Raw genomic sequence first — 112,060 nt, forward strand, 5'->3', positions numbered from 1 at the left:
AGACATCCATGAGAGTAAATGGACAGCAAGTGGGAACTTCTGCTTGGGTCTCCCGTGTCTCATATGTTTCTCATGACAAAAAGAGTCGGAAATCTCACAAATGTTAGAGATTCAGAAGAGACCTCGATGTCCAAACTGAGCTCAGTTTTGTCAAATCCAGATTATTTTACAGCTCCATACTTTTCACATCGGATTTACAGATATTTCATATATAATAAAAAAAACATGTAATTTTTAAGAATTAAGACTTTTATTTATAGATTTAACGTAATTTGACAGTTTTTACCCTATTCGAAAATTCAAGAAAAACATGAAAAACTAATTTTACGGGGGACATTTTAATTTGAAGATACATTTTTGACACCCCAGCTTTTTTTAAGGGGATTTTAAATACAGTCTAGAAATATGGTCAAAATATGTCAAAATTCTGCACATTTAAAGAAAAACATGAAAAACGATACCGTACAAAAATTATTCATACGGTATATTTCTGGTGCACCAGCTGCCACAAAAAAAATCTGTTTGTTATTCAGTCTACTATAGAAATATGGCAAAACAATAATTGCGATATCTCATCTGTGATTTCTCTTTCTTATGGGATGAAGATGGGAATTATGGGTGCCCCAGACATCGTGATAATAGCCAGAATGATGCTGTTTTCATTTATCACGCTCGAGCTGGCGACTGGAATACAGCTCCGTGTCATCAGTGCTCGTTGAAAGTCTGAGCTAAATTGCACATTCTCCAGGAACGCTTCTTTCCGTCTCATTTCCAGATCACGGCCACTTGGAAACGTTGATGCACGTTAACAAAAATATCTCTAAAATTGACGCCATTATGCCAAGGTGAAAGTTGAGCGTGCGTGGCACAGAAGGGCATGAGGAAAGCTTTTAAAACAGTTTATGGTCCATCAGATTGGTTAAGGGAATCAGCTCTGGCATTGCCAAAGGTAAACGCTCTACTGGGAGCAGGCCTGGGAGGTCTGCACCTCGTTATTGAAGGGCTTTCTGCCAGTCTGTTTTTCAGAGAACACTTATAAATAATGACATGTTGAGTGCCCTAGTCTAAACAAGATGGAACGTAGTGCCACATAGTATAAAATGTTAAACATCTGTAAGGTGAGGACATCACAGTGTGATTTCGAAACAAAATTAAATATGTTAGAATGAGCATATTACTGTTAAAATGTTTATTTTATTTAAGGGATAGTTCACCTATTTATTGTTACTCTCATGTCAGTCCAAAGCTGTATGACTTCTGCATGAGAAAAAAGAAGAGATTTTGAAGAATGTCGGTAATGAAACAACTTTGCACCCATTGATTTCTATTGTATGGCACATGTCTCAAAATATCTACTTTTGTGTTCCATACTAGAAAGTTTTAAACAACACGAGGGTGAATAAACGAAGACCAAATTTATTTTGGGGTGAACTGTCCCTTTAAATGGAAACAGCAGCGTTTTTTGTACAGAACATTAAGGATTGAAATGTTGAATGTATGCATATACTGTATGTATTTTGACAACACACCACACATAAAGGTTAATAACATCTTGTAGTGTTTAATAATCATTTTTAGAGCTGTCACATAGCAACAGAAAAAGTAATACACATAGCTCCCTGAAAGAGAAGCCTTACATGAAAATATCAATCTTTAATCCACCAAAATAAATACTGAGTTTACAAAAGTTCTACAACTTGTCGGGAGATTTACAACACATTCATGCTTCAAACTTCTGCCTTCAGGGCTCTGTGGTGTCATATCATGTGTGAGGTTTTGGACATACGGTTACGGAGGCCTGATGCATCGATGTACGATACCATTTTACTTGAAATTCTGACATTAAGCACAACGCCGAATGTCTGGCTGCTGGACATCAGTGTTTGAGGAGAGCTTTGAATGTTATTTCAGTCGTATTTGACTGTCTTGTTAAATTGAATCATTATGGCTCATGTAGGAGCGTTTTAGACTTTTTTCAAATCCATCCGGGCTCATAACATACTTGGGTGAGATTTGCTTTCTAGGTCACTTACAGTCAAAGTTCTTCTTTTAGCTAAGACACCAAATCTCCAACTGATGTGAAAAGGTGCAAGCTGTTTGCTACGGTCAAAATTCTTCTAAATCAAAGAATGCTACATAATTGAAAATTGAAGATCAATAATAAGTTTGGACAGAATCTATCAGACCACCACGGGTGGCTGGTTTGCAGGGACATTTTGATTGTACTGCATTATGTTCATTTTGTAATATGTCGAAAGCCTGTTTTTGTTAACTTGCACAGTTTCACTCTACGTCATTGCTCTGTACATCTGTGATGGATGTGAAGGCACGGCCATGTACTGTACATGTTTGATTGTAAATAAAAAAACACGTAGCCTGGTATACAGCTGATCTAGACATTGCTTTAAATGACACTGTTGAGTTCACGGTCAGCGTACGCTGATATACCAAGCTGGAAGAAACGTCCGACTAAAGCATTTAAAGGAACGCACATCATTTTTTGCATAAAAATATATTCCTATGTACAATCAAATCAATATGGACTTCAAAAACTAATCTCTACCTTTAGAAATTAAATATCAGTCGATAAACATACGCAAAATGAAAACCATTAAAGTGGGCATTCCCTCGTACCAGGCTTGATTTGCAATACAGGAAATCCCAACAAATAGAGCCGCTAATCATTTTCTCCCATTGGTGGATCAAGTCCTAGTCTGTTGTCTGATTGGTTCCTTCATCACGTCACAGAGTGTCCGACAAATGATTTGTTATAATAACAAACTCGATTTCATTCATGTTCTTCAAATATTATTTTGGTCTGCAATAACCTGTCCGTGACCGGAATACTGAATGACTCGTGGATACGATAATTTGAATATTATAAAAAGTGCTACAAGTGCTTTATTTGCAGGAGAGGTCACCGTTTGAACAGAAAACAGATGGTCGTGCTGAACTGTACATGTTTGATTTTTATATTGTCTTTTGTTGACACTTCTGTGTAGCTGTCAGCAATGGGACTGTTCCTCAGATGAAACCTGCCTGACACATCAAACTTTATTATTTCAAAATACTGTATGTACATTTATTTTTAACAATTCAAGCAACAGTTAGTATTCCCAAAGGTTACTGGTTTCAGGCAGAGGTACAGTTATGGCCCCTCCAGATTACACAATTTTTTTATCCGTTACGATGCCTCTGTGTCGGATTTTGTGATTTTGACTGTGCAAATCTTGACATTTCGTTCATAAGAAACAATGGTAGACTATGCGTGTCCTCCGAGAACGGGAACTTTTACGACGTGGGTGACGTTGACTGCGTATGTGATCTCATTGAGTAGGCGTTACACTGACTGACTTTTGGCAAGAAGCGGCTGGAGTATAAAAATAATTGTCCCAGTAGCACCAACACCACTGTCTCTAATGCACTTCGCCATGTTTGAATGTTGTGTACGGAAGAGCTTCGCGCTTCTGTGCTGTGCTTCTATTGGTCAAGATCACCACAGCATCACAGCTATCGTGAGCGACCAGGGAAAACATTTAACATGCTAGTCTTTCTGTCGTGCGACCCCGCAGGAGCAGTTTTGGTTGTCGTATACTATGGCGAACTATACGAGACGACACGATTGAATCTTGCGTCTCGACGCCAAATGTCGTTTACGAATTAATACGATGTCCTACGACATGCAAATCGGGCCAAAATTGGGCTAAAATTGTGTTATCTGGAGAGGCCATTAATAATTGAGCAGACCAGTGGTTTTTGGAATTATGGGGTGTATGTTGTTGTCAGTCAGTTCTGCTTTAGCAGGACATTTTCATTTTTGGGTGAACTATCACTTCTTGTCATTATTTACTCGCCCTCTTGTCATTTCAAACCTGTCTGACTTTCTTTCTTCCGCAGAAGACAAAAGAAGATATTTTGAAGAAAGTTAGTAACTGAAGAGCACTGGCCCCCATTCACTTCTATTGTATAGACACAAAACCAATCCAAGTGAATGAGGGCCAGTTACCAAAATTCTTCAAAAGATCTTCTTTTTTGTTCTGCAGAAGCAAAATAGTCATATAGGTTTGAATTGACAAGAGGGCATGTAAACAATGACAGAATTTATCATCACGTCAAGCCCTCAGCATTGGAATTACTGTAAGCTTTACTATGGCACTACTTTTTGAGTTTTTAGTTCGAATTTTTTTTGTCCCTAAAATTTAAAATTAAAGAAAAGAAAAAATATATAGCAGCTGTGTATTTTTCCTTTCGACATCCACGAAGCATTTACATATAGTAGCGCACTAAATACCCTTAGGTCCACTCCACACAAACACGGGTATTTTCAAAAGCACAGTTTTGTTTATGCCATTTTGGCCTTTCGTCCACACGCTAACGCAGTACTCGGTCACTGAAACCAAACTTTTTTGAAAACTCCTGCCAGGGTTCAGATTTTTAAAAACTCTGGTTTCAGTGTTTTCGTGTAGACGGTGAAACTGGAGATTTGGCGAATGACGTTGGAATGCGCGCTGCTATCATCTTTGTTTGACGTCAGATTCCAGGCATCTGATTGGCCAACATGGCTTTATGGTTATATCGCCACCTGTTGGTTTGGCATGAGTTTGACAGGCTCAATGGCGTGTTTTTGCGTTTTCGTTTATAAAAATACCCGTATACGTGTGGACTGACACATCACTTCCCACAAAACATTTATTTCGAACATGTATGACCTCTTGTCTTCCGTGGAACAGAATTCAACATTTAATAACATAGTCTCAAATGTCAATCGTCCAAGTCTTTAAAGTTATGCATTGCTCATTCTGTTAAACTCATCCATTAGCATTCCACAGAAGAAACAGCCATACAGGTTTGGATGAATTGTGGTCATCTTCAGACAATGCAGTTTAAGCTGTCAAATTTAACGCTGTAGCTGAGAAATTTGGTCCTGCTTGCTGTTACCAAAGATTTGTGCCTTGAAACATTCTCAGTAACAGGTTCAGCCACCAGAAGTCAAATAGCTGTAAAATACTGAGCTGCTCAGGTTAGAGGAGAACCCTGGAAGTGAAGTCCCCATGTAAATGGATGTATTTAGAGATGCATGTAAAGCACAGCACTAATCTGTGCTTCAGACGAGCACATCTCTGTTTGTTTAGCTTGAAAAGCTTGTTGTCTATGACCAGCACACCTCGTTGCTCAAAGAACTTATTATTTCTTACAGTGCATAAAGGAGATTTGAAAGGGATGGTTCACCCAAAAACTCTGTCATCATTTACTTACCTTCGAGTTGTTCCAAAACTGTAAAAATGTATTTGTGCTGATAAACACAGAGAAATGTATTTGGAAGAATGCTCTACTATGGTAGTCAATGGTGGCCAAGAACCGGTTGTTTACCTCATTTGTAAGCTTTGGCTAAAAGCTTCTGCAAAATGTAAATGTAAATGTACAAGCATTCTTCCAAATATCTTTCTCTGTGTTCAACCAAACAAAGAAATGTATACAGGTTTGGAACAACTGGATAGTGAGTAATTCATGACAGAATGTTCATTTTTGGGTGAGCTATCCCTTTAAAGAAGATTTTCAGAAAACTAGCGCTGTCAAATGATTAATCGCGATTAATTGAATCCAGAATAAAAGTATGTTAGTCTTTCCTAAGGCGTATCTTTTTTCTTTTAGACAGACGCTTGGATCCTCTCCTAATTGAGTTGGAAACAAAAATGGAATCCTTTCAACCTTTGATCTCAAATTTAAGTTTGTTATTCCACGGAAAACCCCTCTAAAGCATCACAGGCCATTGTGAGTGGTCATTGCTTAAAAGAAAACCTTTTAATTCCCTTAGCTGTGTTTTCAGCTTTTTATACTGTGGGGTGAATGTTTTTAACTCTCTTTTATTAAAAGGAAAGAAACACTTTTGAACAAAGTGTCATCTTAGCTGTTAGTACCTTCAGAAGTGTTATTCTGACTCCAGATCTAGAGGCAGCCTCTCCACATAAAGCTTGTAAGAGGATTTTTGGTTTGGAAATAGTATTCCCAGGAGAACCAAAGAGGTATTGGGGAAATCTTACCAACACTCTTCCACAAACACAAATACCTAAATATATACCAAAATACCTTTGGCAACATTGTTCCTTCCTTCATTGTTCACCAGCTCTTTGAGCAAATAGTTCAGTCCGGCTGCCAGTATTTGAGTCCTGAAATGGTCTTGTTGTGTCCGGGCCGCAGGCGTCTTCCAGTGATGGTTCTCACTAGCTGGTGACCGTTGTCAGAAACATGATTCCTGGGACTCTGTGTCATTCTGTACTGACTGTTTCTCCTCTTCACCGTGATTTCCATTGTGAAGAACTGAATACCTGAAAAGATCAAATAGAGGTTACTTTCACATGTCAATAAAACACCACAAAAATACATTTGTGCTAAACGGATAAATGCATTTCTTAGTTTTATACATATTGCATTACTATTGCTGTATTCCTCTATAGTCGTGAACACCCCGCTCCTTTCCGGAACAACAAAATATCATTACAATCTCTTTACAAAAACAAGCTCTTTACATGAAGGCAGTTCCTGCCGAGCAACTGACCCCTCACAAAAAACACCGCCCCCCTGTTGCTACATCCGACAAGCTTTCGGTATCAGCCATGCGTCCCAGTGTAAATGTGTGCACTCCCTGGTGAAATAGTGAAACGCTGTTATATTGGTTTAATTATTAATGATACCTATGTTTGTGTCCATACCAGCAGACGGCAATATTACGTTAATTCTTATCTCGCACGATGCAGTATACTACAGTCACACAAATGGACGTATAGCTAACCTGAAATGTGGTGTAATATGTGTTTATATTTACTCTAAAATTTGTATTAATGACAATTATGGTCGTCCCTGATCCTTCTTTGTGAAAACTAAAGTAAACTTTTAAATATTAGTTCAGTAGAGCAAAGAATAACAGTCCTTCAGTGTCTTTATTTGTGTTAAATACAACAAACAAATTAGAAATTTACCTGAAAGAGAAAAAGAAAACAAAAAGAAGAAACCTCTGAAAAGTTGTTCCGGGATTTACCAAGGAAACAGCTTTCCAATGAAGCACAACCCCAAATTGCTGGCACATTGAAGTACAGTTTGCAACAAAACAGCCGTGATGAACCCAGCCACAGCCTGAGACATCTGACAAATGAATATCATCTGATTCAAACAAACAATACTCGGTACACTTGAGTAATAATGTCCTGATCATGCCGGTACATTCAGTCTTGCCATTATCTGGTGTGGATTAGAGAGAGAGTTTATTAATTTACATGAACATGACCTTTGGGTCATAGACACACAGAGGCGGGATGCACATCAGTCATTCTGAGACTTCATGTTTAATTATGTGTGTGTGTCTGGAGATCAGGCAAATGCTGTGCCGGTCACACAAGCAAGTCTCCAGTCCATATCTTCCAACAGTTTTTCCCTAAAGTGTTTTATGAAGCATCCTGTTATAGAAATTTATTTAGCACATTTTGGTTTTAGTTTTTTTAGAAACGGCTTTGAAAAAACGTTTTGAAATGAATACTATGCATTTTAAACGCAGCGGCAGCACGCCTCGTCTTCCAACAGCCCAAAAGGTTCATGTGACGCCCCTTTTCATCTCTCTCCACTGACTACCAGTTGAAGCCTGAATCAGATTCAAGTCACTGATGTTTGCCTACAGGACTATCACTGGATCTAAACCGGCATACTTTCACACCCTCCTACACCCCATCAAGAACCCTGCGTTCTGCAAACCAGCGGCGTCTTGTAATGCCTTCTCATAAGGGCAGTAAATCACTTTCCCGCGCATTCTCTAAATTCCCTAGATTTGTTCGATCTAACAGTGTATCTAAATTTAACAGTTTACAGCTACTTAACCTAATCCATTACATACATTTCTACAAGATGAATTTGATCCGACTGTAATAAAGTTCGTAAGAAGGGAAGGAAGGAGGTGGGAACCGGCGAACATTCAACAATAAAACTTTAATTAAATAAACAATAAACACTGACGTAACTGACCGACAGCCACCTCACGGTAGACTGCCGGCCATAAAACATACACACACTAAACACAGTTTCGGGCCCGGTCCTCTCTCGTCAACAGTCCTGCCGAACATCCTTTTAAGCTCCCAATCTCCTCCGTGATAAGATGCGGGACCGGTGCGCGCACAGCTGCTTCCACTTATCACTCACGCCACCGGCCCCGCGTCACGGCTCTCGTCCCGCCTTCCTCACAACACCGACACAGTAGTTAAACTCGTAACATTGCATGTTTTACAAATTACTTCAAGAGATTTATCACCTAGATATGGTTTCTTATTTCAAGAAATCTTACAAATTGTCTCACTGCGCTGGCAGATAGTTTCACTTATTTAATTTCCACAGTGTATAAACATCAGCAATGTAGTCCATTATTTCATTATTATTGTTTACATAAAATATTTTAGTTGTATAATCTCTCCCAGCGTAATAATTATCTAGTAAATATTGACACATTTTTTCTCTCTCAATGTTGATGCATCTGTTTTTATCTGTGTTAGTTTGCTGTGCCTTACGGTGCCATATGGAAGGGTAGAGTTGTTCACTCTGATCATTTTTTATATCATTACTGTGAAATGTTAACAGTTGGGTATGAATAAAAATGTATTCATTAAGTCAAATAAATGAATAACAAATCTGACATCATTGTACCAAGATACATTTTCAAAAGGCTTTTGCTAGTTTAGGATATACTGGCCATTTTCCAAGCCGAAATCTGTAGAGTTTACACAAGCAGATGCTGACACAAAAACGGCAGATGAAACACATCCAGTGAATAAAATCTCCTGTCAGAATGAGAATAGACTACTCTTAATGCTTCTGATACCTATTTCATACATCATTATACTGTATGTGGAGAGTTGAAAGTAAAACTATTCCTCTTCTCTTGGAAACATCCGTCTCACACAGGTGATGATAACGGAGGGCTCATTTACTAGCAGCACTAAACCCTGTTTATCGAACCTTCTTATCTGATAAACACACCTCATCGCTTGCGTCATGCAAGCTATCATTTCACAGAGAGAGAGAGAGGGAAAATCTCTCCTTGTTTAGGATTAACCAGCTAAAGGCAGGTCAAGATAACTTTCTTTACTCTCTGATACCATCTGCAATTCCAGGCTCACTTCAGAGAATGAGTGACTATTACCAACTTATCTATTCAGACATATTCCAGTTCACATGGGGTCAGACGGGGCGCTGCCAAGTGAGTCTGAAGTATCACAGTGACAGCCACGTCTAACTTCACTAAATAATGCTCGAGAAAGACTTCTCATCTGTATTATTAAAGCAACTCTAAAACTAGCATAGTGTTATACCCGAAAATGAAAATTCTGTCTTTTTTCCTCACCCCCAATTCTGTACACTTATGTTCTATTGAACGCAAGAGAAGATATTTTGATGAATGTGGGAAACCAAACAGCTCCGGGTCACTATTGATATCCTACTGTGTTTTTCCCACAATGGTAGTCAACGGTGCCCCACAACTGTTTGGTTACAAATATCTTTCTCTTGAACAAAGAATTCTGAGCTTCAGCACATTTACACTTGTGTATAATGCATATTGTGTGTAATGGTTTTTGGTCTAAAGCTCACCACACATAATGGTGAATGTCAAAAGCTTGATCTTGGCCTGTTACCACATGGTGTTTGTGTGCGTGTGATCATGGGCGCCGTATAGGGGGGAAAAGTTAGGACAATTCCAAGGATTGACAGGGGCCCCCAACAAATAGGGAAAAAACTAATTAATTTTTTTATTATATTATACACTATATAAATCATCATCATTTAGTATATTTCAAATAATAATAAATTAACGATATCTTTTATTTTACTTATTTTGGCAATAAAAGTTAAATATCCCCAATTGACCAAAAAGTAAACATCCATATTGACCGAGCACCCCCTGTATCTGCATGAAATGGTTCGATCCTGCCTCAGCGCACTCGTCATCAGTGACGGTGTTTAGTTGCAGAAAGTCGTGACGCGACAGAAACAGAGACCACTATGTTGCGCAGTAAAAAATCTATCTGGCTTTCAAAAAAGAAAAAGAAAGGCAATTGAGAGAGGAGCGACAAAAGAAAGGGTGTCAATCTGTAACCCAGTTTTTCACCAAGAAAGGTGTGTAGCATTCAGTCTGAGTGGTATTAACCTGTTGTCCACAGTGAAATAAACTAGCTAGCTGCACGCTAGTCTCAGCCAGCATTTCAATAACATTTAATCAGTGCAGGGAAACACTTAGCAAGATATTCATATGAAATAATTGTCCATGGCCATCTTAGCAGACTTAACAACAGATGAGTCAGCAGCACCCCAGTCTCCCCATAACTGCACCCCTCCCTGTCCCAGTGAAGAAGGTGAGTAATGACTTAACATCATTCCAGGGAGTCTGTGTGGGGTTCTCTGTCTCTCTCTTGCTCTTTTTACCATAACAAAAAAGAAAGTGGAATATTCATCAATGAAAGAAATCAAATACAAATTATTTTCTCACATAATGACCATTATGACATAAACAAAAAGAACATCTTGTCTGTATTAGGTGCATTTAAAACAAACAACCTCCATGCAAGTTACAGACAATATTAAAATAATCCAGTTTGATGCGTTCATTTAGACAGAATTTTGGCCGTTAAATGACATCTATAGATACATGCCTTATTACTCCCGCCATGAAGGGCAGTGTATTTGAGAAGCTTGCACACACACAAGTCTATCATATCTAATGTATGTAATCAAGTGATGATAATACAGAACTATAGGTAATTTAGGTCAATGTTCTGTAGTGTAAGTGTCATTTATTGGTATATATTTCCATTGTTCTTATTTGTACCATGTTAACTTACCTTTTCATTTGATTTCACTGGTACTGTTAGTTTTTTTATGACCATATTCCAAACCTAAAAAACCTATTGATTTAGTGATCACTTGATCTCTTTTGTAGCACTGTAATAACCCTGATGTGGAAATTAGTTGTTGGCATATACAGTATGTGCAGTTAAGTAAAAAAATCTGCTGTTTTCATTGTTTAGAAATGATGATGTTAATTTATTTTGATTAAAAGCTAATATATATTTAGGTTTGTTCTTTTTTTTTTAAATCTGTCAATATTTTTACAATAAAAATACATTGATATTGGACATTGTATGGTGGCTTTTGATCTTGCATCAATAGCGAACTGCATACTGTATGCAGACTTGCATTTACAGATCACCAGGAGTAAATATATAGTATATATATGCTAGTACTAGTATTGAACTACAAGAAGCAAGACAGTTGCAAGCCTTTGATTAGAGTTATTTAAAGCTTTTATAACAATGTAATAACAATGACTGAGAGAGACTGAGAGTAAAAAAATAAGGACAGCGCTGAATGTCTCAGAACTTAGGCAAAGGACCAAGACCAGAACGGAACGCAGGTTACAGTGTCGGATTCATTTTCCGTGACATAAACCAGAGAAAGATTTCACGTCAATAAAATGTCACGTCTTTCCTCAGGCTGACGCAAAGGCGGTGGAGATGAAAGGAGACGAAAATGGCCATTATTTACTCGTCCATTCAAAACGTATATTTTGTATTTATCATTTATTTCTTCATTGGTTCAGTTGTCATCAGTGATGTGCAATGTTCTTTCCTTAATATGACTACTCCAGTTTATCATTTCTTTTCACAGCCAAATATCTGTTGAATCACAAATCGCTAAGCAAATCGCCGTGTCCCTGTAATTTTGTTGAATTGAATAAATAGTTATGGTGGGTTACAACCTGAAACCCCTTAAGCTCAAAGTAAAAGTTTCCAAAACTTTGACATATCATACTTCACATTGAAATACTGAGTGGTCAAGTTCATCTGAGAGTTAGTCAGCAATAGTAAATGTTGCCCAAGAAAGAAAAAATTACAAGAAGAATTTTTGTGTGAATTTCAACTGAAAACAACTCGGTGACTTCATAATATAATTATATAAAGAATATTAATGCACTGATCTCTGATCAGTGGGTAAAGTCCAGCAACATTGAGAGAATAGCTGCTTCTTTAGTGTCTCCCTTATCTACATTTACGCAATTGGAAGGCGCTTTTATCCAAAGCGACTTACATGGCATTATACTCTAAATTATTTGTATTTCAGTAAATGCAATCCCCTGGGATTTATCCTCTGACTTTGGCATTGCAAGTGCCATGCTCTAACCACAGAGCTACAGGAAAGCTAAGCATGTGAATGTATATGCTTTACAAAGTCATTTCTATTCTTGAATCACACAATCTACAAAATTTTATATACGTCTATTTATATATTTAGATTTTCACAAATGAAATTTGTTTTCAACTGATAACAACGACAACATCATCCATCACAGAAAATAATCTTTCATTATGTCTGTCTAAATGTTTCCATAAAGAACTTTTAACATCCGAAGAACCTTTCTGTTTCACAAAAGGTTCTTAGTGGCGATAAAGTGTTCTTCAGATATGGTTCTTTAAAGAGCCTTTCCCTAAATTAAAGAGCCTTTCCCTTTGTGGAACCATAAATGTTTATTCTAATGCATCGCTGTGAAGAACCTTTTAAGCACTTAAGAACATTTTTCAGATGTAAGGTAGCGATCACAGGTTTGCATGATAAAGAACAAATATATCAGTTCCTGGAAATGTGATTACAGTAAACTGTTTTTCTGTCTACCAGCTCAATATTTCAAAAGCATTTGAAATAAACAAGTCCATTTACACGACCCGCTCACTTCATGTTTTTCTGAACCCATTAGTCAAAGTTGAAAAGCCAGACAATGAGCTCCATAAAATTGTTTGCCATTTTCCAGAACCAAGTAATTTTTTTTTTACATCAATATTACATTAAAGCAACAACAAACCCTCATACACATTTTCCAGAAGTATTTTATAATTAAAAAAACTATTATGATCAAATAAGACGTTTTAATGTATTTACTAGTTATGAAGTTCGCGTGGTTTTTACATTTGAGAAAATCAAAATAAATAAGTATTAGGGTATTTTCGACAAACGCTCTGTTTTATGAACGTGCCGCATAGAAGCCTAGGAAGTAAACGCCCACTGCTCTGATTGGACAGCAGTTTGCGTAGTAAACTTAGTTGGAGCCTTCTGTGAATTTGGTTGGATAGGTAACATTAGGTTACACATTTTCAGGACATATCCAGCGATCTCAAAGAAAGCAATAGTAACGCATAGTACACATATGTTTTACTCTCATAAGATTGCTGCTCCATTCCTGTCTGATCCAATATTGACTGCACAGCACTGCTTTTTAATTTTAGACTCTCCTCAAATCCAGAGCTGGAATGTCTTTAAAAATAAACTTTAAGCACGCATTCCTGATGGTGAAATCCAAAGGAAGGTTAGGCAGCGACAACCAGGCACTGCACAATATTAAGCGATCTTTTTTACGGCTTGCTCGCTCTATCTGGTTCCGTGCCACTTGTGTTACTTCAATACCGTCATTTGTCAACCAGTGAGCGGGGCTAAAGAAGTAGCAATTGATATTCTTCTGTGGAGGCGATGTTCAACCTGTCATAGATGGGTGCATTCAAGGACCTGGCGTTCGCTGGGCCTGGTGTCAATAACAGTTGTCATTTCAGTAACAAGGGCGTTTTCAGTTCCAACACTTAAAGGATGCTCGCTTGAATACGACTTACTCTTTTATAACAAAACCTTGGGTTAAAATTGATGTCTTAATTCATCGCCCCTTTAAGTAAAATCTACATTGCAAGTATGTTAATATCATCATTGCAGTGGCATTTGGTAGTCTAATAAATACAAGAGCAGATGCTATTATATACAGCAGTAAAAATCTTTAACCTTCTTATTTTTCTGTTTAGAACACACACAGACATTTTGCAGCAGAAAAGCTTTGTTTGCAAAAACTGTGAGTGAAACCCATTGAACCCACTAACACATCTGTGTCAAACTAAAACCAGAGCACAAGATCCCTGATCTAATAACCCCGCGAAAAACATCTAGAAAAACCTTGGAATTAGCTTCTAACATAATGTTAAGAACCTGATGTGAAGAGTTCACGTTACAGTCACAGTAAGATTCTGGATGAAAAATATCCCATTAGTCAATTTACCTTTCAGCACTTCTACAGAAGCGTGTATCATCATGTTAGTTCTTAGTCATTTCAACCACATTTCAATAAATAAAACGAGAGTTTTATTGATGGTTTCCCAGAACTGCACTTAAAGCACATAAAACTGAAAAGATCATCCCCACCAGTACAATTTGAGTCTTGTACCTTTAAATACCTTTATGGTGTTAATGCTGTGAGTTTCTCGTTTTAAACATGTTTATGATAAAAAGTACTCACTAAGCGGCCGTTTAAGTTAAATGGTTGGTGTGGTCATTACGGGAAACTCATATAAAGCAAACCTTTATAAGCACAAGTTGTTAGACCAAAGAGAATGGACCATAATGCTGCTTTTAGCAAACAAACAATCAACAAACGTAAAAGTTTGGCTGAAAGTCCCTCCGCTCGGTGAAAGCGATGAATGTTGGGCATGGCTGAACTCTTCTAAGTGTCCCATTGTTCTCATGCAACGAATGCTGTTACATAACCAATACGAGCTAATAATAGAGCCGGCTCTTAGAATTTTATACTCCATGAACTGATTTAGAAACAGCACTTAGGCACAGAATGTCCCTTAGGCCTATCAGGTTTCATCCCACTGTGAGTTAATGCATTGGGTTGAGATGAAGAGTATTGGACATTTACCAAAAGGTCACTTCTCTTTAAAACTGCAGGCACCTCTGGACACATTTTTCTGTGAGTGATCCTAACAATAACCACATTGATCCGTTCCTCTTGAAATCTCCTTTGTATGCATTAGGACACAGCTGAGAATGGAGAAAACACACACGCATGTTTGTTATTCTATCGCTGTGGCTGCTTAATTCCATTGACTTCTATTGCTTTTAGACTGAGCTAATGCTAGTTCCTATCCTGTTAACCCAGTCCCCCAATTTAACCTTTAAACAAACCTCGATTTTTAAGAAGATCAAAATCTTTATTAATATCATTTAGCACGCTTATTAAACTGTGGCACTTTTGGATGCTCCCCACAATGTAAACAAATCTTGAAGCTGCAAACTGAATTCCATCTCTTTTTAATGGTCTGATCCATTTTTCTGCCAAAAAGTTGTTGACAAGACAACGTCATCCCATAATCGTGCCTGAGTATTAACGTGTAGTAAGAAAGGTCTGACGTTTTTTAAAATCTAAACCCATTAACTCATTGCACTGAGAGTGATGTTAGATTTGTATATATTAAAAACGAATTTCAAGTAAATGAAGGACAAGAAACAAACAACCAACTAAGAAATAAACATCACGATAGACCGACAAACAAATGAACTCACTCTTGCCTTTGGAAGAGATGTTGGGGCGTGATGCTGATAGTTCAGTGCATATGGCAGTACCATTCAAAGAGCTATGACAACCATAATGCTTATAGCTCTGGAAATGGCGCTGCTATCTGCACCACACGACTTCATCCTCTCTGTGGGCCTTTGCTGCATCTTGACTGCAAGCAAGGGCGTCGCAAGTGGGGGGGGGGGATGTGACTAAATGCATAGAGCATTTGAAGGGCCTTGAAGTTCCTGAAATTCTATTTATTATTATTTTACAATTGTGCCTATACCGTACAACTTCTCTGTTCTGCGCTAGATTTGAGAAGCTTCGGCAGACGTCTGTCACGCCTCACCGCGAACTGCACTATAGGCCGTATGAGTGAAGTAGAATGGACCCGCATCCCTGCTGAAGGCATTCTGCTATCGCTCCGCAAGAGATCCGTGAATCCCGCTCCGTGTTTCCATTTCCCGCTCACGGCGGATGATGGATAGTCTCATCGACAGATAGATGAAGTACAACACTTTACAGCTGGTGCTTGATCCGAAAAAATGAGTATTTGGGTAGTTTGTTTTTAGTATTGGTGTTGGAAATGTATCGTTTATGTTTCAGTATTTTTGGAAGCCTGCTTAAATGATTGAAATCGATATCGGCGGTTGAAATTAGCACCAAATTCGTTGTTCTAAGCCTTCACAAAAATTAGGGGCAAGAGACTGTGAGTTATATTCAGCAGACAACCCAGAAAACGGTCAGAATTGAATATACAGGGCAGGCTGCTACTTTAAAAACAATGCGACTACGGAGCGAGTGAAGGGACAAACATCTCACGCTTTTTGTTTTTATCTGCTATTGAGGTCAACTTTGGATATGTACGAAGTTGAGGCAATGTCACAGTTCTTGTGACATATTCACCTCCTCCACCCCAGCTCCTCTCATTTTCTCTAAAGTCCCGCAGGACCCTCGGGGGGGGTGTGTTCTGGGCTCGAGCCGGTTCCGAGCCCGGAGCACTTGCTCTGAGCAGGGTAGAGTGCTCCGTGTTCGGATAGATCCGGCGAGCTCGGAGCCCACTCCCTGTACAACACGCCAAATACGCATAACCTGCATTCCCATGCTTTACCATCTATCCCAACAAGGAGCTGTTTATTGGCGAGGGCGAACTCGTGAATGCTCTTTGTATGACGTATCGCTTATCGCTCCCCTAACTCCTTGTAAGTCGCTTTGGATAAAAGCCTCTACTAAATGTAAATGTATTTAGGTCTTTTTAGTTTTAATAAAAATTTCCTGACAAACTCTACTTGGCATTCAACTCTTGTTATCAATTGGCAATCTCAGTTACAGTCTTGAAGTGGCATTATTAGTACCATTTATGCCGTACTAGAACTAGTGGGTTTTCTGTTCAATAGTTACATGTGTAATGTTTTGGACTACACTGCACAGTGTCTCTTTTAACGAAAACAAATCAATTCATGTTTAAGGGGATACTGAGGTGATATATCCATTCTTAATTATATCACAATTCATATAGAAATCAATTTACTTAAAAAAGCGTGAAAAAAAAATGCACGCCCTGACTGCAAGAAGTCCGTTTAACAGGCTTCGAAAAATGAAGAAATCCCAAACTGCACAGCACACCAAAGTTACACACGGATGAGTCATAAAAGTGCAACTATTGCCAGCAGAAGAAGTTGAAGTTAGCTGTAGTCTATCAATCTACACCCTCACAAGTATCCAAAATCCACACTGTAATGCAGCTGTTTACCGACATAAATGCACCGAGTCGAGTGAGATCATTCTCTCAAGTGGAATAATATTCCTGCCAGAATCAACTCTTACTAAAATAAATCAAATGTTAAATAATCAAACCGTTTATGTTCACTTACCACCGTATATTTATCCGGCAAATTTTACAAGAAAGTACCTCTGACTGAATGCCAATGTGGATATACATGCAGTCCTTTTCACAATTCAAACAATGTGTTCAAGTTGTAAATCTCACAAAAAAACTGTCCAGATGACAAAAGGAAATTATATTTTGTATGAAGCATATTTAGATTTTGTATGTTAAGACCATTTTAATTTTCCATAATTAAAGTATAAATACTGTATTTTTCTTTTGACAGATTTTGTGAGATTCAACCATAAGAATAATGTCTGTATGGTGTTAGAAGATAAAAACTGTTATATTTTTCAGAGATATCTCAAACAAAATGGCAGAACAGGATTTTATTTGCATCAATTACACTGTGTTTCAATTCATACAAGCCACTGCTCCTCTACACTTAAAGTATTCATAGGTTTTATTAAGATTAGAAGAAAAACCAAAGTCACGAGTGTTTGAAAAAATATTTTGATATACAGTAAGCCCATTACTGTTGTGGTAAGCGAGTAAAAATGGGATATTTTTTAACCTAATAGGGATCTTTGTCATGAAAGTTGTAAGAAAATCAGGCGTATCCCATCTGTTTTTGAACGGATCCTAAAATACACAGCATTGCGTTGTTTGCATGAATATGAACGTCAAGATCAATGCACTTCAAGGTCTACAAAAACTCCATATTTGTTGCTATTTTAACCAGTTTGTGTCGTTTAGGGTGTCAGTAGTTTACAGAATGAAATGTACTTAAACATAAAGAGTGCTAACTTGCATTTTACGTTGCTGCGTATTGTAAAGAAACATCCGTCCCGCTTAGCTCAACGCCTCAATTGACACAGTACCATGTGTCCATATCGCTCCTAATAAGACATGCATCTCTTAAGGATGGTCTCGTGGCTCTAGTTTGGTTAAGATCCTTTGTCTATGGTAACATGGACATCCCAGCCATTGATTTGCTATAATAACGGTCAAATTACCAGCTGGAGGCTATGCATGTTTCAAAGGTCTGGATACATCGTCCTAGACAAATCAAAGAATATTGACACCTGTTGTCTGTTCACCCTCAGGTCTGTGAGGTAAGTGTGTTAAAGGGCATACGCAGAATCCTTCACTTTCCATGCAGAATAATAACAGAATAGTAACCATTAGTTGCAGTGACTTTCTTTCCAATTCACGGCACCTATTGATCTTCAAAAACATGAGAACTGAGAAGAAAAGCCGCAAGACTGTTGGTTGGGGAGGTGATGAGGCATCCTTATCAGATGTAAACACGGGCGAAACTCCAATTACTAGCGAATAATTATTTACTGAAACGTGTGTCTGAGCAAGACACATTGGACCCGGCCATCTCGTGCTCATTTGGAAGAATGCGTGAATCTGTTTCACGCAAACAAGATTTGAACGGACTGAACTTCAATAATAATACTTCCATCACCTTTTAATGGTCTGATCTAACAGCAGGTGGTAAGACCAAAATCAGATATTTGTGCGTTACTCTGTTTATCAGGCACTCCATTATAAAATGAATCATCTGATAAACGAATGATGTATATGCTTTATGTATAAGTCACATGCATTGTTTCATTCTGAGAAACATGCTTTACATTCAGGCCAGTTTCACGGGATCGGAGCGGCTCTCTGTTCTTCTCGCCTCTCTCAATGAAAACGAATTATCGTCTAGTGGGCAACTTCCCCCCGTGCTTTATTTTGCAGCTCCTGCTCATTAGGATAAATGGTCTGCTCATGAAAAAATGTTTTACCTAAAAATGTGGGTGGGATGATAGCAGCGTTTCACACTACAGGTCAAGTTGATGAAGTCACTAAATAAAATGCCCCAAGTGCCTTTGAGTGGTGAATGTTTAGTCACCAAAGAAATCCAGTTAGAGAGAATTAATGACTCTAATTAGAGAAAGCAGACTTGATAAAACACAGATTCCACCTACGGCACTGTAGGGTGCCAAGTAGTGTATAATACTAGACTTTAAGAAAATATGAACGCTTTCCAATATAAAACTTTTGGGCATTGCTATTAGGTTAGTGTGATGTATTCTGTTTGCACAGGTTTCTAGAAATGTAAAAGGTGACCTTATCAAACCACAAACTTCATGTACAAACTTCATGTACACAGTTTAAGGTAAGAAGTTTACATAAATCCACAACCCCATAGTAAAACTAATACTAATAAAAGAGCCCAAGTAAATGAATATGGTCCTTTAACCCTTTAAGTGATCATTTTAAGTTTAGATTAGATTAGATTAGATTAGATTCGACTTTATTGTCATTACACATATACAAGTACAGTGTAACGAAATGTAGTTTAGGTCTAACCAGAAGTGCAGTTAGCAAGTGCAGGATATACAGTTAGAATAAATGTAAATAAAATAAAAATACTGAATGAACACATTTCCATTCCACAAATTTCCACAGTGCCAGCAGTAAGTGTCATTATTTTCCAGGCTCCCCGAAGCGTAAAAGGTCAACAGAATAAATCAGCATTTACGAACACACAAGCAAAGCACACACAGATATGACCCTAAACCTCTATCACTGTATTTTCTGGAATATGTTGCGATAATGATACAAATGACGATATAACTATAACACCATCCACCACTGTTTTTTGCTACAAGGGATAGTAGCTGCATGCAGTCTAGAGCAGTGGCGCAGCGAAGTTTGAAGGGTTATTTGACAGCAATCATGAAATTTGCGCAGTTGTCACGCTTCGTGCACTTCAATGCACCTTTATGTCCACTCCGCAGGGCTTTTACGGGCGAATTGAACAAACCTCTGAAGTGGTTAATATTATCCTGCTGCAGGTCCTCAACTACTCATTTTAAGACACACGATCCAGAACACCAGTCTTAGGGCGAAAGGGACGGGCCGACAGCGCCATGCGTTTTCGGCCAGAAGGGACGGCACCATGCGTTTTCGGACAAACGCATTAACAGCATGGCAGAGAGCAGGGTGAATATAACAAACTTTTCCTGCGAGTAATAAAGAGTTCGTGTTTGGTGTGAACCGAGAGTGGTAGCCATATTCTTGAGAACGACGAGTGAACAGAAAAATTTGGATAAAGGAAATGTGGGCACGGGGCGCTCGGTTCATGCATCCTGTATATAACAGGCAAGAAATCATATTAAAAATTTTTGCAATGCCCAGGCACACATACCATCCAACGTTTAAATGTATTCTATGTTTAAATAAAGACTTTTAGCCAAACTAAATGCTGTGGTGTTAACAAACAAATTAAATAAAACGTGAAACTAAACATTAACCTTAACATCTACAATGCCATCCTTCATTAGAGTTAATGCTCCTCTTTTAGTGCAAACTCTTTCTCAGCTTCACGGCCGCCCTCCGCTATATCTGTTTTCGCTCCGCATACTGTATGCACTGTGAATGGGTCTCACAAAGGAAATACGTCATCAACTGGGATTTATCGTTTAAAATTCCTATAGTGGGGGATCATTTCTACCGGTTAATCGCAAACTATATAATATCTCCCATCCCTTGTAACGCACTACACGCACAACAACGCCTTTTAAACACCCCCATTCACGCCCGAAAAATATGAACCCAAATTTCCACGCAGTGATGGGAAATGAAGAGGTGTGTGCATATGAGTGAGCGAGTGTGAAGAACTCACTTGAGATCTCCCCACACAGCATTAGACAGGAACAGGCCTAGTGTTGCAGAACCAGAGGAGCAGTTTGGAGGCAGAGGAGCAGCCGCTGGAGCAGAGGAGAACAGGGGGCAGCACACGTGGAGGACAGAGAGAAAGAAAACAAGGAGGAGGAGAAGAAGGAGAGAAGAAGAGAGGCGTGTTATTTCAGTCCTGATTGATTTAATGCACATTCAATCAACAGATATGCTGTGAGAGGCAGAACTAGAAAAGGAAAGATTTAAAATAAGCTCAACCTGTGATCAACCTTTCAAAGACGAAAGGCCTTGACAAGTTCGTAAGCTTTTATAGTCTTTGTCTTGGGTTAACTCAAAGTTTAACCTTATGTATTGTTTTTTAAGAACATAATAAGCATGAAACAATAAATGAATACACATTACAACGGAAATATGCCACTATCAAGAAAATCTGTTACACTGTAAGAGAAGGAAATAAAAAAAAACTGTTAAAGGTCCGATGTATGAAATTTAGCAGCATCTAGTGGTGAGGTTTCAAATTGCAACCAACGGCTCACTCCACCCCTCCTTCCCAGAGTACTTCGGCAGTTCACACAGGACTAACATGTCGTCACGTTTTCGCTTCTTTGCCAAAGGAGATAACGTATTACGAAACACGCTCTGTGGAGCAGTTTGTCCATTTAGGGCTACTGTAGAAACAACATGACGACTTCCATGTAAGGGGTGCATGTAGATAAAAATTGCTCATTCTAATGGCGCTTTTCCACTGCATGGTACCATCAGGATCAGTAACTCAACTCAATTCACTTCGGATTAGTTTGCTTCTCCACAGCAGTTTAGTACCGCTTCAACGTGGGTGGGGATTATAAACTTATCGTCTTAGTTTCGCCGCCTCTACTGCCGTAGCATCATTGTGAACGCGATATTAACAAACGCACAACACAGGAGATATATAGAGCCTTTCGATGGCGGATGGCAGCAAAACTAAATACAGTTTAAAAATACCAGAGAGATACCAGCAAATACCAGCAAACAGCAGACAACGATCATTTGGTTTGCTCGACGACGCACAAGGGTAAGCTAATGTAGTATTTAGCATTGCGTTAAGGGTCACAAAGCAGATAACGAAATACTAAACTGTACTAACAGTACTAAAATGTGTATTCATGTGTTGAAAATCCAATGACGCTGGGAATGATTCTCTCTGCCCAATCAGTGATCTGTGTGTGAACACATAAAATTTTGGTTTCGGTACAGTACGTCAGGAACCTCAACCGTGGTGGTACTAAAAATAGTATCAGGTACCAGGTACTCTACCCAGTGGAAACCCCCCCAAAAGTGAGATGTACAGCATCGTATTGTGCAGTACTATACAGTAAAGGGCCATAAGGTAACGTTCCATTATGTAAGGTCTTTATACTTCTCTGAATACATAGTTATGCATATTATATTGCTTTTCTGTCAATAGATCCTCCAAAAAATGACACATTGGACCATTAAAGGCCGATAATGAAAACAATAAACATACTATATTAGTGTAATAATAACATTGACATTATGTGAATTTTAAGCTTGACTTACAGTCACAAAGATGGATGTAGATGATTTGCTGTTGCGTCACGCTTCATAAAGAAGCAAAACAGACAACGCATCACAATCTCGTGGAAAAACTTAATCATTCGGACGAATGGGGACGGGGTGAGGGAAGGACATTCAGTATTGCTTTTTCTAATAATCATACGTTTTTGTAAGATTCACAAATGAATATGAATTGGCCACCTCGTAAAATACTTAAGAATTCCCTTGTTATCAGGTTGTACGATGTTGGGTACACCAAGTTCTTTAAAGACATGAGAGAGAAGTTGTCACTCTGTCATGTGAGAGTTGGCCTGTAGTTTCATATGACCCAGTATAATCCATATTATGAACATGGTGTTACCAATGCTATATTGAAAAACAGCCAAAACACATGTAAGGTAACTCTGTTTGTCCCAATATGTTTGGTATCAACCAATGACACTTTGACAAATTCAACTGAGCATAAAAACAGCTCATTAAGGAAACAGTTTAACACAGGATATGAGAATGTACACAAAAATATCATTAATAAAAACTCAACAAACTTAGAACAGTAGATCCCACTATATGCAATGTAAACACCTCTCTTTGAATGGTGTATTTTGCGAGCGACTCTGTTAATGGATTGGCTCAGCTTTTATGTACCATGTAAACAGAGCTCTTTCCTGGTTTTAAGTAGTTGACACTTAAAATACACTGTATCCATGGTTCCTTATTTGTTGGCTTCATAAAAGACTCATAACACAAATGACTCAAACACAGAGGCTTGCAATAAAGCCAAGAATGATTGCCTGACTCACTGTGCCATCTCCCATAAAGGTTACAGATCAACATTTGCTCTCCAAGCTTTGGATAAGGACACCATCAATGTATGTGTGCTTTAAAGCAATACGCTGGTGTGTAGACTTGCAGAACCCCGTAATAAAACCTAACCCCATCGATACATACTACTGCAATTCCACAATCTCTGCAGAAACAGAGGGCAGAGTTTGGCTCTATGAAGGTGCATTGTGGGTAAATTCTCGGAGGAATCACACAGGATGTGTAAACTTTAAGATCACCACGTCTCCAGAGAAAGCAATGCCAGTTTCAGATAAAGGTGGACAAATATATATATGATTTTCAAAAATATGAGTCACCATTGCTGTTGTCCTTTCATTTAGCAGACATTACAGCATGACACCATAAAATCGCAATTTAAAATAAAATTCCCATAATTCCCATATTATTTCAAGTGAGAGCACAAACCGAACTGCAATTGTAAAACCTCTTCAGTTTAATCATCCAATATGAAAGCCTGTGTCTGTTTGATGAAGTGAGTGTACAGTCAATTTAGTTGGTCCTCTGACATCACCAATCAGAATAAAGTTCAATAAAAATGACAGATATTCTTATTGTCCTCCTCTCTGGGCATTTCGTTTGATCTGCCTCTGTCAGTCTCTGTTTCTTTTCGAGGAAGTTTCTTTTCTGAGAAAACAAAACACTCGAGGCGTTTTGCACGGCCGTATCCGAACGCTGTTAAGAGCTGACATATGTGTGGTATTGCTTCAGTCTGAGGTCTGTTGAAGAAAACATCCTGTCCCGAGCGAGCCGGCGTTGAGGGATCGCTCATGCCAGACAACATATGTTTATCATCAAAATCCAAAGCCAAGTCTGGTAAAAGCGGGAAATTACTACACCAGATGAAAACCAATAAGATGGCCTGAAGATCTCACATCCCCTATAACAAACTTGGGGGTTCGATTTGACCCCCACCTATCACTTAACACCCACATCCAATTTATCTGTAAGAGTGCATTCTTTCACCTCCGGAACATCTCCAAACTTCGTGCCTTTCTCTCTCTTTCCGACGCAGAAAAGTTGGTTCATGCCCTTGTCTCCTCTAGACTTGACTACAGCAACGCACTCCTCATCGGGATCCCTGGCAGGAGCCTTCAGAGACTGCAGTACATCCAGAATTGCGCTGCCAGGGCCCTGATGAGGGTGTGTAAAACTGAGCACATCACACCCATCCTCTATAAACTTCATTGGCTTCCTGTTAGGTTCAGGATTGAGTATAAGGTCTGTCTCCTTACCTATAAGTGTATCTACACCATTATACCTTAAAGAACTATCAATAGGCGTAATCCAACCCGACATCTCCGCTCCTCTGACAGCCACAAACTCCAGGTCCCCAAATCCAAACTCCGCACAATGGTAGACAGGGCCTTCCAGTCTGCTGCGCCTCGATTGTGGAATTCCCTTCCCTACCACCTGAGAGTGCCACAGTCCTTAGAGATTAGAAAAAAACTATTAAAGACCCACTTATTTTGCATTGCATTTTCTTAACATAATCCTGTTTCTATGCTTGTTTTTAGTTTTTAGGATTTTATTCCATTTACCTGTAGCCCTTTGAGATGTGTCCTTCATGTGTAAAGTGCAATACAAATACATTTTTTATTATTATTATTATTATTAAGATAAGCCGCTCTCCGCTGACACTGTGTGGCCTTGTGCAACCTTTATTGTATGCAGATTTTACATTGCTCATCGTTGATAATCTACTACATAGTCCATGGCTTAAGCAATCATAATCTCTTCCTGTCATAAAAACATGCCTCAATAATGTAAAAAAAGTCAAAAACACTGCTGGGCGGCTTTTTTAGGGGTTGGAGACACAAATCATGACTTTAAAATACGAGGCATGAATTTGAACTGGCATTTGTTCAATAGAACGCTCAATTAAACCGTGTTGGGTTTGCTTCTGAACGGCTGATGGCACGCACAAAAGCCAGCTGTCATCGCCATGGCGATGTGCTAAAAAATCCAGGTCTGTCTTTTCTGACAGGACACATGATACACGCATACAGACACGCTTAAACCCATATATCACCGCAGCTCACGCACAGCTAATGCACAAACCTGATGTTGGTCTTAGAGACACCACATGAGTGTTATTTTGCCATTCTGTATGCTTACGGGAAACAGCATTTCAGCCGATCATGACATAAGCTTTTAAATATCAAGCACTTGCTGTGTAGTGAGGCATTTTCCAGTAAAGACTATCAAGAGCACTCCTATGATGTCAAATATTGTCTGGATAGGCTTTTGAAACAGTTGATGTTGACTATTAAACTGATCAATCACGATTAATCGCATCCATAATAATTGTTTGTGTTTACTTAATAAACTGTGTATCTGTGCCCTGTGCATAATCTTAATATTTTTGTATTTGTAACACACACACATACAAATATAAAAATGGATAAATGTTAATAATAGGGCTGTCAATTTAACGCATTCATTAGATATAATTAGAGTGAAATAAAGCAGGAAGATTATTAACATACTTATTGCACATAGTGATGTTTCTTTTTAATCTGGTTTTAAACAAATGATTAATTAGATTAATTAATTGCCATATCATGTAATTAATTAGATTAAAAATGAAACATTGACAGCCCTAGCTTATATATAATTTAAATTGACATATTACGTAAACGCAACCTTTTATTCTGGATGCGAATAATCGTGATTAATCGTCGAACAGCCCTACATCAATTGGCAAAACTAGTATAAGCAATAGTGACGCATACTTGTAGTTTAGACAGCTTTGGTTTATAATGACCAAGGTCTGGTTCAGTCATCTAGATGAGGTGTCAAGGTAAAGATAAGACTCATTCCTCAGGAAGAAGACTGTGAAAAGTTTCTGTCGAAATTTGCTGACAGGTTTACAGCACCCTGTTGGATGTTTGAAAGAGTAATGTGTCAAATGCACCCCCACAGACTGTGTAAAGCATGTAGACTCCTGTGTTATGTCTGGGTTTCATGCCTCCCCAGGCTTCATTTCAAATACAGCCTCATCTCTCATGAACATCTAATGTGATGAGTGCATTGTGTGTTTACACCATCAATCTCTCTGCAGGTGGATTTTTAACTAGATATTGCAAGATCAGAGCTCCAAACTTCAATGCTGTCTGTCAGACATTTACCGGGCTTCATCATTAAGCCGACCATACATTACACATATCAATCTTAATAGAAATCATTTATGACACACTGGAAGAGCCAAAGACCACAACTCAACATAAACAGCCTCTCTCTCTCTCACTGGCAAAAATACCGTTGAGCTCTCTGCTCTTCCAAAGCTCCTTGAAAGCCAGGAGACACCTTTTTTGGGTCATACTTTCAGTACAATTAAGAAAATGATAGATCCAACAATGTATAGTGTTGATGTTACATCAGGTGTCCCAGGGCATTTCTACATTCCCATTCCTCTGCATTTTTCTAAACTTAGTATCCGGAGCAAGTGCAAACTCTATGAGAATTTCTGCCTTTCATGTACTTGATCAGTAAAATTAAAGGTGAACGTAATGAAAATAAAGGTGACTAACTCACTAAGGTTAGTTTGACCTTGATACAGATGGGATTCAAATCAAAAGCGACCAACAAATAAGAATAACGTCACAAGGTATTTGTTGGTAGGATACTGTTTCTGCACATACATTTATTACTCCATGTCAAACATATTTAATAAATCAGTCTTGAACTAAACCGAAAGATTCGTTTATTTTCTTAAATATGTACATGTATGTTTTTATAAATACGAAATGAACATGCACAGCACACAGACATATATTATGTAAACACAAACTTTTATTCTGGATGCCATTAATAAGCATTAATCGTTTGACAGCCCTAAATGATTCTCAAATAGTACTTGTGCCCTACCCTCCATCTTCCATTCTTCAAAACGTATAGTACCATCTCAAACACACCGCCGGTTAAGCCAAAAGTTGACATGTTGATATGTTTAATATCCAGAGCCAGTGTAGGTTGAGCAAACTAGGGGTCAACTAGGGGTGACCCCGAATAATCTAATATTTGATGCTTCGATAGGAGGAGCCCGATACGACTACCATTCTCACAGTCGAATCTTCGCAGAGGTGTTATGCAATGGGGATCATGCCATTTTGGATATATGGGAAGTGGTGTAGCAGACGGGAATGCACTGCGCCGGCAAAAATATTATTTATGATGTAAAGAAATGGGACATTTTTAGGGTTGGGTACCGAAACTGGCTATGACCCAGTGCAGGATAGTGTCTCTCCGCATCTTCTGTGCTGTGAGACCGGTAAAGAGAAGCAGCGTGTTCTGCATACACCCGCAGATGACCCGCAAATTAAAGTTTTACACCGTTATCAAACATTTGTCGCTTACTGATTGTTTGGGCATATAAAAAAGAAACTTTATTGGTAGTTCCAAGATGGCGGCATGTATGGTCTGATGTGTGTTTGTCCCCTTGTCTATACTCAATTGTTTGCTTTTATGCTCATATTTGGAGTAAAATTTTTAGCAGATTCCAGGATTGAGCTTTTTGGTTTTTAGATGATTATTGGATTATGGACTACTTTGCTGCAGAAAAGCTTCCATCTCCAGGCTCTACTTGGATCCTGAGGCCCTGTTAGCCTCTCTAGGCCTTAGCAGCCCAGCTACCATCTCTAGGCTCCAGGCCCCAGCAGCCTAGCTACCATCTTCCTTCTCTAGCCCAGCTCCAGCCCAGCTACCATCTCCAGGCCCTAGCAGCCCAGCTACCGTCCTAGGCTCTGTTTGGATCCTGAGGCCCTGCTAGCCTTTTCAGGCTTTACTTGGATCTTGAGGTTCTGCTAGCCTCTCTAGGCCTTAGCAGCCCAGCTAATATCTCCAGGCTCTACATGGATCCTGCGGCCCTGTCAGCTCCTCCTAGTTTTGCTAACATCTTCTGCTAACATGGCTCTTCTCTTAATGCTGCTTTGTTTATTGTCTTTGCAGAATCTAAGATCAAGTGATTTATTCTGGGTGAGTACATTTTACAACATTTGTGGCTCTTTGGACATAGCCTATGGATTCAACTGTTCAGCCTTTGTGCATTCCCCTCAAATGCCAAAAGAGCTGGCAGAGGACTTAAATCTAGCCTGGTTTCTACCTAGAGATATTCTTCAACTTCAAAGTCTTTTGATTTTAAATGACTATTTTGCATTTAATGACAGACATTACTGGGACTCTCATTTTAAAAATTCTACAGATTCTTCATATACTGATGGTAAACAGAGATGGTTAATATTTTTTATTGCTGCTTTTATCTGGCAATGTGCAGCCAAATCCAGGACCTGAGTTGTAGTGTATTCCATTGCCATCTGATGTGAAATCCATGTCTGGTTTGAGTGTAATTCACCTTAATGTTTGCAGTTTGTTACCCAAACTGGATCTGTTTAGAATTTGGGTGAATTTAACAGATGCAGATATTGTTGTGCAATCTGAAACCTGGCTGACAAAATCAATCACTGATATGGATATTGGAAAGGGTGGTTATAATGTGTTTCGTGCTGATAGACTAAGGAAGGGTGGTGGAGTTGCTATTTATGTCAAATCTAAATTTAATGTGAAGTTAGTTTATTCAGAATCAATCGATAAGCAGCTGGAATTTTTGGCAGTGAAGATGGAGTTGGCCAAGGGCTATTATGTTACTGTTGTTGGGTGTTATAGGCCTCCTTCTGCCTTGAGTACAGCATTGCAGACTCTTATTCAACTCTTATCCAGATTGGACTACTCTGAAATTATTTTAGCAGGTGATCTAAACTGGGACTGGCTGAAGCCTTGTTCAGATGAATTTAAGTCATTTTGTGATTCTGTCAATTTTACACAGTTAATCAATTAATTACACAGTTAATCAAGACTAATGTTCCACACAAATTTTCTGCTGTTGGTGTTTTTTGCAATGACCTAAGTGACCACTGCGTTGTTGCTGCTATAAGGAATACTAAGATGCCTAAATGTAAACCTCGTGTAATATGTAAGAGAAATCTCAAAAAAAATTCTGAACAGGGTTTTTGCCATGATTTGTTTAATTGTGATTGGAGTAGAATAGAGCTGATTCCCGATGTGGAGTCAGCCTGGATCTTTTCCGGGTAATAAATTAGTAATAAATAGTAATAAATAGACACGCCCCACTAAAGAGATTCAGAGTTAAGGGGCGGGATAATCACCGGTTTTCCTCTTCGTCTGATTGGCTTGTTTTTAAGCAGTTAAGAAATAAATGTTCTTCTTTTATTAAGAAAGCAAAATCTGATTTTTATATGTCAGCCACTACTAACACCTTAAATGTTACCAGAAAATTTTGGAAGGCTATAAAATTACTTTCTTCAAACAAAGATAGTATTATTGTTCCTTCTTTTATTATGAAAGAGTCTGTAGTAGTTCATGACAAGATGGAGAAATGGAACCATTTTAATGAGCATTTTATTCAGTCTGGTTCTTTGTTTGACACTGCTTGTCCTTATACTGTGACACCTTGTAGAGATGTATCAGTCTCTACAAGTGTCTTTAATTCCACTCCCTTCTTAGTGGCTGATGTTCAAAAAGCCCTAAAAGGGCTGGCTCCTGAAAAACCTCCAGGACCTGATCTTATAGAGCCCTACTTCTTAAAAATAGCTGCTGATTGTGTAGCACAGCCTCTAACATATCTTTTTAATCTTACCTTAGAGAGCAACACTATTCCCAAAATATGGAAATCTGCATTTGTTTGTCCATTATTGAAAGGGGGTGACCCGTCAAATTTAAATAATTACAGGCCAATTTCTAATTTGTCTGTTGTGGCCAAAATGCTTGAATCTCTGGTGAGTGATCAGATGAAAGACTTCTTGCATGTACAGGACATTTTATCCCCAGTTCAGTCAGATTTTAGAAAAAAAACATAGCACCATCACAGCTACAATGAAGGTGATAAATGACATCTCTGTTGCTCGTGACAAGAAGCAGCACTGTGCATCACTTTCTATTGATTTGTCAAAAGCTTTTGACACGGTTGACCATGATGTTTTAAAGATTAGGCTTCTTAATTCGGGGTTTTCAGACAATACTGTCTCTTGGTTCTCAAACTATCTTAGTGACAGAACCCAGTGTACTAAACATGATGGTGTTCAATCTGGTATTTTACCAATCCTTAAAGGGGTTCCACAAGGCTCTGTGTTAGGCCCTCTTTTATTTACTACTTATATAAATAATCTTAATGGGCATGTGTCTGATGCAAACTTTCATTTTTATGCAGATGACACAGTTATTTACTGCTGTGCATCCTCTCTTAAACAAGCCATTGCGCATTTACAGAATGCCTTCACTGTGGTCCAAAACACCTTGCTACAGCTGAAACTTGTGCTCAATGCAGACAAAACCAAATGTATGCTTTTCACGGGCCCTCGAAATAGACCACTGAATGTTCCCTCAGTGATTACTCTTGACGGACGTGAAATACAGACTGTTACAACTTATAAGTATCTTGGTATCGTTATTGATGATTGCCTATCATTTAAGCCTCATGTTCACTGTCTAGTGAGAAAGTTGAGGCTAAAATTGGGTTTTTATTTTCGAAATAAGCTGTTCTTTTCTTTTAATGTTAAAAAACGGTTAGTGGCATCCACTTTTTTATCTGTGCTGGACTATGGTGATATATTATATATGCATTCATCTGCTCAATGCCTTCATATGATTGACGCAGCCTATCATGCATCGCTGAGATTTATTACTAATTGTAAAGCTCGCAGCCATCACTGTGAGCTGTACTCTCGTGTAGGGTGGTCTGCTCTGGCCACACGGAGGCTTTGTCATGGGTATACATTTATATATAAGGCTATTCTTGGTGTGCTTCCATCCTATTTATGTTCACTTATTATGAAAAAAAGTGCTGGTCATTATTCTCTTCGTTCTCAGGCTGTTGTCTTGCTTTCTGTCCCACATGTCAGTACTGAGCTGGGTAAAAAGGCCTTTGTTTATTCTGCTCCCTTTATATGGAATTTGCTGCAGAACAACTTAAAACTTAGTAAGTTGATTCCTTTGAGTGTTTTTAAGTTAAGAATGAGATGTTTTGAGTTTGACTCCCTCACATGTAAATGTTTTAATTAAGATTTTATTGTAAGTGCAAAACTGGCTTTCAAATTGTTCTATTAATTTATTTGTTTTATTTTCATGTTTTTTTTGTGTGTGTCTTGTACGTATGTAATGATGTGTTGTAAATTCTGCTGCCTATCTTGGCCAGGTCTCCCTTGCAAAAGAGATTTTTAATCTCAATGGGCTTTTCCTGGTTAAATAAAGGATAAATAAAAAAAGTTCATTGGTGATGCACGTGCTTGAATTCCCATTTGTAAAGAATAATTCATTATTATCAAATAGTTGAAAAAATAGTTTTGAGGCTAGCAAGTTGCAGAGCTTGGTTAGGTGATGTTTAAGGAAAATGTCCATTACTTTTACTATTTGTGGCTTGTCTTTTGAATATATGTACCCCTGCGTTTTTATCAGACATTTTGCCTGAACACATTTATTTTGCACATTGTGACTTGAATCTGGCTTTATTTGTACTTATTATAAAGGTATATCCTACCTTTGGTGCATACATTTTTGGTGCATCAATGATTCTCTACAATTTCGCTTTACTCTATTTAACCACCTGGTGTTGTCCTCACATGCACGCATGCGCACACACTACTGTGCAGACTCTGGCTCCAAAAGACGTCAGCGGCCACAACTCAGACATTTTTGGCTTCATTTTGTTTAAATGGAAGTGAATGTGGCTGTGTCGTCCATATTTTTTTCATTCTATGATAAACATCTGCAATGGGTAGAACGGGATTTACAAACTAAACCAAGCCAAGGTGTTATTCTATTAAGGCACTTAACTAAACACATTTAATGTACTTTTTTGGCTGCTATACAATTGAGTCTGTTCATAGTAGTTGGTTTTACTATGGATGCCAAATAGTGTGATTAAAATGCTTTTGTAATTTAATTTCTGTGAGTTATTGTAGAATATATGCTCTGTAATATGCTGGTAAAGAACAGCATTTTGTTTTCTGTGTTTATGTAAATACTCAAGAGGAATGACAAAATTATGAAATTTGAATTTGAAGCCCTGGCCGTTAATCCTTAAAATCCCTCAAGAAATAAAAACTCTGAAGTCAATCATGTGATGTCCACCCTATGTGCATCTAAAACAATAAAGACAAAAGGATTTGTCACAACAAATCAGATCAAATATAGTAAGACATTACTTGTGCTTGACTTCATGTGTCATTACGCAGACCAATCGCATATGACATCATTACAGGGATGCCGTGCTTTGATGCTTTACATCAGTCAGTTTATAGACATACAGTATGTTGATCGGCAGTAAACACGTCAGTGGTTCTTTCTGTGGTGTCATTTCAGGTTTTATAGTGGTCTTGTCACATGGCAGCAAAATGGCTTCTTGCCTCATTAAAATAAAAAAATGTGTGATCATATCACATTGTAAAAAGAAATCCTGTTAAAAAACAATAAAGTACTGGCAGAAAATGACCAGTACATTTTCCTTTATTTTACGGACATTTCTGTTAAAGAGCAATGTAAATGTAAAATAACAACTGTAAAAATGTATATGGAAAATTCCTTCATGTCAATACGGTATATTGTGCCCTATTATTACAGATTATTTTAGAATGCAGATGTATTGATGTTCTGTATAATTTAGATTGAAATGCTTTTTTAAACTAATCGATCTGGTGATCTGGACAAAACAACGAGTCTCTTGTCATTCACCCCCTGACACTAAACTACTGATGTGTATCAGTGAATAAATCAATACCTTCTCATTGCGATGCATGTAGCACTAAATCCAACTACTAATACAAGAAGACATTCAGACAGAACCCAGAGGAGCCCACGACACTCAAATGGGTTTAACTCCTTTACTAAACGACTAAATAATTAAGACGGAAGACAGCAGGCCTGTGTTTGGATCTGTGCCGTCTGTGTTAATCTGCCTGGATCCTCCCAAACTCATTTGCCTGTCCCACCGCTCGTGCCTCCAGCGTCTCCGGCAGAGCTGTGCCTCTTCCCAAGCAGCTGCCCCGGGATCCCAACATACTTCACTGCAATGTTTATCAGGCAGATTAACATGCTGACAGCCCCACCATTTGGAAACAGTTCCACGATTTATGTCCAATGGCTGTGAAAAACGGAGTGGAAGGACACAGTAAAGAGCCTTCACGGCCATTTGTGAAGCCCAGCCTGCATCTGTTTTCAGCGGAACTGGTTTAGACAGCATCTTCTGTGGCCTTTGACACATCTCAAGGTTGTTCAAGGTGTGTGAACGTCCAGCATCTCTGATCTTGTGTGTTTGTATACTGTGGAGGTCTGGCAGGGTACGGTATATTGGTTTGTGGTTGTCCAAACATTGGTTGTAAACAGTTTACGTAAATAAGCATGTCTGATTGCTTTATAAGTTAATAATGGTCGTGCATTTTTATTAGATGAATGCTGATTGGCTGGTTTTGTAGCCTACGATAAAGTAATATCTTGGAAATGAAAATAGTTTATATTTGACCCAACAATGGGTAAAAAGACTTTATTTTAAGGTCCAATTCTCGCTATTAACAAACCATCAACTACTAATTTTGCCTTAATACATTCACAATTTGTTGCTTATTAATAGTTAGTAAGGTAGTTGTTAGGTTTTGGTATTGGGTAGGATTAGGGATGTGAATAAGCCTATATGCCAATAATAGGCATTCCAATAACATCTAGTTAATAGTGAGAATTGGTCCCTATGCTTAAGTGTTACCGAAAATGACTGTTCTGGACATACACTGTGTGGGTTAATCTAATGAAATATCATCCCCAAATCAAAATGAATTATTATTTTTTGCTAAGAGAGTCTATAAAAATATTTTTGTGACATTAATATAAAGCACCTTTTCTGCTACTGCGCTCATTGTGGTTGTGAAAATGTGAAAATCACTACCACTTTCACACTACTATTGTACTATACAACTGTAATGTCAAATAAAAGAAAATATATTGCATTACAGCAATTAATATCAGATTTGGGTTGAGGAAGAAAATTGTTACAAAAACTCTTAGTTGACGTGCAGCAGGCATTTGAAATGTGGTAAGAGCTTCAATCTGACTTCTTTCTAAAATGCAAATACTAAATTATAGATTAACAAATGCATTATGACTTCATCTCCATACCGAGCTGCAGTGTGAGATGGCCAAATACAAAGACATTGTCTAAATGGAGGTAACCCATTGGCGTCTCCATGGAAACAAACTCCACAGATTTTTTTGAAAACGTGTTTTAAAAGACGCACAACATATGATTAGAATGAGAAGCGACAGCATGCAAACATTCACTCTGCGCTCAATCTTACCAGAACAAACTGTCAGCACTGTGAGGAACAGACAAAACCAAAACGGCCTCAAATTAAACTTTGGGTCGTTTTTCTCAAAAACTGTGCATTCCTTAGGTATTCGTCTCACCTTTGTGTTTTATCATTTGCAGGACTGACAGTGCTTCATAATTTGTAGCCGGCGGGAGAAACACGAGCAGTATACAAGCAAAGATAACAGATAAAAGCAAAAGCATAAGAGTAGAGAGAGGCGGCTTTCTGACGCTATGTGAACAAGAGCTTCTGACATCAGATTATTCTTATTTGCTCTCTCTTTAAGTCCTCTTCTTTTCACAGCAGGCCTGACATTAAATGTCACCAACAAACCCTTAAAAGCACTCAAGTGTAAATGGTTGAAAAAATAACCAATTCTCTCATTATTGGTAACAGTTCGCTTTAGCTTGACGCTCCGCCATGAATTACTGCTTAGACAGACTCAAGTGCCACCATCATAATACAAAATTCCACTAGAGCTCCGGTTACAGCATTTGATAGCACATAAATGAAGGGGTGTGTCTAAAAACACATCCAGCATCACAATTACATGTAAACGCTTGTGGAACACTATCACTCGCAAAATGCAAATGTATTATTCACAGAGCACAATAAATGCTTATTTAAAACAAAAGGTCTGCCGTAAAGAAATGCAATGCACTCTCAAGAAAACAATTGAAATTCCTATTTTGAGGGAAAAGTGGTCACACTGCCATTATTTATGCCCTTCAACAGCACATTGCATTGAGATACATCATTCATATTCTTCCGTCACTTGGCATATGCTACATTATTTCTCTATGTCTTGTTGCATTAATAGCCACAGACAGATTCCTGCATTCTAGATTTCCCTTAAGGGATTTCAAACAGACCAGCTGTCTCAAATCTTTACTTCTTTACTCCTAATGTTTACATGTTATCAAAAATAACGTGCTGTTGTTAAGACCTGAGGGAGTTTCCTCCGTAAACCCCTCACAGTGCAGAACATCACTGAGCCAACAGTCAGCGGTAGAATGTGTAAACTGAGGCTAATCTGAGATTGTGTCAACTCCGTGTACTATAACTTTCAATACTCAGAAAATGTCGGAAAAATGTCGGAAAAATGGAAAAATGGAAAAATGTCATATTAACGTTTTCTTAAGGCTAATTCGCACTGATCCAACAAAATCCAACAAACGAGTTATTAGCTTTTTAAAAACAAAAGATTCCGTTATACAATAAACATTTTTGGGAATACTGTAGTTTGAAATCAGATAAAGTATTTCAATATTAAAATGAGGAAATCTATTATTTTAATTGGTGTTAAACGTTCCAGCTGATGCTATAAAACGAGATTTAACGTCTCACTTGATTTTGAAGTTCCAATATACAGATGTTCCTTGTGTGCTCTTTCTGAGAAAATGTTGTTAGATCAACAGGTAAACCATCTACAAAGGTCACATGAAGCAATCCCAAGGAAGAAAACAACACTTGACAATGATCATTATGTCCTGGCATGTACAAATTGACTTAATCTTTGCTGCCCATTGCTCCAAGAATGCTGGAACTTGCACAAATGATGAAAAAACATGTCAAACTATAAAAGGCAAACTAAGAGAAAGCAGTAGCACATAACAATAAATTATTCATCTAATCTGCTGAAAGAGAAAACGTCTCAAAGAGAAAACGTTTCCTGATGGATGGATCGAGACATTGTGTCGAACCGACAGATGGGGTTATGACTTGAGAACCTATTACTTCTGACTAGTTTTGAAAAGGCCAATGAAATTGGTGAATTCAATGTGCATTCCGGACTCCGCCCGTGGATATCCGGGTTTAGAGGTGAGACGGCGTGCTGCATTCATTCACCTTTTGGTGCTTGGTTAGCACTCCCAAACCGTCACAGTGGCCAGAGAAGGGGCCGAGACAGGGGGCTAGATGTACGATCTGCTTCATCGAGCCCACGGGGGGTGGTTTGATGGCTAGCAGTGCTGGTCCCAGCTCCACTGACTTACCTGCCCGGCGATGGCACAGCTCAAATAAGCTCAACGCACTGTCGAGGTGAGAGTGCTGAGGGCTGCTTATTTTTATACTCTGCATTGCGTGTCACCATTACGCAATGTCGAGTTGTAGAACACTGTCGTTCAGAGGGTGAGAGGGGCTGCAAAAGGGGCCCAGCAGGTGTTGGGACGGGGCAGGGACCCACCCCACATCAAGGGAAGAGAGGGCGACAGAGTCAGCTTGGCGGGAACGCGCCGAAGGGGGGCGCTCCAGGTCTTACTGAGCTCCTCAAGCACCTTGATAACACTGGCACTGGGGCCAATGTACCAAGTATCCAGCAACGAGTGCTGGGGGTGCGGTGCACCGCAGCCCAATGCTCACGCCGGCCCAAGAGAGCATGGCCGACATCTCAACGTCCTCCTCTTCCTGGTGTCGACCTCCCGAGGGGGCTCCAAGGAATCGTCAGGGTCTGATGCCAGAAGGTCTCCCTCCAATGCTGCAAGGGACATCTCCTCGTCTTCACGCATCGTGTCTGAGTGCCTGGTTGAGGAGCAAGATGGGGAAACCGTCTTTTGGGAAATGGCCAGACGAACGAGACGGCGATGGAATAGTCCGCGAGCCGGGGACTGATGGATTAACGCTCACGATCGCCGTCGCTGATGGCAGGGTCATAGCCGCTGTTGTCACGGAATGGGAAGCAGACAAGATGGTGGCTGGATCTTGGAAGAACACACCCACCCGTGACCGCAACATCTGAAACGCCATCCGCCCGCAGTGCGGGCAAGACGTATCCACGAAGGCTGCCTCAACATGTTGGACCCTCGAATACCTGTCCTCAATGAGTGTGTTGCACCCACGAGAGCAGCGGGTCATGCCACGCTGAGGAAATTTGCCCAGGAACTGCTGAAATGCCCAGGGGAAGGTGAATGAATACAGCACGCCATCTCCCCTTTATACCCGGATATTCGGGGGCGGAGTCCGGCATGCAAATTTCATTCGCCAATTTCATTCGCCTTTTCAAAACTAGTCAGAAGATGATAGGTTCTCAAGTCAAACCCCCGTCTGTCAGTTCGACATGTCGAGAGACAGACAGAAAGGGAACTCTTAAATCAAGCACAGATTATGGACCTCAATGCGCTAGGCCTTCTGCATCTCCAATTAGCAGTTGCCCCAGGAATGAGGCTTGTGCCTTTCTGCCTCTCCATTTAGCTAATTCAATTGCCATTTTAGAGACCACACCAGAACCACAGAATAGAGAGCAAGTAAGACTTACTTTAAGACATGTGTAGAGCCATTGATCTGTGTGGCCGCGCAGGACGTTCCGGCACCCAGGATGGAAGGTCGTCGGTAACGCTTGTGTCCGCAGCAGAGAATGATGAGGAAGGCACGACGGAAGGACTTGTTGAGGAAGGCGTAGAGGATGGGGTTGAGCATGGAGTTGATGTAGCCCAGCCAAAGACAGGCGGCCCACAGCTGCTCAGGAACACTGTAGTCTATGAAGGGATCCACCACATTCGTGATGAAAAAAGGAGCCCAGCACAGACAGAAGCAGCCCATGATTATGCACAGAGTCTTGGCCGCCTTGGTCTCGATGCGCATGCGGTGGTTGCGTTGGTGGTCTGCGCTGTCCGAGGCCGTGTTCCCGGCCCCTCCGGCCCGCTTTAGCAGGTTGATCTGCCGGGCGTGCGCCCGGGCCGTGACGTAGATTCGCTGGTAGGCCAGAACCATCAGGATCAGTGGTAAGTAGAAGGCCACGACTGAGCAGGTCAGAGCGTATGGTTTGTTCACCATGAAAACACACACCGTTGAGTTGCCGAGGACCTTTCGTTTCTCTATCTGTCGAGAGGAGATGTTACACATTCAGCTTATTCAAACACTGACTAATGATGGACTTTCAATGAAGGCTTTATTCTTTTAACGGGCTGCTCATATATTGCACAACTCAGCCGACACTGTGTAACTATGAAAAACATCTGTGTTACAATTAACCCCCCATTACTTTGTACCCCAATCTCCCATACATTTCAAGATAAAATACCTACTTTTCTAGATCCAATCAATTCAAGGTAGAAAATAACATGCCACACCCTCAATTTGTATTATTGTATATTCCAAATACGTAAAAATGTGATCGACTTCCAGCTCACTGGGACTTCACTGTAATTTGTTGCTCCCTCAAAGGCTTAAGTGTTGGCACTACGAAATGTATAATGTGCATCCAATATGTACAGTTGACATTTCACATACATTTCCTGTCTTTGACTGTATGAGCCCTTTCCCAACAGTGAGAAACTATTTAAACGTCAAAAACAGCCATGTTGCAATTAGCAATGTTATTCTGTTTAATGACATTAATTCATTCTAACTAAATATGTCAAATATACTCATGTCACATCGTGGTTCATTGCACTGTTGATATTTAAATGAACAATAGATCCAATTAAATGTCTGGTCATTAAAAGTGCATAAAGCTTGATAAGAAGTATTGTGTCAGCACAGATTAAACTGAAGAACAATGTAATCCCAAAGGAATACAGATATTTACCAACCTGCTGGTGTTTAATAAATGGATGGAAGATGAAAGTCTATGAAACCCTGTGCTGAAATATTTTATTTCCATGGATGTCAAAACTAGAAAAACCCCTTTCCAGGTTACACTGGAACAACATTTCCTTCTCTCCAGTGTGATTTTAATTATCGTGGATCAATCTCCCCTCGGGGACATGTTTTGTTTGTTTACAGGAAAGAAATGGATTAAGTTCCCTACCTGAGACTTTGGCATTTAATATTCTATTCAATCATAACAGCCTTCAAAGAGGAACTTTATGAGCGTTGCGCAATTTCTTTTTTTCGTACCCAGACAGTGGCTTGACTTAGGTGCATGGATGCATAATTGCTTTTTCAAACTGCAGAGTGAAATGGTTGAAAAATAGGTTTCTATAATGCAAAAACACATGCGTTTGCCGGCCTCGCTGCACTTTCATAGAGGACTTTAATAATCCAGCTCGCCCTGACCGCATACACGCGGAGTGAGATGCAAAACAAATATAATTATTTAAAAAATTCTGAGTCGCAAACTTTATCAACACAAACTGTCTGTAAAATCGGACTTAACTCACCAAATCATTTATTCCAATACTGTTCCAGCCCTGCATTATGGGTAAGAAGGAAATGACGGTTGGGATTATCCAGCATCCGCCGATCATCAGAGCCACTCTCATTGGTGTCATTTTATTCCCGTAGACCAGCGGTTGGCAACATATGGCGTAGTACCTGCAAGAAAGGGTTAAAAACATTTTTTCTATACGGTACACATACAAAAATAACCATGCAAAACATGTTTTGGTTTTTTGGGAATCTTGTGAAAGACAGCAACCTTGAAAAACGTGAAGGGACATGACCAGTCAATGCCCCGGACAGACAAAACATCAAAACATTTTAGACATCTGATTTATGAAACAGAGGGATCTTGTCAACCTGCTAGAGCTGCTTTTCCTCCCTGATCTGACAGTATACAGTATGTGACGCAGGTCCTCTGACTTTAACCCCGAGCATTCTGAGAGAACAAAGATTTCTTAGGATAACAACTCCCAAATAAACAAACCCTAATTGGACAATCTGGATTGGACAATCTGGAAACACCACGCATTCACACTGGAGAGAAGGAAATGGAGAAGGAAATCTGTGGAGCCTTCTTTTATTTTTAGCATTTTTATACCAACAATAGTATAGTTTTATTGGTAGCTGAAATTACGATATTAAAATAGCATTTTTATTTCTAAACATTACTTAATAATTGACTTTGCGAGTAGATCTTTGTGACTGACATATGCTGAAATCCGATGGAAATCTGTGGAGCCTTCTGTATTTGCAGACTTCACCCAGCCCTGCCAACAACCCTACGGGATTGATGTAAACTCATGTTTATCAATATTTATGGCTGTGCTGTAAAGCCCACGACTATAAACAACATTTTGAATTCATTTAAAGGTCTATTACCTTTTATTTTTCCCAAAGAAAAGACAAGCAGTGGATTTTCACGCTTTTCATTTGAGAACCGAGAATCCAATAAATCACCTCAACTGCCGCAAATACAGTTTTGCTGAAATAAAGCACAGGACACTCTTGAAAAATGAATGAATGTCACCGATCTATAAATTTGTTTTTTGTATCAAAGTGTACCAAAGGTGTACAATAAACCTTGACTTGCACTACGTGTAACTTAAAGAAAGAATCAGTTGAAAAGAGTCCTCCTATGAGAGTTAAGTGTGCATGAAAAGCCTTAAACAAACCAATAGTATAACACCATGCCCTAACCAGATGTGGAAAATAAATGGCAAAGCAATAAAATCGATCAATAAAAACAACCAGTGACAACAAGCTGAGGGAGTGAATCTACATATTATCACTTCTGTTGTTGATGTGCTAATGTACATAATACAAAAGCACTAATATAACTAACTCAACTCAACTCAATTTTATTTTAACAGTGGACTTTTTCAATTATACATTGAAAAGCAACAATGCAACAAAATAAAGTTTCTCAAAATACAAATAATGCGTGGTGTTTTTTGATCATTTCGCACAAGATTATCAACACTAACTGTGAAAATCCACCTGATCTCACAGGAATTCGTAGCTATTTTACAAGGTTGCTCGCTCACATAAATCCATACCTTATGAAACGTACAAAAACATACGATAACTATAAAAAACAATACTGAAGTCCCACGCCTAACCCTATGATGTCACTGGCGCGAAAGCAAATCGTACGAATTAGTAAAATTCGTTATTGTAAAATAGTAAAATTTTGCTGTGAGATTGTGTTGGTAAAAAAACGTTTTTGGGATTATATGGGATTATATGCGCACCGATGTATCCATAGCACATAACGGGCATATTCCTACGTGCCAAGTGTCAGAAAATTTCAGATCCGTGCTTACTCTGTAATTTCTGAATGACAGAATTGATGTCAACAGTGTCACCGTAAAGCATTTCAAGAAATGAATGCATGTCGAAAATATACTTCCATCTGAAGGCTTGTACCTTGTTGCTTTATGCATCGAGATACAAAGATGTGCGCCTAATACTGTATCTGCTTGATAAGAAGGCATGTGCTTGTTCTGACACCATGAGACATTAAGTCTTCATACCCTTGCACAACCTTTCTCCCATCACATCCCATTAGGTTCCAACCTTTACACATTGCCATCCAGAGAACGTGAATATTTTATGCCCGTGGCTGTCAAGGATGTGTGGTTACCCACAATCCCCAATACAAACATTTATGTACTGTCTTGCTTATCTTACACACTCAGTTTAGTTCATGGATGTCTGCAAACGGTCTGATAATTTGAATCAGGTGTGTTGAATAACGCAGACATGAAAAATGTGCAATGATCTGACCGGAGCTCAAAACCACGGCATTAGAATAAATTCTGTCTCTCTTTGACCCAGATGTCTCTGCCGATGTTCCTGTTTATATCTATACCTCTGGCCACAGAGCCTGCCATGCTAACCATGTGTTCACCACAGCATGTTTACTGCTGGCAAAGAGAGCGAAACTCCGCTCTATGTCATTGAAAGTGCAATGCGACGATGTGACCTCTGCCCCTCCGGTTCAGATTTTGGCCCTTGATATACCTGAACAGGGCAAAGCTGAGTCTAAAACCTGAGGAATGTAACCTTTGCAGCCGGTATACAGATGAAATCAATGTTTGCATCACATTGTTTCTACTAAGGTCCAAGAGAGTTTACTGTAGATGTATTCTATAATATTCCTCAGTACATTTATATTGAGTAAATTAATTTTTGAATGGGCCTTTCTACCAAGAAATATGCAATTGTTTGAGACTTTATGGACGTCTCACATCATTCTTCTGTAACTAATTTGGAAAGGTTCTATCTCAGGGGAAAGTGTTTGCAAGTGGGTCAGCAGAATCTCTGTCCGAAGCCCTGACTTCCAGCACATGTCTTAAATCATTCTCAGTTAAAGTGTCAAAGCACTCTCCGCTGTGATCAGACACAAGCAGACACTCTCCTTATTGGACCTGTATGTTATTTTCTAGCATGCTGCATTGGTCAGTTATCCGAGATCACGGTTCTTTGTAAACACGCCGTACGGTTTACATTTGTCTTCTTGCTGTGTAATTAAACTTTGAAGAATGCATATGGCAGCTTTTTGCGTTTAATTGTGTAGCGTCTGTGCTGAATTGAATTAAATTGGGCCACGGTAAATGCTCTTTAATGTCTCAGAGTAACAGCTGAATTGCTACAGTAAATAAGGCTATGCATAAGCACAATAGGCTTAATTGTCCGTATAATTGCCCGCGTTTACTAGGGCTCTAGTTGAAACACAATAAAAATCATTTGACCCCATTACAGCAATTTAGTGTAATTCTGAATATGTCAGTACCTATTGAAATGACTCGTCGTATCATCTCCAAGATGTTCTTAAATGGTCTCATTTTTTTTCACTTTCATCTTTGGTTGATGTTAGCTAGTGATAACATTAACACCTTTTAATCCTTCACACCTACATCCAGTCTGTTGTGAAAGAAATGTTGTGGGTGCAGAAATGGGTTGAATGTCAGCTATGGTCAATTGCCGTTTTATATTTATGCATTTGCCAGACGCTTTTATCCAAAGCGACTCTCGTTGCATTATACTGTACATTGTATCTGAGTATGTGCAATCCCCTGAGATCGAACCCATGACATTGGCGTTGCTGGCGCCAGGTACCAACCACTGAGCCACAGGAAAGTTAATGCAACATGTTTCATATATCAGTTTATATGGACTCTCACTAAAGTACAGTACTGAAATCTATGGTGTCCATAGCCTTTAAATTTGAAGACCAACATGAAATCACACCTTTGATCAGAATAATAAGCCAAAGAAGAGCTGGTTTCGCACAGTTCCCGAAGCATGCTTGGAAATGCAAACGTGTCGTGAAAGTCTGCGTGAAAATCCAATTCCAGGCTTGGCTGCCATTGGACAAGCACGTGCTGAGAAGAAATTAACTTTCGACCAAAGGAAAAGAAGACGTCTGGGTCGAATGGGTAGACGCTCAGTCCTAATGACTCTATAAGCTTGTGACCGAGAGCCACCTATATCACTGTTTTCACAGGCTCATGCCGCTGTTGAATCATCACCAGCTCTCCTTGACATCTTTCATTGATGTGTGGAGAAATATTAGATTTATTGGTCTGAGGATATTTTTAGTGGGTTTTATACACTGATCTACAAGAAGGCTCCCCCACAAACAATTTAAATAAATTGTGAATAAATAGTTTTACAGTAGAAAACCATTTACTATGTAAAGTAGGTAAGTGCGCAAACATCCTCCAAAGATTTGTGCTTAATGCTGTTTGTTCTGGAGATACGTCATGCATCACTGGGACTGTAAAGCATCACTGCACCACTGCGATCCAATCAACTCTTCAACATGCTGCACTTGCACGTGATTGCATGACAAGACTTGATAATAACGTTGCAACGTTAATTGCATCGCAAACAGCACTGAGTTTTGTGAATAGGTCAAATTTACATAAATAGGAGGCAACAACTTTAAAACTGGTTCAGATGAATGCAATATCAGTGCAGATTGCAGGTTTTCATGCTAAAAAAAACCGCACAAAATGGTGCTGAAAAGAGTTTTTGAACACAAACTTCTGTGCTTGCATGTGTGCTGACAGAATAGTTTAAGATAAATCCGAAGTGACGTGCCCACAGAATAAACCAGTGAATTCTTGCAGGGTGTGTCAGGCGGTCACGCTCTTTATTGTTGTCATATAAAGTAGACGATGGAAAAGTGCAAAGGTCTTCGCGTTACAGCCGGTTATATTTAGAAGTTGAGTCCAGGGAGATTATCGGCAATAAACATGAGGTACTTAAGGGTGTATTGTATTGAAGCGATTACAATCTCTAGAGAAATGGTACAGAAGGACAGTTGAGTGAGGAATAACATTCCAGTCATGACATTTCAAAGGCGCGGCCAAAAGGGCTGGAGGCCTGGCTGACAGCTCACCTGTTGCTCTTTTGTTCCCTGTGTGGAGGCTGATCAGGTGCGGTACTTTATATTTCATCTCTGAGGAGCCACCTGGGCCTCTCTCCTCTCGGCTGCTGAAGTGTGCAAATAATCATGACAGCAAAAGCTCCGGGACTCATTTACAGCTGATATTCTCTTCCTGCTCAGACAGAGTTTTCTGCGCTTGTGTTTTTTCAGTTTGTACTACAGTAACTCATATGTTTGAACTTTTGGAAAAGTTCATTCGTGATCAATATTTTTGTCTTTTTTGGTAAATGATGCAAGCACATTTGTAACAAGATGCATTTACATGTGAAGTGATATTGCATGAAACATCCTTAAAAGGGGTCATATTTGCCTATTTTTCAAAGTCTTTATTATGTTTATGATCTGCTTAACAAAAAGAGTAAGATTTCTTTTCAATTATTTGTTGAATTATTCAATTATCTCTCACGGAGGAGCTTCGGGAGCATAAAAGGAGGAGTGACAGGAGGGTACGACGAGAGAGGAGCAGGCCTGGAGTTTATGTTGTGTTTTATTATGTTTGTGTGGATTATGTTGCATTTTAAGTTCGTATTGTTGTTTGTTTATTTTATTAAAAAGTTGTTATGTTCGCCGGTTCCCGCCTCCTTCCTTCCTTTTATGGATCTTTGTTACACAGACAAATGAAAGCTTTCACTCTTAAGAATATCACTGTATCTAACACTTTAGAGTACATAACATAAAATCATTGAAAAAATTACCATCAAACTGTTAAAATTATAAGGATTTCTGTAAAATGAGACCATTTTCATCAATTCACTCCAATGTATGTGGGTAGGGCACTCTTTTAAATGAGTAAAATTCATGCTAAAATACGCAGCAGACTGAAAAGGTTAATCGTATCTATTCACAACAGAAATATTTGACCTTGTGTTTTTTAGATACTACATAAGTCTCCATAGCCCAGAAGGTTGATATATATACACAACAGTGTATATCACAACAGTGTATAGCTTTCCTGTAGCTCAGTTGTGAGAGCATTGCATTAACAACGCAAGGTTGTGGGTTTGATGCAGATACCTATGTATAAATGTATAGGATAATGGAATGTAAGCCGCTTTGGATAAAAGCGTCTGCCAAATGCCTTAATATAAATGTAAATATCAAGTCAAACTACAGAAACATTCAGAAGTGGCCGCTCATGACGCACATACAGCGCAGCTAATGAGCACCTACAATTAGCATTCAACCGGAATGAGTCGGATGAGAGGAGGCATAATAGAGAGCACCAAATTAAGCATTAAATCAACAGTGAGACTGTGAATCATCTGAAGGGACTCGTGCGCTGTCAGAGACACTAAACACATGCTGATCTGAACGTGAGGAAGGAGTGGAAACTGCGAGGCAGTGCATCTATAAAACATTCGGACAATGAGAGAAGTATTAAAAAATGAAACAAAACAAAACATACAGTCAAAAATAATCATATAAGTGATAAACACCCATGAGAAAACTCATACAGATTAAATCTGTACCTTGTAAGCTGCTTTGTGAGTGTAAAGAATCACTGCCCAATGGCAACAGCAGAGAAAAAGAGAAAAAGTCTTTGTGTTGTCATTGAGCTACTAAAGCGTGAGATGAATGTAAAAGGTGTGATGACTCAAATAAAGGGAAAAAGGTCACGTGAGAGTAGGCAGTGACTCCACTTCTCCTCAGTTGGCTGATTATACTGTCATTCTGTCAAAAGCATGAAATGTGTCAGTGAGTCGCTGGTTAGCAAGAGCACTCAGCTCCTCACATTGTGTCCGCAACGCAAAGGTAAAGGGTTCGAACACCAGGGAACACACATGTTGATATGTAAATGTGATGTTTACTTTATAAACTATGCTTAAAGATGTTTAGTTTAAATAATTAACTTTGGATAAAAGTGTCTGCCAAATGCATAAATGTAAATATTTGGTTTGAATTCATCTGTAAAACAATTATTTTCATACAACGATGTTATAGTATCAGTTACCTGTTAAAAGTCTAAGGTACATAATGCTTGAACTGGCTTTAATGTATATAACACATACATTTCATCAGACGTACGCACCTGGCTGGAAGCCAGTGAATTTATTTACAGTGAATTATATTACAGTGAATTTGATTGTGTATTCAGTTTATTAAATAAACAATTTGTTGTATGGGTTGTGCAGCTTTGTCGCATATAGGCCTAGCCAAGTAACGGTTCTTCTACTGGTAACCCGAAGAAATAATACTGGCTAGTATATATTTTTAACTTGCTAGCTAATGTAACTTACTTATTACATGTATTTCTTTTGCTTGTTTTCAGAAATAATCGACAGGAATTCTATTCTTTGCAGATGTGTGCCAGAAATGAAGTTTGTGCTACAGAAGCAGGCATGCACAGTAACGTTTGTTTATGTTGTTGCTTTGAAACCGTTTATTTATTTTCTATTACACTTATTTGATGAGTTTATTTGCAAAAACAGATAACTTCATACCATTCAATAAATGATGTTTTATTATTATGCAGTCCAATTAATATTAATCAAACGGCAGTTGGGTTGTTTTAATCAAGTCCTATTAACTAAGTTTCTTTTTAACTGTTGCTGCGGACTGTTTTATCCACAGGTTACGAGTGGAAGGATTTTGTTACTTAGCTGTCGATCTTACGATGATTTTATTAATGAATGTTTTGTTCTGCTATTTGGACTAGGGATGTTAAGCTTGTGATAAATGGTTTTGTTTCACAGATCTGACAACCCTGCCAAGATCCATTAACACTCAACACTAACACATGACAACAATGAAAGGGAATTCCGTCAGTGGACTGTTCCAAGATGGCGGACACGTCTACGTGCCTGGAGCGCTAGAATGAGGCATCTAGTTATATACAGCATATCAATGTTACTAACACAAAAACACAATCAGACATGATAACATAATAAAAAACATGACTGACATGATTAACATGAGTTATCTGTTTTTGTAAATAAACTAGACTAACCTAAAAGCCCAGGAACAGTAGAAAGCAGCTTGTTTTACACACTCTAACATGATGACTTTTTTATTGCTCTTTGTAAGTGATTGCCTGAAGGACAAAAGGCAAACCTCATTGTCAAATCTCAAAGGGGCAAATGAATTGTGAAATCGCCAAAATGGACGCCTTCCCTGAGATTCATGATTGTGATAAGTGCCTCCTAAAGCCAAGTTAACTGGAAGCTTTTGGTCCCTCTGTACTGTGAAAATCATCACTATCCATAAGAAAATCAGACAAGGGCACAGGAGTAGTTGCTGGTTGAGCGTGAATGTGAGATAAACAGAAATATACAAAAACCCTTGAGATGTATGGAACAACTGATGTCTGGAAAGTCTTACGACGTTCTTTTGTAATTCCCTTATACGATCACAATCGAGATCACAACAGCTTTAAAGGGATAGTTCACTTTAAAATAAAAATGTTATTCTGCAAAACACAAAAGATACTTTAAAGAATGTTGGTAGCCAAACAACATTGCCCCTCATTTCTCAAAATATCTTATTTAATGTTCCATAAGATAAAAAATGAATGCAGGTTTTAACTGACATATTGGTGAATCAATTCCAGATTTTTTTAGTTTTGGATGAACTATTCCTTTTAAGTGCAGAAAAACACTCGGCATGATATTACTATTCAAGGCCTATCTAAAACTATATCTGCTCTATAGCACACACAAACACAGAGAGAAACCGGATGAGAAGGTTAATGAGGATGACAAAGAGAAACAGATTTGCATTAAATGAAGGAAATAAGAAGCCTTGCGGAACAAAAAATGTGGTTAAAGTTTTAGATTACTTTAGGATTTGGGCTTCTGAGTTAATAAAATGTCACATAATATTCAATTTCTGCTGGCACGGGATGTGCATCTTAGTCTAAAAATGAAAATATCTACATTAAGTACATGCTGGTGAATTCATTGCATTATCAATACAGAAATGTCTTAAAGGGATAGTTCACCCAAAAATGAGTCTTAGAGTCCTTCTTGTTTACTTCTTGTGTCATTCACAATGGAACGCTTGCTTCTGATGGGAACAAAGCCAAAAACGAAATAAGATGTCAAAGCACAGAATGGATTCTAGCTAAATGGGGTTTGAATGATTCGTCCATCAGAGTTCCACACATATACTGTAAAATAGACTCGGACTGACAAATCAAGGCTATGGGTGTCATTTATAAACATCGCGTACTCACAAAACGGGGCTGGAAACGTGCACTTTACATGCAAAGGTTGCGCCATTTGTGATTTTGTCACGGAGAGAAAGGATGGGAACTTTTAAAATATTTTTATGGCATCTGATAGCGGTTGGACCCGGAAACGGTTTACATCCACTATGGTGTGTGACGTCAGGCTTATTAATATACGAGTCAGCATTCATGAGGTGCTTTGCATTGACTATTTATGGGTAAAAATGGGCATGTACAGGGCGGGACACGAGGCTGATTCATGAACGTACTTGCAGGTGATCTGAGATTTATAAAGCGTTTAAGTGGTACGTACGGTTATATGAGTCTGTATATGTTTTGCCGTATGCTATGTTTGGCTTTCGGGCAGCATAGTAAGGATCCTACGCACAGTTTTTTAAATGAGACCCCAGATCATGATGTACAGCCATTTGACCAAACAACTCTGATGTTTCACAAATAGCAAGTTTCTTTATGCATCCTTTATAATTTTATGATTTAAAGGGATAGATCAACCAAAGATGTCATTTTAAAACAAAAAAAAGATTGAATATTGAATATTAACTTCCACTGTATGGACACAAAACCACTGAGGCATTTCACAAAATATCTTCTTTTGTGTTCCACAGAAGAAACCTTCATATACAGGTTTTAAATGAGGTTGACATAAATGAGGTTTATATTTTTGGATGAACTATGCCTTTAATGGCTTCTTGGCTGTTTTCCTGTCAATCGTCTGTAAGACTTAACATGGCAACCTCAGTGTTGGTGAAAAAATGACTTCATGTGGCCCCACTTATCGCCATGGAAACAGCATCACTTCACAACGTGTGAAACCCAACTCTCAATTCTTTGTCCTTACTGGCCAAACAGTTTATGACAACAGCAACCGCAGTCATGTGTCAGGTTGATACATTTAAGAATTTCAATTAATACCTTTGAGTTATACACAACCAAGAATTATGATTTCACGGTTCTAAAAAATGAAATGTTTACCTGTCTAGGGATATGCAGCACAGGTGTAAGATGGAGGCGGTGGTCAGCAGCACGTCCAGAGAGGTGCGGACCAGACAGAAGGTCTCTCCGTAGATCCAGTTCAGATGGATCAGTTCTATGGCACCGAACGGCATCACCAGCACTGACACCAGCAGGTCAGCAAATGCCAGTGAGACGATGAAGTAGTTGGTTTTGATTTTCCTACAGGGGAAACACATTCACACTCTTATCTAAAGATGTTTGGATATTCACTCAAATCTGGTGTGCATAAAGTACATGCGCATCAATGGCGATGTGTGTGGTACATTGCTGTCATAATGTTCACCAGCCTGAGAATGTCCAGAGCTCTGTTCATCCTATTAATGAGTAATAAAAGTCCTACTGGAGTGTCTGAACTCGCAGCTCTATATATAGCTCACTGAGAACCATTAATGGGTTCAAATCATTCTGGCACTTAACCATAACATGGCATAAAAGCCGCATACCAGCTGCCTGCCGACAATATACATCTTTGAAAGAATGCAGAGCGCGGCACCGATTCGTGCAAATCTGCTGCCAATTCACAAGAATGAAAAGCAACAGGCATCTGATAATTATGCCATCGGATAGCGTATCACTGTTTATAAACCACTCGAGATTTGCAATGAAGCAAAATAGCACCAGATGTTTCGTTTGACCCTGCTGCGATAGCCTTTCGGACAGCCTGTTTAAATTATTACCGTCATGACGTAACGTGCGGTAAATGACGCCTTTGGAGATTATTTTTCTCGTGACTCCTGCAGCATTATCATATGAACATTATGCAGGTGGTGGAGTGGAAACATGCCGCTCAAGTGAGAGCATCTAGGTGGTATGAAACACAATAAGCAAGTCATAAATCAGATGTACAGTATTTAAATAATCTGTGGTAAAGTTTGTGAGGGCAAGACGCATACTGATGCCTCCAAGCCGGAGAGCTGAAGGAAATGTATGGCATTGACAGCCGCTCTGAGATTCTCATCCATTATTATAATTGACAGGGTTATTTTACCGCAATGCTCCCTTGTCTGCTTCAATGTAATGCTTGGGATATTTAAAGGACTTGAAAAATGAAGACAACAGTGTGCATTATTTTCGATGAATTTACTTATTTCAACATGAAATGGAGCATTTTTACTTTTTTGAAGCATGTACATGATTCATCTGTGCATGTTACTCCAAATAAAAAGTCACGATGCATTCAGAAACCAATGTATAACATACACGGTCCTACTTTTTGCTTGTTGAATGACCAAAGTTGGCCATATACAGTACTTAGGTCGCACACCTTTTGAGACTGCATTCACCACCCACTAGCAGAATTATAGACTACAGAATCAAAAAGTGTTATATATATATATATATATAAACTGTACTGGTGAAAATATCACTCCGTCTTTCTGAAACAGTGTATCTCCATATTTCCTTTTTTTCTTTTTGCCATGAATCATTATTATTAGTCACACTTTACGTTGGTCATGGAGTTTTGCAAATATCTAACCCAGTGGTTCTCAAAGTGGTACTTGAAGAGATCCATGGTGATACGTGACACGAGAGGAAATTAAAAACTCAGTATATTCATTTACATATAGTGTTTTAAATACAAAGTCAAATGTTATATATGATCGATATATATGGAATACATCTCATATAGAGTTTTGTGAGTCTCTCACTCTCTCCATCTTCCGAAGAGCTGCGTGCAAAAGCTCTTATTCTACACGCGTCTGCATCTCCTCGAGGTCAATATAATGAAGTGCGTGTTGACATATAGTTTGGATGCGCTTTGACTAGAGCAGCTGCAGTAAGGTGCGAGTCTTTATGTTTATGTTTAAGTATACATATATTTATTTATCTATGTGTTAAATATTATTTCCACATTGTTTGTCTTTAATATAGGTCAGTAGCCCAAAGAGTTAATAAATCCCCCATAAAAGTCATTTACTGTTTACACTGTACTCCAGAAAAGTGTTTTGTGTCCACTATTCCTGCTGACTAACTTGAAAAACATGTAAAAAAATATCTGGTAAATAAATGGTTTTAGAATCGAGGTGTAAAGATAAAGATTCACAGCTCTACTGGTAATTTGAGTATTTATTCATGTGATTTTCTATGTATTGTAATGTGGTACTTCGAAAAACAAATTGTATTAAAAGTGGTACTTGATCTGAAAGTTTGAGAACCACTGATCTTGGTGCTTGTACATAAATGATTAAATACTGTGTTGTCAAATTTGACATTTCCTAAAAGACAGTGAATTTGGACATCTGAGGTTTCGGTAAGCAAACAACATCATCTAAAAGGTTCTTTTTTCAACATTATTAACATGATCTAAAGCTCAGAGGGAGTCACTGATGGCTTTCTCAGAATTTCACATTCGTGATGGTGTTGACACTTTCTGGAACAGACTAAGATGATGATGAGACGGAGATTTTGATACAGTGTGGGTGGAAATCTAAAGCGCAAGCGAACGGCCGTTGTTATTCCCTACCAGACAGCGACTATTTCTGTTAATAAAGGGTTGAGATTCTTTCAGCTTTCACTGATGTAGAAACAATTGCTGCATATTTTTTTTAAGAACGCAGCAGGTCCCCGTTAAGTAATTAACAAGATGCTAATTACTTAGCGAAGTAAAACCCAAAAGCACTTGTGAACTGAAATAAAATGCTGTTGATGCCAGAAACAGCTTTAATCAAAGATGCAATTGAAATTGTTGCAATAACCCTTTACATTTGTAGAGATTCATGAATTCCTACTATTTATGTGTCATGATATACGTCATAATAATAAACTTTCATATTAAGATTAAACTTAAATATATTGTTAAAAGTTGATGACATTTGTTTGGTTGGTGTAAGCTAACACTCAATGAACACAACTAACACTACCTCTTTATTTAATTATTTATTAATATTTAAATATTAATATCTTCTTTACTTTTGTAATTAACTTTTGTCATATCTCTACCATATGCTATAAAATACAGTTATACGTTTCTTTTTTACACAGTGTAAAAGCATCTAAAAAGAACTCCTTTTATAGGAATATTGCTTAAATTTACCATACAAACATTTATATTTTAAAAGACTCCAGTCAAAAGCTATTGCATTACAACTCAGACAAGCTGAACAAATCACATGCTAAACCAGGATGTTTTTCCCAGGATGAGAGGAAAGTGGAGAGCAGTGGGTTGAGAGAAAAGAGGAGGCGGGGTTTCTGACCTGAGCTGCCGGTCCTTGCAGACGGCCACCATAACCAGCAGGTTGCCCAGGATGCTCATGAGCATGACCAGTGACAGGAAGCTGATGAGAGCAACCCTCTTCGCCATCCCGTCGCTGTGGCAACACAGAGAAGACAGACTTATTGACAACTAGTTGATCATATAAAAAAACAACACTTGAGATAGTAAGTCTTTGAATAATATATCCGTTTCAGTATGAAGGAATTGAACGAGACTATGAAGACCACCAACTGCATTTTAATATTTGAAGCCAAATGGTGACCGACACATGCCTTTAGTTGTATATTTATTGCATTTGATGTAAGTTTGATTTGCTAATTCTTAAAGTTGACATTTAAGAAAGGTTTCGCCACCTCAATTCCCATGGAAACAGCGGCGTAGAGGACTGGCCAGAAATAGAAAGAACATTGCCCACACAGCGTGGCCGAACAAGGCAAATCCTTCTTGCAAATTTTTTTTATTTCTTGCCATGATTATAATTTGTAATACTGATGATGTGAATCTCAACAACATATCGCATTATTCCTCATCAGGGCTGCTATTATAAATTCCATTTATGTTTTTTTTTAGCCACTTTTGAACTTGCCTGTCATTTAAACATTGACATGCATTGCAGTTTAACGTTAAGAGAAAGAAACAAACATCTAGCGTAACCCATTGAAATCTAAAGTAATTCATATCTGTCAGACACAATGTTTTCTCTCAAGATTGACACTGACTGTGTGTTTTGAAGTTTAATCCTGTTATCGTGACTCCAGGTAATTGTCAGAGGTAACCCCCTTCCACACGATACAGACAAATGAACGGCAGGGCTTTTAAGATACGTGATAAAGACTCATTTCCTCAACCACAGAATGTCTGAAGCTTCTTTTGTTCATGAGCTATAAAGCTGCACCTGCTCAAAGCCTTACAAGAAATCTGAACGTTTATGATGTCTATGCTTTTGCGATTGTCATATCTTGGATAAAGTTCATTGGCTGTTAAATATAACAAATGGACAACACATTTTAAGACAAATGACGAAAAAAGTGAAGAGCGACAGCCCTTATACAGCACCACTGCTTTGAAGGAGGGAAGTCTAGCTGTAAAATGACGTCATGTAATTAGGTCAATCACTGCTCAAGTCCTTCATGTTTTCATTTAGTGTCGAAAATTCCAGACTCCTGACTGAGTGAAAACACGCGTTGTCGTGAAAAGGATGGCAGCAGCTCAAGCTTGACTGAAGTTCTCTCAAATATACTTTTTGTATAATTCATGATAATTATAAGAGCCATAAACACTATCCCATTAATCTCTCTGCTAAAAGAAAACATGTCTTAAATATAAAGGAATCAACAGCCAGAATCCTTGCAAGTTATATATTTCAAAGCTTTAAAATGTTTAATTTATTATATGGAGAGACATTAAGGAAAAGTGAAGATGTGCAGACCAATGTATTTTAAAATATATAATTGTGGTGAGGAAGGCGGGACGAGAGCCGTGACGAGGGGCCGGTGGCGTGAGTGATAAGTGGAAGCAGCTGTGCGCGCACCGGTCCCGCATCTTATCACGGAGGAGATTGGGAGCTTAAAAGGACGATCGGCAGGACTGTTAACGAGAGAGGGCCGGGCCCGGACATATGTTTAGTTTGTGTATGTTTTATGGCCGGCAGTCTACCGTGAGGTGGCTGCCGGTTACTTCCGTGTTTATTGTTTATTTACTTAAAGTTTAAGTGTTTGAATGTTCGCCGGTTCCCACCTCCTTCCTTCCCTTATAACGAACTTTATTACATTAATATATAATTAATAAAATCCCTAAAAATGGAACAAACTGTCTTTCATTCCCCAGCATTGTAGTGGTCGGTTTGAGCGTTCCCAGAGCCGTTGAAAACAGAGTTGCGACACTCGCATGTTGGAAGAATGGAATGCGGAAGTAAGTCATGTCATGGAGGGCTCTGTAATAAGTGGTGTTTTATTATAAGGATGTTTTTTAAATAACACTACTGTTTTCCTCAATATAAAGGGCTTTTCTATGTGTCTGCATTGAATAATTTTCTATAAAGACTGTTCAGTGTGTAAAATGTTATCTAACCTCTCCCTGAATAAATTATCAAATAAAATCTTGTACTGACTGAAAATGTTTCACTTGTTCGTTTTCAGCGACCTTTGTGGTGAGTTAACTTGCAATCATTGATTGTTTATTGATAAATCACATTTTTATATGAATGTCTTAATGTTAAACATAATTTAACATTGCTGTGTACTGAAGATCATAGAAGCATAAGAAACGTTAATGTATGCATACTGTTAATGTCTTGCACATTATGCATCCTTGCTAGTCAAATTAAACACACAAAAATATAGCTACAGCGCAAGTTCTGCCGGTAAAGACTCAATCTCGCATCATCCACTACCATTCAAAACCTAACCAATCACATCCCAACATGGAATATAAAAGATCGCCACTTACCCCTTTCTACGTCCGCAGTGGAAGCAACATTGATTCACCCCCATCCTCCCCACCACCACCAGGAGGTCCCTGTCCCTACAACCCCAAGGGGGGTTGGCTACGCCCCCGTCTCTATCTTAAGACGGGAAGTGGAGGACTTCGTGGCCCTCTGGATGCGAGCCACGGACAGGGCCTACTCCAAAGAAACTCAATAACCATATTTACCATAACCATATATTCTGTTTACCAGCTCTTTAATAAATGTTTCATACTCTACACTTTGCCTCCCGAGTCTTTCTGGTAGAATTGATTAAAACTGTCTCTCTAACTGCGTTCACACCAGACGCGAATGAAGCGTTAAGCGCGAATGAAGCGGCGCGATTTGAGCGTTTCGGGGGTTTTGACAAATTTTAACTTTGCCGGATCAGGAGCTTGCTCTAGTAGTGAGCGGAGGAAGAATCCCAAACAATAATGGAGGACTGCGCCCCCGAAGAATCTGATGGACCCAGACACGGCGCTGAACTAATCTACACCGTTTTTCAGCCTTCCATAGCACATAAAGCGCAGTTACCCTCCCAACAAAATCCATGTCAGCCATTTCGCAACAAGACTGGAGCCGCCCGGCAGAAGCCCCTCCCATGACGCAAATTTTGTTGTTAAGTGAATTTTACTTGCGAATGAAGCGAGTAAACTCAAAATGTTCATGCGTCCAACTTCGCGTGAATATCACGATTTACTGCGTTTGGTGCGAACGACCTATAACACTCATCAGACAAAATGGTATTATAAATTGAATCAACATAGTTATCTGTCTCTCCCGCTTAAACCCATTCAAACAGAGTAAAGGTTTGGAACTATGGAGAGCTCCATGATCGGTGAGATCATAGTGTGTCACAACTCTATTTTTCATCGTCTCTGAGCATTCCTATCGACTTCCACATCACACATTCAGCTGTACCTGTTTTTATTCAATTGCTAGTGATTTGAGGGTTGAAGGAAATTTGCCCTCAAAGAGTCGAATCCAAACTTGAACTAAGGCCCTTCGTTTTCATTAATTCTCTATGCAAACGGGCATCAGCCAGCTCTGTTTTCACGGCCACTCGTGAAGGACAAATATGCTGATTAAAAGCACAAAGTGCATTGTGTGAATTTACTGGGATCAATGAACAATTGACCCGTGCAGAAGCAGGCATTAGCAATTCTAAACTGTGAAGAGAAATACACTATTAAGCCTTAATATGATAGCAATCCATTACATTTCAGATACTTTTAATTGGCTAAGAACTTTGGTGATATGTAGGAAAGCTTTGGAATAACCCTATGCCGTGTTGCAAACTTTGCAAAACATCTTGCAGTTAATTTCTTTTTCTCTTTTCTCTTGTTGTTTCCCCAATAAATCATGTTGTGCAGCTAGCTCTGACCTTTCCTGACATTCGTGCTTATATTTATTTGACAATAGCGCCTGTGCTCTCCAACACCAGACACACTGTGGAACGAGAGAAAGCAGCGATGACCATACTAAATGAATAAACCATGACTTTTTATTCGGCTATCTCCTGTGCAGAAGCTTCTGTTGCCACATTAGAATTTATCCATAATCATTGAGCTTCAAACCTCATTCGGGTTTAGCAAGGAAGGGTCCATCACGAACACAACTACCGTGACCTTTAGTGTTGGTTGGCGGGAAAGATTGAAATGCTCTTGATGTGCAGTAAATCAGTGAAGATTCACTTTAGTCTTTTAATGCAAAGGTCAAAAATTTGCTTCCTTCAAGGTTGATGAAGAAATGATATGCATCTGGTTTCACTGGAGCATTGCTTCCATTTGCTGAATTCCTCAGGCGAATTATGTCAGGCCAAATGAGAAACGTGCCATTTTAAAGAAGCACTTTCACAAGTGCAAATAGTCGACTCAGCTTCCACATATCCAGGGTGCCGTATCTTTTTCTCAATTCCATTTGCAGATGAGTGCTCCGCACCCCTGAAGCCGAATAAGGCATCTCAATGGAGCTGAACCTCTTCTACCTTTCCCAATAGGCTCACATCGGGAAATGTTTTTCATGACTATTATAAACCTTTCTTTCCCATCCTGGTTTGTGGATTGACAGTATTAATGGGAAATGTGTTAATATCTTGCACCTGGGAGTGGGTTGGACGATATGTCAGGCTTTTCTTTTCTTCAATTGAGAATTCATCTATTCGTGTGGACAAAAGGGTGTTTCGGGATGAGCGCGGATGACTGGCGTGGGTTCAAATGTGGATCATTTAGTGCTTTCGTATTTCTGGATCATTTATTGGCATTTGCAGATACCATGTCGTCAATGTTTAAATGTTTTTGCGGTGAAGTCAGAAACCTTTAGCAATGATGAGGTTTTTGAAAACACGTCAAAGCGCTGATTCTTCTCCATCTCGTCATGTGTTAGACCCATTTGAGAAGGAAAACTATATAAGGGGGTGTATGTGTATAGTAGTAAATAGATTTAAGACCTTGCGATTTGAAAATCTCATTTTAGACCTCACTTTTTGGAACCAACAACATGCATTATCCAATTATGTTGATAGTCTTCAATGCAAACAAATCTTTTTTTAAATTTCAGATGCACTTAAGGGACAACGTCTACGTTGAAGTAACTGTGCAGCATTTGGCCAAACCAGATTCACCGTTGAATCAGATTCACACTGCATACACATGGCAAATGAATAAGAATCAACTAATTCCTGCAAGAAAATATCAAAAGCTTGATTCTTAAAGTACTTCTGATGGTGGAGAGATGGACCACAAGCCTGATAGATTATCTCTCATTCCAAGAAAATCTAAAAGACAATTTATTGACTTATCGCGCAATACATAAACTTGACGTCGGTAGTTTTGGTGATGCAATATATCGTTATTGTGTTTATATATGTTTTTGTTTACATAAAATTGTATGAATTGGAATGACATTTTATACTGTAGTAGGCTTAATCGGCTTGGTGTCAAACCCGCAAACATCACACTTGGGAGCGCTTGAACAAGACACTCTACTGTTTAAATACGGCGGTAACGAAAACAGCAACTCGGCAGAAAACAAAAGCCATATTTGGAGCTTGAGAGAGGTCTTAGAGACGAATTTCAAACAGCGTTTTTGTTCCTCCTTCACGAATGAAGCACCACTCGCGTGGACACTGCCAACTAGTGGTCGGCATGTGTAATTGCAGACTACACGGCACAAGCTTAAAGTATAGTGGCTACAGCGTAGGACTGATGCAGAACTATAAATCAACCTTAACTGACGTAAACATGTACTGTACGTAATGATTACAGGACCAAAAGATAGAGAGAGATGAAATAGGAAGCAGTGCTCTTTTAGTGGCAAAATGTTATTGTATTGTACAGAATATAGGGGTTTATTGCTCGTTCACAAAGTGGACATAAATTGTGGACGACTTCTTTCAACTTCATCCCATTAAGAGGGAGTCAGGTCATCTGTATCAAAGAGCCTCGCCGCCCTGCTCATAGCAGAAGTTTACAGGTCGGTTCAATAGTAAAGTTCACAGCATCAGGGTGATTTGCAGGTTGAGTTGCTGGGATCAAAAGGCCGTGACATCTCTAAAATAGCATGTCTGAACGTGTTCAAGCAGAGAGAGAGAGCGGGAGAGTTAAGGACAGACATATCACTGAAATCCACCTGCCTGCATATTCATTTTCATCGAATAGAGCATTTACTTTATAATAAACAAATCCGTAAAAACTGACATTTTCTTGTAAACTGGAAAAACTGAAATATGCCGTAAAATATGTTTTCCCCGTATAATTATAGGATATAAGGATATATATAAAAAAATCCTCATTTTCTTGTAAATGTGCTGTCTTGTTCTGTCATTTTATAGTTTTTGACTGTATTTCCGAAACAAACTGTAAAAAAATCATTTTGATTTTATAACGGCTTAGAAATCGTAAAATTGGCTCAGCCAATTAGAATCAAGGGCCAGAACTGACCATTTTATAATACATTTTCTCCCAGTAACATTAAAATGTCCCTTGTTTTTTGAACGTTTTTCAGAAATACAGAAAACCCTGTAAAATACAGAATAATGCCATTAATTCAAGTTTGAAGTTTTTTGACAGTGTACCCCTCTATTATCCACATTATAGTAAATAAAGGCTTGCATTACAAAAATAAAAATGATCACATAAAAATCATAATAATACAGCCACGGTAGAAATTAAGAGACCCTTTTAAAATCTGTTAATCTGACTTTAAAATGTCCTATTTATAGGTATGTGATCATTTTGTTCCATTCTGTGAACTACTATCAATATTTAACAAATATATTTTAAATCTTAGATGAAAATATTGTATCTTTTTGCAACACAGCAGTACTATTCGTACATGTATAGGAAAAGTTCCAAACTATATCTCTTATCTAATAATCTCGATTTTGATCAGTTTTCATGTGTCTTGTCATGCTGTCAGTCTTTCACATTGCTGTTAATTCAACAGACACTGGACTGGAATGGTCTCTTAATGTCTCTAAAAATGTCCCCACAGTACCAATAACTAGTTGTGACATTGTATTGTAGGTATGTATTTGAATCTATTGGAATTTGCTTGGAATAGGCCAACGCTTTAAGGTCAAATATGTATTGGAAAGTAATATAACTATTATATTTATTATATAATATTATAAGATATTTAATAACATATAACATAATGTATGAAAACAGCTATATTCTCTGTAAGTGGCTGCTAGGTTGCTCCTATAGGCAACAAATACATGTTATCAAATAACATACAAATGATGTATGTTTAATCTGTACCTCTATATGTTAAATTATGAATCTCTGTACAGTTTATTTACTAACAAATGTAAATCATAATTTTGCGAAAAAAAAGAAAGTTATCACGCCAAAAAAAAACAGCATCCTCCATCTGGTGCATGATGTCAGAAAAGTCTCCTAAAAAGACTATGCAGTCACACTACGTCCTGCAGAGAACAATCTGTTTAGTAGTTCATTTAATGTCATTCCCTCATTATGCATCATGTGCTGCAAAGTAAAGTAAATGGGCTTGTTACCCAAAGGCAAAATTTGTGCAATATTGAGTTAACGTGAGCTACATCTGCATCACCCAGCATGCTTGGGTTTACCTCTCATGGCTCTTATTTCTAATGTAAGACTGCTCTGGATAATGTTATCCCGTGATGATAGTCTTAAAATAAGACATCAAAAACTTCTTGTCTATGCCCGACACAGACCTAGAATAACCTCTGGGGTCTTCTCAGTATAAACTATAAAGACTGTCAAAGGAGGGATTTTCAAGATCCAGAGCTGTATACAGTGAATGGGATAAGCAAAGCAGCGTTTCCTGAAGAGACGGACATTCTGCTGATAAGCAACTAACATGAGGGAATGTTACCATACGGGGTGTGATACGGGGAACTCTGTAATATCGATGATGCTTACCGGCATGAATGAAAATGTTTGGAGAGACAAAGCGTACTCCAAGATGAAGCGCGGCTCTGTGGGATCAGTGATGATCACACACTCAGACTGGGTGTTGTGTTTCCTCAACGGGAGATCTGACAGCTTTGTTAGACGTGCTAGAATTTCCAAGAGCTGGATGGCTGCCAGAGTCAACACTTTTATTGAGGGTTTAGAAGAATTACACTGTCCCTGAATAAAAGTTTTTTCTGTCCTTGTGTTTCACAGTCAGGGGTAGGATCAAATTTATATTAGGACTGCACAATATATCCAAATGATCGGAATATCGTAAATGTGCATATAACAATATACATATCCCAATCATGTTTTGCAATAACTGATTTATAAAAATACAAAAAATTACGTATGGACCTTTGGATGACATAAACAGCTCTGATCCAAAACTGGTCCAAAAGAACTTCCTGTTTTAGTTTTTAACACTACACAATGGTTGAACAAAACGCAACTATCAGAACATTTTTAACCAAATCAAAATGTTAAATGAATATCTTAAAGTTTCAATTGTACATGTGAGATTTAAAAAATAAAACTGAAACCTGAAGTGCTTCTGGAGCAGTGTTTACATCTTGCGAAGTGGTCTATAGTCTATACTATGGTTTAAGGCTGATGCGGATAGCAGAGCGGCTGTGTCTGATGTGTGGAAGATGATCAATAATCAGAAATAATGTAAAATATGTATTTTGGTATAATTATTTTCAGTTTTTAAATACTGTATATATTTTACAAACTTGAACCGTTATTCTATCGCACATTGCATTATTTAGCAAATGATTTGTGGTGAGGAAGGCGGGACGAGAGCCGTGAGGCGGGGCCGGTGGCGCACAGCTGATTCCAACTATCACTCACGCCTCACGGCCCTCGTCCGGCCTTCCTCACCACATGATTGTTTATCGCATTTTCTTTAGTATCGTGCAGCCCTATTGGGTATACAATTATTTTTCAATATATTTACAATAACTATTTATATAGTATTAATTAATTTAATTTATATTAAATATCGTATCACATTACATAGCATGCAATGACACATCGCTTATATTTTTTGCACAGCCCTAATTTACAATAATGGATTTATAAAAAAGAGAACCGTACGATTCATTAGTGTATAACAAGGTTTGAATCCAGCCTGGGTCATGTCCCGATCAAACTTGTCAGTTTTACAGACAAATTCTCTAGTAGGAAAAAAAATATATTTAAGAATGAGAGGCACAGCATGTTACTTATTGATGTAATAATGAATGAAATAACATATGTAAGTGTTTCAAATCTATCTATAGTTGTGAAATGAGGAAGGCGGGACGAGAGCCGGGATGCGAGGCGTCAGCTGTACGCACACCGGTCTCGTATCACGGAGGAGATTGGGAGCATAAGAGGACGAGCGACCGGACCGTCAGGGAGAGAGGACCAGGAGAGGACCAGGCCTGGACTATGTCGCAGGGGGCTGCCGGCTGTCTATTTAACGTTTGATTTTGTTAATTAAAAGTCAATTTTATGTTCGCCGGTTCCCGTCTCCATCCTTTCACATTGAATCGTGTTACAAGTTGATGTTACTTGAGTGGTGGCCGGGACTGTGTACATGTCAGTACAGTGTGCACATGGCGTCTCACTCAGATTAGGTAAACATCACAGCACTAGTCTGCATGTTGAGCAGTTTAAGTGTTTACCAGAGATATAATGTTCCTCATATATAACACATCTGTGTGTGCTTCTAAATCCTCATGATGTTTACAAGTTGCCAGTGTGTCTACATGCCAGAACCTTTAAATAGTGTTGATTTCTACATAGGTTTACTGTACATTTCAATACATGTTGACATTGCAAATCATTTGAACCTGTTGTGCAGTAAAGGGATACTTCAGGAATTTTCAGATTGAAGAATGATTTGATCTATGATCTTCTGCAGAACACAAAAGAAGATATTTTTAAGAACATTGACTAGTATGGACACAGAACCACTAAGACATTTCTTAAAAGGTCTTCTATTGCGCTCAACGTAAGAAAAGGGTGAGGATGAAAAAATAATGACAGAATTTTTGATGTGGCTGAATTTTTTAAAAAGTGCGGTAAACACATATAATTGTACTGGAAATGTGATATAATTTAATCTTGTTTACAGCAACTGAGATATTTCAAGGTGTAAAGTCGCTCTTTATTAATGCAATATTGCTAAAATATTTTTTTTTTCTTCACACTAAAACAAATAAAAACATTTTGTACTAAACATCACAAATCATTCGTGATAAGGTACAGAAAGCCTAAATACTGACGATCAAATCAATCGAATCAGCCAATACAGTGAAAGTCAAGCAAGTGTAAACAGCAACATTATTAAGTGGCATAAAATTTCACTGACAAGAGCATCAGACCCTGACAACAAAAGACTCCTGGATGCCGACACTCAAGTCTATTTATATCCCTCATCACTGCTTTGTTTAGTGCTGTGAAACTTCATTGATGTTACAGGATACTGAGTCAGATTGAGGAAAAAGTAAGCAGATACGGGAACAGTGAAAGCTGATGCTGGTATCTGTTCTGCTGAGTAAACAGGCCCAACACTTTGGAGACCTTCAAGTCCCCCTGATTCTAAAACAAATTCCTCCACATTCCCCAAGAGCTTGAATTCCGCTTTTAGAGCGAAAGAGTCATTTTATGACCGAGACATTTCGGTGAACATATGGCTGTGCGATACTGAAATGACATCGGAGGGAATTCATGCAAAACTCTCGGGCGGAGTTAAAACGTTTTATGCATGGACATGGTCTATTTATAAGCCAACTTTGGCCTTAAGGTAGAGTTAGGAAAAGCACAGTGGTGGTGCTCTGACCTCTCATTGGTTTCTACTTCCTCCATCTCAGGCATCTGGGCGGTGGAACTCAGATTCATGTGCCCGTAGAAGAAGAGAGATCCTGGAAATGAAGAAGAAACAGGTTACAGTGACGGTGGAGTGTCTGTTAAGATCTTTACTTAGGACTTTTCAACTAGATCCCCAGCTAGATCTTCAATTTATTAAGATTCATTAGATCATTTATTTCATTTTGTGGTAGGGTCATTTTAATGTTGCTAATGTCGGCTTACATTACATGTCTAACAATACAACGTATCGACATTTCGCTTAAAATATTGATACCTATTTATGGCTGTTGTCATTGACTGCCCATTAGACTGATTTCATGTGTGTTGTGAATTTTCCCATCATTTTTTAATATCATTTATAATGTTTTCAAGCTAACAACGTGTCATGCTAAACAAATGCTTTAATTGTGTTTTTAATCTGATGCTGTTACACGTTTAATTTATCGCATGTTTTAACGTTGACAGGTCTTTTTATCACGACCCACCCGTTTATATTGTACAAAGGCTGTTCCCATGAAATGGTAAGCTGCGTTGTTTGTTTCCTTTGTATACAGTAGATGACTAAAATAGCTGCACATAGAAATTGGGTTAATTTAAGAGAGGAAAACACACTCGGTGCGTGATGTGTGTTATCTATTAACCCCGGGAACAATGTGAATGAGTGGCTGTAAAGTGGCGGGGGAAATTTATTACTGTTGTTGAATGTCATGTGTAAGAGCGGAGGATAAGAAGAAATATGCTCTAGGCAGTCTATTTATTGTGCAACCAAAGTACGGCTGTCTCCTTCAGGTCTCATGAAAAGCATCTTGATTCTGGGTTCCCACACCAAGTTTTTCATGACTTTTCTAAGTTTTTATGTCATTTTATACAGAAGCCATTCGTAGTCAATGAAATATTGAAGAGGTAAACATAAATGTATTTTCACGTGAAATTCCCCTTCTTTTCAACGTATTATTTATTAAAGTCTATAGACATTTTGGACTTTTAGGTTGGAAATTCACAGGTTAAACCTGGTTGTTTGCCATAATCATAAAAACACAATAGTTATAGGTTTAGCTGGTGTACTCAACAAACACTGTTGAAGGTGGGAGGGTGTGGAGAACAGAGAGCTAATGTAAAACAGTTTGCAGTCAGTTCTAATGTACTGTATAAAAGACAATAAATGAAAGGTTTATGCTCTAATACCCAACTAACTTTTACTCTGCATTGTCAAGGTCAACTGGTTGACTTTCCTGATTTTGACTGTGTTTACATTAGCTCGCTACGCTATCTACGTTTTGGATTTCTGGATTCTTTCATTTATTTTCAAATCTGACATGATGTATAAAAATGTACGCTTAAACAATATTTCACCCCCCCCCCCCATAAAAACAAACAAAAATAAATATATAATACAATTGTGTCAACATTAACCCTCCCTACTATACTTCCGAACGTTTCTGTCTTTCCTCTTAAAAGGACAGTTCATCCAAAGATGACAATTCAGTCATCATGTTCTCACCTTCAAGTTGTTTTAAATGTGTAGACATTTATTAGTTCTGATGAACACAGAGAAAGAAATTTGGAAGAATGCTTATAACCAAACATCTCTTGGACCCCATTTACCATCATTACTTTATCTTTTTTAGAAATTTTGAAGAATGTAGGACAGCAAACAGTTTTGGGGCACTTTTGACTACCATTGTAATTTTTCTTATAGTCAATGGGTGCCAAGAGCTGTTTGGTTATAAGCATTCATCCAAATCTCTATCGTAGGAAATGTATACAGATATAGAACTACTCGAAGGTGAGTAATTCATGACAGAATTTTCATTTTTGGGTGACCTATCACTTTAAGTGTCTTCACATAAATCTTTTCTTTTATTTGAACAACGACAAAGGGAACATATAAGGCCACTACATTGTAAACGTTTTCATTCACTCTGCTAAATTGCATCGTTTTTCAGCTATGGGGCAAAGAGATTTGTGACTGCAATAACTGTCTAGCTTCGGCACATGCACAGACATTTAAAGCCTTGTTGGCACAAGAAAAGCAATGCAGCATTAGGGCTTCATGCCGACTTGAGAGAAGGGGCTGTTAAAGGCTTGGAGGAAATGTAGCTGGACTGGTGGGTTTCTCATCACCGTCAGTTCTGTCTGGCAGGAGAATTCCAGGAGCCCACCAACATGGAAGTTAAACCTCCAGACAGCCTTTCACCCTCTCACTTCAACATAAATGCAGCAGACAGCCTTAACGTCATTAAAATAACATCTATTTAAGACCGCAAGTGCAATAATCACTGTCAGATTTAAATGAGAACGCTTCTATCGCTACATAGACAAACAGGATATGAGCACTGACGTAATCGAATAAACACAAGAAGAAATGACTACAGCTTACTGCACCTAAACTAGCTTGCCAAATAGCTTTCACACAATACATGACCTGCCAAAGTCATAAAACACTCTTTTTATTTGTTTGAAATTAGGTGACTTCAAAAAAGATTTAACATCTGAGCCTGTTAAATGAACCTGATGTTTATGAAATCTGAAAAGGAAATGTGTTTGGCCCACTAAGGTCTTTGTAATTTCCGAGTGGCATGTACAAATGAGTAGAACAGAAAGACTTTTCATCGAAGCAAACCAAGGTAGTCGATTCGGAAATTTGCGTGCATATCACATTTACGATTTCATTTAAGATTCCTCATTGGTTTTAACCTTCAAACAGCCAAAGAACGGAAAGGACGTGCGGGTGATTCATAAATATACAGGATGTAAGAGGTAGAGGTGTCACTGGTACTGTTAGATGATACCGGACAAAGAATAATATTTCAGATTTTTACTGTGATCAATTTTCTATCTGTACAGATATGGAGGAGGACCATTGTGGTGGTGAAACCTGTATTCTGTCTGCCTTTATCTTGGGTTTCAATATTGTACACACAGCAAGAAATGGCAGCAGGTTTCAGTTCCAACCAGACTGGCTGAATATCTGTAGTCAAAGTGAACTGGTTTTTGTGAGGTTTAATGTGGTTTAACAAGTTCAAGGCTGATACAAAGGCTTCTGAAGAAGATCTATGAAAATATGAATGAAAATAAATACACAAACTGTTCAATTTATTCACTTTAATAACGCATAACATAAAAGAAGATATTTTCAAAAATGTTCTTAACTTTGTGTCCATACAGTACAATAGAAGTGAATGTGTGCCGCCATTGTTCGGTCACCAACTTTCTTCAAAATATGACCTCTTGTTTTCAAAGTCATACAGGTTTGAAATGACAAGAGGGCGAGTAAAAGATGACAGAACTTTCATTTTTGGGTGAACTATCCCTTTAAGTTTTAAGTCACAGAAATCATTCACTGCTCCATCGCTCTCAATTCTTATATTGTGCTTAAACATATTTAAACTAAAATGATCAAGATGTATCACACATAATCTGGTATATTTATGAGTGTAACAGGATATTGAATTAGGAAAAATGTAGGACATGACTTGATTTCATTCATTAGGAAATGTTTGGGCTAAGACAAATGGCCGTTATATAACCGAATGTGGAAAACAAATTTAGAACAACCAATGAATCATTCATAATAAGACTAGAAACATGCATAACAAATAAATAGGCTATGCACACTAGGGGTTGCACTGATCCCTTTTGTTGAGAAGTTATATCATTGAAGGTTGGCATTTTCTATCCGCATTGGTTGTTCTATTCACAGCATTTGAGAAAAGGAAAGTTCTTCGATTCACAAATCCCAGTCAGAAAAGACAAAAAAACTAACAATTGGCAATTCATGCTAACCCAAACAGCATGCAAATGGTAACAGGGATTCACGCCTCCATGTCTTAAGGTACAGTAAAGTGACCCACGACTAGTTTGATAAATGTCTGGACAACTATACAAGTCTTATTGCACATGGACGGAAGTCAATATTTGTCTTGTTCAGAACAGAAGCTTTAACACTTGTCTTCCCCATAGCGTAAGAGACCAGCATGAACTTCTTCCCCACAGATCACAGAAATATAACTCCTCTCCAGGTGAACTCAATCTCCCTGCATCAAAATTGAAGAATCCATCCATTGAATTCCAGGCGCCGACTCAGCCACCCACTGAAAACTGAGAGGGTTTTTCGGACACTCCCTCATCTCAATAACACAGGCCTCGCTGAGTCAGCCTCTCCGGCGGCAGATTGAATTAACGGTGGAGAACGTCTCCCAGATATGAGGAGGGTCCCCGGCACCTGAGGTTCCCCAGGTACAGCGTTCCGAGAGTAATGGACAGAGTAATGAGAGCAAAGTTACTTCTTCCAAATGAGCCTCATTTCAATGCCTGAGGAGATGCAACGCTCGAAGGAGTTTCACATTTCATTTAAATGCAAATTTGGGGTTTAATGACGATCTGGGACATCTGCGCTTTATACCCGTGAATATACTTAGGCGGTTTAAAATTGCATAACTTTTGCTACAGTTACGCCTGTTGTTTACACTACTCCGGAGTTATTGACCCCCGAAAACTGAGACTTTTGAAAAAGCTGCAGATACCGTTTTAGTTTGAAAACTCTGGGGTTGCGTTTATGTGTTAACGGACGAAAACAGAGACTTTGGAAACGCTGCAGACCTAGTTTGAAAACCCTGGGGTTGCGTTTATGTATCATCGTCTTCTGTGTCTTTGTGGTTGCTTCCCTGATTCGTTAAGCCACTGTCATAAGCAGTGGCGCAAAAAGTGGGTATGCGCTATATGCGGCGCATAGGGGCGCCGCACCATGGGGGGCGCCAACGAGATGGTTTAAAAATGCATATTTTATTGTATATATAAAAAGTTATATACATTTTAGAGGACTAACAAGCTAGGCGGCCCCGGTGCCCTCATAAGATTCCATCATATAATTTATTTAGACATAGAAGGGTAATATCGCGAGTGGGCGGGGCGCCGTGAGTTACGTTAAGTACGCAGTAACGTTAGTGAGTTGTCGTTGAAATTTGAATTTGAAAAAGATAGATAAAAGAAGCCTTCGGGGGCTAAAAATAGTAAAAGAAAGATGGAAAATGGAGATGGCCTGTCAAGGGATGCGACAGCAGCTAAATACGTGGATGGTGAAAGGCAACAGGTAGGATTTAAAATGTGACGTCTATTCTTGCAAATACAATATTCATGTTAACAGACTAACGTTAGCTAGCGAGCTTGCTGAGCAACCGACCGTCGGAATCATGAATAGATCTGCTACCAAACTTGGAGGCTTGCAAATATAAATATTGACTGGCAAGTGTTTGCTAACTTAATGCAAAATAATGTTGCTGCTGATATCTACATTTAGATTTTGGTTAAACCCTATTGTACCAATGCCATTCATGAAATATCTCAATTTTATTAAAGTAAAATAAGAACTGGTAAATATAAGGTAGCACGCACAATAAATGACTAGAAGCTGGAAAACATTCCTTATGCAATAAGGCTGGTTTATCATGGATTTTTTTACCATTAGCTTGATGTTAGCAATGCTGTGCTGTCAGACATACAGGCTACTTTACATCTGCTGGGTGACATGGAAGCTGCAAGGGCCACATTTCTCTCTCTTTAAAGATCTGTGCTATATGTATGTATGTATATATATCAGCACAGACCTTTAAACAGAAAGAGAGATGTGACTCCTGTAATTACTTTTCTATATGTATGTGTGTGTTTGTGTGTGTCATATTTGTACTTTTTAAAATCCCAAATGTTAATGTAATTTCAACAGCAGCACAACCTTACTGCATAATAGTTGTCTTATCTGATGCCATCCCTAGGCTGATTTAAAAATTGAATTTAGACTGCTATATTTAACAGCAAAGTTCATTTTATTCAGGTGTGAGGATGGTGGATCAGGAAAGACATTGGAAAGCAACAGGTAGGTCTAACATTAGGTGGAAGTGTAGAGGGAGCTTGATACCTACTTGATACCAACAGATTAATTTCTTAATATTATGAATATGGGAAAGGTAGGGGTGTAATGGTTCACAAAATTCAGGGTTCGGTTCGATACGATACACTTGACACGGATCGGTACGTTTTAGATACGGCAAAAAGAAAGAAATGGCAGAGAAATTTCCATGAATACGTTTTTATATATTTGTGTCCATATACCATATAATGATGGTAGGCTTACAGTAGCTGTCTGATATACTTTTAAAATAAACCTTTATTATTTCAAGCCCATGCATGATGATGTCAGGCACACTTTTTTATTTAGCAGGGGGGGCGCCAAAACTGTTTCTGCATACCCCCCTAACACTGAGTAGTTGCGCCCCTGCCAACTGTCATCAACAACCAACTTTTGTATGCCCATACAACTGTTTACATTTGTTTACACACGCCCAGCGTGTCTGAATGGTCATGTGACACGTTTTCAGTAGATTTTTTCTAAAACGCATTTTCGTTTTAAAACACCTTTTTTCGTACGACAGCAGGGTTATGTAAATACCCCCTTAGGATCAAATTTTGAGTTGTGTTCATTTTTCACTCTAATGTGCCTCATCCAAACCGTTGAATCATGCGTCCTGTTTTCTATTGTAAACCACTAACTGCTTGTAATTTAATGCCATAGTTTCAGTAATGAGTGACTATTACCGTAAATCACACTGAACTGTTATTTGTCATCTAAAAGCATGTACACAGACGACTGCTTAACATTTCATTTTAATGGCTTGTTTTTGACAGTGTGTGATTTATTTTTATGACATATGCAACTTAATCTGCACTCAAAAAAACATGCTAGCCGTCGTTCTTAATGAGAGAATTATTAATCTACTTTACAAAGCAAATTACTGTTCAGTGACCGCCAGCTCTTTAAATCGCAGAACGCCACAATGGAATTTTTGCAAATGCAAATGGAATTTTTTTCTTCTTAGATTTCTAGATGTTGAGATCTACGATTCACTGATACTCAAGAAAGCAACATGCAAGAGCCGTGGAGTGTAAACCTTTCCACAGCATTATGGAATGAGATGTGTTGGGTATTAACATCAAATATTATGTTCTCTATGTGTTGTTACAATATTTAAGCACGGTTTCATCTGTAAACTTCCGGTCTGTGTTGGTTATAATATGACAATTTATTTAATATTTCATTTATTATAATATTTTACTGTATATTCTTTTTATTCAATTACATTAAAACTGCTTAACAGTAATTTATTCTTTGCAGAGGTTAAGTAAAGTTTGTAACGTTTGTTGTCGCTGAAACCATCTATAGTTAATCAAATCATTTAATGATTACATTTAATGCCAAAAAACAACAAGTATAGATTTTGTAGTCTAAAAAATGTATTATGTCTATGGCGAGTGTGTTGCGGCTTGAAAATATTCCTCAAATATAAAAACGTACAGGCTAATATTCAGCGAAATGTTGCTAAAATGATAAAACTTACCCTCAGCGTCTTGATATCAACTCAACCAATTCTCATCTAAATCATCCGAGACCAAAATCTGGGCTGTGGAATCTACATAGCATTTATATATACAGTATATACTTATATACGTGTCAAATATTTTGAAATTGTCTTCTTTTCTAAGGAAAATTACAGGAAGCGTCTGAGATAAAACTGACATTCACTGAAACATAAATGTGAACTCCATTAAGACTCCGGAGCAAAAAAGCCTTCCTCCTAGAGAGCTTTCATAAACTATGATGAGATGATGAATAAAACATTGCAGGTGCATTAATAAAGGGCAGAATATGATTCAATAATACAAAATTAATATATTAAAAGATAAAAGCCTTTGACAAGAAATGTGACGTTTAAGAAAAACAAACGTATCACTGACCGACAAGTGATAACCAATCCAAAACTGAACAGCACACAGCAGGTAGCAATCAGTCTCTTAATGATGCCCACAGTATATACAGCCCACAGCTGAACGGTGCAGTTAACCGGTTCACTTCTCCAGCCTCCATTAAACACGGTGTTGACTTACAGGAAAGTTCTGATTGGGTACAAATCTCTCCTTTCATCAGATGTGTTACATGTAGTAAATTACTGTAGTGATTTCACACATCTTACAGCTTTGTTGAGACGCAACGGTGTCTGTAAATATAGCCCTGTCTTTTGCCAAAATCAATCTGAGAACAATAAGTCTCCGTGTCTAATTCAATAGCAGTCACCATGTTTTTTACAATCTTAGCACCCCTGGTATTTTACGACCCATTACCGCCTGTCTGGGTTCCTCTCTGCAGTATATCTGTAAATGGGAGCAGAGTCCAAGGACTCCCATATTGTGTATAGTGTGTTTTCTGTAATAACCACCGACCACATACGCCGCAAGTTTATCAAAAACAGAATCCCTGGCTGCTTGTCAAAACACTATCCACCATGAGAGCTACCACAGCATTTCTGAGCATGTTTGAATCATTTGACCCATGTGAGAAACCAACCTGCACAACATTTTTGGCACATTTGAATTGCACAAACCACAGCTACTGTAAAACAACATCCATTTTGGGACATCATAGGCACTTTGAGTCATCTGACCCTAGACAGCTACCCACCTAACACAACATTTTTAGGTATCGTGGGCCCATTCAAATCGCACTTTGAGACAACTTGTGTGGTCATCACGTGTTTGTTTGGATCTTTCAAACCAAGTGAACTACCGACTTAAACAGCATTTTTGGCATCAAAGGCATGTCTGAATCATCCAAACCCAGTACGCTTGGTTTGCCTACAGTTGCACACTAGGTTCTGAAATACAGCACATGCCTGCAGGAAAATTCAGGTCTCTAGTTGACAAATTATTCATCCCAATGGTGACTCGTGCTGAAAGCATGTTCCCTCGGTGGGATTTTACTGAGATGGACTGTAAGACTGCACTCAAAAGCCCCATAAAAGTTAAAAACACGTTACCCTGTGTCTTGCAATTTCTTCATGGTTCAGTCGGCTAAAAGTAGTCAAAATAAAGGTGACCTCGAATTCACCGGTGCACCAAGGTATGCAAGCTTTTTATTTTGCCCCACATCCATTTAGGATAAGTGTACTCTAGGCCCTCCAAAGTCCAGAAAAGTTTAGTTTTTAAGTTAAATATAATAAAATGCATCAAAATGGTAGAGTGTGGGTGTTTTGGTACACCACGTCATGAAACTCAATGAAACTCATAGTTCGATGCATTCATGTTTTGCGTTATTAATAAATGATTGGGAAAAGCTCAAATATTCTTCTAAAGATCTTAGTGTTTTTCAATTTTTTCTACTACAAGGGAGTGCAAATAAGTCTGATCCGACACTCAAGTGCCAAACTGAGAAAATTATTCAAAAGAAAAAAGCGAAATGCGACTGTTCTTTTGTCATTTTAATTTCAAGGTAAAAGTGGGCAATGCACTATCATAGCTAAATATAACGCTTTGACAGATTCTCCAAATGGGCCACAAAGTAACAGCCTCGGTAATAACATTATGAGCGCAGGCAAATGGATTGTTCCATTGCAGCACTGACTGCCTCAAGCAGACAGAAAATGAAAAGGATGCTGATTTCCTTCCGTCTTAATTGAAATGGATAAGATGTACCAAAAGTGTAATGCTCTCGAACAGCCCTCCGGCCATATTAAGACCTTGCAAAATGTGAGACTGAATGAGTGTCACGTTCCTCCTCCTTTTCCCAAGTGAACACATTTAGTTTGCCAACTGTGTATGTGAACCCATAAAAAAAAATGCATTTAGCAAGATTTAAGTCACGTACAGTACATATGTTTGCAGACATCTATGTGTCTGAATAAAAAAATTCTGAAAAAGCTATTTCACACAATAGAAGTTTATATACTGTACTGAATTTATACAAATCGGCAAATAACATTTTTTACATACATACTGTACCTTTATTGTCTGTCTGTTGTTACCTGAATGATTAACGGCTGTTTTCATGTATTACAATAGTTATTTGTGAGTTTCTTGTTTGGGTAATGTTTTAGGTTAAAACTTTTTGTCTCACAGTACTGACTTTTTTCTCACAGTTTACAACTGAGTTATTTGATTAGAGTTACATACACTCACAATTGTGGACTATATAATGAGGGAAACTGATGTTGTTTAAAATAATATGCAGAGGAAAGCCAAGTCCTCTGTTTAGTGACCCCTCTGTGTTACAAAGCGTGTATTTTGTATATTTATCTGTGAAATACATTTGAAAAGTAACCTTCCAATCTGTCAGCAATCTCACACATAAGCATTAGCTACTGTGTGGCTTACTGTGCAATTTACATTTTCAGGTGCATTTGCCGTCTTACAGGTCCTAACTTTTATAGTTTAATAGTACAGTTTAAAGGTCAAGTATGCGGTCTCTAGTGGTAAGGTTGCAAATTGCAACCAAAGGCTCACTCCACCCCACCCTTTCGAAGCACTACGGAGGCTGACACAGGGCTAAGATGTCGTCACATTTTTGCTTCTTTGCCGAAGGAGTCATGTATTTATGAAACACGCTCTGTAGAGCAGTTTGTCCGTTTAGGGCTACAGTAGAAACAACATGGTGAATTCATGCAAGGGAAACCGAGGCGTATGCAGATAGAAACAGCTCATTCTAAAGTAATAAAAACAAACGCTTCATGATGTAAGATCTTTATACAACCCTTGACACAGTTATGCATTTCTGTCAATCGATCCTCCAAAAAATGACACACTGCACCTTTAAGATAGAACTCCCGTTCTAGCAAATCATTGTTTAAAAGCACTTTTATCCCTAATAAAGCATCTACTTATGTACAATAACAGCTTTTGTTTTAAGTAGCCGAATTAAGACACATGCAGATTGCCATGACAACAAAAACAATTTTAAAACATTCCAATACATGTACTTTGGCATAAAACCCATAAAAGCATAAACAGATAAATGTCTTTAGTATCTCAATTATTTTGCTAGATATCAGATTTAATTGAGAGAGCAAATGGAAATGTATCCTTTAGGGTTTCAGAGGAGATCTCAACAATGTCACAAACGCAGACCTGCCGAGTCAAAAGTCAATATTCATTTCAAAGCATTGGTGTATTTCTTGACGGGCTCAGATCTCATTTGGTAGCCATTCGAGGTGAGATCTTGCCAGTTTCATACATCAATGAGTGCGGAGGACCGCTGACGTCAGTACTGATATGGGTCCAGATAGTCTGTCTGGACTGACATGGTAGACTACCGACGGAGTCACCAGTGACATTTAGTGATGCATTTTAAAATGGCATTTACATTAATCTCATAAACACTACTGCGGATATAAACAAACACGTTTAATTGCTAAACTCCTTATAAAGAAGTGCACATCTTCTTAAAGCTCAACCAAGAAGTTGCTGTTATCACAGAAATGTGTCGTTTTGATCCTATGTATCAAAATAAATTCACACTGTACCTTTTGATTCAATCATTATTTTTCAGTCATTTTAGTAAATAAGGCTTAAGCAATCCATACGGCTGTCTAACTGGACAATCTTTAGATGAATGTGTATCAAAGTTTATCTCTTTCTGCAGAATAAGCAAAAGATGATTTGTTAAACTTGCTCAGTATAAATTAGTCATAAAGCAGACTGGAGGATGATGTAATGAATGGCATAAATAAAGGAAAGGAAAGCAGTGACGTACGAAACCAAAGGTAGTGGCTTCATTGACTTTGAAAACAACCATCATTCTGCTCTATATTAAAAACAACAGTGACAAATCCACTTACTGTAATGCATCGATATATCACGCTGAGATTGCAGTTACCTTATGTTTTCTTTACAATGGTGTAAAAGCAATGGCTGGAACCATAAAACAGTAAAAGCTTTCTTTTTGTGTGGCTTTGATAATCCCCCTCCACTGTAAACAAATCATTACAATGTTCCAAGCGATCCTATTTGTGAGCATTAAACATTTCATCAAACCAAATTTGAAAAAATCACGACAACACATTGAAACGAATTTAATGGATGAATCTCGGCGGGCACAAAAGCAAGAGGGAATCCATTTTCACGTTGTGAAGTGGGCAGCAGCTCTAAGTGTTTATTTTCTAGAGTCAGCAGGTGTGGAGGACGCAGTGGCATCTCATAAAGCCGCGGCACCTCTGCCAGGATAAACTATGATGATTTCTCATGCCGTTCCGCAGAGTAAATACTTCACAGTGTGCTGTCTGGGTTTCGTGCACTCCTGGTCTAAGTGTCAGATGTGGGGTTTTTTGGATTGCACCAGACTTGGAATTCAGATGCTGTGCAAACTCATGCAGAAAGCAGATGCCGCGAGAGGACTTGGATGGATTGTGGAGCTCTGTTATTGTTAGTGTTAAAGCCGGTCTCCCTCATCGGAGCCGAGAAAGAGCTGCGGTAACAAAGCGACGTGGAAAAACAAGCCTGTGCGACACCCCTGGTTCGTTGGAGGTAAAATGTTGCAGGACCGGGACATGACAGGGACGGGACTATGAAGGAAAGGACAGGGAGGTGCGTACTATCCTGATGAAGAAATGTGCGTCCCTCGCGTGCGAAAAGGGAACTATACTTCAGCATTTACCATCTCATCCATGACAGAAAGCTGTAGCACTGATTTACATATCACCTTGAAATTAGCTTAGATAAAAGTGACAGGTTCCTTGGCATTGTCTTCGGTAGCGGTGCAAAAAAGGAAATGACACTATAGACTATGATACTATTATTATATTATACTACGGCACACTATTAAACCATCTTTCAGATGGGGCAATTTGTAAGTCAAGGCTTGAACGAGTTTAATTGATTATTTGGCGCACTTGTGAACTCAAACCTACACTCGCGTGGAAATAAAAATGACAAAATCCTGATTGGAATATCAAGTCTGTTTGCTTTGGAGAGAAAGGCAACTACATAGAGAACTCGATAAGTGAGCAGGAGAACTACTGGCAATAAAAGCAACCAGCCTCATTATTAAGGTATACGACTAGTACATTGCAGAACAAATATTACTCATATTGTAAATATTATCCTTACGCCAAACACTCAAACTTTCAAATTCAGTAGGTATCTCAGTATCTCACATACAGAACGTTTGCAACCCTGACGCCACAAAAATTAGAGCAAGATTTACATTTTCATTACTCCCAGTAAGACAAACTCGTCTGACCTACAACACGTTGAAAGCTTTAACATTCCAGAACACACGTATAAACGGTAAATTTCTTCACTCGAGTCCAGAGAAGAGTGACAGAGATGAATCAGCGACTGAGTCGGTCACATTTACGCAAGCCAGAGGAGCATGCGGAAGAGTAAGTGCTGCCGTTCTTGAGTTTGTTTTTGTCCGCGAGCAGGCGACAGCCGACGGCAGCAGCTTGATTTTTTCACATCTTCGAGTGCTGTCATGTCATGGGTGTCCCGCGGCAGAGCAACCAGTTCTCCAGTCGCTGGGAAATCTAGAGGGGTTTATAAATGTAGTCAATTTCCTGAGCTAATATGCACACATCTTAAGGGAAATCAATGTCATGAATTTAATTGTGCAGCTTTGCATGTTTGTTACTATTGATTTCCATTAGGCACACATTTAGAGCAAACTCAAGCCCTTATCTTGGAAAATGGCCCAGATGCGACCAAATATGTCCTGTCGTTCTGGTTCGCAGACAGATTGGAGCGCATCTTTTCAAACAAGCACGCCAAAGTGAAACATATGACGACATACAACAAACATTTGGTGAAGAAAAAGAACAATTTGAAATAGTTAAAATAATTGTGTAATTGCCTCCATAAAAGAGGCAGACTAACAAACACAGTTCACAGCGTACCACTGCCACGTCTCTGAGCCACCGTAAAAATGTACTTTCTATACGAAAGCCTTTTAGCTCCCCTGAATGTGCAGTGGTTCTAATAACACGCTCTCATGGCTCCTGGATGTGGACTGCTGTGATCTTCCCTCAGATGCACCATACTAGTGCACATCATGAGGCTAAAGAGGAGAACTCCAGGTGTTTCTCTGGGTTCATGGCTTCTGTGAGACTCGCTCTAATACCGCGGTCATCAATCCTCTGATAGCTCAGGCATCAGAGCTTCTGGATTCTCTTTGGGATGCACTAAAGTGAAGGGTTGCCAAGCCATCCAAACACCACATTTTGTTGCTTAGTGTTTTAGAGTTATTAGCAAAATGGAAAGGTCATTTATTTAACACAGCAACACTTGCGGACAACTCTCATAAAATTTGTTACACCACAGTTTCAGTCATTATTTATTCATCATCATTTTAATCAAAACCTGCACATGACTACTCTTTCTTCTGTTGAAGATATTTTGAGAAATGTCTAAATGATCCAAATGGTGTCCCAACATTCTGCAAATTCATACAGGTTTAGAATGACATGAGGTTTATTAAATTATGAAACAATTCTCATTTTTGGTGACCTAAACGTTTAGGCTTCTAGTGACCATTATTGTTTTTTTTGTTTACATTATATTATATTCAACAATTATATTTTTATATAAATTATATATTGAGCATGTGATATAACTTGAAGTAAATTTGCTAATTTCTGGTTGCAATATTTCATTTTTAGCTGTAGCAACCCCTTCGGACAGAAATAGTCCAAATTTGCCATGCATCCTAAAAATATCCGTTTGTTTTTTTAAGTGGTTAGGGATGTTCATATGTTTGTGAAACCATTCTTATATAAAGTGTCACATTTAATTCAATGCAACGATTTCTGTGAAAATGGATTTACACATCATTGAAACAGAATTTCATTCTTTTCACATTACGAATAAGCCTCTTGTTGTCTTCTGATGTCAGTACAATACCAAAAGACAAGCATGATAAAACCTAAACCTAAGGTTCATCCAAGGTGAAAACAGAACAGGCAGGGTAACACTCCGCACAGCATTCATTACACAGTTTGTGTCTGGGGTCGTGCCCATTTTCAGACAAGTGAGTCAGAACAAGAGCCCTTGTTCACATTGAGGGAAACGTATCCGTGCCTCTTAAAAAAATGTGATTTCTAAATCACTTTCTACTACTGCGGCGATCCAAAGTTTTGAGGATATAAAGCTTCACGGGTGACTATATTAACATCATGACTGACAGCAGTTGGTTTTTCAAGTTCCTTTTCTAGACATGCGTATGACGTTTTCTCGATATCCACTCAACTTCCAAAAAAAACACAAGGGACTGAAAACAAATCACCCCGGTCAATGCGGTGTCTCAAACCCATTAATCCCTTTCGCCAAAATCGACCGATCTTTAACGTAGCTTCCATTGAAAATGGACAGCTCCAGGTCCACCTACAACTACATTCTATTTCAACAATGGATTTACACCTCAAGTCCATAGAAAGCGATTACACAAAAGAGGAAATTGATTGCGGAGCTTCAGGAAACGTGGAGAATTGCTGCGTGTTCGAATCGGACGCACCGAGCTTCACCTTTGCATTGAAGCTGAGGGCCCTAATGCAATGTAAAAAAGAGCTTATCGATCCTCTGGCCAGCGCTCCCTACTAAGCTTTCTATCAAAACACGTTCGTTCCACGCTCGGCACGGCAATATTGACTGTTGTACTCAATATTGAATAAACACAAATTGACCTAGCTCGCTGGATAAGTGATAAACTCTTACTATTGATGATGCTCAGTATAGCACAGGGGTCTCTTATTTAGGACCTCTACGACACAAAACAAGGACTTAACTGAACAAATGAGAAAAAGTAAATACTTTAACTACTATATATAATGCATCTGTGTTAAATAAATAGCTAAATGAAAATCGGTAAGTATTGACCTTCCCGTATTTTGTTCCAAACCCATAGGTGCTAAACAAATGTGTGCTGTTCTTGCCAGGTTCAAAAAGCAATAGCAGAAACGCATAATAAAAAGCAAAAACCACCTGAATAGCAGCCAAATAGTCTCTCAACAATTCACTAATGACCCATTGTCCTGAAAATAACTGAGACAAAGAGCTTTCAGTCCATAATGCCAATAGCTATATTCTGTAAAACATTGCACGATATATATATATATATTAGTAACCCCCAAAAAAGCTAGTCTTTGGCACAAAAGGCACGAATGATTGAGACTGACACCAATGTCAAATGCAATATTTTTTGTTATTTATTCCGTGTATGCTCTTTGCAAGAGAAAGACGACTTTTAGCTGTGTATTGAGAAGCTTTTTGTTTCGAGCACATAAAGCAGAACTATTTTCAAGACTCATTAATATTGACATATAGATTGAACATTATCATGTTTTAACTTCTTTACAAGTTTTATTATGCCGTATCCGGAAATGCTTATAAACGTTGAGTGTTTGGAGTAGTCTGAAATAGCAACAGCCAAGGTCTGTGTTTGTTTGGGAACGGGACTCACACTCGCACCTGCTTGTCTCATTGATTGAAGCATCTTGACTCAATTGACGCTCTTAACAGAGCTGAATATCATACACCTTACACCTTAAGAAACATCACGCATGTATAATGAATGTGTTCACTGGTGTCTTTTAAACAAGCTCACATTTTGTCACATTCATATTTTTTAATAACATTTTTTAATAAAAAACCCATAACTTTTTACCCCAACAAATAAAAGTGTTCATGTCATACGCCTCTCTCTCTCTCTCTCTCTACGTACTCCTTTCGCTCTCTTTCCGCATCACTGGAGAACTTCATCATTGCAAATCATGGAGAAGGATAACAGCACGGTAATAGAGAGAGAGAGCACTCTCCAAATGTGACAATCATTAAATTACCTCCCGTTAAATTCACCGAGCTGACGGCATCAAGAGAGCAAAGATGATTTGGAAATGTTCATTGTAAAGTCTCTCGGCTCCACAAAAACATATTGAACAGAAATGTTAAAAACAAATAGGAATACTTCTGAGCTCAGGTGTCGTTGACGATTACAACAGGACATGTTCTAAGTGCCTTTATCATTACAACGTCTTATTATTTTAATAATATATACATATTTAATGCAAGTTTTAAAGCGTCTTTACTTGCACTTGATATTCTTACCATATAAGTCGGTCAATGTGCTTGTTTGCACCTTTGGGCAAGGTACACAGATCTAGTCTGTCCTAAGAGATAGCTACACAGTGCAGGTTATGTAGATTACATAATGCTTCGTCAAATGTGAGGAATGCCTTGGCCTACTATGACATTTGTTTTTATAAATAATAAATGATCTTCAAAGCCATGGGAAGCATTAACAAAGACCGTGTTACTTTCACACCACTTGTTGAAAAGAATGGCTTGCAAATATGGATAATAATAAAACTGTGTTTTGGAAAGGTTTGGTTGATGGGTGTGTTGACTATGAATCTGTTTAGTTTAAGTTGCTTAAAAAATGAATGATTATATATGAGATATTATAATTAAAACAAAACATAAGTTCACATGAATTCTGTTTTCTTATCGTAGAAATTGTCAAAAGTGCGTTTTTAAAGTGAATTCTGACAGGAGCGTGTAGTCTATAATAACATTTCACACATACAGGTATTCACGCGCGTCATTGCGCTTCGCGTCACAGTTTGACAAATAAGGAGCGCAATATTTTCATAGATAAATATGCACATTTTCTCTATGAAACACAGCACGTTTCGCAACAGTCCGAACATTTCAGTGTTTTTAAGAAACGGAAAAATAAATGAATAAGTTAAGAACAACACGATGAGCTATTATAAAGGTAAATGAATAACTCACCATTTCTGTTTGGAGCGCGCGGGTCAAAACCATGGCACAGCTCTAAAAATTCGTCTGCAGATTCACATCCTCGCATGGAAGAGAGACGCGTGGAAATAAACGGGTAACTTCTGGGCTTTACCGGTTTCACCGAACACCCGGCGGCTGCGGGAGTTTAAAGCGACGATTATGTCCTCTCGGAGTAGACGCGCGCGCTTGGGCAGTTCCGCGGTCAGTCCGGCAGAAGCGAGCGCCCCGCAGTTTGCACAGTGAGACGCGAAGTGAAGTCTCAAGTCCCTCCTCTTTCACACCACTTCCACCTCCAGTGTGTCTTTTGCCCTTTTCAAGACACTCTTGCTTTTCCGTCCTGCTCAGTTGTCATGTGTACAAAAGTGTATGCGAGCGCGTCCCTTTACGAAAGACTTTTCTCTTATAAGCCCGTTCCTTATTAATACTAGGCTACTGGATATATCTCCTTAAAAAAGCATATGGTTCAGTTCCGTTCTTTGTCAAACTCATCAATGAAATGCCAGTAGTAACTTAGATGTAAAGTAATGAGTATGCTTATATTGTAAGCATCTGGTGCTGGGCAGTCTGCTATATTTACTTAATAAATAAATCTAAAAATGCTATTACAAACAAAGAATAAACTAGATCTAATACAAACATTCTTTTCAAGATAATTAATACGTTTGTGAAAATATGAATTATGATCATACAAAGAGAAACAAGAACTGGAGATTACTCACACAAAAATGTCAGGCAGTCATTTTTTTATTACTCAATTCAACAGGGATTTGCCCTCTTCCAGGATTTCTATCCATTTTAATCTCCATGTCTCAAACCGCAACCTCTTTCAGTTTTTCCAGCTTCAGTAAACGCATTTACATAAGACATGAAAATATGTCCACAAATTGTGGTTATGAAACCATCCACGGATGTCAGCAGGACGTGTAGTGCTTGTGTGCTGGTTAACATTTACTTGCAAACTCAACTGTTCCAGCTTGTGCACCACAGCACCAAGCCAACATAAACCAGCTAAAACCGTTGTAGAATTCGCTTAATAGGACTAGGTGTTCTGATCACACAATTTCGGCACATTTCCCACACCTTATGCGTGACAGGGGGAGCAGTCAAGAATATGAATAGAGGAAAGGAGGTCTGAGGTTTCACTGGGTTCGTCGGTTAAGCCTCCTCTGAGTTTGGGGGATATATGATTATAGAAATATATAGCATATTTATACTTACCTTTCCTTGCTATTATCAGAGAGACATCTCAAGATTTGTGTGTCCCACTTTCATCACATCCACTATCCTGGGTGAAAGATGCCTTTTGGTGAGATGCTGCTGATGCCCTTTATATGGTTCCCATCAATGCGACACATTGTCAGTTGTGCACCTCAGCCTCATTGGGTGTTTCGGTCCTTTATCACAGAACACCCTCAGCCAAGTGATGCCCATCGCAGGTTGATCGGACCTGGGTGTGTGTCGCATTGTTACAAGGTCATCTGGCTGCCCATGCTGTGTCTATCTGTCTCAACCACAGCCAGTGGCTACTTCTTTCTGCAACACTGGCCAGTTCTTGATTATCCTCCACTGGATCTGTCCTCTGAACCCCACTTCCTGTGTCAATTAGCTCATCCAGATTAGTGGCAGCAGCCTCAACAAAACTTGCTTTGCTAGTAGCTCGGTGGCATCACACCTCAACGCAACCATACGGGCCAACCCGTTGGCTAAGGCTAGTCTAGCCCCACTGGCACTGTTAATGTATGCTCAGTGCCTCCGGTTCTGTATGGCATAACATTACAACACATTATCAAAATCAACACAACATACCTGCTAACCTGTTGGCTAAGGCTAGTCTAGCCCCACTGGCACTGTTAGTGTATGCTCAGTGCCTCCGGTTCTGTATGGCATAACATTAAAACACATTATCAAAATCAACACAACATACCTGCTAACCTGTTGGCTAAGGCTAGTCTAGCCCCACTGGCACCGTTCATGCATGCTCAGTGCCCCCGGTCCCGTATGGCATAACAATCCAACACACATCACCAATTTATTACATGGTCATTTGGCATCAAATATTGTGTCCTTCTGTTTCCACCACAGCAGGGGCTCCTTCTCTCAGCAACAGTGGCACGTTCGTTGACTATCGTCAGTTGGGCCTGTCCTCTGATCCCCACTTCCTTAAGCAGCCTTGTAGTGAAATTGTAAACAAAGCCCATGTGGCAAATTTCCACCGGAAACAATGTTAATGGACTCTTCCCAAGGTACAGTCAACTCAACTATGATGACTGTCCTACTGGAGCTGGACCACAGAACCATGTCCAGCCGCAGGTTGGTCGCTGAGATTTCCTAGGGAAAAGTAAGTCTGTGGTTTAAATTAACTCGCATTTCTCAATCCCTGGCTCTACTCAGCCGGCCCGGATCTGGGGTTACTATTTCTGCCACTTCCGAATAAAGGGTTGCCTTCTTAGTGAGTTAGCCTGAGCGTTTTGGGGAATGGCATATGCTGCCACTCTCTTGGTCTCTACTGCTGCAGCCAAGCACTTTAGTACTTGATTATGGTGCCATGTGTATCTCCCCTGTGTCATGCTCTTCTGACTACCCACAAGAATATTTTTAAGGTTTGCTGGAGCTGCACATAGGTGGCAGGCTGGATCCTGTCCACACCAAACATGCAGATTTGTTGGTGAGGAATTTCTTGTTGATCTCAACAGAGAAAGGCCGCCTTCTAGAAAACAAATAAATAAATACATGTTTTGACAACCACCAAGATTACTGAACCTCCATAGTGCCTGTTGATATAAGCTATACTCTAAAAAGTCAATGGAGCGTGAGAACTGGAGGACTCCCTCAATGATCAAAAGACAGAATGAATGATATTTTTCGAAAGATTTCATTACGGCAACATATACTTTCCATGCACAAGTTTTCCTTGTCTCTTTTCCCAATATCAGTTATTTCTGCAAAACCGGTATTGCTTTCCAAAAGGTCCAGACCAGCAGCAACAGCCAGATGGATCCATTACTAAGCTTGATCTTGTATAAAAAAATACACACCCTTCAGTCGGCATCTCAACCCTCAAAATTGTATATTTTGCATTTGGCTTCCTATAGGTTTGAATGGCACCATGAGCCTGCCTTTACCTCAGAGGCTCCATGTTCACTCACACACGTTAGTCTAAATAATTGTCTTGCATAACAGTTGGAACGGTTTCTGACATGACAAACCCAAACACATTAACATACAAAGAAGGAGGGATCTCCATGCTCTTTTGTGCAAAGAGCCAAATTACTTAGGCACCTATTCATTGTTCCTGTGAAATCTCACTCCCACTCCATCTGCATGGAATTGTGAAATTCAAAAGAGTCACTTTTCTCTTCTGCATCGTGGCACAATCCCACTCGCGTTACTAGCGAAACGTGCAAACCCTGGTATTTTCCTTTATTATGAAAAACAGGTCGTCTGCTTCCCGGTAGGTATACTGTATGTAAAACGTGAGTGAACAGCTACATTCAAATGTTAGTCATACATATTTCATGATAAGCGTATATTTCAAGGTTTGTTCTTGAACTGTTATCATCCCCCAAGACAAAGCAAACACGACCAGGTGGATACATTAAGTTGCTTGTACTGTAATTGAATCCATGAAATCATGCATCAGCAATCTTACAAGCACGCGTGCCACCGTTGGCCTAAACGCAATTTACCGGAGTAAACGCTGTAGCGTGAGCGATAAGAGCCAAAGAGAAACATGACATGTTTACAATTTTATTAGCTCTATATTTTAGAAATGTTGAAGTTAAATGCATCTGTGATCTGCTTTTTGATAGTGTGCCGTCAGACGTTTCATACTCTTCAAAGAGATGACAAAATGGGGACTGAAAATTACTTCCCCACTTGCTAGAAAATTTGTATTTAATAAATAACATGCAATGCAATATAATACATTTTCAAATGAAATCATGCACACTTTCAGACGGGCTGTACACTGCACAAAGGTGAGTGTAAAAGTGGGTCATTGTAGCCAGTCTAAACTGCTCTTGTACCCTTTCACATCAAATTTGGTTTGATGTAAGTAGCTAGGTGACACAATATCTGATGAATCAAATGAAGTTCTTGTTTGGTGGTTTAAACAAAGGGCTATGCATTGTGTCTATACAAAACACGGTAACGCTTTAGATTACGGCCCTCTGTAAATTCTGTATAGTTATGGGGTACATTCTAAAGTGTACCCAAAACACAAAGGTCACAGTTATCTTAAATACAATGCCATAATTTTGGGGGCAAATGTTTAAGAACACTCGCACTCTCACCTCGAAAGGGAGGGGGTGGGATTGGAGCGAGATGTTGGTTGCAATTCGCAACCTCACCGTAAAATGGTGCTTAATATCCATATTGCTCCTTTAAAGTTAATATGGTTAAAATCTTTATTATGTTAATTTCTTGTGTTACCAAAAGTTTCATATTTCATTATTACCACTGGGATAAAGTAAAAAGTCTTTTTACATGCATACATACTGGGCCCACTTGACCCGCAAACATTGCCTGTAACAAAAACATGCACATCTTGTTATCTTCAGGATTAATTTAAAGTCAATAATCTCTGTCCTTATGTGAACGTCTAGTTAATGTAATCTCCAAACCCAAAGCTTTCCAGTCCAGATTCTTAATGGATAATAACGACTACCATATTGGAAAGGCCTCCATCTTTAGCTGCTTCCAGACAATACTTGGCACTTAACCCAGATGTTTCACTGGCTGCGAGATCAAAATGTCAATATTGATGGCAGCCTGCACGGTCATGCCCTTCCTAGCGAGTCTGGTGACAGAGCACATTGGTCAGGGTCAGCGTAATTTCTTTGATGGACATCATCAGAAGCCTGTGATGCGGTAGAGATGAGGGAAATTAAGGATTCTCCTGCAAGAGAGTGAAAGGTCGGGGAGAGGAGATGAGTCTGAGAGGCTTGGAGTCTGCTGAACCGCCGCACACTTCTTTGGCCCCTCTGCCCCCCATACTATTATCCACACCTGGCTAGGATTTCTGAGAATGCGCCTGCCGGTGCTAAAGCCAGCAAATATTACTCCTGAACCGTGAGGGTTTGCTGTAAAATCTGATTCAAAAGTTATGCGGTGCAATATGATTGGCTTTAGGTGTCCCAGCAGAAACATCCCCGTAAACAAGGACTTTTATGTTCACTTAGACTGCCAACATTTTCCATCTCGCTGTATTTTATGAGCTCTTTGCTCACGACGTACACGCGGCACAAAGTGAAGACCAAACCGGATAATGTGTTTGTATATATTTGTCCTGACCATTAAGGCACCAAGTGGCTTATACTTGATATTTAATATCTCACCCAGACAAATGCATTTGGATGAGTGGATTTTGGCTTTTACCTTATCTAGATGACAACCTTGGCATTTTTACAGAGTTACTGTAATTTCCTTCCTATAGACCATACTTTAAATTTGTGCTGCAGTTTTATTGTACAGGGTCTAAAACGTTTGGACTTGATGTGTCCACGATTGCAGGCAAGTAGTGCAAGAAGGTTTACATGAGGACTTGTTCTTTACTGAAATCGGTGGTGATAATGCCATCATTATCAGTCTCTCAGATTAAATGACCTAGTAGCAAAGAAGTAAAATGATATGCATGAGCTCTAAATTTATAATAATACATGAACCCAACATAAGATGTGGACATACTTTGTCTGGAAGCCTAGTTGGCTTTGATCATATTTTTCTGATGCTCACAGCTGATCAACATCAAACAAATGACAGAAAAAAAATTGTCCTTTTTATTTCAAATGGCCTGGCTTCTCGACATCCACCCACACATAAGCAGTTTTGCCTTTGTTTGTTCGTCTGTCTGATCCAAATTGATGTCATTGCACATGCAGCAGGTGTCTGTTTCCAAACAGAACTTTTAGTAAACTGATGGGGGGAATAAACACAGCTTTTGATGAACTAAGATTACTGTAGTTGTCATTCATTTGACTTCAAGGATAGTGCCTGGCAGACAATGGTAATGAGTTATATTATTTTGCTGTTTGCCATTGTCAGATGCGGTCTGTCTTGGCAGGTAAGACTAAAGGCCCAATTAAGGTTTCAAACACAAAATGATTCATGCAAATGTGGTCTGAATTGCATAAGTGAAACAGGCTTAAAAAGGTTTTCTGGCATAGTAACAGAAATGTTACTGGATGTGGTTTGTAAAATGCGTGTTGAGGATTTATCACAACATTTAATCCCTTTATAATCATCTGTGTCAGAATTTTCTTTCAATGAACACTTAATACAGTGTGAAGGATCAAAATATCATTTATTTCACCTACTTCAAACACCTAATTAACATCTACTTTTTGTCAACAAGGTCTACGAGAGGAAAGCGTTATTGCCAAGGTTGCCATGTCTTCGCGACAAAACTAGCCTGACGACCCCATCCCTAATACCACAATTTAACAGAGCCACTACTATACCCGAATGCATAGAGGGTCTTCTTTAAAATCACTTTTATCAAAGATATCTTAAACATAGCCTGTTTTTATAAAAAAAAGTAATTTCACCTTAAGCAAATGAGAGCTGCTTACCTTTAACCCGCAGAATACAAAAATAACCCAAAGCAGCAGTTTAAAACTAGCCTAATTCCAATCGAAAATCTAAGACTTGGCAACCCTGGTTATTGCTCTTTCACAGCTCAGAACACAACTGAACAATACTCAAAGAAGAAAAGAAACAAGAAAATGTATATAACAATTGTTGACTTGATGACATCAGTGAGTTCTCTGCAACACCTTTTAAGTGCACTTCAAGTTCACTATTAGTATACTACAGCAATGTTCAAATCTTAAAATAGTATGCTTATGTGGGAAATACGGCTGCTAGTATACTTCTAAGGGGACTGTTCAATACTACTGGAGACTACATTGGCCTACGTTTTAGTTTATGAAAGTGTACATTTACTTTACAACTTCAACACTTATACAATGCGTGTATATAAAAATACACATATTTTTAGTTGAAATGAAGTTAACTAATAGCATACTTAAACATATTTTGTAAAGTCTCATAGATGAAAACCTAAAAATTAAAGGCAGCAACTGAATTTTGGTGTTTAAGTATTACAAATTGGCTGTACAAGTCATTTTAATTCCCTTGAATTAAATAATACATTTGAATCTCAAATAACTACTCTTTACAGTCATTTTCTCTTCTTTTCTCCATTCTCTGTTCTCCATATGGTCTCGTAGCTTTCCAAGAAAAACAAATAAGATATTACAGAGATCTCCACTGGGACAGCTCTTACATTTTATCCGTCACTAACCAGTCATTTCCCTGTGAATTTTAACTTTCTGTGAAAATGTGCTTGTCAAGACATTGTCAATCATTCACTGACAGAAACTAGTTCAATCTCATCTTTACCTTCCTCTTGACAGCACTTCATGTCGATTAGACAAGAAGAGTGAGACATCTATCTTTGTTGGAGATAATAAGCCGTGTTCATTCATAACCGCCGACAAAAATAACAACACGGTTAATATGAGAAGAGACTGATTACTCATTCACTGCAGCTGCAGAGCTTGTGCGTTGTTTATAATAAAGTCTATGACAAATAAAGACTGTCTGTTTTTCTAAAGCTTCAGAATTCTGCAAAATGCTTTTCTGATTATTTAATCGTAACACATATATTCACAGTTTTTCTTGCAATTATAGCGGGCAGATCAATGCGTTCAATGTAATAAATGTAATCCAACATAAAAAACCATGACTGCTCGCTGTATGAGTCGTCTAAGTATATAGAGGACAATGTGTACAAGCTTGTCAAAGCAGCCCAGACTCTCTTCAGTTACTTTACTGGCAGATTCTGTTGGTGGGCAGCAATACATGAGGATAATTACCTCAATGATCTAACTGTGCAAGAATGACTAAGATCCGTAAAAATGCCTTTTCTTTATGAGGATTGTTAGTTTCATACTGAGTTTACATAATTGTTCAAACAAAACTAGCTATCACGCTGAGATTGCGTCACGTTGAGGTTCTGATAACCCTGTTGGCTTTAGCAATAACAACCGGCTGAATATCAATTATTCTGCTTTTAACACTACTTCCCACATGAGTACATAACTGGGCACAAAAAATTGATTTGAAATAATTTGGTTGTTAATTTGTAACAAATTCATGTTAGCATGAGAAAATAGACAGCAGAGTGATACATACAGTGTTTAAGTATCCATTTACAGAAGTCTTGCCACTGAGCGGCCATGTTTGCAATCCCAATTTCGGTTAGCAAGACCATAGTCCTACTTTTTTGAATGGGGTTAGACATATATTTCTAAAATTGCTGGCAAAAATCACAATTACATAGCATGGTGTGTTATCAGTTCTAGTGGTTGTTATGATAGGTAAAAAAGTAACCAATCAGAATTAAGTATTCCGTAGAGCTGTGTTGTAAACATATATTACATACTTGAGCGATTCACCCAACCCAAATTGTTTTGTTCATGGACTGATGGTGGTTGCTAATGTGTGTGCATGCTTTATTTTTTCTCTATGCACAATTCATTGGCCTTTAACTTTGTTTTGAGAGCAAACCGCTCATTATCCTTCGAGAGACGAGTTGGGGTCGAGGTCAGCGCAGACATTTAAGATGCTCTCCGATCTAAAATTGTTTTTTCCACACGCTCTGAAAATAGACAAATATTTTTGGACAATGTAGATGCTCTGAGGTATGACAAAATGCAATCTCGAGCGAGGTGAATTTGGTTAGAAAAGCAGAACAAATTGTTATCTATGAAATTATCCGGGCGACAAGGTGCTTTGTTTTGCTGAGTTAATTGGGTGTCATTCATCAACCGTGGACAAACAACTGCGCTGGTATAACAAGTGCACAGTCGTGCCAAAAGACACACAAAGAGAAAAATTCACGGGGCAGTGTCCAGACAACAAAAGTGGTTCGGCAGAGGATCTTTTTACAGCAAAATAAGATGTTGATGGGTTTGTGTAATCATTTGGCTAATGAGAACACACAATCTGACATTGCTGAATACTAAGCACGGTATAAAATAAACATTAGAGATTTCTCATGTGTAGAGTCAACCCAAAATGCTGGGCTTCAACCAATGGTTAGGTCAAATATGAACACTAAGTTAATTTAACCTAACAGGTGTGTCTTTCCCTTTTTGACCCATCCATGGGTTGAAAATAACACAGCATTGCTTAGAGTGAAGTTATTGGAAGCATATCTGTTAATAAAACATATTATTTTGATAAATAATTACAGCACCTTCCCAGCAAACACGCATGTCACAATGTAGCCAACCTTTTAAGCACGTTGTAACCACGCTGTTGAAACGTTGTCTTTAAACCTGCCTTAAGGCCTATTGCTTTAGATTGTGTGTATGGTGTATAGACAACCAACAAACCTCATTTAACTGTCACTGTATTGAAGCGCGAATATTAGCCTTTTAAATTTCAGATTAACAAAAGTGGTCTGAATGTCGTCTCATTTAATCTTCTGTTAATCTAGATTCTGTTAGGGAAAACAACTAAGATTTTTTGGTATAATATAATATTCAATTTCCTTGCAGCAGATGGCAATAACAAGCATCCATTTCACGTTGAGCCTTCTAAAAAAAGGTGGATAATATATGTCGCTTGCCATCAAAATGCATGACGTCAGTATCTGAACGGAAACGTGCTTCTCGCCTGCTAGCTGCTGAAGCTAACCGCTAGTTCCATGGCAAGTGAATGTCTGTATACCTTGTTTAAATAACCCTTATGCTTTAATACGCACATCCATCATTTAAACCCAAATGAGAGCCGCTGGTTGAGATCTCAAGCTAATTATGAAGCGTGAGCTGAACTGGTGCCAAAAGACAGTGTTTATTGTAAGCTTTCGTCAAACTCATTAAACCAAATGAGCCACCAGACTCTTTATAAAAATGACTGATCAAATACACAAGGGCTTGGCATGTTTCCAAATCAATTTGAATTTAAGACATCAAACGCAATAAAGCAAAATAAAACTATTCAAATGACCTTCCCTTTAGCCTGCCGCACATTAATAAAAGCACCTGCACCGTGTTCAATTTACCACAAACAACACCACACGTAGTCCTTTGACGAAAAACAGACAGTTTGAATACGAAAACAGAAAATGTACTTTTAATGCACAGTATGTTGTTGGGAATAGCATCACATGTACTAAACAGTGAAATAACTTTAAACTTGCTATTTTAGTGGAGCAGCTGCTTATACTGACTCCAGTTTGAAATGTGTATTCTGCGTGAATGTTTGCATGGAACTAAAGCCTCCGGTGACACCAAGGTAGAAAATATAAATATTAGTTGGCGAGGTTCTGGGGGATATTCCCGAAAGCTGGTCATGTGACATACCCAGGTAAGTTTAAAGGGTTAGTTAGCTGATAACCGCAACTTTCGGGTTCCAAAAGCAGAGGTAACTTTCAGGGTATGTAAGTAACCAAAGCAACTCGGTAACCTGCTCTGTGTGCGATTTCAATGAGGGCGTGTGGGCGTGGAAGCACATATTACCTATAATATATTATAATTGTACAGCAATATTACAATTACATTTCCAATCTCACCCATCGCAATTCAGAATTTACAACTTTTTTTTACAACTTTCAAAATGACATACTCTTTAAATAAAATAATGTAAGCTGTTGTTGTTGTTAAACTTCATGTATTTATATTAAATACTGTATATAATTTGAATTAGGTTGATTAAAACATCTCCAAATGTCCCTGGATGAATATGCACACCTTACAATGTCCAACAGTTAAAGGATGTTAATAGAGAATTATATTAACTGCAGAGCAATTGCATATCATTACTCTTGTCCACTTATTAGGCAAATTTTTTAGCGTTGGGTCAAAGATAGTTTTGGCCTAATGGTTAGAGAGACCTAAAACTCAAAGGTTGCACTTCAATTCCCAGGCTCGCAGGTTTCCAAGGCTTTATTATAGGTGACGCGCAATGGGAACTCAATACACAATATTCACATATTTTTATTCTAATTATAACTTGCAGTCCATTTACAAAGAAAAATACATACAAAACTTACACTTAAGGTTTTTCATACTGCGTTCCTTAAAAATGTCTTTCTGTTCCTTAGCCTCCTCTTACAGTTTAGTATTGAAAGGCCTTTCTCCAAATTACAATCAGCCTTTCAGGATAGGCCGTTTCCACCTCTTTTAATATTTGGAAAGCCATGGCCTTTTAGCTAATTAAGTCAAACCAAAACATAATACATTCGTGGATATATTACATGACATATTGGACATGTGACTGTGGGCCTGACCTTCATCTTCTAATGCAAGTGAATTATCATGGTTAATGTAAACTGAAGTGTTAAACAGGATTTTTTAAAGATTATGACAACTGTAGCAGTTTCTACAACTAAAGGAGTCTCTATTAATATGACTCTATCAGCAACCGTTCAAAACAAAGCCGATATATTGCAAAATCAGAAATCTGTGATCCATTGACAATGTGTTCATGTTGTTCCTGTGAGTGAGCGTTAACTCTGGGTGACTTGTGGGAGGTTGATAAAACTTTCCCTTCAAACGTGTTCATACTCCAAGTAAGCAAGGTTAGGGTTTATCAACCCAGGGTTCAGGGTTTAGCTGACGGTCTACCTTCCAGCATACACAACCTCAGGAATGCTTTCTGTGAGTGTCCTAAGGCGTCTCAGAGGTTGTTAGTATCGTTGTTCCTTCTTGGTGGATGGAAGTAGATGTCCTACTGAAGCCGACTGTCCTACTGAAGAGACCAGCTTACAGCAGCATGAATTGAAGGCCCGTGTATATTGTATATATACTGGTCAGTACTGATCTGCTGTATAAAATACTGGTCAGCCAGCATGGGCTTTCCTGTAAGGCCGTTTAAAGAAAAAGTCATGCTTAGCAGGTCAAGGAGGCCGGTGGGTACAGTAGCAGACCAAAACAAGACGTAAATTGCAATAAATTATGCCTGAATTTCTCTTCTTCATTTTGAAAGGATTGGGTCTCATTCACTAATAATTTCGTATTTATTCGCACATTGGAATCTCCCACGAAAACGTTACGCCTAATTCACAACACGTCCGTACGCACATCATCCTAATGTAAGTGGATTTGGAGAAATCGAAATGAGCGGCCGCGTGCACGAGTTTAGTCATTTGCATAAAACACACCAAGTCCAGGGTTCGAATTACGGGGGAGCTAAGGGGAGCTCGGCTCCCCTGAAAAGGACCTGGGCTCCCCTGAAAGCCTACTTTGAGACATTTAGGGGGAGCTCTAAAATACTGTCCATTTTTTGTGTCGCATATAGATTATGATTTTTTGTACTTTAAGGTTCCTGAAATATATGATGATATTAAAAATGTGTCAATGTTGTGTGTTTATTCGCTCATTACATTACTATTTCCGAACATCTGTCTCCACTAATAAATGCAATGCTGTGTCTCCTGCTGTGAGCATCCATGCGTGGCGGCGCTGCACTGAAATTACTACGTTTATGTCACCACTTGAACTTCTCACTGAGTTGGTATTTGAATGTTAGCTTAACTTCAAGTTCCAAACATACTTTCGTTTTTTGGAACACTCTGTGGATACTAATAAGAATGTCAGAAAGAAAGCAGCCAAACCTCAGTCAATTTGGATTTACAAAACAGACGAAGAGGAGTGATGCTGCTAGTGACAGCACCAGCACCAAGTATAGCGAGACTTTGGCGCCAGAAACCACCTCTGCGACCTATGGACCAGGCTTCTGTGGTCACTTCTGATTTAAGGTAAGAATCATGGAATTACTTACTTGATCTGTGCGTTTGTGAGGATTGGCCCTAATCCTATTTAATATTGATGTATTTTTTTATAATTGTTATGTGAGTTATTCTGTTTTTATCATGATTTGCATGATGTGGGCCTAAGCGCGCTTGATTCAGAACCGTGGACAGAACTGTTTGCCCTAACACTGACAACGCTGACTGACGCTTGCGTTTTGAAGTAAACGGTTTACTAAGTAAACAATAGGTTTACTGTAAACCTATTGTTTTAAATGCCCGAACATACACCAAAAGCGTTAAAGTCGGTCAGGGTCAGGGATGATCGGAAAATAGGGCTCCCCCGAAAGCCACTTTGTAATTCGAACCCTGACCAAGTCCATCTCCATATTACGGCTTTCCGCCTAACCTTTTCTTTACCACCTGTCGCCACTTAAGTCAAAGTTACTCAAGGCAACCCATGTGACGCTGTCTACAGACGCAAGGATTTCCAAGTGCACAGTCCTCAAATTCCGTTCATACACAATCATTTTAATTTTAAAATATTATAAAATTTATAACTATTATTCTAAGATGAAACGTGAATTTTGTTTCTATTTTTTCTCTAATATTTCGAAAAAAGAATTCAACTTTGGATAAAAGAGTCTGCCAAATCCATAAATGTAAATGTAAAAGTGACGTCCAACTTTGGAAAATGTACTTGTTTCCTCTTTATTGAAGTATATTGAAAAGGTGTTTAAAAATGTATATGTGCTGCTTTGTTGAACTTGGAGAACAAACTGAAGCTCCGCTTTGAGAAGAAACACATGTGAAAAGATTAAGGATTCACGGCCGAGGAGAACAATATATCTGCAAAAATATGATAGCAAGAAAGGATCAACAAAAAACTGAATGATAAATCTGATTTTAATGTATGATTTATTTTATATATGCAGATAATCTGTCAAATAATAGCTTGGAAAAAAGTTTAGTGTTTATCCATTTTGTACCATCAACATCATATTTTGATGGTTTCATGTAACCTGTTGTGGAACTACAAGCAAATATTGTACCAGATATCAACTTTGGCACTTTTGTATCCGATTTGATTGCCCAATGGAAGATGAATAATATCATTTTTTATATTTATATTTGAATTGGTATGTTTGATTCTTGTTTGAGTCATGCATCCCATGGGATCCGCTTTTCTAGGACTCTGTTGCTTATACGATCAATGTCTTTGCAACCTGCAGGCAGACAGCATTTTCTCCACAGCAGGCCTGCGGATTACAGGCTTTCAACACTTTCAATACTTGTTTTTCTAAATAAGCTATAAGAAATAAATAGACATGACATCTCTTTGTAATCTCAGTTGTTTCTCTAAAACTCCTTGAGATTAAATGAGAACAATTGTGAGCTTTAAGTTGAGCCTTCTGCATCTCAGAAAGTGACCCAGAAACCCCACACATGCTCAATGACATTTTCCTCGGGAAAACAAAAGGTTTCAAATATAAAACACACAAAGGCTTTTCATCTGCATTACCCTCATTGACGAAAAAATGTGTAAACGTATCAGTATCAAAGCAGTGAATTCTGAGCTCTGAAAAAGACACAATTTGACCTGGCACTCATGTTCCTCGATGAGCCCAATTGTTAGTGTTGAAATCCCGTGTATTATCTATGATAATCATATCCTGTCCACCGACACTTAATGTGAAGAACAGTTACCCTCAGGAGAAATACAAATGCAGAATTGTAATGGAACAACCAAACTTCCCATAATTATAAACTGTACAAAGGAGTCTTTTCATTCTCCACAAATTATTTGTGCCTCTCCATCTCAAAGTTTAAACCACCCGTTCCACCATCTCGAGGGGATACGGTTTCCTTGCCTCCTCACATTCGCTCCTCTTCTTCCAGTTAAACAAATATTTCGATACTCGGAAACAGTCCTTTTTAAAGAATTGCAGGAAACCAGACATTTTCAGGAGCATCATTTAACACGTATATATTTTACATGGGATTAAATGGCATAAAGCAGCTGATTTTCCATACATGGAGGACCGACTTCCGCACATAAAAACCCTGTGAAAATCAGAAAGTGTGTGCATGTAGGTTGCTATGTAGGGGGACAGAACAGAATGAAATGCCACCACCTGTAGATATCATTCTGCCCAGATTTAAAAAAATGGAAAAGTAAAATTATGAAAGCGTCTATAATCATGAGCTCTGTGGGAAGCGCAAAGACTTTTTCACACATCATTCACACGCTGCACTTCATCTGTCCTTAAGCAAATATTCGCCAAGCTTCTGCTTCCCACAGAACCACAAAATGTGAAACTTTAATGGAGACATTTCTGTCTTTCTCTCAGATGAAATAGCGGATGAAATAAGTTTTAAATTTCCTCCGCATTTAATCTTATCGATGTCTATGAGATATAAATGAGATATTATAGATATCTTGTCAGTTTTCCCTCTTATAAGAATGTGTTTGATTTCAACACCTACTGGACCAATCCCTACATTCTCATCCGTCCGATATCTACAGAAGCCGTGAAGTGCCGAACAAAACAACAAGTCGCAGATCAAACAACAAATCTAAAAGCCAAAAAACAAATCCTGAATCACAATTACAACTCTGAAAACACATTAACAAACTATTAAAGCATAATATCAATATGGGTCAGACTCTTCTGCAAAAATGGTGGAATCAACCTTGCTGGGAGGCACGCAGTTGAGCAGCAGTGTGCGTTTATACATGTGTGTTTTTTGTGCAAAGGGTAAAACTACAAGCAGCTGAACAAGGGTCATGTCTTAACACAAGCTACATGTGTCTGCCGCTGCAGGGCTGGGAAAACAAAGTGTGTTTCTAATGTATGCCGAGCCCTTGAGACACTGCTATTCATAGTCTCACAGCCAAATGTCACTGATGCAGGGTTACATAGAGACCAGTTAAGTTCTAATGTCTCGTACCTTTGGGTTGTCCAAATGAAAATGAGTAACTATGTAAATAGTGTTAATCTCAAGAATCTCGCACATAATCTGGCTGTTGTAACTGACGGATTGCCGATGCCACACACGGAGAACTGAAGTTGACTGGGGTTTTATTGTAAGGTGAACAGATGAAGTAAGATGTTGGTCAGCTACATCCTGAAATACTTCTTTTGATATCAGGTCATAAATATATAAATGTAAATACACACTGTGAAATGAAAGTCGTTGTGAGGGACACTTTGTGTCCACCAACACAAACCAATAGATTCAATTCCATGACTATATCACGAACTGCCTTGAGAGTGGGTCGAACATCCACAGGTAAATAAATCCAAACAACATGTACCATCCACAGGTAGAAAAGGTCTGCACTAGTGCAAGACAAAATACTACTAGACTTGAAAATGAATACAGCAAAGCACGTGGTATAAATAGTGTCCTGGAAATGAGGGACAGGTGTGGCTGAAACCATGGGGTAATCGGGTGCAGGGATTATGGGGAGTGTAGTCAATGGTCCAGTGAAAGGTAGCAGGTGAAACCGGGAGAAAGCGCTGATGGTGGGGGGGGGGGCGTGGCTCACAGACCAGAGGGGACGTAACAGCTGTCGGGTGCGTAAAGTGTCCAATATTTCACATGTCATTTTTGCAGTTGAACAAATACATGAATTGTGTACTTATATAACAATTTGTGTACTCGAAACAATGTTGGGTTGCTTCAACACATGGTTGGGTCAAATATGGGCAAACCCAATTATTCTTAAATGCAATCTTACTGTTAATGTTTTATTTATAAGTATATTTTCTTCATCGGAATGGTATGCAATTCTATGAACATATTTCAAAAAGCTAAATGGCCCTAAACAAATAGTCACACTTGGTCCTCGGCCAAAAATGACCGCCATAGAAAATGGATATGTGTTATATCTAGTTTTTTACTTTATCAGAATGGTATGAATCTTGTAGACTTTCATGGCACTTTAAAGTGTATTAAAATGCAAAGTGTACTAAAACAAATGCACTAAATACTAAATTGTGCAAAACTGAACCTACATCCAACAAATATGGGGTAAATCCTTGATAAAATATGAGTGTTTTCAGCTTCAGTTGTGGGCCAGTTTTGTGTCTTTAAAAGTAAACACAGACACTTTTCACCTACATAAGATGTTTGAAGATACGACAAGGTGGCTTTGACATTTCTGGATAAGGCTTGTGGATAAAACGCCCTCAGTTCATCACAAAGTCGATGTGGGAGTATGTGCGTGACTAGACAAGCCTAAATGTCAAGGGTCTCACATCAAAGCCTCCTTCCCGGTTCAATCTGACGGCCCCACTTAGACCAGAATTTCATTATCGCAGATGAGGGACAGTTTGGCAGGAAGGTTGATCATGCAGATAGTTCAACCCGAGCTCCCACAGTTCTCTATTTGACCTCGCAATATAAAGCACAACTACTCATTATTTATTGCAGAGAATGACGGGACGCAATACAAAGCAAATCTGTGATGCTTGGTTGTTATGAATGGGCCACTTACGAATTTACATGCAGTCCTGCGGTGCGTCAGGGAGACGAACATTATTGGAATGCTTGGTGAACAATATGGCAGTTGCTACCGATGGTGGGGAGACTTGGAAAAGGGCAGACCACGCGAGTCTCAGACCTTTAGTCAGTCTGAAATAGCAACAGTAAAAAGTAATTGCGGGAGGGAATTAATATGCCAGGCGTTAAACAAACATGTTGCATAGGCTTCTAAATGTTGTGTTTAATATCCACAGTTGACGAACACACACTCATCAACAAGCCTTGCTCTATCAAACAAACAAGATCAACCACACAATTACCCTTTAAATGTCTTTATCTGACGGAGATTTCATTTTAATTTACCTTCCCACCTTTTATTTGCCTTGTTTGTCTCATTAAATGATTTGGAGGGAGAGGAACATTCAGCGCGGGTTTCTAGAATGGTGAGGGGAGTGGAATAGGATTCCTTGCCTTGTATAGACAATTTCTGTCATTATCATTAGCCTGTTGTATCATAACTGCCAGTCATGGACTATCAGGTCAATCTGGTAGGACACAGGTGACGTGGTTTTGTAAAAGTCGATTGGCTGCACATCGGGCGTTGGGGACGATTCAACAGATGAATCTTTACGGAAGACTGGCGTATTTCTCAACAGCGTAGCGAATTAGGAGGGCGGTTTAATCATTTGCTGAGAATACTTGAGGGTGTGGCCGACAAACATTAGCAGGAAAAGTTGAAGGGATGATTACAACTCAAGTGTTGATTTTGAATGTAAGCCTCATGCAATTTTGATAATTGCATAATTTCCCCAGAATTAGAATTGGTAATTTGTGTAATCTTTGGCTGGACAGACTCAAAACTGGTTTCTTACTGAAATGCTTAGATTTCTGCTTTAAAGGTGCTGTGTGTTATTTTCTGGAGGATCTATTTCCATAAATGCAATATAATATAGAGTACATAACTATATATTCAAAGCGTTGTGTTTTTGTTACGTAAGAATGAGCTATTTCTATCCACAAACACAGCAGGTGTCCTTGCATGGCATTCGCCATGTTGTTTCTACAGTAACCCCAAACAGACAACTGCTCTACGGAGCCGTTTTTTAAAAAGTGCTTCACAAGGAAGGAGTGGAGTGAGTTGTTGGTTTTACCATATAATGTAATATGGTTTTACCTTCTAATAAGATCGTCTGATTCTGTAATATCTCTGCCGCGCACTAAGCATCATAAAACCTATTTTAAATACTTAATTTAAAAATAACATGTAATTCATTGTGTGTTTGTGTGTGTCATTGCAGTGGTTGTGTGTGTGCGCTTGATAAATTACAGTTCTGTCTAATTCATAATGTAGCCAAATTCAAGGTCAGCCAACAGCTCATGAATCGGGACATTTTCACATAAACACACTTGATGGATTGTAGGAACAGGAAAATGCTTAAACTCACAACAGAGAGGATCGCCCAGCCGAAATTTCTATAATATTCACAGGATGACCAAACACTCTCCCTTAATACTACTGGTTGAAAACATATAGTATAGTCGTGCAGTAAGCTCATGTTATTGGTTGGGTCAGTCAATATTGTTTTGTCGAGTAAGGTTGGGTTGTTCAATATTTTGATAGGGCCACAGTCTTTCCATGGCCGGGTCTACAAGATTTCCTGAATTTCCCTTGTGACCCCCATAAATTACCACTTAATAAAAAGGAAAGGTTGACACACAACAGCTTCAAGAATAAACAAATATTTCACATTCTTACCGCAGGTGATGTTTTGAGCCAAGTACAGTAGCTCTTCATTAAACAAATACCAACTAACCATAAATTAATACTTATTAATTATTAGTTATTTTCTAAAAGTATGAACCAGACTTTTACTTGTGTGAACTGCACCTCATTCTGTGAGCCTGTTGTTCACACTTTTTTGGGAAAGATATCAGAATGGAATACTTCAAGATGCATATCAAGCTTGAAAAAGAGAAAGTCCTTCGACATAAACAATGATATATTTAAGCTTTGAAAAAGCAGCTTCACCGAAAGCAGATTGTCTACGAGGTCCCAACATGTTTCACAAAAGCACTCACGGAATGAAGGGTCGCTTTACATTCCCATCGTAACTACATAAATATTCTAGCTCTTGATCTATGTTTAGATGTTGAGGTTTTTTATTGAATGGACACAGCAGAGAGAAGGCTGGAAGTTACGGGGAACTGGAGGGCACAAGGGGACTCGGAAATGTCATGAGTCAGATTTGAACTTTGTTGATATGTCGGTATATATGCCCTAACCACCAGGCCGACATGATTCTGATGATACTTTGTTTTATTCAATCATTTGTTTGATACCATTTTCTAGTCTGGACCCTGCCCTGTCCTATTGACGGCTCATTACGTATGCAGCAGTTAATGGCTCAGATCCGTAGTCGGGAAACAAACAAATGCATGCATAACGTAATGATCTTCCAGGAAGGCCTGGCATACTCTTCATAACCTCTCTTTGAGAGCCCTTCTATTTATTTATCACAAACCAACTATTTGTATGCGCATCTAGCTGAACCTTGAAACACTCTGAGGCCTTTTACATTATATCGACTGCTGGAGGAACTTAGCCTTTTGTTTTATACCAATGGCATGTGTCAGTGGAGATGATAGAGACGGAGTCAAGATCGAAGAGATCACCATCACGGTGGAAGTTTTCTGTTTAGAGGAGAAAGGCTGTCTGGAGAGGGCAATACGATTATACTGACAGTAAACAATGTTAGTTCAACACTTGACTGCTCCTTGACTTTTTTAAAGGTCCAATGTATCATTTTTTGGCAGCTCTATTGACAGAAATACAATATAATATACAGTACATAACTATGTGTTCATAGGTGGATACAGTGTGGCGCGCCCATTTTTAAAGGCGCACCGCATGACCTGCGGCACAGCATGCGTTTTCAACACGTTTTTTGGCGCAAAATATGAATGGCCCCTAAAAGAATTCACCATGTTGTTTCTACAGTAGCCCTAAAAGAACAAACTTCTCTACAGAGCCTTTCCTGAATACGCTATCTGCTTCGGCAAAGCAGAAAATGTGACGACATCTTAGTCCATAGTGCTTTTGAAAGAGAGGTTTGGAGTGAGCCATGGATGCAATTCACAACCTGGCCACTAGATGCCGTTAAATCTCATACACTGGACCTCCAAAGCTGCCATCCGTAACTTTAAAAAAGTAAAACAAATAAACAAAAACAGTAATTGAGAAAGTACATAAGGCATCAGTGTTCAAAACCTTCTCCTAATCTTACCCTGGTTCACGATGGTAAGCTTACATGATTTATAAGTTGAGCTGTCCGGTACGATTAGCTTGATGTCAATAGCGCTGCAAGTAACCTGTAATTTTATGTTTCAAGAGAGATGGCAATAGAGAGAGAAAAGTTACATATTGCAGCTTTAAGCATACCATGATAATTGGATTTAAGACAAGCTGTGATGGAAACAATGCAATCATCTTTCAGTTTATAATTATCACTTTTGTTTTCGCCAAACGGAAGCAGTTTATTTATTCTTAAGTTTGCATATCAGAAGATGTTTTCACCAACTGTCTCTGGTAGGTTGATTGAAAATCCCACTGTTCTCTGTTGTTTGCCTGGAAATAATCATGTAAAAATGATTAAAACCACAGCTCCTATTAAAACCACAGCCCCAAAAAACGAACACCACCCCCCATCGTGCCAGAGGCCGGCCAGGCACTGTTTGAGGCGCTTTTACAGATTCAGTTTGGGGATTAAAGCCCACGTTGCTTATCTGAACGCATTCACTCATGCTTTTCAAAGGGGGTGAGAACACATTTCACTCGGATAAAATTACTTCTGGGGTTTTGGAGCTCTTTAAAACACTTTCTAAATTCTCAAACAAATTTTGTTAACCAGGGTGGGAAATGAACCTCTGCCGCCAGATGCGATCACCGTGGTGGGTAGTTTTATCTTTAACAGCACAGTAGTTACAGATGACATTACGTATAACAGTCTTTCTTAACAAAAAAACTAATAATATTAATAAACAGTGTTATTTCAGATCTGAATTGGAAATGAATTGCTTTGCATTGAGTGTTACAGTAATGTTACAGGTAGGATTGATTGTCATCGTCATTATGTTTTATCTCTTGTGTGTGGCTAATCTGAGTGTGATGTCCATCAGCGAGGACTGATTTGTAAGCCTCTTCTCTGTCAGCACCATCAGGGACGATTAGCATCAGCCTGTGGCATTCGTAGGGGTTCCTTGCCCCTATCAATCACATCCTCCAATCAGACTATAGTCGCACTGACGGCTGTCCTTGGAAGAGGAAGACGAAACTCTGAGTCCCAGCATACTCTGCAGAATCTTAGATAACCTATGTCCATCACATGACTTCACCGTGTCAACTGGCAGAACATCTCTTCAATCCCAGTGTCTTTCAGGGCCTGAATTATTCTGGGGGGTGAGATTTTCTTTCTTTTGCAGAAGACAAAAGAAGATATTCTTAAGAATGTTGGCACCCAAACAACACTGGCCCCCATTGGATCTCTTTTTGAATCTCAAAAATTCTCATTTTAGCACTCATTGCACAAAATATTCCTTTTATAATTGACAATATATGGACCCTCTGGAATATTTATCCATAACATCTTAAAGCATTTACCTTGAATGCAGACAGCATATCACTGTGCGTTGCCCGGAAATCAAATCCATGACCTTGCTAGCGCTGTGTTCTTCCAGCTGAGCTACAGAAAAAAAGAAAATATAGAGGTTGACATTTCAGTCAAAGTTACGCCAGCCATGTTGGATTTATGCTATCGTAAATAAAAAACACATGACATTTAGAGAGGACAGTCACATAGAATGATGGGTAGGGGTCAAAGGGAATCTATAACATCACAATTGCCTCCATACAGTATCGTGGGTGTTAAAGGGATAGTTCACCCAAACATTAAATTCTGTCATGATTTATTCAACCTCAAGTTTATTTGTATTGTAAAACACCGAGAAAATATTTATAAAAATATTTTTCGGGCATCATTGACTACCATAGTAGAAAGAAATGGTGGTCAAAGGTACTCCAGAACAGATTGCTTTCCTAAATTCTTCAAAATATCAAATTTTGTGTTCAACACAACAAAATAATTATAGGTATTTATATAAATAAGCATATAATATATTGTTTTCTACTATGGTTGTCAGTTGCTTACATTCTTCCAAATATATTTGTTCGCGTTTAACAGAACAAAGACGTGTATACAGGTTTGGAACAACTTGAGGGCGAGTAAATCATGACAGAATTTTCATTTTTGGCTGAACTATCCCTGTAACAGCTAAGCATTCTTATGGTAACATTGCAAAAATATTGTTTTTGATCAAATCAAAAATCAAGTTAATTTATCTTGTTAATCTACAAAATCCATGAGATCAAATTTAGAGTGCAATGAACTTAAAAATGATGTGTACAAAAGGCAGTTGGGAATACCCATAATCCCTTAGGGTATTTGAATTAGCCGTGTTGTCAATGAGTAAAAACCAAAGTTGTTAATAAGAGTTTAGAAAGGTTTCAAAGAGGTTTAACAAGAGTTTATAGATGTCTTTCCAGTATTATGAGTTCCTTTTTAATAATATGAATACCTTTTCTATTTTGTTGGGATGTCGCATGTGGTGTAGACACTGTGTAAGAAGTAGCCTACGTCTTAGAAGTCATATGTCTGAAACTATAGACACTATGTGTTTAGTTCTGACCGAATGAAAAATGTAATGTTTAAAAATAAATCACATTAGTGACGTCTTACCTGTTCAGCATAAGTGTCCTTTCACATCTCAAAGTCGACTCTCAAAGTCCTGTTGATTTTTTAACTCTTTGCATTTTAACTTTGCATTGATTCTGTGAAGCTCTGTTTTTGACTGCAGGCTCACCGAAGCTTGAAGTTTCTTGGTTTTAAAAACAGGTGATTCCTTAAGATACTGAGTTGTTCACATGATATTCCACAGATGAGCGCTGTTCAAAACTTTCCAATGAAACCCAGCCATCTAGATGACAATACAAGCGATTGTTGTAAAAACAAACAACTCTCCGCCACCAGTATCATGATGAAGTACCCGGTTCCTCTTGTGTCTGTTGTTTGCAAAGAGGAACTGGTGCAAACTCTCCATGAAAACCAACATGATCACGCAAATGAGCAAACGCTGTTATACGCTTACTGTTATGAATCGGGGTAAGATAAGACAGTCCAGAAGGTTTAAACATTGATCTGTTAATGTATATTCTCAAATTATTTTTGTTTATTGTTAACCAAATAAGTTAGGGAAAGTTACGAAAAAGTTACAGAAGTACAAAAAAGAGTGATCGCTATACATGAAATATACAAGTTTTAGGCTACCCGTCACGCAATGAAACTGAAGGAACGAGTTTACTCAATCAATTGGGTATAGTGAAACTATTAAAGGCAGTTTATCAAAAAGAAAAATTCTGTCTTCATTCATTCACCATCAAGTTGCTCCAAATCGGTATAAAATAAAACAGTGAAAGATTTATGAGAGAATGCTTGAAAGCAAACCGTTCTTGGCCACCATTGACTACAATGGAAAATTGTATCGAACACAAAATAAGATATTTTGAAGAACGTTTTGGGGCACTTTTGACTAGCATTTTCATTTTTCCTAGTCAACGGTGGCCAGAAACTGTTTGGTTACAAGCATTCTTCCAAATATCCTTCTCTGTGTCCATCAGAATAAAGACATTTATACAGATCTTGAACAACTCAAGGGTGACTAAATGTTTGGCAGAATGTTTATTCTTAGGTGAACTGTTCCTTTAAGCTTTCAGAGTTCGCAGATACAAAACTAAAGAGTCAATCAAATATATCCAGACTGCCTTTGAAGGGCAAAACCGTCTGATCCGTCATACTTTTTTTCAGATTCATTTCTTTGAAGCCAATTTCAGTGTTGGCATAGTCACAGCAGGGGGGCAGATATCTTAGCTGTTTTATATTGAGTGGAACCTCATCTGCAAACATTTCATCAATGCCCTTTGAGGAGTTCATACTCGCTTCAGAGAGGCTCTAATAACATGATTATGATAATTAAGCGAGATATCTCTCTTACTACGAGAATGAATCGCAGCCATATGTTAATAACTCTGCCAAGCACTCCAGATTCACTCCACTGAGAATAAAACAGTGATCCTCTGGTGACCTCACAGATATGATGTACGGGAACTTAGCCCATGTAAATTGGATTACATTTTACACCACATTTTGCCTTCATTGAGATTATGAGCGTGTGTATCAAGGGGGTCCATTATTGACCGGCCCTTTATTCAGCAGCTGATGGCCTTCAGTGGATAAATATCCTAGTCTATTAGTGATATGAGACGGGGTCTCAGCTCACAGCATTGATAAATGAAGGGGTGAGGTTGTAGGTGTCTATTTCTTTTATGCCTGTTTTCACACTAATCTGCGTGCAGAGAATAAAAATAACAGGGGTTGTTTTGAATGATGTTGAGTATGTGGAGTGATATCTGAAGGGATTCTTGCTAATTCTGAGATATTGCTATGAATAAAGCCACTGTGATGGCTGGGTTCATATGGAATCTGACGGCTTTATTTATGTTATGGAGTTATGGAATGACAAAAAAGAAAGAAAATAATCTGAAGGGAAAGAAAAACAAAACCTCATTCTGGATGCACTTAAGCCCACCAAGACTTGGTCTACTGTCACCCCCTTTTTTGGAGGATATAACCTGCTACCAGGCAACCATGAAACACACAGACACAGATATTAACTATATTTGAACTATATCGACAAATATCCATTTTGTCGGGCATGAATTAGTCTGCTGGGAATTTTGTACAGCTTACTCAATGGACACTGAAAATTATTTCTTTCTTAGTATTTTTGCCTGGTTTTGCAGTTACTATTAAAATAAAAAAGAACTTGATAAATCATTGTATGATAAATGACTTATAACACATTTTTACACGAATGTCTTTGGGCTAAGCCACGGATATCCACTCACTTTAGAACTGCCCCTTGTTTTAACCAATAATGTTGGGTTGTTTTAACTCATTTTTGCTAATACGTTTTTTTATACATTTTTGGTCCAATGTTGATTTAAAGACGACCCCGCATTTTTTAGAGCGTTTATTTAATATTTACCTGAAGAAATAACAAAAACACTTTATACAATATTAGCATTTTTTGCAAACAGGAAATGTTCATCAGACTTTAGAGTCAAGTATATCGTTTCGGGAGTGTTTACACAGTTGAATCTGAGGTCTGGATTTCAGCTCATTGGATAAATGCTGGCGAGCTCGAGACGTTCCGTCTCTCAAGCTAATTGTTGGCAAATGTCCATATTCAAAGGTTGTCAAGTGAATAGGGCGATTTACGAGCCCCGACTGGGCATAGATTTATGATTTGAAATGATTTTCCGATAAATATTATAATGAGGCATCAACGGCATGGAGATTCAATGCTTACTATCAATAATTCGTAAATCTGACTCAAATAAAAGTGCTGTAGTTTGACATGAATAGGTTCCTTAAATAACAAATTCAGAGTTTGATATTCCTCATGAAAAAATGATGTTCTCACAAATATAAAGTCAAATATAGAATCAATGTGTCAAAGATATCTTATTCCATATGTGACTTTTGTGTTGTCTCAAGCTAAGGGGCGCCCTAATTGAAAACACTTGTCTAAAATAGACAGGAAAAGTCGTTCTGCACCGATCCTTCTTCATGTAAACTATGCACATCTGTGATCCAAATCAAGCACTTTCACATAGTAAAATTCAGACAGACCCTTTCAGCAGCTCTCATGGGAATCTATTTTTGTGCCGTCTTGAAATGATTCAGGCGGTACTTTTCCAAGGGTTGAGAAAACATCTGTTGTGGCACTACAGTGGTCTCGGGATATAGGGGCTGGATGCAGTGGCCTGTAGTCTCCAGATCGATGTGCCTGCATTCTATTTGTGTCTCTCTCTGACTCCAGGGCATCGGACCACTGATGCCTGGCTAAAATGTGGGTCCTCGCAGATCGATCCTCAAACCAGTTACTTATATCAGCCATAAATTATGCCCCACAGATCGATTGGTCATTAAGATACATTGAGTTGCGCTTCAATGGAAAACCACTGCTGAGCTTAAACGGGAAATCAGATTTTGGGTGACGTCCCAATATCCGCTCCGAATTCTTTTCCACGGGGGAAACGAGGAGCTACACATGATTTTAGGAATAAATTAGAAATGTGGACGTTGCATTGCGCTGGTTACGGTATCTCTGAGCCCTTGGCTATTTGTTACGTCATGTAAAGATAGAAAACCAGAGAACAGAGGGAATGTCAAATGTCAGGTTCAGCCATGCGGTTGCTTGGATGCATACTTCTGCACGTAATGTCAATGAGCAGTTGCACACAATTTAAAGTAATTATAGGTGCAGGTCTCAGGAGTTTGCTGACCAAAGGAACAAAGGACTAAGTGTTGCATACTGGAGTAGGACAGTGTTTATTGATCAAAACCAATGATCCCCAAAGAGTGAAAACAATAAAGTGCCAGAAGGTTGACACCAAAAACGCTGATAGTCCAATTCCTCTTTTTTTAGTCGGCCAGAATTTCAGCTTTGTTGTGCATCATTATGTGTCAAGAACGGCAGGAGGGAGAAGAACCCAAGCACAGGCAGCAGTGGCGAAACACACAAAAACTTTATTACTTAACTATTCACAACTACTAGATGTCATTTGTATGAAGTTGTATGTAGTGACTCGTACACAAACGTACGATTACTAGACAAAGGAATATTGAAGCCCCGCATCACTGGCGCGGAAGAAAATCGTACTGAAATGTACGGATGAGATTGTACAAATTCATACAAACTAGACAAAATTAGCCACGTCGTAAAATCGTTGTTGTAATGACTTAAGTTTCAGAGTAATATTACGGTATAAATGAATTGACATGTTGAAAGATATGAAACTATTTTGGGTATTTAGAAATCCCCCCCAGAAAAATATATGGGGCTGTTGTGTCTAATACTGTAATACTGTAAAACAGGTTGCATGGTTCGTTGTTACCAGAGACACTTAGTGACAATATGTGATTTTGGCTCCAACATTTTTGTTGTGGTCAAGAAAATGTCAAACCATATGTTGCTTCCCATTGAGTACACCTTATGACGGCAGAACGGCGAGTGACTACCACAAACAAGAGCATAAACAAACAGTGATGCGGTATGTTTTGTACTGGCTGTCGCATCGTCAGAATGATTTACCAGCATTTGTTTTATTACTCTGTCATGGTATTTGCTTCAGGAATCATCATAAAGGCAGAAGCATTGTTGCACAGCTCCGTGAATTTCTATCACATTATTCCACTTGGCAGCACATTTATCATTGTTTAAAGCAACCAAATTATCATAGCTCGAAGCATCACAGACGTCCCCGCGTCCTTTACGAATGACTACGACACCCTACAACACATTCAATTGTGTCCAAATCCAGCCGAATTTGTGAAATCTAAAGCGATTGCAATGTGTTGTACATCCCCGAGCCATTTAATGACTATTTTAGACTGATAGGGAACACGTTTTTGTTGTAAATCACATGCTGAGAAAAGGCTTTATTGTTTGTCAATCAAAGCTTTTAATTCATTGAAGGATTGTTTTTAGCAGCTCCAAAATACATGTGACACATTGTGAAGGGCTTAAATACAGGCTGACATCATGGTGGGCAGTAACTTGTTAGAGCCAAAATATCAGCTTAAAACATTTGAGCATCCAAACAACATACTCAATCTTATGTTAAATGAAGACCAGTCAGATGGACCAGTGGACGGACCCTGACTATAAAGGTGTCTTTTCCCATATGCTCACCGTCACACAAATGTATATTTGCACAATTCATGTGAAAGGAAAAATGAACGTCTTGAATTTTCATTAAAGTAATGTCATGGGTTTGAAATGACACAAGGGTGGCTTAAAATGATTCCTTTAAGTGTACTAGACTAGAGCATTGGACAGCTGAACCAGCACAAAAAAATGCATCACTGAGTGATTTCTTCCTGATGTGACTTGAATTTCATATACTTAACTTTGTGGATGATTTTATGTCAAATAAATTTAATAAACTGTCACCTTCAAGTGGGACTGGAAATAAGAAGACAGAACAGCAGTGATGGCAATCCTGCACACCGAAAGTTGAAAAGGAATGACAATATTTAATGAACAAACCTCTGTGCCGTGAATGAAATGACACAATATTCACACTGGATTTGTTTTCCAACTGAAGGTTGAGTCAGAGTAACTAACCGTCTGCTTTCATGTACTGATCTGGATGGGATTGAAGTATCTGTACATGTGGAAGATTCTCTGTATTGATTTCCTTCTCTGTTTATGGACGCAAGCGGTGCTCGAACCAGCAGCTGTTATTTTACACAGCAAGTTGGCAGAAAGGTTTGAATCCATAATGCTGCACCCGGCAGGGCAACAAGAACATTATGTTTACGTTATTTACAGAAAGTCAAAATTAACGAGACGCACTGTGAAAAAATTACATACAGCAATCCCAGAATTTTTTATTCAAACAGGGTTTCATTTCCCAGAGGACATGAACATTTTGTTTGAGGAGAAACACAGACGTGGTCGACGTGAACAAGATTAAAACCAATGTACGTCTCTTAAACTTTACTTCAAACTAAAAACAACATATCTGAATGTAGGGCTTTCAAAATACGAAAAATTAGGAAGTTGAATAAGGAAGTTGTAAGTGAATAAGGAAATAAGGAAGTTGTATAACAAGATGCCTGCTTTGACTGAAAGGGAGAACTCACACACTCAAAAACGCATTTTTGTATTGGCATTCACAACAGCTTGACAAAACATAACAAATTAAACAAAACACTTGATTTCTGAATCTGTACTTTTAAAAATCAAACATCCCCCAAAAATACACGTTAAACACACAAAGATGAATAAACAAACCATGTCAATGTGTGAAATAGTGTTTAGGCTAATTCTGTTAAAGTGATAATTCAGCCGAAAATGGAAATTCTGTCATCATTCACATACCCTCTCGTCATATTAAACCTGTATGACTTTCTTTATACTGCAAAACACAACGAAGATATTTTGAAGAATGTTGGTAACCAAACAAAACCCGTATTGTTCCGACAAAAAACAATGCAAGTCAACGCGTAGCGCTGTTGATCGGTTACCATCGTTCTTCATAATATCTTCTTTTGTTTTCTGCAGAAGAAAGAAAGTCACACAGGTTTAAAAGGACAAGAGGTTGAGTACATGATGACAGAATTTCCATTTTTGGGTCAACTATCCCTTTAAATGGGGGAAACCTATCCATTCTTTATAGGAACTGATGAAAAAAACCCGTCATAAAAGACCAGATCATGCGTCTGGACTGAGATGGTCATCTCTGTGTACTGTGTAGATGAGTCTGTGATGGCACCCGAGATAAGGACCGAGATATGAACACTTCCTTGGACACGATGGTGAATCCTCTACAAAGGACTTCACCTAACCAAATCACCCTACAGATTGCCTGAGAAGAAACCTGTATGTGCCCTATTCACAACAGGATAATATTATTGCCTGTAAACAGCAGGGATTTGTGATGGATTGGCAAACCCTCTGGGGAGGGAGATCTGACAACCTGTTGTTTCGCCCAAAATATTGTGGAAATGCCTTCTCTTGTCTGTGGAATACCAGAGATGATGTTATCTGCCGCTTTGGTAGAACGCCTCCACGGGATGTTTCTCTTATTATCAAGTCTTAGTTGTCATGGAAACCAACCAAACCGTCATTGCCCAAAAAGGGGAATGACGCACGGACAATTTTGCTGTGTTTACCCTTGGCATGCGGAGCCGAGGACAATATAACACATTAAAGGGATGGCTCACAAATCAGACAAGAATAGATTAATAACGATAGATTGTGTGACATAGCAGAAAATTTACAAAATCGACTCATTTTATAGTCCGTTTCAGATTTGTTTTGAAGCTTAGGTAATATCACAGCTTTATTACTACTGTCTGTTTTAATATGTACTTATTGGAAAGCTGCTTTGCAACAATACAAAAAGTGTGAAAAGTGATATAGAAATCAATTCGAATTCAACTCAATTGAATTATCATGCATAACAGTCTTCTTTGGCCAAGGGTGAAACCTTCACTTTGAGACCATTTGAATCGCATACCAAAGTAATAAAATCTTGGATTTAGGATGAATGCAAAAAAATGAAATTTCATAATGTCCTGAGTTTGATG

The 112,060-nt window shown here is 38.6% G+C and overlaps 1 protein-coding gene across 4 annotated transcripts; it reads right to left on the bottom strand.

Annotated features, from left to right (window-relative positions):
• Positions 1–4,188: 4,188 nt before the first annotated feature.
• Positions 4,189–104,903, bottom strand: htr4 (5-hydroxytryptamine receptor 4). Of its 4 annotated transcripts, none has more exons than XM_079479656.1 (8): positions 104,579–104,903; positions 103,444–103,525; positions 63,900–63,981; positions 53,145–53,258; positions 49,909–50,109; positions 39,793–39,946; positions 37,947–38,509; positions 4,195–6,326 (listed from the first exon to the last, which is right to left on the bottom strand). In XM_079479656.1, the coding sequence occupies exons 3-8, from the start codon at positions 63,956–63,958 to the stop codon at positions 6,239–6,241; spliced, it is 1,179 nt and encodes a 392-aa protein (XP_079335782.1). In that variant the 5' UTR covers positions 63,959–63,981; positions 103,444–103,525; positions 104,579–104,903; the 3' UTR covers positions 4,195–6,238. The 4 variants fall into 4 exon arrangements, with proteins under 4 accessions (XP_079335780.1, XP_079335782.1, XP_079335781.1 ...); XM_079479655.1 differs by lacking the exons at positions 103,444–103,525; positions 104,579–104,903 and adding exons at positions 20,914–20,998; positions 81,527–81,762 and having other exon boundaries at positions 5,846–6,326; XM_079479653.1 differs by lacking the exons at positions 103,444–103,525; positions 104,579–104,903 and adding exons at positions 24,586–24,754; positions 81,527–81,760 and having other exon boundaries at positions 6,197–6,326.
• Positions 104,904–112,060: the final 7,157 nt, after the last annotated feature.

Source organism: Barbatula barbatula, assembly GCF_947034865.1.
Source record: "Barbatula barbatula genome assembly, chromosome: 18".
NCBI classification, from domain to species: Eukaryota; Metazoa; Chordata; class Actinopteri; order Cypriniformes; family Nemacheilidae; genus Barbatula; species Barbatula barbatula.

Bases quoted from the DNA above. Each gene is read 5' to 3' on its own strand.
- htr4 (XM_079479653.1), bottom strand. From the start codon at position 81,602: ATGCGAGGATGTGAATCTGCAGACGAATTTTTAGAGCTGTGCCATGGT. The intron at 39,947-49,908 runs GTAAACATTTCA...CCTTTCTTGCAG, and splicing joins TGCTGCATATCCCTAGACAG to GTACTACGCCATATGTTGCC. The intron at 24,755-37,946 runs GTAAGTCTTACT...CTAATCTCTAAG, and splicing joins GGCTCTACACATGTCTTAAA to GACTGTGGCACTCTCAGGTG.